Consider the following 130779-nt stretch of genomic DNA (forward strand, 5'->3'; position numbering starts at 1 on the left):
AACCTCTGTCTCTGCCACAGGGGCCCGTGACGTCAGATTGGCCCCAGACAGGGTGCTCGGGAGCGAGCACACCGTGAGGGCGCGCACATGTGCACAGGCACGGTCTCGTCTTATCGTGAGCGCGGGCACGTCAATATACACACTGAGAGCAGAGCACTGCTTTGGGTATAGTAGAAGGTGCTCTACAGCGAATGAAATACAAGCAGGCGCAGACACCTTCCCACAGTAAGCAGCGGTTTGTGGCACAGTTCTGTGGCGGCCGGGACCCAATCTTTTAAAACCATGCTGGATTGACTGCGGAGAGGCAACTACAATCAATGGCTTGGCTTTGAAATCGTTCAAAATTTATTGGAAAGGAGTGTGAGATAGAGCGAGAGTGAGAGAGAGGGGGAGAGCGAGAGAGAGAGAGGGAGAGAGAGAGACGCGAGCGAGCGAGAGTGGCGAGAGGGGTGGAAATAAAGATCCTTTCAACGATGGAGCTTACAATGGAAAACATTGGAAATCTTCACGGCGTATCTCACTCTCATCAAACGGGCGACTTAATGAACTCCCCACACGCACGCCAATCCTCGGCGTCGCATCGGAACTTGGTGTCGCACGGACGGTCAGCCATGGTGTCCAGTATGGCCTCGATATTAGAAGGAGCAGGGGACTACCGCACAGACCACGCTTTGTCTGCTCCCTTGCATCCTGCGATGACCATGTCGTGCGACTCCGGGATGAGCCTGAGCAGCACCTACACCACGCTGACGCCGCTGCAGCACCTGCCTCCCATATCCACCGTTTCGGAGAAATTTCACCATCACCCTCACCCACATGCTCACCATCACCCGGCGCACCAGCGACTTGCAGCCGGGAACGTAAGCGGCAGCTTCACTCTGATGAGGGACGACAGAAGCCTCGCATCCATGAGTAACCTGTATGGCCACTACCCCAAGGAGATGTCCGGCATGGGGCAGCCTCTGTCACCTCTGTCTAACGGTCTTGGGTCCTTGCACAACTCTCAGCAGACTCTCGGCGCCTACGGTCCAGGAGCTCACCTCTCAAACGACAAGATGCTCTCGTCGGGGGGCTTCGAGTCCCACGCAGCCATGCTGTCCCGGAGCGAAGAGCACCTGGCCCGGGGTCTTGGAGGCCACGGAGCCGGTCTCATGACATCGTTGAACGGCATACACCATCACAGCCATCCGCACTCTCAGGCGAACGGGTCCATGCTATCAGACCGGGACAGGCAGACGGTGGTGGGTGGCGGGCAGGGAGCTGGGTCGGGGCAGGTAGAGGAGATAAACACCAAGGAGGTGGCACAACGAATAACAGCAGAGCTCAAGCGCTACAGCATCCCCCAGGCCATCTTTGCCCAGAGGATCTTGTGCCGGTCCCAGGGAACTCTCTCTGATCTGCTGAGGAACCCTAAACCGTGGAGTAAACTCAAGTCTGGCCGGGAGACGTTCAGGAGGATGTGGAAGTGGCTCCAGGAGCCCGAGTTTCAGCGGATGTCAGCGCTCAGGCTTGCAGGTGAGTGAGGAGACAGCTCCCAACCTGAGTGATGTGGAGGGATCAATTAGAAGTCAATGTGGCGAGACTGTCAATAGCTGCTCAAACAGACATTACTAGAAGTTATTAGTCGATGAAATCGAGTAAAACTTCATCATGACAGTTGGGGTGTTAAATGTTGGGGAAATCTATATTTTGATTGATGTTACAACGCATGATAGTGCAAACAGAGGCTGTACCACATTAGTAGTGTAAAGACAAACGTCAGTCTAATAAACAAAGGAGAGATACCAGGTTGCATCTTCCAACAAGCTTGCCAGTGAGTATGATAGACCTGCTTGTGTTTACGTAGACAAATAGCAATTTTATGCACTGTCCATCTCTGACACACAGAAAAAAAGGAAGAGACAGAGAGCGCAAACAAAGGAAATCAAAGCAGGATGTAAATCAAACTGATTGAATCTTGGAGCAATTACTTTAACATTCAAAAGAAGCTATGATTGAACTTTGGACAAATCTCGCGCCCTCCTTACATTGTGAGATAAATGTAACTCAAATATCTAGTTTTACTTTGGACTTGCGCGTATCAAACAGTACTTTGGCACTTCCCTTGTCAAATAAGCAAGTCGCAAACAAGGATCGTCTGAGGCCTGGCGAAAGAGTCAGGGGAGCATGACCTCCCATGGATCAATATTTCAGGTCCCGGCGTCCCCTTTCAGTAGCGCACTGATAAATGATCGATTTAGATCTGAAAGACAGCGACACAAACAGATGCGTCTTTCTCTGGCCTGCGTTGAGCACTGGGCCTATTCATCGGCCTCTATACAACACATGCTCCACTCTGACACACATTGTCTCCAAACTTGTTTTAAGACCTGTCTAGCCGTCTGTGTCTGTGGAACTGTGCTGAATATGGTTTGTAAAATTATATTTGTGCGCTGATGGTAAAATGATTTGCTTGCAGAAACACAGCAGTGGTTGTTACCAAACAACTCTGACTGGTTAACAGACTGAGTAATCCTTCAGTTCAGCATACAGTGTATATATTGTAGAAGGCTTACATGACATAGCCTACATTCTCGCTGTTGCTGTAACACACACACTTTGATGTCTTGTCTCGCCTCATACACTGTAGGTTCATATGTCTAAAATGCAAGCAATTTTCTCCTCTGTGTATAGGTGATTTGATGGCATGGCTCTCTGAATGTTAAGTTTATTTCTTCCACCGTTTTGATCATTTATTGAGCACAGAGAGAAACACTGATGTTAAGTTAAAAACAGCCCACGCCAAAAAGACAACTGGATCTATTTAAAACTCCAACACTTAGCCCGATTAACTAAACTTAAATGAAAACGAGAGACGTCTAAATAGGGTTAAAAACAAAGATGGAAATGAGAAGTCCCCTCTCATTGATGTTTGTGTAAAGGCCTCGTTTAGACGTGCGCTTCCAAACGTCAATCAGCGCCTCTGTGTCGTATTTCAACGGACAGTTCAATTAAGCAGATATAGTGGCATATTTTAGTTCCAGTCAATGCCCTATTGAAAAGCACTTAATGGCATGTAAATTGTTCCTTTGCGCATTTAGTGGGGTTCTGGTAAATAAAGATTTAAACACTCCACAATTGTCTCTTTAAGTGCCACTGCTGTTAAAGCTAATTGGGCAATGGGGTTTTATATCTTCCACACCCCACACTAGGATAAAACCCAGCAATTCAGCTGACATGTTGCACTACAGTGGCACAGTCCTGTGTAGGCCATGTAGGCACTGGTATGGGTAAGGCATGCTTTAATGTGAACCTGTGTGTGTGTGTGTGTGTGTGTGTGTGTGTGTGTGTGTGTGTGTGTGTGTGTGTGTGTGTGTGTGTATGTGTGTGTGTGTGTGTGTGTGTGTGTGTGTGTGTGTGTGTGTGTGAGTGTGTGTGTGTGTGTGTGTGTGAGAGAGAGAGAGAGAGAGAGAGAGAGAGAGTCATATAGGCTACTGGCTTCACTGGCTTCAACGTTTATGGAATGGAAAACTGGGCTAAAATCTTGTTACCAATTTTCACTGTAGTTGACGTTATTATGGTTGAAATTACTGTTTACCCAATATCCCGTCTATTTTAGGCAAGTGGTCTTGTTTTGTTTTTGCATATTCCTGTCTTTTTGTTAACAGCCAGTTGCAGGTACATATGGTGTATATATGTGTTGTGTTGTGAGCTACCTACATTGTCTCCAGCTCTCAGGGAGGAACCAGTTGGGCAAAATGACAAATGACTTGTATGTAAATGGCCGGAGCAACATTTTACTTATTGCATTTAAAATCACCATTACCCGCGGTGCGCATGTGGGTTGGGAGTGGGAGTTGGGGGATTTGTGATGCTGAAAGGGAGGCTGGGCAGCACTCGGTCGGCCACATCAATCAATAAATTCAAATTACTATTCCAAATTCATCACAGTCACACAAATCAATGCAGCTGCCCTGCTTAGCTAATGTGAAAATGCCAGTGTCTGCACGCTCACATGACAATCCACTCCTGAAACAAAAAACAGAGTAGAGATAGGCCCACAGGCTGTGGTGTTATTAGGGAGAATCTGTGCCCTTCACGCTTAACGTCTCCTAATGCAGTGACAGCACTGCTCACAAAGAGCTTACAGCTTTCCCGTGCACCTATTACTCTCGCCTTCTAGGTTATAACCCAGGCCCAGTAAATACCCTCCATTGTTGGGTGGGATCTCTTAAGTATTTTACAAAAGCTTTCTAAGTACATTACAAAAGCAAACGTATTGGCTGAGTATAAATTAATAGGCAGTATCCGTGTAAAGCTATACTTTTAGTAAAGAAGAGATTGTAAGAAAGACACGGAAAAGTGGGGTCTGCGAGGCATTTAAAGATCGTATTAAGGATGAAAACAATTCGTCTTTGCATCTGTGTTGAATTCCACACTCCATCTCAATGTATTTGGTCGGGTCAATAGAGCCCTGATCGATAAGGATAGCCAGTGCATCTATCAATTATCCCGCCTCAGCACTCTCTCCCATTGGTCTCTCCCCTGGAGCAGAGGGGGAGGCAGCAGCCGGATAAAGGGGGGAGCAGGGTAGCTGTAAAAAAAAAAAAAAAAAAAAGGAGAGCGAGAGAGAAAAGAGGCTATTACACACTCTTTTCTTTTTCTCTGCTGTAATCATGTTACATTTGTTGAGTGGAAAGCACCTTCACTCTCAATATGCCCGTTGGGGTTTGGGTTATACAATCATCCGGGTACTGAACATGTATTCACTACTAACGCGCTCTTTCAGACAGATACTGGAGAATACAAATACAAGGGAAAAAACGAATAATTAAACCACACTACCAACAGCCCAAATGGCGATTTATATTACGCAGCAATATTAAACAGTTCTGTTTTTCTGAAAAATCCAATTGGATCTATCCAATTGCATATATCTACAATCAGCATCTATAGTCGGCTATTTGTTACAGCAATCTAAAGACTGTAGTAACTGATAGCCAATATATTTCCCCTTGTAACAGTAATGTTTAGAACAGCATGCCATGGCATGCCAAGGTCCTTTTCCTTCAAAAGCGCAGTTGGCTCATTATCATTTGAATGGTCTGAACACGTGCCAGGGTGTGTAGGTCAGACTCACAAGACCCAGAGAAAAATTGTGTGGAGTGAGGGTGGGAGGCCTCTATTCATGTTTCAATGGACTACAAGCCGTTTACACAGGCCTAATCCTGGAGCAGCCCCCTGCCCCTCCCCCGTCACTGTGCGCCCTTTCGCCTCCACGCGTGCATCACTGCAACGCCAACCTCCATTTTTCACTTGTAAATATATTTTTATTGACCGGACCAAATAATGGCCTACCCCCTCTGCCTTGCCTCTAGGCTTTGCCCTTAAGTTTACTCACCTTTTAGGCAGGCAATAATGATTCTGAGTTAAAGTCAGAGTAGTCTGAAGCTGATGTCTACACACAGCCTACATGTTCATGCCCTTAGGTTTCTCTGGACTCAAGGCGCTGTCCAGCGTGCTGAAATATTCGCTGATCCCTCCTGTCTCTGTTATGAGGACAGTTCAATGTTGTAAACTAAAGCTTTACAAAAACGTAGATAAAAACCTTCTTGTTGAGCCTTAACAGTACTATTTCATGCAACAGCTTCCACCCAACGATCAGTATTACACCTACATAGTCTGTCAGTCCTGTGGGCTATGTTACCCTAATTTCCAGCTCAGGACAAAACCAACTGATGTTACCATTCAAATCGCATTCGATCTTTTGGGATTTATCTCGAATACTGCGAGCTGGAAGTCGGTTTATTTTGGTCTCAGACTACTCACCGAAATAAACAAGAGAAGCAAAAATAGTCATAAGTGGTGTTGTTTTGGTCACTTAAGCCTGCATAATGGGTTTAATTGGATAGGGTATTAAGATGTGATTGATGCGGGATCATCTAAAACAGGCTTTTTCATGAAGAGATGGCTTGATGTTAGCCTGCGAAATGATCGATTGGTACTTTAATAATTGATGTGTGAGGGGAAGATAGGGGAGTAAACAGTGCAGCTGCGGTTTCAGAGTCTCGTTGTTCGTTAAGCACAGCAATGTGTGCTGTAAATACTGAGGCACACATGTACACACACCGCCTTTGAAATCCTCTGGTGGGTGAGCAACAGCCATTTTCTTAAGGTTATACCTCCAGGCTATTTAGTTTAAATCTCGGGTTCAGTGTAGCCCATATCAGATGAAATGGCATTTTGGGCTTTGGATCATTATCTGTGACCCGGAATGGAGAGGTCGGCTGTCTGTGGAGCAGGGTAAACCCACCTAAACTCAGCTAAATCTGCTTAGTTTACACACATTTTAGGCTGACATAAATCTTTATTAATAACCTAAAGGCATAGTACACGTCACAGCAAGCAGATATAAGTGACATGGAAATGTAAGGCCTTTAAGAAAAACAAACGAATGCCTGTCCCAAAAACATAATTGATTTTTGCTTATCTAGGTGTTTGTTTGCCTCGTGATGATCGCCGGCTGGAGGTCATAGTTTACCTAGATTTCTATTTAGCACTACATGGCTGCATAGCATTTAGGCCTATATCATAACATACAGCCTACATGTCGCCTCCCCGTTTCTTCTCTCCTGTGTGTATGTGATCAGGATATAGAGTGCGTCTGCGCCATACACATTGTTAAGGCCGATCTGGCGAGCCCTGAATCTGTATCGATTTCCATTCCCCGGCCTCTCCTTCCAATCTCTGGAGCTGCGCCATGCAGCCACACAACCCCCTACGCCCCCCCTCCATCTACACCATACAACACCATTTCTCCCATTAACTGCTCACCCTTCATAACACACAACAGAATGACTAATAAACGCGTGTTCTTACGCTGGTTCGTTGCACATCTTGCCGCAAGTCTACACAGTCAAAGACCGGCGTCCACACTACACGCCTCTGAGATAGTCACAGTAGCGTCGCGAGATAACTTCACATTTACGGTCATTTAACCTTGCACGTCCCATTCACACTGTTTCCTCTTGACCAACTCGACCTTAATACTCAAATAATGTAATTTGAACACCACTATGGTTAGTCTACAGTGCAGCGAGGCGAGGGAGCCAGGAGCCCTGCACTACATCCTGCATCATCACCCATCCCTCTTTCTGCAACTGGAAACACTGCGCGCACGCACACGCGCACACCTCCTTCCAATTCACACGGAGGGGCGTGCTCGGCAATTATAAATGCAGTAGAGGTCTGGATTCTGTACAGTCTAGAATACCGTCTCTTCTATTTTAGATGATCAATTCCTACGCTATTCCGTCGCCCCCTCGCCAAACCGGATCGATAGGAGAGAGTGACCTTTAAATCAAATTGCTGGCAGAGTCGACTGAATACACGCGGCTAGCAGTAAAGGGTTAAATGGCACTGCATGTGCGCGTCCACTATTCCAAGCAAAAAACACAAATTGGGGGCCTAAACCACCAAGGATAATCATAATGAAATTACATTATGCATCCCTGCACCGTGGAGTCGGATGGCTACACAAAGGATTTGGAAGTATAATGCTACGTAGGTCTATATGCAGTGATGCCTGTGTGTGTGGACGAACGCTGAACAAAACCACAGTGTGGCTTTTGACCTGATAATCAGAGCAATGGTGTCTTACATAACCCCCAAACCAATTGGTAGTTCCAAAGAGCAGGCGGTTGTGCAATTAAAAATGTTGACCAAAGCACATCAGCAGGCTCTTTGTGTCGATGGAGCCTGCAATTATGTAATGCCAGAGCACCCCCCCCCCCCCCCCCCCCCCTCCCAACACACATACCCCTTAATATATATAATACACACACACACACACACACACACACACACACACACACACACATTTCTGCTGTACTTGCACTGGGTCCATAGCGGGAAAATGCAGCTGTACCCTTCATGTAGTAACATAAAAGTAACTCTCTGGCTAGAGTACCAATAATAAATCATTAATTTTGTCATCACCCTTTAAATGTCCGATTGAATGTAATTTATCCGAACAACAGGCTACAGCTTTTATCTCACCTCCATCACTAATTCATTTGGACAGAATTATTTTTGTTTTTATGGAGGGACAAGATGACTTGGACACCAACATGGTCTTCTCATTCACCATAGCCTTGTACAGGAGGTGTAACAGAAAACTGATTTAGCGGGTTACTGCTACCAAACAGTCATTACTAATAATGATAGTTCTGAAATGACTACCTAGTAATTAATACTTTTTGAGTAAGTGACTGTGTATCTCTGGTCACCGGTGCTGAAACACCAGCAGCGGTGTCTCTGTGGCAGCGGCTGCTTATCTGACGCCCTGACAGGCCATCGCTTATTAAAGGCCCGATAATGGCTTGTTTAATGTGCAGGCTAAAGAACAAAAGGCAAGAACATTGTCCACGCAATTAAAGGAAAGAAAAGGCACGTATCCAATTCAAGACTCATTGCAAAATATCTTAACAAGCCGTTCACTCTGAGCCTCTTATTCAGTCGTAAAATATTTACTTTCTTCAACCAGGTGGAAAAAATGATAATTCTATTTACTGCCAACACAGACGTAATTTCTTCACGGATTTTAACAGGTGGCAATATTTTGTAACAAAGCAGATTATATGGCAGATTATTCCACTGTATAGGCCTATCAACAAAAGACACTCGTTTCAACGAGATTCTTGTTACAAATTGATTTTCACTGGAATCAAATGGAATCATCGCACTATACTGGCAGTTTTACGAAAATGCGATTTTAAGACTACCACATGATTTTAACACTACCAAATGACCAGTTAAGATGTGTTACATTGTAAACTGTGAAACCCAGTTCACCTAATTAGATATAGTGTCCTGCCAGCCTCTTGGTGAGATCCAGCAGTCTGTGTCTTTCAGTAAATCAGCGGAAGTATCCTATTGGTTATCTTTATAATAACAAGGGTTGTCTACGTCGGCCACATTGGATTTTAATTATTTCTGCATGGGAGAGTCCTGAAGAACACAAGTAAAGGTACAACATTTTGTCTAAAATTCTGTATTTAGTATTCGCCCAGTATTCTAGTGTACAGATGGTTTGATGAGCAACCTCTGTGCGCCTGTCTACTGAGTCGATCAGAACAAAACCGCAGTCTCATACACACACACACACACACACACACACACACACACACACACACACACACACACACACATACACACACACACACACACACACATACACACACACACACACACACACACACACACACACACACACACACACACACACACACACAAAGCGCTTACCGTACCCACAGATGCAACCCAAAACTCCGGTTGGGCAAACCCACACAAATCAACAAAGGAACAAAACGACTGTGAAATCAATTGATGAATGAATCAGTGTTAGTCCATATACATTTTGAATTAGACACAGTAATGAATATGACTATAAAGCTGTTCTGCAGTTAGTATTGTAATGTTGGGGTTGGCCTGCCACACTAACACTCAACACTTCTTATTTTAACCGTATTATCTCATTACAGTTGTGTCTGCAGGATTTCTCGCTTAATAAAGGAACACTGAAGCAATTTGGAATTTAGCTCATGCAAGCGACTTTGCATTGCAGTATTTTTTTTTTTTTTTGCTGTATTTACAGTAGAACCAAATATAAACTATAGGCATTGATAGGTTACTTTTGCGTCAATGCCATTTTTAAAACGCGTCCGAATATTTGCTTTATATCGTCGTTATTTACACAATCAGACTTCAGTGTGTTTGTGTCACATTTCACAACAGCAGCAAAAACAACAACAACAACAACAATAATAATAATAATAATTTGTCCTATTAAATAATTTGTCCTATTAAATGTCAGTCAATGTTCTTAACATTGACTGATATTTAATTGCCATGAGGAATCACTGAAGTGAGGAGTGCTTAATAAATGATAAAATAAAATAAAATAAAATAAAATAAAGCAAAATAAAATAAAACTGTCACCATAAGAACTAGAAAATTTTGCTTTAAGAAACTTAATTTGTAGCTATAGGTGCAGCCGACACTAATTGGTGGTCTATTGAAAAAAAACTTAAAAAAAAAAAACTTTTAAAAAAAATTACTATAACAGAAAATTAGTGCTGCAAAAATTTGCCAGTCATTTGCTTTGCTGCTTAAGACAGTCTGCAATAACACAAGATAAATAACTAAATAACTAAACAAATAAAACCACCACACTTTTATTTCCTGTGTGTCACTATAACATTTTACAGTGGGTAAACTACGCCATACTAATGCATTTAGATCACTGCAGTAAGGGTTGAGACAGGACATTTCTGGGAAGTCGCACTCCACATGATCAGATGTGAAATACAGAGCTGAAACTGGAAAATTCCTGCAAATTGGAAAGCTGTCTCCCCTCCGATAATTAACAACATTATCTGGGCTGCAGCCCGCCGCGAGGCTCTGACGGCTCAGGACAGGAGTTTGCTGATTCCCAAGCGGCCTGGGAATTTAGAAGAGAAGTGACAGCTAAACATTAGAAGAATATTAATATTTTAGGATATGAGGCCGATCGGTGCTCCGGTGGAATTTGCTATAATCTCTGCATCTCGTCATTAGGCTGCCGGTGTGAATGTGTGAAAATGCCGGTCGCTGATCCTTTTGAGACATCTCATAAATAAAAACGAAATTTTGTCCACTTCAAAAACCCAATTCTCACGATTTGTTGATGTGTTTGAATTGACCTAATAGGCTGCAGATTTGTGCCAGTGTCAGTGGGTGTGATTTTAGGCACAGGGTTTCCTGGCACCGGTCTCAGATCTGCACCGTTCAGCATCGACCCCAGACAGGCCGCTGGGCCAGGCCTACATGTGGATCTATTGATTGGCCACGTAGCCTCAACACCCCTCTGCTCGCCCACTTCAAATCCAACTGAACACACATACACACACACACACACACACACACACACACACACACACACACACACACACACACACACACACACACACACACACACACACAACCCACTGAGGTAGCTTTCACACGCTCTGATATTTATTTATTATCCAGTGAGGTTATTTGTTTTGCTTTCAACTTTTATTCTACGGGGTGAATTATAGGTTACATTAGAGGGACAACAGAGAATATAATTGTAATTAAACAGGCGGAAGGTGTGACTTGCAAAACTACTGCAGAGATTAATTTAAAAAGAGAGAGAAAGAGAGAGATTTTGGGGGGGAAATACCTACTACATTATTAAGTATTTGAAGACAGCATCATCGTTGTTTTTGAAATAGCCCTGTTCATTTCTGATACAATAGCAAAATATAAGCCTGTACTAAATAGGCTTTGGAATGAAACCTTTCATTTATAAATAGGCCTACCTACAATCAGCCTACAGACTATTGTGATGGTCTAGATTGTGTCTACAATGTATGTGCAGTGATCGGACCTCCTGCATTTACGATAAAATAAAGTGCATAAAGAGGAGCCCTACACCTGTTGTTTAAGAGCGCGGGGGGAAATGAAACTGTAGGCTTGTCCATAGAAAATAAAGCATCATGATCATTACCGCTATCACGCATAACTGGTCGAAGCAATTACGAATGAAATCAATGATAATCATACATAATAGAGTATCATTCTAACACTGAACCCACTCCTACAAATAAATGGAACAGACTAGACTACTATTAACTTTGAGGAGGGGTGGTTGGGGTGGTTGTGTGCTTAAATTCATTCAGACGCTTCCCTCAATCATGCACTTAAATGGCTTAATGCCTTTCATTATCTAAAAACTCATAAGGAGCGTGATGATCACAAGCGGCAACCCTTATTGATTATTGAATTTTTGGGCGCTATGCAGCTTCGCGGGTTTTATCACAGGGTATCGCCAATAACACGTCGGAGTGTAGAAAATATGGCACTGCAGTCTACTTCTCTAGTGAAATCAGATTCATGCATCTGTAATAAAATAAAACTCGCGGTCTGCAACACTGAAATGGCTACAGAGATAAATGACCGCACATTTTAATTGCTTAATTGGCTGTTGTTGTTGTTGTTTTTGTTTTTTTGACATTTTTTGTTTTCAGATTTGATTGGACAGTGTATGACTGTAACAGATGACCTGATAGGAAACGCTAAAACAAAATGTGGCAGACAGCTGAGTGGACTATACGGTGGGATGTGGGCGAATCGGTAACTGAGTTCAGGTTGAGTGTTATTGAAGTGGAGAAATGCCTCGCAGCTGAAGTCGTGGCGAAGGCAAACAAACAAACTGTGTCGCTTTATCAGTATATTAACACCAATTCTCACTCATTACATTAAGGAGTATTGAGTTGGGAGTGTTTTGGACTGGCGAGAGCTTGGCAGTGCCCTCCAGCTTGAATGGAATAAATACCACTGTACAAAGAGTCTTTAAAATTGTGGCCGTGTCGATATACATGCTATCAATCTTTGAGCAACAGTCTATGAGAAAACCACCGAAACACTTCTTAATAGATGGAAATGCGCCACGTTTTAAGGATTTTAACTGTTAGGGTTGCCTGCCAACAGTGTAATCTGGCTACGGAGTGTGAATAAAAGCACCGAACCGTGCAGTGCTTAACTTGTTTATCGGTAAATTAATTAAATGATTCATTTAAAGGCATATCCGGTCATCCCTTATCTACTTTATCTAACCTATAGGAAACCCAAGCGGGGAATCATGAGCACCGAGTGTATTTCACGCCCTGAGATTCTGGAAAGAAAAACGATGAGCAAGTGATGTAAAACGCTGATGAAATCATGCTTTCATAAATGCTGTAGGTGGAAAAAAAATAGTCTGTTTGACTTTCTCATTATGAGTGGAAGGGCAGCGATGATCAATAAATGATTAATGCTCAAGATGGACTCACAACTTCAAATCAAACAGGTGGAGCAGGCTATTAAAAGAATTATAGGCACTCCCTACAACAGGCGTGACCACAAGACAAAGACCGGGGTCAGGAAGTGTGGGGCACACGAGCGCCCGCATGCGCTCCTGGTCGTTTTGTTCATTTTGTTCATTTTAAATTCAAACCTCTTGCATTTGAATGGGCCCGGCCCCCCCTGTGCGACCCAGAGAGGTGTATAGAAAGCTGGATCATCACGTTTCCTTTCCAATGTGTTTTTGCGTCTCCGCCCCTTCATGAATCTTCTCTCTGGGCCTACTCCCCCTCCAAGGCATAATTAATTGTACGAACTGAATTTCACACACGAATTATTCACGAATCTATCGATCGATATTGAACACCCAGGGCCTTTCTCTTAACCTCTCTTGGTTTGTCGTGAAGCGAGGAATATTAATGCATCAGGAAAATAAAAGTTTTGCTTACATATAAACACAAAAGACAACTTCGACATCGGTTATTAAATAATCTGGTGTATTTTATAGAGAGAAAAAAAACAGTGTCAGTAATTTCTTTCGTTACATCATGGTTCAAGGAATATCATGACAGGACCAGTCAATTCCACAGAGGTCCATGTTTAATATTCATAAAGATGAATTGAGGCCCCTTCTTTGTATTTCTGGGGAAATAAGGTAAATCCTAAACAATGGTGTTGAGCAGCCTATGAATTAGACTTAAATTTGAAGGCGAAAACAAATTATTAACAATAATAATAATAGTGGGGGATAAGATGAAGCAGATGCGAGTGGCTTAAACGAGTGGATACATTCAAAGTAGGCCAACTTATGTTCAACAGCACCATTGGCGAGTTATAGAAATTACACGGCTTTCTACCCATGTCCTGCCAGCAGGGTGTACACCTCTGTGGACTAAGAAAATATTCAGCACCAAAATAGGATTTCTGCACTTGTCCAGCGTGGGTTGTTCTTTGTGCATGAGTTTATGTCCGTCTCTGTGCTCGGTGCCTACTGTAGCTCTAAAAGCTGCAATGATCGATTTTTTTTCTTTTCTACGCCGAGCTTGGTTCAGTAATCAGGGCCCCCTTCCTCACCGATCGATCGATATTGATTACTAAATCCAGCGCCTGTAGCAAAGGCAGCGCACTATGGCGCCCCGTGCAGCCAGGCCACGTCGACAGCGACACCTACCGAGCAAAAGGCGATAAAGCAGGCGCTCGGCTGGACGACAGGACGTGACTCACCAAGGAGGAGACAGACGCCTGTTTTGTCTGAGCTTGTTGTGGACACAAAGAGACACACTTCTCTCCTGCACAGGCTGCTCAATGACAGATACACAGGCTAAGCAAGGCGAGGTTTATCATTTTAAATTTCAAGATTGTCCAGATAAGCCTCAGGGAACAGGGAAACAGGGAAAAAAGTCCCCCAAAACATGTACATAAATATTGTTTGCCTGGCCTCAGTCTAGAATTGCTCTTCCTTCAGTAATTTTTAAATGTAGTTTCATCACATGCTAGATGAAAACAAGATTTGGTTAATGCTATTTTATTTTATTTTATTTCATTTCATTTTTTAAATTCTTCAGACGTATAGCAGATTATGCAAACAAATCTGCACAGTTTGAAATTCTCGATGTAATTTTACTAAGTAGATAGTGGATTCAGGATAAATCAAGTAAAGTCAGTTCAAATATATCAAAAATCCCATTTGATAAAAATGTATTAATTTAAATAAAAATAAGAGATAATAGCACAAGAGAACAAACACATCAGTTTTTAAGGTATGAGAGCACAGGGCAGTCCACGGGGGAAAAGGGGCATATCAGACTGTGAGGAAGGAAACAATGGGAAATGAATGGCTGTTAAGGAAAGCATCAAGTTTGATATGAAGCTGTACTAAATAAATGGAAATTGAGTTTGGATCGAAATAAATAAATGAAACAGTGATAGCAATTTTTAACGAGGAAAATAAAAAAGCAGAGAACGTGTTTCAAAAGGAATCCCTCAAGGAGAAAGCACCGGCCCAAGCTGTTTTAGTACAAAACAAAATATCTCAATCTATATTTCCAAAAAATATTGAATAATAACAGAAATCCATTATATTTCAATAGATATACTGGATGTTGTCTTCCATATTGCTGGGTTTATTCTACTTTATATTTTCTGCTTATATGCCACTGCATGTTAATGTCACCAGAATACATGAGTGTTGGGGGCTTCTTATAATTTAAATTCAGAGCAACAAAGAGAAGCAAAATAATACATGGTGGCTGTTATTATTTCACTGTGTACATGCCTTATCAGGATCAATAATTAATTCACTTTTTGAGATTTAGCAAAGCTTTAATGGCCTGGCCTGCTTGTCCTGTGGCATTTGACCTGATGATGCTTTACACAGTGTGAGGTTATGAAATTATTTAAGCAGAAATACAAACCATAAAACTCCACAATCATCATCATCACTGAGACTATCTCAATCACAAAATAAATCAGAGTGATGCATAGGATGATCCTATTCATGCAAGTGTGCATTTAGGCATGCCAATGTGTGTGTGTGTGTGTGTGTGTGTGTGTGAGTGAGTGAGTGAAATAAATAGCTGCAGTGTTGATGTGAAATATGAATATGATGGATGGGCCTGTGTGCAGGTTAGACATCTGTAGTAAACAGATTGGACTGCAATGGCTGATCAATGGGCTCTGTTCCACTGTAATTAGACACACAGCGCCACTGCTTGGCTCCAGCCACTTCAGCATAATCACAATCCCCCACACATGCGCACACACACACACACATGCACCCCCGCGCGCGCGCACACACACACACACACATACACACACACACACACACACACACACACATACAGAGTAAGAACATATAAATGCATGCAAGAACACAAAATTCCTTGTATGTACACAGCAAAATTTCTCATGTGGGTCATGTCTTTACATGAAGTGAGACACACACACGCAGCATGAGAGTGAGACATTATGAAAAAGAAAAAAAAAGCCAGAGGAAAGTATCAGACAATACCAGTGGCGGCAGCTGGAGACAGCTCCACAGGGAAGACATCTCTCTCTCTCCCTCTCTCTCCAATTTGTTCTTGTTTTATTGAGACAGTAGGGAAGCTGAGAGGGACACACAGTCCGTTCTAGCAGGATTCGATCCTGGGCCAGCAGGGGAGCATGTGGCTGCAGAGCTGGTGTCTTAACCTCTACACAAGTCTGCACGCTGTCTCTCTCTGGGCAACACTTCTGCCTTTCATCTGCACCTGTCTGCTCCTACGCTTTCACCCATCTCTGACAAATACCTTGAGTTGCAGCGCACTTACACCCTATACAACATTCTATTAACTATTAATTTCTCTGTTCACTGGCTACACCCCTGCCCCCCCTTAACACCCAGCACCCCACCACCACCCCCTCTTCCCCCAAAGAGTACACTCGATGTGTTTTCTTTTGAAAATTGCTCAGTGTATGTTGTGCAGCTCATAGCAGTCGGTGCATGCACCTCTTGAGTGTTTGTGTTGGAGGGGAGTGGGTTATAAATACCCTCTCAGAGCTCAATAGAGTGGGCTCCAGTGGGCTCTGTTTGAAGTAGCAGACTGTAGACCTGCTGGGGGGGATTCTGACCTCAGTCCCAGCAGAGAACCCCCCCAATTCCTACAGCAAACTCGGTCAATATCTCTCTCTCTCTCTCCTTCAACCCCCCCTCCTCCTCCTCTCCTCAACCACTCTCACTTTGGTTCTTATACACACAAATGCACACACTTTGTCTCACTCCACCTTTTCTGTTTCTCTCCCTCTTCCTCCAACCTTTTCTTTCCCTGTCTCGGCCCCTCCTCTGTCTCTCTCTCTCTCTTTCTCATTTCAACACACGCACACGCGCACGCACACACACACACACACACACACACACACACACACACACACACACCCACACACACACACACACACACACACACACACACACAAAACGCTTACTTTTGTGCAACAGTCACTCAGTCCCCCATTGCGACTCAAACTGCATTAATATTGAATCAAACAGCAGTGTCTCCAGCTAGCAGGCAACAGCCAGTCCCACCCCCCTACCCACCCCATCTCTCCCTCTCACCGCAGGCTGGCTCCCTGTCTGCACTCTGCAGGATGGAAGGAATATTCCCACTGGGCAGGAGGCATGGATTAGCTTTAAATCAACTTTAATATGGCAATAGAGATAGAGCTGTAGAATCTCTCCTGGTGCATAAACTAGTTTTTATGTGTTTAAGTACTGGCTAATGATACATTTAGTTACTTTACGCTCCCTCCACCCACTATCTTCTTTATTTAGAAATGAATAGACTCATGCTTGTATATTTACCTTGCTCTGTGTTCTTTCTTCCCCCTCTGCCTCCAACTCTCATCCCCATCCCTCCCACCTCTGCCATCCGCCCCAAGCCTGCAAGCGCAAAGAACAGGAGCAACACAAGGACCGCAACATGGCGCCAAAGAAACAGCGTCTGGTCTTCACTGACCTGCAACGCCGCACTCTCATCGCCATATTCAAGGAGAACAAGCGTCCATCCAAGGAAATGCAGATCACCATCTCCCAGCAGCTTGGCCTGGAGCTCAACACCGTCAGCAACTTCTTCATGAATGCACGCCGCCGCTGTGTGGACCGCTGGCACGATGACCATGGCACCAGCCCCGGGCAGCCAGGCACGTCCGCCACCACCTTCTCCAAGGCCTGAGAGGAGGAGAGGGCCTTCAGGGGGCCGGGGACCCAGGTTGGAACGACAGGCGTGGGAAATTGGTTGCAAAACCTGTCTACAACAACCTCACCTGGCCTGGACCATCTGAATGTGTCCTCCGCCTCAAAATCATTTGTGCCATGCAATCATCTTCTTCGTCAGTCCAAACCACAGTCTCAAGCTCTCACCTGTGACAAGCAAAATCCTAAAGGTGAATTGTGAAGTCAGGTCCACTCTACATCACTCACATGAGGACAATCATTGATTCTGTCTTTTAATAAAAACCATTTTCATGGCATCTTTGTCCCTGGCAAGTAAAGAGACACCAAAGATTTTATGTTATTGTTGGACATTATCAGATTTATGCCGGCCTCCTTGACCACACTCGTAGCTACTGATTCTGCATTTCTCCCAACTCTCCTCTTTGTGTCTGCCTCTTTACTCTCTTTCACATCCTCTCTACTCTGGCACATGGAAGCAACAAGGGCAAAGGAACGGCAATAAATCTGACAGAGCAGCACATAGCCTTATTATCAATGCCCCATCCTGCACACACAAGGCCATCATAAAGAAAACAACGCCGCCTATGAAAAAAACAACAAGGCTCTCCAATCCTCCGCCTCTACCTCCTCTTCCTCCTGTACTCTCCTTCACTCCTTGGCCTGAGGTATTCCCTTATGGCCAGCCATTTCAGAGAGCAGCTCGGTCTGATCATACGGCAAACTAATGAATTGAAAAATGAATCGATGCAGACAGAGAGAGCGGGGCCTTGACCCCTCCTGAAGGTGAAACTCAAGACGCTCGGCAGTAAAGATACTCAGGTCTGCCTGGCCCAGGTCTATATATTTTTTGCACAGATGTTGGAGGCCTGTAGGGAGACTGTCATTGTCGTTGTTACTCTTCGGGAGCGAGCCTGAGCCTAGAGTCTGTGTTTCTCTGACCAACGGGAGAGGCAGGTGATATGTCTGGACATGCTCTTTGTTCTGCTGGGAGCTTTTCCTCTGATCAATAACTGAGAACCAAGCGACAACAACACGCTCGGGCATCCAGCCAACTGCATTACAGCTGCATAGGGAAAGCAGAATGTAAGAGGAGCACATGGAACCCAGTGGAGATGGGGACACAAAGGCCTCACAGCAGCAGCAGCAGGAGCAGCACACTTCTCCCTCCCCGGTCTGCCTGTGCCGGCAGAGCAACAGTGCCCCCTGCTGTCAATAGCAGAGACCTGTGTCCAGCATAGTCAAGCGGTTTGGAGCAGAGGAGAGGGAGGGAAGAGCCACTAGATGCTGAAGAGAAGTCATGGCACAACACATTCAGGCCCTTGCAGCTCTTTGAAGGCAGATCAATACCAAACCATTATCCTATTGTTGTTCCTCATCCAACCAGCACTGGTGAAGCCGGAGGAGGGGGATGGTTACACTGAATGCTAAAATCACAGGGAAATAAAAGGCAGGGATTTAGCAAACCTAAATGTTAAACAATCCAGATGGAAATACAGAAAACACACAATAACACAAACAGGTAGCAGAAAAGTACAACACAAAACATACAGCTGATAGAAAGATTACTGAGGGTGTTGGTGGTTACAGACACATTCAAGAGCCAGTGGAGGATTGATTTACATTATTTCAAAACATTGGGAGGCTTCATATTTGGTCACACACATTATCCAAATTCATCATTCATCCATTCATCCATCTGTTAGCAAATTAGCACTCACCAGATTTGATGGAAAGCAAATCTCCTGGATATTCCCACACATGGGTTACCAGTAGCTAACCCAAAACCTAACCACAACGCTCAGCTGTCAAAATGCTACAAGAATTAGTGCCAATGCTTACTGCCTTAATGCTAATCAGAGAATATGGTACTACGTTCACACACAGCGACAGTGTGCCCCGCTCCTACTGATGATGGGCAGTGTGTGCCATAGCAACCAACAATCAACTTTTAACAGAATTAGAAATATACTTTTTTTAGTAAAACAAAAAAAATGAACCAGATAAGGCATACAATACCAAACCTCAAACAACAAAGATAACACAAGTATGTGCTACAAATACAATAAAAAAAAAAAATGTCTCCAACACATACCAGGACACATTTTGAAACGGAAGAAAATCTCTTTCTCATTCTATCTTTGGTTCTCTACCTCCTCTGTCTCTAACCCCATTGCCCCCTCTCTTTCTCTCTTCCTCTCTATATTGATGCGGGTATTTAATTAGTACCATAGACACAAAGTTTCTATTTCTTGTTACTATTGTGCTCTGTTGTGCATAAGTAAGGCACCTTGTTGATGAATCAAAAACGACAAAGGAAGGACTTTTTAAAAGGAAAAAAAGAGGGATGCAAAGACCAAGGCCAATGAAGGACATATTTTTTTGCATTCTATGTGAATATAGACTCGGAGGAGACATTTCCCATGAGAAAGAAAAAAAAAAAACAGGGAGCTGTTGACGAGAAGAATAAATGATGGACGTTTCCCCTCTTTTGGCATTTCATGTCAGAACTGTGGTACTTTCAGCCCCCCTTTAAAGCTGAGCCCCAAGAATGGGGTGTACGGAGGGGGACAAAACATGACCTCCAAATGTCCTGGCTGATTCAGTGTGTTTTATGGGAGCATGGGGGGTCTCAATAGCTCTCTGTATGGTCTTAAAATGCAACTGTAGCATTTCCAACAATGTAGTCAGATTAGCGGTGCAGATTAGATAAGAGATGGTCATTGTAGAGGAGTCGATTGGGGGGGTACTAACTAACTTCACGTTGCTGTAAGCAGTGAGTTAAAGTCACCAAAGGATGAGTTAAAATAGATTTGTGGTATACAGTTCAGCAAGCATAAGTAAATAGCTAGATTCAGCTCTAGGTATTAGGCTGATAAAATGACATTTGTTTGTAGTGAGAACCAATGTGGCTACCTCACTAAGCTGAGTGGTTTGTGAAACCGCCACTAATACCAAAGATACTCCAGCCTACCAGTCCCAAACTGCCTAGGGGGACACACAAACCAAAAAGAGCCCCCCCTCTTTGCCCGATACTGTTATTCAGACAAACACACTGACTGTATTCCACACGTGTGCACACACCACACATACATACACACACACACACAAATGTTCGTACTAACAGCGCAGTCAGACTGCATCGTGCCACATAGGAGGAGGTGGCTGCCTTGCAGATAGAGTTGAGTGCCTTTTCCCTTCAACCACGGGTGGGACTGCACTGGACACACACACATGCCACACATCACACACAGACACACACACACACACACACACACACACACACCAATGGGTGCGTGCATATACATGCACACCCATATATAAACATGCACTCACATGCAGACAATACACCCATAATTGGATGGACAGAAAGGGGGGCCAAAGAGAGGGACACAGAGTGGGGGCTGTGTCAGCATTTTCTCCCATATTGACTTTCCATCTTGATACACTAGAATACAAGCACTTTATCATGTAGAAAGTCTATAAAACATTTTCTACACACTATTTATTTGAAACAAAATAATATGTTACTCCTTAACCTGTCAGTGTCTTTGTTACTGTACTGTTGATCTTATGGTAGCTCGCAGTCTATATTTTTTTTCTCTTCGCCCGGTGTGCTTATGCTCTCAGCCGCTTTACCTCTCTCCCATCAGAGATATTTTTGTGTAACAGAGAAAGAGGAGGTAAAAAGGCAGAGGGTCTAAGTGCTCGCGGGGCTGTAGTTGTGATACCTTACCACTAAATGTCTCTCTCTCCACGGCGTGCAAGCACAGAGGCTGCACTAACATAGTGTGGAAGACTCACTGACAGTTTTGACACAAATCCTCTCCTCCCTCCACCTTGTCTGTTCAGTCAACCTCTCCCCCTGGCTAGTGCTAAGACTTGGTAGGCGTGTGTTGACAATTAATTCTGAAATACCTCAAACCTTTCATGTAAACTTTATGTAATTTAACTGAAAATAATACTGCTAATGATAACAATGATTATGAAACTATGATACTATGATAGTTAGTTTTGGAACTTGTGACTTGAAGCTTTATACTGTTAAATTCTTTTTATTTGTTTGCTCATTTTTCTTGTATGTTCTCTCGTTTGTTTTGCTACGGCATGTACTTACTGTTTTCATAAAGGAAAGACATTGTGAATGTTTCTGTGGAGGGTAACATGAGAAAAGAAGAGACAGAAGAGAAGGCTAGAATAGAGAGAGAGGGGGGAAGAGCAACTTCAGAGTTTTAGTTCATAGCTCTCTCAACGGCGGGGTATATTAAAAAAAATTAAAAATTTTAAAAAGAAGAAAAAGAACGAAAGAAAAGGAAAAAAAATCCTATTTGGGCTAAATTATAAACCAAAAATTTGAAGATAAACCAAAGGAGGAATAACATTTTGCTCATTGTAAGCTTTCTTCTGCCTTTAAGTTGTCTTTTCTCTAAAAAAAAACAAACAAAAAAAAAAAAAACGACAAAAAAACAATTTCACAGTTACTTTTGAAGGTTCCTGGGTGTGTTCAAGTGCTCCTGATGTTCTTAGAATATTAAAGACCAGCGCCTCCTATTGAAAAGGAGGCGCACCTTTTTCTTTTGTGCATGGATATTGTATAACTGTATAGAAACCAACAGGAATGACCTGTGATTTTGTGGGGAGAGGAGGAGGAAGGACAGACTTGGGAGTGGGTGGAGGAGGGGTGGGGGATATTTTGGTTATTTAAAAAAAAAAAAAGGGTGGGAGGATTTGGGTTTTAGGTGTTGGAGGGGTCCTTGTTTTTAGAATTTCTGTCACTGTTGGATTCACTGGTTGTGTGCATGTGTTGTTGCAACCCTCTCCCTTTCCCCATGTTTCTTTGATGTATATAAATCCTGACAGTAGGGGGCAGTGTGTGCTGGGGGAGGTCAAACTCCTCTCCTCCAATCAATAGCATTCAATCTTCATTCCTCAGCTCAGGGTCCTGACTTGGGTCCTGAAACGTGTGTCTTGCTTTTCCAAGGACGGGTTGTTTACTTGGAGTTAATCAGAGGGACACACACAGGCCTGAGTGGCCCTGATACACCTGTATGTCTGTCCTACATGCTTTTCTTCAATCTTTGTATGTGTGTTCATTTGTATCTATGTGGAAACAATGTTTTTTTTTTTTATGTTCCTTTACTTTGGGTTGCAATAGTTGTCATGCAAAAATTTGAAACCATTTCTTAACTGACTGACTGACCGACCGACCAACCACAGTACTATTTGGCAACTGACCCCTCCAACCAGAAATGTTCTCAGCATCTACTGTCAAACAGCATATGTATGTGTCATTTCCCTGTGGGATAGAAGGTTGCCAATGGGACTGATGTAGACACCCCCAGTCACACTGTGCTCTCCCTCTTCTGTTACCTGTTAATCAATCAGAACCAAGTGTCTTTGTGATGGTAGAAGACAATCAGTTTCAAAACAAGAAAAGGTAGAGAGAGGACAGGCCAGTAGGGAGGAGGAAGTAAGCGGAGGAAGGAAGGAGAACAAAATCACGGGGAAAGAGGCTCTCTGAATTGTGACAAGCTGTAGTGCCCGACTGCCAAACAACTGCCCCGCCACCCCCCCCCCCCCCCCCCCCCCCCCCCCCGCCACTCTCCGATAAGTTCATCCATCTTCACGTCAGTCTGACTGAATCTGAGTTACACTGCAATTGCGCGCGTCACGCTCAAGTTTCCCTTTACCTTGACATGATCCTGCTCTCGCCCCCAGTAACACTACACTCCAAAACAGAACTCAGATTAGTCAGATGACCTAAATTCACAACAGAAGACACCCAATACTCCCTCCTCATCCCCTCTCGCTATTCAACAACACATTCCTGCACTCTTACTGCGTAGTGGAGCGGACACAACATCCACAATGTAGTGCAATGATGTGCAGGTGAACAAAAAAAGAAAAAAGAAATACCTATGTTGCAAAGACCATATTTCCCATCACCCACCACGGTTTCCTGTAAATCGAATGATGATGTAACCAGCTGTGAGGAATTTAAAAAAAAAAAAAAAAAAAAAAATGGCTCCGGTTGGTGGCTTTTGCACAGAAAACTATGCAAACACCTGGCCCCCAATCTTAATCATTGCTGCTGGGTCAGAGTGTACAACCCTCAACTCCCACCCTCCACCCCCCCAGTCCTCCAGACGCTCCCACACACACTTTGACTTCCATGACCTCAACGTCTGCCTCCCGTTTCCCCCTCCCCAGGTCCAGAGTGGATGGAGCAGCCCCAGTCATTCAGGGTACAGCAGAGTGCCTGGGGAAAGAAGAGCACTACAACACCCTGTATTTTCACCTGACCAGACTGCTGATGTATTAGCTTTACATGACTGCCCCAAACTGCCATTGACATCAAAAAAAGAAAAAAAGGAAAAAAAAAAATGGAGTCCATGTTGATGTTTGCATGCCAATCCTCCCCACTCATGGCTCCGTTATTTTACAATGTTTGATCGTCTTTGTCCCCAGTGCCAAGGAAGGGCCACAATCAATGCAAAGACACTTACATTGTACACTTAGTTTACAAAGTCGTCTGGAGATGGTGGCTTATATTGCACTTAGACAGACAGACAGACAGACAGACAGACAGACAGACAGGCACACAAACGGACACAGGCACATGCTGGAGAGGTTGAGTCTGCCTTTTGAGAGTGTTTGCTGAAACCAAAGATGAAATCAGAGGTATGACAATCTGGCTACCGAACCTAGAAGACAATGTTGAGCTCTCCGGGCTGCTCTACGGGTCCTGTGATTTACCGGTCATGTAGACATTCCACCTGTTGCACTTAGACACACACATACACACACACAGGCCTCGGTGCACCCATCCAGGCACACACACTCACACACACACACACACAACCTTGCACCCACATCCACACATACTTGTCCTGTAGGATTTGAGGGGACAAAGCCACACGCAGCGTCTGGTCAGAGAGCCTCTTTTCCCTCCTCCCACTGCAGAAGCCGGAGAGCCTGTGGAGGACTTTTAGTTTCGCTCTAGTTGAGACTTTTGAGAAGGAAAAAAATCTGAGTAATAACTGTTACAGAAAAATAAAAACTTAAAAGGATAATATGGGTAAAATTGCGTGTTTTGAAATAAATTAACAAATAAAACAATTGTAAAACAACTGTGTGGTCTGGTTAATCTGTGTCATTCAACCCTCGAAAGGAAATCCCCTGTGACTCCAGCACATGTAAATGAGACTTTTTTTTACCACAAGAGTAAACAGTGTGCCTTCATAAAGCACCTAATGAAGCCACAAAGGAAGAACAGAGAAATTCCTTGAAACAGTGAACCACCCACATAAAACTGATGAGTCATGTATTGTATTTTGTGTATTTTATAATTCATCTCATTGGAAAAAATTCATCATATAAAAGTTAAGGTACAGAGTGAGAAGTGGCCACAGAAACACATTTGAGCAATCTGTCCCATTGTTTTATACACACACACACACACACACACACGAATATCCTGTATCAAAATATGAGATCATCCGTCATGATTCATCTGTTTTGATGAGATGTTTTGTCTCTCATAGCTTAGTGTATCACTTTTCTCCTTTATGTGATTTGGGCCTTGTGAGTCAGTGGGGTCATTACTTGCAATCACCCTGTCTTTCACTGATGGCACTCTGCTGTGGGCGGACGTCCCAGAGGTGAGGTGTCTCGGCCCTCGACCCTGAGAGAGGGCGTAGGAGGAGCGTCGGACAGAGTTTCCTCTTCTCAACTTTGACTTCAGCTCCACTGGCTGCAACCTGGTGGTGTGGATCTGTGTAACATCCGGAGGAATCACATCAGACACCTTTTTCTCAGAAGTGTTTATGCTTATAGAAGAACTGCTGTAGTAACGTCATCTTTATCTACCTGCACTCACAACTGTCTAAACTTTTTTTTACTGCTTCAAAAAAGCATAACATGTGCAGTGAATGTTTCACAATGTGTCACCTTGTGTTTGTGCTGCTTGGTAAGAATGACGCTGAGGGCACAGACAGTCACTGAGGGCAGCACAGCCGTCCAGGCGGTGAGCAGAGCCGTAAGCCACACAACTGGATCGATGAAAGCCTTATCAGACGCACCTGTCCAGCAGCAAACACAAAGCAGTCAAGCCTGTTAGCAGCAACGATGACAGATCCCTCACTTCCTCAGTCACCAAAAAACACAAAATCATTATAATGGACCCTTTTTGCTAAGTCTTTTATTGTATGTACTGTGAAATGGCCCATAGCTGGCGGCAACATCAAAGGAACGCAAAGAAAAGAGAATAAGTCTATCAGGATAGAGCAGAGGTGTACCAATGAAGTAATAGTCGACAGGTGACTTCTGAAACAGACGGGGACTGTGGGTTATCCTGGTGCAGATGAAGAATAACACCAGAGACACACACACAGTTGCGATATTGAACTTAGTCCAGTATCTGGTCAGCAGCATAACCTGACAGACATAATCAGAGACACCAACATCAAAGGGTTATTGGATGCAACAGTAAAGGATTCATTTGTTTTAAATATCAGATGTGTGTGAATTTTGTGAATGTTTTATTATTAAAGCGGAGTGGCTGGCTACTCCACCCCCGTCTCATTTTGTGTGACAGAACAGAATTGTTGGGCTTTTGCAGTCAAGCAATTAAGCGACCCATTCAGTTTTATAAAGAACCATAATTAATTTTGGGGGGTTATTGCACTTTGTAAACACAGGTGTCACTTTTTTCCCAAAAGGTAATTGTGGAATGAATATGTATCTTCTTTTGATGATGTTTAGGTAGCATAATAATAGAAATTGTGTATTTATTCTTAAACAACAATATTATATATCCAGATGATGACATAAAATCTTTTTTTTTTCCAAATCTATGTTACTACAAATTACTACTACTATTACTATATTACTACAAAGCCCTTATTACTACTTGTGGTGACTAATAAATGATAAATAAAGTAATTGTTAAAATATATTGATACATCCCTCCAAATGGACTGAATCTTTAATAAACATCCATATATCAAAATATGACATAAACTGGTGATTATTACCTCATAAACATTTTTAACTTAAATATGGATTTCATTTTGTAATAAATTCTTATTATTACATTATAACATTGTGTATAAAAATTATGCCCTTGGTTAAAATAGTTACACCCCTTATGAATCAATAATCACTGGTTAACTTACTAATGTGATATTACATCATATTTGAATTTATTACATTAACATCTTTATAGCTTGCTTTTGACTCATTTAAAGTGATTTTTTTTTTTTTTGTTATATTTTGACATGATGTTGTAACATTATCTGTTGCTACACTGCTTCTCTTCTATCCAGACAAAATCTGATGCTGACCTCAATCGTGGCAGTGAACATGGCCGCCATGGCGACAGTGACAGCCATGGTCTGGTAGTCAAGAGCTGAGTTGTAAAAAACTCCAAATGGGATGAAGAAAAGAACGATGGATGAGTAGACGGCATATATCAGCGTTGCTGACAATACCAGGGGATTGAAGAGCCCATGTCTTTGGCCGACCTTGTACAGTTCAGGCCATTTCAGGCTGCCCTCTGCGCTCACGTCCTGAGAGAGAAAGAGGCCAGGACAGACGTAGGCTGCAGTGTTAGGATAAAAACATTTATTTGTTTTTATTGTGAAATTCTGATGAAATGATGAAATAACTGAATAAGACCTCCCGATGCCAAAAGCCTTTTCTCTTCTGATATCTCACCTGTTCAAAGAAGACCATGCACTGAACTGGGATGGATGTGTAGAAAGCAGTGTAGAGAGCGATGAACCAGCTTTCATACAGAGACTACAGGAGACGAGAACAGGATAGACTACATATAATATCAAGTGTCAGTTCTATAATGAATTACATGTCATGACTGTGACTTTGAATGCTTTGAATCTTAGAAACTGCTGCTATGTGGATCTCACCTGAGCACTGAACCCATTGAAGAAACCAAACCATATGTGAACAAGAGCGAAACTACAGGTTTTATACAGGAAGTAGCGCACGAAGAGGGAGATGCGACGGTATGACCAGCGCCCATGAACCAACAGAAGCCTCTGTAAAAATCTAAACTGGGCCAATGAGAAGTCAGCATTCTGCACTGCCTGACTGCCCTCCACTCCCACAAGTGCCACACCTATATGAGCCGCTGGGGAAGAGAAGACAGGGATTAAAGGGGGGAAAAAAAGACATTAAACAGAATGCAGAATACATAGATTAAGTCCAGATCTTCTCTGCAGTTTCAAGCAAAAAAAACAAACATCTTTTTTCTCCTTTAGCCGCTCTGTCCATCACACTTACTCTTAATCATGTTCACATCATTGGCACCATCCCCTATAGTCATAGTAATCGAGCTGGTGTGTTTCCTGACCAATGTGACAATGTCGGCCTTCTGTCCAGGGGTTACACGACAGCACAGCACCGACTGACAGTGTCCTGCCAGGCTCATGAACGCAGCGCCCCATTCTGGCCTCGAGTCAAACTCAGCCTGGGACACAGCAAAACAAAACAGCCCAGTTGAGCTCATATTTATCTGTAACTGCCTTACCTCTCTGTGGGAATTTAGAGGATTTGCAAAACTGCCTAGAAGAGTGTAAGAGTTTGGACATCACATGATATCTACTCAACTCAGCTAAGATACATCTTTTTTAAACACTGATATTTAAAGTTTTTTTGTAAATGGTACTATGATTAATGCAGAGGTTGATACCCTGTTATGATAAAAATGATAAGCGGGCAGGAGGTGTAATAAGGCAGCATGACACGTAATGTTACAGGTATAGCGGGTTGTATTTCGGCTACTGCCTTTTCTCCTGCTCATATTAATAGCAATGCTTGTGGTAATACTTCTACTAATAATAATAATGATACATTTTATTTACATAGCACTTTTCTTGGCACTCAAAGACGCTAAAATCACATGAAATAAAGAATACTACAAAAATTATATTAATGTAGTTAAATTAAACCAAGTGCAGAATTTAACAACAATGACATAATTAAAAAAAGGAGACAGTTACTATAGAAGCATGGAGGGAGTGAGTCAGATATTGTAAGCTATTGAGTCATTTGAAAACTATATGAGTAAGCTATTTCTGGCTCATCATTTACCAGTTCAGGTCCAGTGAGGACCACAGCGGTCTTTTCTCCAGCCGTCTCCCTGTCTACAGCCCACAGCTCTGTCTGCCTGGCCTTGAAGAAACTGACCTCTGGGTCTGGGGACTGAAGTATCTGTCTGCAGGGGCAAACACACAAAGATCAATGTGTGTATGTGTGTGTGTGTGTGCGTGTGTGTGTGTGTGTGTGTGTGTGTGTGTGTGTATTTTTATCATTGCTAACCTCAGCTCCTGCCATTCCAGTAATCTGGTATCAGGATCCAGTAGTTTGCAAGAGTATCCAATATTCACTGCTGTCTCTGCAAGGACAAAGAAAGAGGGAATGGGGAAGAGAAAACAATGGAGAGGTTTTGTTAGGTTTTATGACCACTGATGATATGGCAAAACTTCTCCCAAATCAACAGGGTGCACAGATCATGGTCAGGATCTTTCAAAAAAAAAAAAAAAAAAAACAGGATTCCAGCCACACTTGCGGATGAGGAGAAGAAGATGAAAGTTATTGCTTAAAAAGAAACTCTTTTCTAAGAATTGTATGTAAACTGGCTCTTGTATAGATGTATAACCCTGATGAAGGCCAAGTGCCAAAACATATTAATGTATAAGCTATAAATTTCATCTTCCTCTTTCATCTACAAATGTGGCTGGAATCCTATTGTTTTTCAAGGCTGTATTACTACCTCAGCATACCTTTTTTGTCCCCAGTTAGCACCCATACTTTAAGGCCAGCGTCTCGGAGCATAGCAATGGTCTCAGGAACGCCCTCCTGGAGACGGTCCTCTATTGCTGTCACTCCCAGCAGCTACAAAAAAAGAGCAAAATCTGAAAGTGAGCTTTTTTAGCATTCCTACATGAATTCTGCGTTATTTTATGGTGGATAGAGAGGGAACATGTAATAAAGAAACTGGATGATATGTAAAGAGAGAACAAAATGATGAGTCATATTCAACCTCATATCATCAAAATATGCAAAGAATTTACTTTAGCTCACGGGGAAACCAGGACACTTTTAAAGAGGTACTCCAACATTTTGGGAATATATCCTTTTTCCGACTTATCCTGACTGAGACAAGATGTTCGATGGAGCCTGGCTAACGATAGACTCATAGACTTCAAGTCTTTATGCTAAGCTGACATAAAAAGCTAACCAAAGGAACCAAACCACTGGACATACAGAGGTGGAAATGGTATCAAACATCTTGTCTGGGTGAGTCAGAAAAAGGGTATTTTGGCCAAAATGTTGGTATTCCTTTAAGGGTGGATTGTGTTAATGAAAATTTCCTACCTCTTGCTACACAGTACATACACTCTGCAAGTCTTAAACTTCATTAAGACAGGAGAAATATGAGAGAAGATAAATTGAGAAAAACACCAAGGAAACCGTTAAGCATGTGCTAAATCTGAAACATTATCTGGAGAGTTTGTATCATGCCAGTGGTGTGTCATTACCAAAGTCACAGGGAGAGGATTAACATTTCACATGCTAAATCATGATGAGGATGAGCACACCTGCAGCTCTCTTTCCATGTCATCATACAGCGCTTCCAGCATGTTGTCACGGTCACAGGTCGTCATGGTAGCATACTGGTCCAGAGTTTCACTCCACTGCTCCCATGATGCCTCGGGAACAGATCGAACTGCTACACACAGTGTCCTCAGACAGGCATGGGCAAACAACTAACAGAGGATAAGTAACGTTATTTGATAGACTACAAGATATTCATTGAGTGATTTTCAGGCACCTTGTAACCTTGGTGAAGTATTGGCAGAGAAAATGTGGGGTATACATTTAAGTCCTAGAAAGCATGCCTCAAACATCTCAGTAGGATTTGAGCAGCAGATCCTGGCCCTCTTTAATATCTTATTCATTTTGATCAAAATGTTTTAATTAATCCAGTTATATTTCTGCTACATGACTGACGAAGAGAAGACTGAAAAAGATGAAGCACGAATCTGATTTATATGATTATGAAAAATCATGAAGATGCATTGAATACATAGTAAACAGACATACTTATCTATCTGTTTACTATGAGCAGGGAAATAAAGGCAAGTCTCCAAATTGCTGTATATTGATGCTTATGAAGTATATACCGCATGCTTTTACATTGTGAAAGTGCACTGTGCCATATTCATACTGGCACAGGACAGTGTAGGTTTCTGATCACATGACTGTAATGTTATACAACTGCTTAGTATTCCAATGGAGAATCAGAAGAAACTGATACTGTGCCCTGCCAATAGTTTGGTAGTATGGCATGTGCACAGCATGTTACTGGTCCAATGGAAGATCTCTAACATCATTCACCTCCAGGGCTGTTTCAGTGCTCTCCAGACATGGGCAGTTCTTCTGCAGCCTCTCCAGGATCACAATGTCAGCCCCCTTACAGTAGAGCTTTAACCCGCCCTCCGGCTCCCGCACTGAAAACAATGCAAAGTCCAGCAGTTACTACGATACAGACATCAACCCTAACAGATAATTTGGGTTGATGTCTGTACTGATGATTTGAAGCCTCAACATAAACTTAAGATAAAAGATCATACAGTATGAGCAATGCTAAAATAAGAATGCAACCAACTCTATGTTGTGTACAGTAAATAGAAACTACAATGTCAGTGTATATGAAAATGGCTTCTCGCACCCAGTACAGACATGCGTCTTCTCTGGCTCGTGAAGTCTAGCAGTGCCAGTAACTGGTAGTCCCTGATGACTCCCAGCTCAGAGACTGTCAGAGAGTTTCTTGTCCTGGAGAGGAAGACCCAGCCAAGCTCCCTGGCTGCACCAACAAGAGCCTCCTCATCTGGGGATGCAGCTTGGTACACTGGAGCCCCTGGAGGAACATGGTAAACAAACAAGGTAACAGGAAGCACTTTGTCTCTTATGAATGACGCAGGCACTCTTTCAGCCAACCACTAACAAGATGCATCCTCCAAGTTTTAAACAGATTTTAACCATTGCTCCATCAGGGACTACTGATAGCAGAATAGTGTCATTTATTATCACAACTGTGGTTTCTTAACACTTCACCTTGCCTCCACTCTGCCATGACAGTGTGACATAAAGCCAGCGCTGTGAAGAACTGCCTGCTAACTGGACACTGCTGTCCCCTCAGCTTTTCCACCAGCCTGGGAGCCGACATGTACAAACCACCACAGGAGAACGGATTCCAGCTTAGGTCCATTGGCTGTGGATGAATAGGCAAAGGATGTTGTATACTGAAATGATCCAATGCCTTAATGCAACTACGGGTAACACGAGTAGAAATGAAATTATGACAAAAGCAGGCAGAAATACGCAAGCAAGATTAATCCTAAAGGAAGAGTGGAGAAATCCTCAGGAATAGAAAGTAAATACACAAGGAAGAGGCAAAAGGAGGACACAAGGGAATGGTGATATAGTGTACAAAGATGTGGATGTGGATACCAGTGTTGACAGGTACCTCTGTTTCCTCAGCACTGATTGATGCATCACCTATGAAAAGAAAGAAATCAATATATTGAATTAAATTGCAGAGGATGTTGTAATGAAGGTAAAGCACATAAGTAAGACAGGTACAAGAGTAGGAGAAGATAGTTAAACAAGGAAGAAGAAGAACAAAGACAAAGAAAAAAATATTATTTCAGATGGGTGTTTAAGGTGCTCATTGTTAACGTGCCCCTCACCAGGATGTATACCCAGTACCCTGAATCAGGAAGTGGCATAGGCATACAACATATGGTTGGTTGGCACAGTTTAACTGCAGTGGGTTGGACCAGAGTTAAATATTGAGCAGCTGTACTCATGGCTGTTGGATGAGCACAATAAGCTCTTCTGTGTCTCTAGAAAACTCATCCTTCCTCTCTCTTGAGGGCTGAGCGTCCCCATGCAGGTTTGGTGTTGCCAAATGCACCTCAGCATTATCTTTGTTTCACTGTCAGCCAGTTAGGGAAAACAAAGCTCCTTGTTCATTACTGTCTATCTAATCTCTGTCACACAAGTGTCTGTGTTAGTGAGCAGATTTGTCATGATACTGCCATGTTGCTTTAAACAAGTCTGTGAGACATTGGCTTGTTCGACAAGTCAGCTGCAAATGGGCACTCTTGTGAGCACGAACAATACCACCACTGGGCTTAACAGAGGTTCACAGCTGGTGCTTTACACAGCATTTCTTAATGTCATGTTGGGATCCTGTTTTTTATATGTCAGTTTTCAACGGCAGCCATTTTTAACTTCTCTTTTCACTTCTCCACCATTTTAAGTGGACCATTTTTTTAATATATTCAGAGGGTGTATACTCTCTGTTTAGACAGTACTTAAAACATATTTTCCTTCCAAAATGAATGCTTAATTGGGTGATAATTCTTTTCATTTTGACAGTGTTTGCATAAAAGTGAAAAGACTGACTACATGTATAGATTAGATAGTCTATTCAACAATTTCTAGATGTGTGTCAGGAGATGAAGGCTAGTTAAGTTTATAGCTGACTGACTCCTCATTATTACCATAGATCTTCCCATCAATGCAGCACTGTCTAAAGAGCAGCCGGTTCTCGGTTAGTGTCCCAGTTTTGTCACTCAGCAGGTACCCTACTTGGCCTAGCTCTTCGTTCAGGGAGGTATTCCTGGCCTGTGCGGGTACGTCTGTCTGCTCCCAATGCATCTCAATATCCCAGCCAATGAACAGGCTGTGGACCACATGGACCACCTCAAAACTGTGGGAACACACACACATCCACACATTCCCAAAATACATAAAGTTAAGTATATATTTATGCCCCCTCTTACCCACCACCCACACATAACAGTAAAAAATGAGCACACTCTTGTTGAAGGAACTAACGAGATGTAAAGAGCCATGGGCATGACAGGGCTGAGCAGGATGATGTAGCTCCAGTAGGTGAGAAACGCTGTGTAGATGGGATTGCCGTAAACCAACAGAGCAGACATGACCTCAGTCTGGGTCGAGGTGCGACTCGAAAAAACACCACAGCCGATGGCCAGGAGCAGGGCTGCCAGCAGCAGGGACAGCACGATCTGCAAATCCAGAGTACATACACTCACACACATTTGTCAGTTTGTAACTCAACAGATTTTTTTTTTTTTTTTATGACCGTTTGCACCACTTCATCCACTCACCCCAATCACAACTCTGTTGAGAATCTTCTCCATTTGGGTTGTCTTCACTCTCAGTTTGCCACAGTTCCTCAGGATCTTACAGTCCGCGCCTAGCAAAGACCACATAACTATTAGATGATAGCACTCCAGCAGGGTGGCCTGGTAAACAAGAAGACCATCCTTCAACCAGAGGGCAACGGTTCAAGCCCCTGCATCAGTAAGCGTCCACTGAAGTGTCCTTGAGCAAGACACTGTATGCTTACCAGCTCCAGGGGTGTCTGACCTCGCTGTGGAGGGGTCACGCACAGGGAGAATTTCCCTTGCGGGGATCAATAAAGTATCACATTATCTTTTTCAGGGATGCTGTCTCAGTTTTACACAGACTGCTGAGAAAAAACTGAGCTGCCTATGTAAAACTGACAGCAATGACCATAGGAGCCATGTCTTCTGTTCAAGGACAGAACAATCGAGGGCAGCAACTTATGGACCTTCTACAACAATAATTTTCCTTTATGCTTAATTGTATGTCAATGTCGGACATGCTTGGTGCAAAACAGGCTGTGTCAAGTGTGAATGATGAGGGTTAGAGTAATTGGACTGAACTGGGGTCATACCAATAGAGAGTTTGAGATGAATGGTATAAAACCTATCTGCAAAAGAATTTGGTGTATTGATCCGCCTTACCAGAACTGAAAGGGTCATAGCTGTGAGATCCATGACACTTCTGCTCAGTCCAGTAATATCCGATCAATGATCACTTAAAGGACAGGGGAACGCGTAGCCTGTTATACAGCGTGAAGTTAACACAGACCTGCATTTACATAGCTGCAAGAGGAAGAACTGGACATAATTAGCTGTATAATGTGTTTCACTTTATAGAACCTGACTGAATGCTCAAGAAGAGGGGGCGATAAGAATAAGTGGCCTGGCAGCAAAAATAGTCTTATCACTGCTATAAAACCCCTTTAAAGTTGCACTGTGCCATTTACTCACTTTGTATGTCTCAGTATCCTTTTGTCTTACACTCAAGTGGGTAGTTTGTCAGGGGCAGCAGACACTTTGTAACATACATAATGCCCCTCTCGATTGCTTCTTTATATATAGCCTCCTGTGAAATACATTTCAGCGTCCGCTCTTCTAAAACGGAACAAATTCTTCTTTTGTACCAGTGTATATCACCATGCCGTAGGCGATCTTTGTGTTGCGTAGGACTGTTCCCCTCAGCAGGATGTGCTCATTGTCCAGCGGATGAGACTCTCCTCGCCAGTTCAGCTGGCCTATGAAGGTGTACAGGCGATTACTGGGCTCCTCACAGAGCACAACACCTGTAGGACAGGATGTGGTTTAAGCTTGCACTGTACCTTCACATGTAATTCTGTAATCAAATTTACTTAATATCGATTACATTTATATTCCTAATAGGAAGACATTTCTTTTATCATCTCATATATTGTTATACGTTTGAAAAAGACAGTGTACTTTATCCACCATTGAAGGCAGCGAGGGTCTCCTCTGAGGGTTCAGAGGTCAGTTCATTGTGTGTAGCAGCGAGGGCCTGCCGATACTTGAGGTTGGTTTCTCTGTATGAAGAAAGACCGCAGTCACAATTCACCGCCTACCTGACTTGTGCACCAGAAAACATAAGGGTAAGCAAAAATAGCAGGCAGGTAACATGCATATAGCGAGTGGTGCAGCATTGCTTCCTTCAGCTGAGAGCCAGAACGAAGCTTTTATTATATCACTTAATACAAAATCAGGGCCCCCAGATTTTAGAGTGACCCGACCAAAGACCATAGGCTAGTATAATCATAATCATCACCTTTTATCATCAAACGTTTTTTTTTTTTTTGCCTTTATTTGATTTGCCTTTCTACTACTAATTTTTAATAATGTATTTCTTAACTTTTTACCTTGTGGTAGAGTCATGTTTATATTTGTTTTGATTTATTGTAAAAATATAATGTTTGATTCTGTTTGGTTGTTCAACTGCTGGTTACAACTGTTTTAGTGCTGTACACAATAATAATTAGAGGAGCAATCGTAGTTTTAATCACAATCATAAACATAATTTGAGGTGCCACAACCTTCCACTGAAGTAGGCAAGAGGATGATAGGACATGAAAACATGCTAAAGTCTCTTATGATTCCAGTAAACAGACCCAGATTTCAAAATCAGATTATGGGTTTAGCAGGTTGACTTTGTGTCCTACCCGTCAATGTCCGCTGTCTCCACATAACAAAGGCTGTGAGGCTCTGAGCTGCATAGAAGAAGAAGGTCCGCCTGGGGACAAGGAGTGAGGGAAGAGAGTGGAGAGAGAGGATGAATAGGGAGTAACAGAACAACAGAGGAAATTAAAATATACAGGATACATGGACAGAGGGATGATTTCTTAACATAAATAAATACATTTATTTCAAAACTGCAATGCCCTGTGCAACTATACTGAAAATCAGATGGACTGTATGTGATCAGGTCTACCAAGGGCACTTTTCTTTCACAGCAGTAGTGTATACTGTAGGTTCAAAAGTAATTAACACAATCTATGTACCCCAGCAGCAGTGATTTATCAAAAACTTTTCAGATTGCTATCAGTTACTGTGAATGTATGAGCTCACGGGGATGATTTGGTCTTTATGGATCCGCAGCACATCTCCCACACACAAATCCTTCCACTGCGCTGTGCTGAAACTGAGACAGCAGAGGAGAGAATCAGAGTGAGTATGTGGCAAAGTAATCAATAAGAAGAGTTTCCTATCTTAAAATTTCATATGGTTTGTTGGTCACAAATCTACTGACTATAGCATACTACACTAGAAAGACAAAGAGCAGTAACTGCATGGGAAATTAAACTATCTTCTGTTTATCTCCTGCCCTGGCAAAGGTATTGCTGGTAGAGAGGCTGATAGTGCAGTTTCACAGCATTTATCCGTTTAATTTTAGTGATATCACACTGACACCAGGAAAAAAAATACAGTGGTTACTGCTTGTTTTCTTTCACGCATTAGAATATATTATGCAGTATGATTTCATAATGAAGGAAGCACCAAAAAAACTCCTTGAAAGAAGCGCTCTAGTAGCAAATACAACATTGTGAACAGAGAAGGATGTGGTCGGGAATTGTTCATAGTTGTTTTCTAACTTGTGTGGCCGCGGCACGTGATTGGGTACATTTGCCCTACTCTAATGCACAAAGGGACCATCTAAGGATTCACTCATTCACACTTCATTAGAGCTTCATTACAGAGTTGTTTCAAACGGAGACTGCACCGAGTCCTGAGAGAATAGGCCACTGTCTTTGTCCTCACCTTTGGGAGATGAGTACGTCACAGGGTCGGGAGTTAATCTGAGAATCACTGCGTCTCCTCGCCTTGGAGAGAGACAGACAGAGAGAGAGACAGATAGATAGATAGATAGAAGGAAAGAAGGAAAGAGAAAGAGAGATGAATTGGGAAGTGTGACAAGGATGAAGGAAAAGAGAGAGTGAAACAAAGACTGATGGACAGTGAGTGTGCGAGAGGGGATGAGGGTGGCCATGAAAGGTTGAACAGGAGAAAGGAGAAAGGGAAAACGCAATTATGGGGCTCCACAGTGACACCAGCTGGGAGATTTACACCATCCACTAAATGATTAGTCAATAGAGAGGGGTCAAGCAAGCGTTTCACCCAAAGCTGTTAACGACCGTAACTCAGTGATGCACTTAACCAGAGAATTCTCCATGCAAAACATCACGCCTGCATTTAAAAGGAAAAGCTTTAATGATAGGGGAGAAAATTAATGCTACTGGGATGACTGGTTTGTCAATGAGGAGAGGACAAGGAGTCAATGAGGACAATGAAGGAGAGAAAGGTGCACAGAGAGGAAGGAGTGCATAAGTGCAGAGTGCATAAATGCAAGCTTAAGGCTGGCTGGTGTGTTTGTGTTTAAGCGCATGCATATGTGTGTGTGTGTGAACGTGTGCATTCACCTATCAGCCATTTCTCATGGATACCCCCCCCCTACAAACTCCCTCAGGATGAAAGAGGGAGGGTGGCCGGGGTGATTAGTGGTCTTACCAGGTCATTGGCCAGGTCTTTGAACCCTCTCACAGACAATACAATGAGCAGGGGGATGATGGTGATGTACCAGGGTATAGATGAGATGACAGGGACACACTGGAACCCGCACACAAGTATGGGCACACACAGGGCGCAGACAGAAAAGGACACAAGTGAACTGTAGTGTGAACTGTACACAAAAAATTATGATAAATTATGATAAATTAATTAGATCTAAAGCTACAAGCTGTAAATTTGTTGCATTTCTATTTTCTGTTTTATGTAATTCTACATCATGCTTTATTTTCATGTGCCAACATGCAATTTGTCATTGACTGACTTAAACTAACAAATCAGTAACTAGCCTTAAATATCCATGTGTTGACTTGGGTCATATTGATGTTGACTGATGTTAAAAAATAATTCGGCCTCCATGAGGACTCATTTTTAAAGAGTGCAGCCCACTATCTAATGTGACTCTAACACCCCTGAATTAAAGCAAAGTGGGTATTCCATCCTGCTCAAGCATAAATTTGTTTTTCCTCCACCAGAAGGCAAAGGGTATTCACATATTGTAAACATGGCTGCCACTGAGCCACTAAGGCACTAAAATGAGAGGAATTTTTGCCAATCCAAAGAAAGAGAGAGAGAGCCTCCATCTGACCTGCATCACCACCATGAGGAGGAAGTAAAAGTTGGCCGCACGCTGGAACTGTTCAAACAGCGTCAGAGGCAGGAAAGTCAGGGGGGAGTACTTATAACTGCGCACCATATTGTCCTGGCAACCCAAGAGCAGCAAGATGGAGAGGGACAAAACAACGAGAGAGAAAAAAATAAGTGAGAGAGAAGAAGAGAAATGGAGGGAGAGAAAGAGGAAGAGTGAGAGAAACACAAGGGAGACATGAGTGTCATATGTTACCCTGCACCAGCATACCAACAGGTGTTTGGTTACCATGGCCTTTGTACCACAACTCACTCACCGCATACCGTCCCCAGCAGAAACACAGAAAGGATTTCTTCTGTTTGTGTTTGTGGTAGTGGCGGCTGTTTGCTCTCACTTCCCATGTTAGGCCTGCCAGACACATGTTGGTTAGACACGGGCTGATTAGGCCTGCTTTCAGAAACCACACACACACTGGTCTGGTGTATCATTTTTCATCAGCCAGCAGAGCAGATGGATGGGTTGCCTCTCTACTAGGATGACTGTGTGCACGTGTGCTAACATGCAAATTTGTGCATGTACTGCACTCATGTTAACCATATCTCAAGGGGATTATTGTATCCCCCCCAATCCTCACTCAGAGCCTCAAGAAGGCAGAAGTGACTCTAAAAGCATCTGTCGAGGAAACCTGATCCACATACAGGCGTAATTTTCAATCTAGAGCAAAGATCACATGCATGCCACTAAATTTGACACTGAGAGCATGTGTTAATGGATATGAGCGCTAGAGCACGCTTCATTTCAAAACAAAAAATGGTGAGCTCTACTAGAAGCATCTGTGTAAAGACTGAGTGAGGTAAACACAGCCGTAGGCGGCAGGTGCAGAGAGAGAACAGAGAGTAAGGAAGGAAATGAAGATTTTAAAGAGACATACCAGATTCAACACTTTCCTTGGCCATGGTGCTGATGAGAGACTCAAAGACTCAGATTATGCTAGAAGACCCAGACAAGACAACAAAGGGTAAGGAGCTGTTTCTCTCCCCCACCCAAACACTTAAATCTTGTAACTCATTACACTGTTACCATGCTTACCCTGACAACACAACAGACAAGAGGTTATATCTAACATGCAAATTGCTGCCTTTGATCTAAAGTCACTCCCTGGACCAACATTTCTCGGCAAGCTGTCCCTCTGTTCTCAGTCAAATACCTGATTGCACAATCAAAAATCATAAGATAGTAATGGGTGCATTGAGGCAAATCTGGGTGTCAAAAACAAGATGCCGGGGCGTATATGTTTTCAATATGATGGCGCACTGACAAATGCACAAACTATTTCGGCTGTACCTCCACTTGGACGGTGTGTCTGGGTGAGCAACAGTGATGAGAAAGAAAAGATCTACCTGTCAGCAAACTTAGAAACCGGATAAACCTGGGAAGGCATCAAGCTCGTCAACCTTGGCAATGGATACGCTGAATAAATGAACTATTTCCCTGCAAAGAAAATGGATGAACATTGTAAACAGTGAATCTTCCATTCATTGTATGTTAAAAACGCATCTTAAGCAGCATCTACTACATCATCAATACAAAACACTTACCTGTGGTGACTGCCAGCAGTTTCCTTCAACACTGCATAACACCTGCAACCAGGTGACAAGCCTGGGCCAATCAATCAAAGCACCACTGACCGCAGCTACACATTAACATGGTAATGTTTTCCTAACCATTCCTCTGCTGCTTTTCATAACATGCACCTGGATCCTGGTGTTTTCCACCACCTCACTTGCCTCTTCTCTCTGGCCACGCCCTCCTGTCTCCCAGGTGGGAGCTCCAGTATCAACATGCTCCCCATGCACCTTACCTGACAGGAGAAGGTCATTAGAATATACACAGCTTCAACTCTCCTTGGATAGCTATTAAGTAGTTGTTTCCATTCTGCATAAAAGACAACAAAAAAAAGACATTTATTATTGTTGTGAATAGAAAAGTACATCAATGTAAATGCGATTCTCTCTTCTCAAGCTACCACAAACTGGGCCATAGAATCCAGAGAGACTTACTCAAGTTTTTATCTGACCTGATTAGTATCACCCAGTCGTAGTAAGTCTTTGTGCTAGTGTGGTAATATTGCCTTCACAATGCACCCTCCCGGACCAGTGGGAGAATTTCTAGAAAGGATGCAAATGCAGTAACACAGTGTGTCTTTGTGTTTGAACTGAGCACACACGGCCAATCTCCCAGATCAAGTTTTCATTTACTACCTTGTTTTTGTTCCTCACTTCACTGACAGACAATGGTCTTTTTACTTCCCTTTTTGTGGAAGAAATGTGCTAATTTTACAATATCATACATAAACATTACACATACTTAACATTATTGTCTCTGACACAGTATTTTTGTGGTCAACTTTACATGTTGAGAGTAAGACCCCTGTAATTCTAGGCCTTTTGACCAGGGTCAATTGTTTAAACTTGTGTGTCTTAATCATCAATGAATGTGTCTCCTGACCTTCAGCCAAGCCAGACACTGCGCTGTCACTTAGCAACCTTATCTGAACTAACCCTCTGTTTCTCCCCTCTCTTCTATACAAAAAGCCCTGCATAGTTTCACACTTTGGAGGACTGCAGCCCCTGCTCTGTGTCTCCCTCCGTGTGCATGAATAAATTATTTTGGTTGTCCTAAGAATGGACCGCTTTTCCTCAGTTCGCCTCACTCCACTCACTCATTCTAATGTCTTTACTTATTATAATCTTTGCGTAACTCTGTGTTGGCTGCGGAGGAGCTATGGGGCAGTTTGCGCCTGTAGGGTGATGACACCTGGAGAATAGACTCAGCCCTAGATGAGAGATTAGCCCCCACAGGAAATATTATTGTGAATCATTACTATCGTCATATTGTGACACGTAAGAAATGCCACCAAAGATCTATCCTACATACCACACTATATAACTAGGTTTGAATTGTTGTACTCTCTTGTTCATTTGATTAATTTAAAATTAATTTAAAAACAATCTAATTACAATCTAATTTTTTGCTGCTTAGCTACAGTTGCTGGGCTGATTTGACTCTGACTGTTCCCGTGTCCACGTCAAGGACTAAAGGTGTTCAGGCCTGCCTCGTCACTATCATCTTTTAATTTTGTTGAAACTTATTTGTATAATGATGTATAATATCTGTTTATAATGTGACATCCATTCGGTTTTTAGCCCTGACAGTTCTGGTATTTATTTATTCCATTTGATACATGTGGCTAAATCTGTCTGTCAGTTATTAGCTATTATATTATGTAATGGCAATGGTTGTTTGTTTTTTTTTCCTGAAAATTAGAATGGTTTTAGTCATATACATGTCTTCTTAGGTGCTGGGTTGATGAGAAATCTGCAAACAACGAAGCACAGAACCCACACACGATAACCACTGTGCCACTATGATTCATTTCTTTCTCTCTTTTTTTAAATTCTCAGATCCCTGCCCCAATTATTTGTTTCCAAAACCACAAAAGACAAAATAGTCAGCATATGGTTAGTCAGTCTACCATGAATTGTACTTCCAGTCTCATTTGTAGGGAAACAAAAAAACATGCAGCTTCAATTCAATCAACCCTGAATTTACATTGAAAGTGAGTACTTAAACTGACAACAGGGCTTCAGCCATCAATGTCAAAAAAGGAGTAGGTGTTTTAATATTGTGTAGAGGCATTAGTTAATAATTTAGATAAACACTTTCTTTATAATGTAAATGAGGGTGGTATTAAGGCTTCCAGTATTATTCTGACTCTATTCAAACAGGTCACCATTATGTCCTCTTTATGAATGCCACCTGGTGGAGGCAAGCACCCACTGCAATCTAATAATCAGACAAAGGTCAAAAAGGGTGAGTGTGTTTTTCAACAATGGTTACTCCTTACAAAAGGTGGCTCACTGAATTAACATGTTTACTCAGTGTCAGTTGAATGTTCACTTTTTGTGGTTTCATATCTCTTTGTCTTCTCTTTCTCCCAAATGTGAGCGACGGCGTCCCCACAAAGGCCCCATCAACACCTGAATCTGTGTGTATCTAAATCTGTGTGTGTGCATGTGTGTATGTGAGAGCGTGTGCATATCTCCTGCAATCTGTCCTATCTATTTTTACAGCTGGGCTGTGCAGCAGAGTGGTTAGGGTAATGTGTAGTAGGCACATGTGCTCCCAAGCCTCCACAAACAACGGCAGCCAGCAGCCCAGGCTTTTCCACCACAGTTTAACCGTTGCCCATCACGGCTGCCAACCTTCACAAGAATAACTTCTCGGATGAAGTGTCTCTTTGAGCTTGTGTGTTTACTTGCACATGAAGGATTGTTATCTGTAATGCAAATGATACTGTGAATATAAAGAAATGACATGTTTTGTAAAATCTGGATACTGCATGCAGAATATGCTAGCCTTAGCAAGACAGGTTCAGGGCAGTTCCTCAAGTGCAAAGTAAATTGTCCTGGGCCTGAATCCATGGCTTGTACTGGACAGACCATCTACAAATAAGCAAAAAGTTCAAAATCATTACATTTTACCTAAAGGGTGCCAACACAGAGGATAGTGGGAGTAATATCATGCGATTAACTTAAAATGCATGATAAAAGTGTACTTTTGACTAAAATGTTGCACATGACTTCAAATTCATATACAAGTAAGGTCTCAGGCTGTGCATATTGTGTTGGGTAAAAAGGGAAACTGATCTGTACAGATAACACATGCACAGCTACTGCTCATGTGTCACTGGCTATCATAACAATAATAATAATAGGTAATTCTTAACTTTATTTATACAGCGCCTCTCCAAAAACAATATTGACAAGGTGCGTTACAGGATAAAACAACAAAAGAACGGAGGCATGAAAGTGTTGATCTAGTCAGAGGAGTAATTAAATGAAACCACATGGCTGAAATGATACTGTGATGATGACTAATACAATGATACTGAGAAGCCCCGCATACTGTAACTTCACAACTCACGACTCCACACACCATTGTGGACTCGTGTCAAACCTCCTTTTGCTCATATTTTACTTTTCTACTCTTTTTAAAATAATTATTGGAACCGGCTTATCATGACCAAAGTCAGCACTAGCATTTGAAACATGTATTTCCTGTTTGACATTTACTAAGAATTGCATACTTTACATAGCTTAAGTGGCCCATGACAAAAACACCGAGGTGATCATGAGAAATTTAAGTTCCTCATTTCTAGCTCTATATAACCAAAATGTGAATGTGAACAAACTGCTAGACAGAATCAAAAGCAGACATGCTTGAAAACCACAATGCCCACCCCATAATCCAAGACACTATGCGAGAGAAACGCATGGTAACAGATTCTAATTTGTGTAGAGGGTGACAATGAGGAACTGTCTGTAGTTTATCTGACGGCCATTCTCTTCAAAGTCCTGCAGAGAAAAAGAAGGACATCACCAGAAAAAAAAGCCATCCAGTTTTCAAAGATTTAAATATCTATGAATCTAAGACGTAAGAATTGCAGGACTATGAAATTATGTGCAAAAATCTTAGACCGACAATTGAAAGACACAACTTGCTAGAACCATACTGATTGTTTCGTTTTCCCCCTGCTTTCTTTCTGCGGAGGCATTTTATTTGGGGAGATGCCCAAAACTTTGTTGAGCTGCAATGGATAGTTTAAAGTACATCAGTATCTTTTAGTCATCATTTTTATTTCCACTTTCACCAGAATCATTTCCTACATTCCATATATGTTTGAGTAAAATCTCACTACAGAGATTGGGGCGTTCAATGTAGAAGTACTTTCTGCCTTTAGAAAACTATATACCAACTTGCCACAACATTGAACACAGATCAAATGTTTATAGCTGAGCATGTTGTTCCTCATCTTCTATCTCACAGGATCTCCCTCAAGCAAGACCACCTTCCCCACTCCAACCATTTATCTCTATAAATATGAGCATGTGAGAGAGGCCCGTACTGCATGAGGAGGCTACTCGATTTCCCAGGGGCCTACATTACTACTGTTGGTTTAGAAATGACTAAATGACACTGTACAAAAGTCACTCTGCAGCTGACTGAGGGGAGGTGATACTCTGTGTGCTTTCTGAGAGCTCCACTTCCTGTGAAAAGTGGTTAACAGCTAAGCTCTGAGTTTAGGAGCAGGAATCAGGCCTGCAGACTTCAACATCAAACAAATACCAGACCCAATAACACAGGTTTAATGTGACAATGAGACAGATATATGAGAATCAGAGCTTAAAGCTCAGTCGAAGCTTAAAGCTCAGCAGCACTATTTCCATTGAACTCTCATCTTTGAACGCACACAGGAAAGCGTCTCACCCATTAAAAACTAGATCATGGTGGGCTGGGGTGTATCTGTATGTATGTGTGTGTGTGTGTGTGTGTTTGTGTGTGGTGGGGGTGGGGTGGGGGTGTATGCGGGGTGGTCTGACATAACAACATCAAAGTTTAAAGAAACAAACTGTTGACAAAACACCCAACTGTGAGTCACTTCAAGGCATGCTATTGTTTTGTGAATTGTGTGGGTGCAGAGAAAGTGTGAAGCTAATGGTAAAACTGCGATTAACAGAGTTTAGGTGAGACTGTATGATCTTGTGGACAGCAGATCCACAGGACAGTCCCTCTATGCTCCATTTTCCCTCACTCTAACTGTGTTGCAGTGACATCTGACACAGTTTTCTGGCAAGAAATAAGTCTACTGGGACACACAACTGACCGCATATTTGCTGGAGAGAGTGGATTGCACAAGTCTTAGAAATTAACCCGCTGCTAAAGGAAAACAATAACGAGTCATCTCATATTTACAGGTACCATTCTCTGTATAACAACTCATTGTCTGCATTGCAATTCAAACAATGAAAACGAGTGGTTTCGATGCTGCAAAAACCTGCTAGGTTTTATGTAATAACTGTTGACTGAAAAAAACGTCTGTTTTCTGCATTATGCCTCACAGGCAACTCATTCAAATACTACAGAATAATACTACAACAGCTCTGTGAAGTCTGTCCTGGTTCCCAGCATGATGAGAAGCCTACAACGACAAAGAAGAGGATGTCAAGTGTGTTTGAATATGCATCAAATACAAGGTAAGTGGGACGAAAGGCAACATCACAGTCCGCAAGGTGGTCGTCAGACAATCATCTATGTGAAGCAAATCTTGTTGATATTTATAGTGCAAAACTGGTCAGTCACTGATATCAATTATTTGATCCCTACAGCCCACTAAATGATACAGAAGACTGTTTAAGTTTGAATCAGTATTTTTTTGATAAAAGTGTTGTTATGAGCTTTGTAAGTTTTATGCTACATGTGTTGAGGAGACACTCAATAAACAATTCTGTCTACATACCTACCTATCTATCTATCTATCTATCAATAAATCTAGTAAAAGCAATGGTCTTAGAGTAACATGCTGCCAGCATGTGGTGCTTTGTCATACAATAACAAAGTGGCCATGGTAACAATCATGTGGGCCCATCATCATGCATCACAGTGTCTCCTGATCATGCTGACTTCCACAACGGCAATGAGTGGGAGCAGTGAGAAGGAGCAGTTTCACCAATTAGTCACTCCAACTATAACTGATGCAATTACCTGTAACATTTATCAGCGTTTTAGTCTGTTCTTGTGTGTGTGTGTGTGTGTGTGTGTGTGTGTGCTTATTTCACTGTCATCATAAGCATCAAACTGTTTCAAAAAAAACAATCGAATCTGAGATTGAAGTTTTATCAGTTATTTGGCAATCTGGGGGTTTATTATTTAGTCAGAGTTATGATCTGACTGTTAGAGTGCGGTGGGGTGTGACTTCTGTGGTTTTAGGCTACATGAGTCAGAAAAGATAGTTTTCTGTAAACACAGAACCCCCAGCCATAACAGTACAATCCCTCTCCTGCCTTGGGCAGCCCCCTCACTCACTGCACAAACCACCATAATGACTCTTCATCACAACCTGTGCATCTAAGACTACAGTTTATGTTCACAAAAGTCTGTTTGTGCCAGCCGTTGTAACAGGTTCCATCATAAAAAAACAAAAAACAAAAACTGAACTCATGTTATTTCTCCAAGTGATTCAGAGTCAGAATCAGTTTGCACATACAATAGGAATATGTCTGGGCAGTGCACCCTGGTAGGTTATACTAAACATGAAGCAACTGAACATCTTTTTTTTTTTTTTTTTTAAAGTAGTACAATGAAAACATTAACATAGAAAATGGGGAATAAGTATCTTTTTGTGGTGTGTAAAATATGTACAGAAGTATTGATAAGTAATATATTCGGTGGTGACCACTGAGCCAATGACATTAAGGGAGGACACAGAGGCTAGAAGGGCCATAAACTCAAAAATATCTGCACCGTCTCCAAGTTGTTGAGGCTGCACCAGGAGTGCAAGCTGGATAAATCTGAAAACGCATCTTTGTTGTGTGTTTTGGCCACTAAGCCAGCATTTTTCAACCACAACAACAGATCTTTTCAAAGACAAAGACATTCTCTGAAGTGTCTCTCCAAAGTTTTGAAAATACTGATGTAAGACAGACAGACAGACAGACAGACAGATAGATAGATAGATCTCTATCTATCTGTCAGTCTCATATTGAACTTGTGCAGACCATGCAAATAGACCTGTTCATGTCCAGTAGGGTGCTTTAAGCATGTTGGGGCATTCAATGTAGACACCAGACTTGAAGAAAGAGAGAAAGGTTTAATTATAATGTGCAGACTAGTACAAAACAGGCATCCTCCTCTTTACTTTCCCTAACCTTAACCTCAGTGGTGTGACCGTGTCTTGCACTGATGTGGGTGTGTTTGCACCGGCTTAGTCTGTGGGGGCGTGATTTGTGCTACTCTGCAGATTGCAGATAGACCTACTTGGACTTTTGGAAAACATTTTGAATACATTAGTGTGGTATATTGTCGATAGTACACCAAAACGGTGTCTTCAGATTTATCTGGCTTAGTGTGGGCAAGGCCTTTGGCTTGTCACTGTCATGAATGAGTCTGAGCAGTGTCGTCTGTCAACTAGAGGAGTTTTACAGAGAGGTCCTTTGAGGGGCGGCGCTGGTGGGTCTGGGTCTTCATGTTCCATGGAGTTCTGCAAGCATGCACGTTTTCATTCCAACCAAAGACTACTGAATGATTTTGCACACCTTCGACCAGAGAGAAGGTGCTAATCAGTGGTGGAGTGCATACAGCCCTCCATGGCTCATAACTGACCATTCCTGGTGCTAGGAGAGTAGAGAAAGAGAAAACACCCAGTCCTGTGGTATGCTTTTCAGGAAGTGGTGCAGTGACAGATGCAATCAGGCACACTCTGCTGGGAAAGCTTGGCATGTAGGAACTTGGGTACAATGGTGTTTAACAGTATCCCGGCACAGGTTCCCGGGCTGTCAAGGTGTTGAAGGATGAAGGGTAGACCCGTGCTGACAGTGTTGTCTACTGACCTGTTAGACATGTAGACAAACAGCAGGTGGTCCAGCAGGGGGGCTGTGATGTCCTTCCCACACTAGTCTTTCAAAGGTCTACATACGCACATCAGCTGGGTTGGCTTTAGGCCTGTGGTCGTCTGGCTTTTTGGGAACAGTGCAGAAGTCCGACAAATGCCTGAACACATCTATGAAAAGCCGATTAGTAGGTGATTAACAGACAGCTTCAGAGAGGAAGAAGACACAACACCTGCACCAACTACCATCCTGGTTTTCTCTCTCTTGAGTGCTGTTTAGAGAGCCACAGCAGTGGAAGCTGTCATTCTGCATCATTTTGTACACTACATATTGCAATCTCAAGAATATGGTGTTTAGCTCCAAATTCCTGTGGAAAGTCTGTAGGGGATTTTATAAAAATGCCAAAAATACGGGCGTGCTGAACAGATATACATGAGAGAAATTGGTTGAAGACAGATGTTGAAATGCATCCACCAGCATCACCTTTTAGAGATATGACGTTTTCCTGTTACATTAAAGGAAAAGGCTGCCTCATACACATGAAATCAATTTTTGAAGCACATTCATGTGGACTTGATTTTAGATCCACTTTTTAAACTTCTCCTCTATTTTATGTATGCTATTTATTTTTTTTTAACTTTTGAACATGTCTCCTATTTAAATATCCTCCACATATATTTTCATACTCTGGTTTTCATGCCTCACTGCTGCACCTTGTAAACTCTGCTTTTGGATGAGTGCCATATAGATAATTGTTTGCACAGCATTTATGCGATGGTTATTTCGACAGGCATGAGCATATCGTTGTGCACCGCTGAGCTTTGCATGATCGATGTGCAAAAAAAAAAAAAAAAAGAAAAGAAAAGAAAAGAAAAAAAAAGTAGGGCAGTTGATCCAAACAACTCATTTCAGCATCACCTGTTGGTTTGGTCTTGACCACATTCTTGCCTTGGACTTCCGCCTCCCAAGTGTAACTTACTGATCGCTTTCCACTCGATTACGAAGAAAACAGCACACTGTGCAATTGGCTCTTCGCAAATTGTGTGTGTGTTTGAAGGCAAAATGCGCCGCCCTGAGCGCTACTCTGCCCTGCAGCGCTCATCGTGACAGCCAGGTAGGCGCACCGAGGTCTAGACAAACAGGTAGGTATTCTGCAGGTCTGTCCGGCACACAGACTCCACAAACACACTTACTAACTATCCACATGCTAGACTGTTGTACTTTGTGTGATGCTGTTTATGTTGCAAAAGTCCAGCTGATTTTTCTCAGACGCGATGCTGTCTCATTGTCATTCATGTCAGTTTGAATTTATTTCAAAGACAGTAATACTGTTCAACTATCAGTTGTCTTTCTGGGAAGTTTATGACACACAAAAAAGTTTAGTGATTTAAATCAATGATGATGATGATGATGAAAACAATGACAGGACTATTGGTTTTCAAGTAGGTCTTTAAATTAATCTAAAAAAAAAAAAAAAAAAAAAGATAGGACCACTGAAAATATTCTTTTGAAAGTTAAGGTCACCACTTTATGATGCAACAGAACTTTCTTTTTGCTTTTTACAGGACCAAAAGAACCATTTTTAAAGTTAGTCTATACTTTGGCTAATTATAGTGGAATATTTATAAAAGTATACATGGATAGTATTGAGAAATAGACACAAAATCACTCCCAAGTTTAAGCTCTCCCCTCCTACTAAATTTCGGTATTACTTTCTAAAAAATAATTTCATCACACACAGCTCAGAAACAGCTAGTAGCCAGGTTGCGTTGTCATTGGTCATATGTATAGGATGATATATCTGGTTAGTTTTCTGTTTCAAAACTAATTTTACAGAAGTTTACATATCAAGTATTACTACATTTATTGAAAAAAATTAATTTTTGTTGATAATGCTATGCATGATACAAAGCATCACTTTTAATTCAGATCATATCAGAGAATGAATGTGTGATTGACACAAGTGCTCCTGAGTTTTATTTCTGTTTATCTGATACCCCCCTCAAAAAAAAAAAACACCTTTTGAGCCTTTATCCTTGCCTACCTCCTCATTCCAGTGGCATGTCTGGCCTAGGAAGTAAGGAGATTGCTCCAGATCCTAGACTGCTCTTGCCGGTGGCACAGTCCCCTTTGCTCACTCAGCGTCTGCTTCGTTTACGGGCTTACCGCAGCCATTTGCCCGTCACGCGGCGCAAGAGGGAGATGACCCCCACTGACAAGAAAGATGCCATATACTGGGATAAGCGTCGCAAGAACAATGATGCAGCCAAGCGCTCCAGGGAGAAGAAGAGACTGAGTGACCTGATGATGGAAGGTCAGCTGCTGGCTTTGAGTGAGGAGAATGCACAGCTGAGGGCCGAGGTGCTCAGCCTGCAGTATCACATGGGACTTGGCAGAGGGATCAGAAAAGCTGCTGCTGATTCTACACCCTCCCCTTCTGCTGTAGCTTCCATGCTGTCCTTTCCCCATAACCCAGCTCATCTACAGCACCCCTCCACTGCCCTTTTCCGTGCTGGACTCTGGAGCAGCAGCACAAGCAACTCAGCCTCGGTCCTGGGAGTCAGGCCACACGAAGCCGTGAACCAGCCTGTAGAATCCACGGTGTCCTCTCTCGCCTCAGGTAGAGCTGTTGGTGGGAGTTTTGATCCACACAGTCCTCGGAGTAGCTCTGCCTCAGGGCATTATGGCTCCCAGCAAGGCATCTTTAATTTCCCCTCCGTGTCTGTCTGCTCTCCCCTGGCAGCCTCAGAGAATGGAGGGTCAGTCGTGGAGGAGACGGATACTCACCAACAGGTCTCCTCCACCAGTGATACTCCAAATGCCACCAGTGTGTCCTCCCACTCCACCTCTTCCATCCAAGCATTTCTGCCAACACCAGACTCACTCCACTCTTCCTCCACCCTCTCCCCCACTTCCCACCCACCTCAGAATTGGTTGATTCCCCATATGAGTCACTCGGCAGTGTGTAGCAATCTTTTGCTGCCTTGGCGGTCTCCATGTTTGACCCCTCCGGCCCTCTACCCCACGCTGCCTCTCTACATGCCCATTGAAGAGAGACAACTCCATGGTCTCGGTCTGGAGACAGACAACCACAGAGGCTTCAGAAGCGGCTTTAACAGTGTGCCAGCTGAGCTGGCTCAACTCAAGATGCACATCAATCCTGACAGACGCTAATAAGGGAGTTTGATAAGTCACTGTGAATTATCAACACAAAAGTATACGTTATTTTGAAATGTGACAGCATGCTGTAGAGCCGTCCTTGAAAAATATAGAATTGTCAGTTTTTATGTTGGTCTTGATTAGTTTGGAGAACTAAATACAAAAATATTAAGATAATTTATCTCTTTAAATTGATAATATGAAACTGAACTACTTAAAGAAACTTAAGCCCTATCCTTCTTATGCAAAAGGCTTAAGTTGTTCCATGTTATTTAGCCAGTGAGACTATTTTGTGAGTTACAAAAAAAATCTAGAAAATATTACACAGACACAAGCACATGCACACGCACACACACACACATTTATACAGAACAAATACAGATACAATAGATCACCAAAATGTAGATGTGGATACAAAAACACAAAAAATATCTCACTAAACAATAAATCAAACAGTCAATATGTAGAAAACACATATAATGCGTTCTAGAAGGAGCAGAATGAAGCAAAAAGCTTATCTGATCCTGCTTCTTACAATATCTTACAATATCTTATAATACAATACCTTACAATATCAAATAACTCCATATAAAAAAAAAACTCCCAGCAAATATATATAATGCAGTTGTTAGAGACAAATGGATTTTAAGTAAATTGTGCATTTTGTATTTGTGAATTAAAATTTCTAACTGAAAGAATGCAAAGATTGCAAGACAGGCTTTTGTACATGCAGCTGTGCACGCACGCACGCACACACACACACACACACACACACACACACACACACACAGACAGACAGACAGACAGACAGACAGACAGACACACACACACACACACACACACACACACACACACATATTTAATGTATTTCTGCGGTTGCCTATTCAGCAGTGCGCTTAGGCACAAATCAAACTTAAGTTTATTATGAGGGAGAAAATATACTGAGGAAACTTTCAATGCATTTCTGCCGTTTTTCCCCTTTTTTTCTGCGGTGTAAAGAGCCAACGAAACTGCAAACTTGTTCACTTGGTATTCCCCTCATCCCCACTGCGTGATTTCCCGCACCTGAGTCGACCAAGATTTCCACTGGATGGAAAAATGACCGTTGAGACGCCAGTTTGCAGGCCAGAATTATTACAAAATCTTGCCATTGCATTTCTTTTTTCTTTTCTTTTTTCATTTTTTTCATTTTTTTTTCTTTCTTTTTTTTTGCACTGCTCATGGTGCTCCATCCAGTCGTTTCCATATTTGGTTGCAGTAGTTTGTTGGTCCTTGTGACATACTGGTAATTTTAGGGTATTTTCTTCATTTTTTAAAGGGCGCAAGGGCTGTGCTGGCTGCTGCAGCTGCTGTGTGCTGCGAGCTGCGTACGGCAGCGCGGATGAACAGGCAGTCAAACGAGCCTGTAGTCTGGCACCCAATAAGATAGAAAGTAGCCTTACATTTAAAATGAGTAATTATAAGGGCTTAAACAAATGTCAGTAGAGTTCTGACAATGTCAAATGACCTTTGTAATTTGCATAAACTTTTTTTTTCCAAGCTCATTTAGCCTGTCAATCATAAATGGCAGGGTGCGGTCCTTCTTTGCCCATAGCTCAATGAGTGGGTTTATGTTTGCTAAATGTCATTTCCTTGCGCGGTTAAACCATTAAAACGTTCATTTTTCCAACATAAACCGCATTTAAGGGGTAGAAAAACCATAATCGCAGGCTTTGTCCTATTTATTACAGTTCGCATTGGCTACATAACTAACGTTTTTTTTTTTTTTTTTTTTTTCTTAAGAATCTAAAGTCTGGACTTTTCAAGTTAACTGGTTTGGCACCAAATTTTATTGCTTCGTGTTTGCACAGTTTCAGCAAAGCCTGCTGAGAGAAACTTTCTGGTTTCAATGTTTATAACATGAGTGCGGCTGAAAAACCTCAGAAAGCTTATGCTCTACTTCTCACGGGAATTATATGCAGAATTTGTTGCTGGATTTACACAGGAGATGTTCAGAACCCTCGTTCAATGAAAAGTCATATATTACGTGTTGTTTATCTGTCATGATCTTGCTACTGTTGAGGTTTTTCGAGCGACAGCTCAATGGTGGCAAACGTGTCACTAAAGTCAGCCAGCAGGGGGCACTACAACACAACTTTGATGGACTGGCCACAGTCAAGCTGTTCAGCTGAGGGTGGATGCACGGCTCCAATTGTTGCTTCATAAAATCAGCCTTCTCTGTATGTTTTTCTAGTTGTGTAATTCAGGGCAGTTAGGAGAAACGTGGTATTTGAAAATTGCATTTCTTATGTCATAAAAAATAAAATTGTGCGCTGTTATGAATTAAACATCGTATTTATGTGTTGTTTTTTGCATCCTTACTGCATACATGTGCTGCTATTTTCATTATATTTCTTTTACCAGAAAATCGACATGACATTAATATGGCAATGACATTAAACCTTTATTTTTACGTTTAGTGACTATCCACAGAATCAGACAGAAGAACCACAGACACATTGCTTATTGTTTTGCCTATTTCAGAGTGTTACAACAGAATCCATGGAAATCATCCCATGGCTCCTCTTTATTTGAAAACCAGCATAATTTTGAGAAATACTTCTTCTAATAGTTGGGCATGTGTCCTAGAGATTCAGTCCCTCATTTCACCAGACTTGGGTAAAACAGTATCAATAGAGTCAGCCTAATTTGCTGCCAGACAGCAGCACATGGGCCAATACTAAGCGCTTTGTGTTACACACAATAATATGTACATTACATCTCAACAATCTCAGGAAAGTATTTCAAAGTGTACCTATTATACTTTGGTGTGACAGATGAGGTTTAAAGGTAATCTCATATGGATTTTGTCATAATTTTGTCTGCATGGATGATATGATGCATATTTACATTCTAGTGGGAGAGCCCATCACCCTTGCCTTAATCCACTGGTGCTTTCAGTCCTAATATTAGAGCATATACTGAAAGTAGACTATTTCTCAGTCCATGTACTTCCTTAGGGCAGGTACTACTCACTGTTCTTGCCACTAACTGTACACAAACATGCTCATAAAACAGAGGTAGCACATGAGTTTCCAAGTAGTTACATAGTACAGCACTATAAAGTATAGTATAGTAGTGATTTAGTTAATAGCTGCCAGTGTCTGTACATAGAAAGGATGCTGGACTGATATTTTCACTCATCATAAAAAATCAGTTATGTAAACTATAATCACAAAGCCGAGTGCAAGGAACAAGAAACCTTACAGACAGTTGTGTTGAATGTGTGTATACAGCAAGGCAGAGAAGACAAAAGAAATTAAATGTGGAAACAATATCCTCTCAACTTAGAGAGACATCTACATACAGAAGTCATGGGCACTTGGCCATTTCTCTGAATCTGAGGGGGAATGAGGTGCAGTGCAGATGAAACAATACACACATGCAATAAGATACTACACAATGCATCATGACCCAGCTACAGCGCAAAGACCCCCAATGCAAAACAAACACCCAATGCAGACAATCATGTGGGCAGGCCACCACCACCACATCAGCATCAAGCAGGTCAGAGAGAGACACTTTGTGCATTGCAAGACCTCACAACACAGGTGATACACACAAGGGGCACAGACAGAGGGAGGGAGAGGCAGGGACACCTAACCAACACTATGAGAGGAGACGGTAGGACTGAAAGCAGCAGAATATTATGAGCCTCCCTTTCCCTTTCCTTGTAAGTGCATCGATCGTGTGATATAATCTCAAAGGACAGTACAGTGCCTCTGAGTTGTAGTGCGCTCTCTGAGACATCTATGTGAATGAGGTCGCTGACACCTCAGTAGCATTTGCAGTGGACTTACTGCACGCAGCAGCTGAAGGTAAGGCCCTATGCTTATGTTCACAGCAAAAGTGGTTTAGTCAAGATCAGTAATAGGAACTGGTGGAGAAAATGTAGGTTATAATGGGTGAAGAAAAGCTGGTATTATTAAACAATACCATGTCAAAGTGAAGTGCGACAAAGTGTATGCTGGTGTTGATGACATTTTATCAGACCTAATTTTTGGAATAATCATTTTTGATATGTTGGCCAATGGTGAAACAATATGAGTGATAAATTATGAGGATTGTGTGGTATAAGCAATGTTTCTTTGGTAAAGGCCTCCTTGCAGTTAACATTAAATGGGATTTTTTACTATGTTACCAATGTATACTCAGTCATTTGTGGGTTCTACTCATCATTTACATATGACTATTTAAAATTAGACATACGGTTTCAAATTGCTGTAGTTCTGCTACGAGAACTTATATCAATTCGAAAGTAAATCATCCACACATACAGATATTATTCAGCATGAAGGTTTTTGTCATTTAAATGTTTCAAAGGGAAACACATTTTTTGGAACTCATATTTGTTCATTTCTATACATTTCAGTGATTTTATTGTGTCTGAGATTCAGATCTGCAGTGAATGCAGTATGAGGAATTGTGTGTTTCTTTGTTTGCCAAGTAGCCTCCTAGCTGCAGATGCTACAAAGCGTGACAAAAAATTAACCTTTAAGTTTAAGAATTCAGATCAGTTTTTAAACTGTCATGGACAAGAGCCAGTCCTTGTTCTATAATCTGAAAAATCGTTTCGTTTCATATCGTCTTACCCTTTTTAACTGAACTGCACTTTACACAAGGCTGTATTGTAAAGTAGTGCCCTCTGAACAGCCATTAAGTGTTCAAACAATAACTTGAAACAAATAGGGATTCGAGTAATAAGCATTTATAGACTAAATTCTACCAGAGAACATTTTAATAAAGACCCTACAACAGCTTTAAAGCACAAAAAGTGGAGGGTAAGACAGACATGAGTGGGATTTTGTGTATAATCTATATCATCAACCTTCTTGAACTGAACGACAGCAGCGGCAAAAATACTGTAAGTCCAACATTTGATGTTATGCTGTTGAAAGTTCGAGTGACTGGTAAGAGGATCGTATTTTTCAAGCGAAATCTCTTTTAACAATCACTTTCTGGCCAGAAAATGTGATGTCAAGTGCTTTCGATACATTACAAATGGACGTTCGGTTGTAATTTGTCAAACAGTGGAATATGAATTAATTTATGGATGTCCACTTACCAAGCTTTCAAAGAAAGTATCAATTTTACCTTAAGGCATTATGTATCTATAAACATTATACAGTTCCAGGGAGTTTCTTTAATCTAATTTAACTATGCAAATAAAAGGGGGAAATTACACAGTCAAAGAGCATATCTATTTCTGCATTAGCAAAAAAAAAAAAAAAAAAACTGCCAGAGGAAAGGGAAGATAATGTCTTTTATTTGTTGACATACCTACCTAACATTTTTCAAGAACCAGTAAATATTTTAATTATAGTCTAATTTACAGATTCTATAATTATGCAGGCCTTGCACACACTGTTAATCTTAAGAAATTTGAGTGCAATATTTTTATGGAGCGCTCAGTTAATAAAGCCTGAACCTGAAGGAATTTGTACGTTAACAGACAAGACAAATCAAGCCAAGCGGTGTGGCAAGTTGTCTATTCCCCAGGTGCTCAAGAGGCTATCCATTCACCTATTTCCACAAAGGCAGTTTATGAGAGGCATAAACATATATACAGTACACTGAGGTGAAAAGCCACAGAAGAAGGACTAACCAACTTTACTTCCCATAATGATGAGAAAGATTCTACAATGACTGCCGTGGAGCGCAGCAAAATAACAACAGATGTTTAAGTATGAGAAAACGGATTGGTGCCAAAACAGGAGGTTTGAGAGTTCCTTACTAAAAAGCAGGTTGGCTATAATTAGTCTGTCAATAAGAAACAGGTGCAAATGTGCACGACAGTAGTGAGCACGGTCGGTCTCGGGAGAGATTTCATTCAGGAACCTCCTCTTTTTTCTTTTCTTTTTTTTTTTTTCAATTTTTGTCTTTCTCTGTTCACTCCCTGTCTCATTGTACTTCTCTCTTCCTGCACAAACGTGTACCCACATACGCACACAGTCGCACACACAGCCACACACACATACACACAAACCTTACAGTGCTGTTGGGCAAAGGCGTGAATATTTTTAAGCACTGGATATGTACTGTCACTACCACACAAACAGCGCCTGTTCTCGTTGTTTCTCACTCAACCTTTTATTTTGCTGCTCCCAGCTCATTCTGACAGGTACATCAAAGCTATTATAAACTATAAGCTGAGCAAATATGCTAAGAGTTCATATGATGTGGATGGACAAAGAAATGGAGATCGTTCAATGTAAAGATACATTTAGTACTGTAACCCAAATTTATATCATTATGAATCCATTTGTGGATACCACTGTCATGTGCAAACTGAATAAATTATAATGCATTAACATTTTGCAAAAGAACAATACTGCAATCTACTTTATGACAACAGATTTGACAGAATAGTTCACAAACTGCTTCAGTCTATGCATTTATAAAAACAAAAGGCTACAAGTAAACAGGGTGGTGAATGTTCATTTATGAGGTAATATCTTATGAAGAAGTTAGGCCTATGCCTTGTGCTCAGAGTATGCTGCAAGTGGTTCATGTGTGAAATCCTGAGTGACAATTTATTTTGCAGCTTCTCTACAAAGTATCAAATGCAACTGCCAATATAAAGAATGACGTGTGATGTTTGAGTGTTTGAGGTGTGAGGAAAGCAGAGTTGTGTCAGGGCATGACTTTGAGCTGTGTGTGTGTGTGTGTGTGTGTGTGTGTGTGTGTGCAGAAAGAGTGGGTAGGTGGGTGTGAATGGATGAGTATGTGTAAGTGTGTGAGTGTGTGTCTGTAGGCCTACTTGTTACATATAGGGGTCTAGCTGTCTTAAAGCTGTGGTTTCAACACAGCTTTCTTCCTTCTTGCACAAGTTCCCATCAAACCACCCACCAACTCACCCCTGTGAGTTTAATAAATGGTACCAGAATTTTTCTGGTAAAGTTTAGCTAACATAAGATTCAATTATGTTCCAAAAGTGGTGATATGGGCAAACTCTTTCTCCCTTGCCAACTCTCTTTTTAATGCATATGAACAAGTTGGTGAGCAATAGATGAAAGAGAGCAATAGATGAAAGAGAAGAGGAGGAAACATGATTTGGTGGCGGTGGGGGGGTAGGAGGGGTGGGGGGGCATTTTGTACAGGCTTACGTGACCAAGTCTATCAAGAGAGGGAGAAAGAAAGAAATCCAGAAACAAGCCTCCCTGTACTTTTTAAATCTCAATCAGCCTGTCCATATAATGATCACCAGGTACAATGCATATTCTGTCACTCAAAACATCACTCAACTTCCTACTCACAGAAAACAAAATACAGATACACATAAATATACACATACACATAATACACATAAATATTTCATTCTTGTTTAACAAGCGTTTTTCATTTACGTTGAGACTTCTTTAACTGAGTTCAACTTTATATTTGTGAAAAAGGGAAGTGGCAGAAGTTTCTTTATGATATTTACAAAGAGGCTGAATGAGTACGATCAGCACATTCCCACACAGACTCATCTGCTATGTTAGGTTAGGTTTGTGTACTCTCCAAAGTGAGCCATTTGAAAAGCAGATGATCACATTAAAAAAAAAAAAAAAAAAAAAAAAAAAAGTCTACCTACTTTTTTAAAGTTTTTTTGCTTATCATGTGTTTCCAAGCCCACCTACTTACTATGTAGACATGTAGGTTGTGCGGTTGGGTTCTGCACGGGGCTTGCAGAGGCTTGAGGTACCTAGGTGTGACAAAGTGGGTTGTACCATCACACATGGCGGTGGTAGATGTGAGCACCCTGATGAACAAATAAATGGGTTGGTTCCTGGCAGGAGACCTGTTTGAAGTATATTCAAACACATAAGTGGGTATATTTTACTGAAGTACAAGGCACTAATCAAGGTAAATAGAATAAACATTCCCAGAAAGTTCAGGTCACTAACTGCAATCTCATCTTAATCCAAACAGATTTAATGATGAGGTTCAACAGCGACTTAATTGCTGTAGTTGTTGCCCATTTTATATAAAGTATCAGCTGTTGTGTGTGGAAAGCAACTAGCTCTTAATATTTTTCTCCTACAGGTGAAAGCTGATAATTCAGACATCTGAGGGTGCTTTCAGACATGTGAAAGAAATTCTCAGGGACTGCCTCACAGGTTCGGGTCATCACAGCAAGTGACAAATACTACAGCCCTTTCAGTGAAGAGAAACTAAGATAAGGTGAGAAACAAAACAGATTAAAGGTTACAATCAAAAAAGGCAACAGCACTTGCATCACTTAACCGCCAGAGCATAAAAATAACTGTATTCTCCTCTTTTAATGTTGACTTAAGGTCTCTGTTAGTTGTTGCCCATCTGTTTCATCCATCATGGAGCCGTGGCCACTGCCTCATCATAGAAGTCAAGGTAGCCATCTTCAACATGCAGAGAAGAACATGCTGCTGCAGGGAAAACGTCGCAAAAGAGAGTTCACACCTGAAGAGAGGAAGGACGCTCTCTACTGGGAGAAACGTCGCAAAAACAATGAGGCAGCCAAACGCTCACGGGAGAAGAGGAGGATGAGTGACTACATGTTGGAGACGCATTTCTTGGCCTTGAAAGAAGAAAACGCCAGGCTTAATGCTGAATTACTGGCTATCAAGATCCACTTTGGCCTGCTCCATCCCACTGTTTACACTGCCCACCAGAGTAACCACCTTCAACTCCATGCCCGCGACAGCACCCAGTCCATCCGCACCTACCGTCAGCCTCTACAGAGGGAATACTGTGGTGGCACAGACCTTTCTTTCCTGCCGAGCCAACAACACCCCACAGTCCAGCCTGGTCTTCTTGACCCTGCTTTGATGCCTACATATCCCCTCCGTGGCTACTCATATCTAAACATGCCTGGTAGAGCTGGTTCTGGCCTCCTCACTCCCATTCTCATTCCTCCGAATCTCTTGCCCGCCCACTCATCCTATCCAGGAACATCCCTTCTCAGGCCAGAGCCGACCCTTCTCAGGCCTGATTATGAAAGAGGCACCTCAAACGAGGAAGAGGAGCAGCAAGTTCCAGGGGCCTTTTCTGTGTCCTATGCTGCTCTGCCTCACAAAAAAACCTCTAAAAGAGATACAGGCTACTCCACACCAAGTCAAAATATGTCTGACGAAACTGAGACTAACTGAATTTAGGCTCTGAGGTTGACAGATTGTTTGACTGAGAAGCTGGCTGACTGCAAATAGCCCCAACATTTTTTTTTATTGTTATATGTAAATGACGAAATCATACTGCAGGCATTTTAACTATATGGCCTGTATTTTAATGCATTACAGTTCTTTTATAAAGGTGCATAATGCAAGCACATGGGGCATGGCATCTGATTTTTGATAAGTTTGTGGAAACCTGCGGCACAGTTAGAAAAGGGGTCAGATTAAGAGGAATTCGTCATTAGTTCGGCCTGGCTTAAGTCCTGACCAATCAAATCACCTCTTTTCCTTATATTTAAAAGCAACATGCTGTGTGCATCAGCGTTCAAACCATTACGCTGGAAGGGGGCATCCAAACCAAGAGATGCATCACACATTGGCCCCCCTCTCTCTCCCCCAGCCTTTCCTGCCTTTCTTCACTGTCAACTGTCCAATAAAAAGGTATTAATGCCTCAAAAAAGTTTCTATAAAATAGCTTGGGAAGAGCTAACACATTTGGTTAACATGTGTTGTCCTGAGAGAGACAACAGACACAGGAGCAGAAGTTGGCTGTGAACAGCAGGGACAGTTCCACTAGCCACTTGCTGACTTATAATATGGAGGATGCAGCCGCCTCCACAGGCCTTACTCCATCCTGTTGGATGACAGTTACTCACACCACAGCCTCACGGCCTTGTAGTTAGAGTGAAAAAAGTGCTATCTTATTTTTAACTGCTTGAGGGGAATGTACATGCTGTATGTTAATAAATTCATTGTTTTGCACCATGTGCATCATGTGATTATGCTGCCTCAGTGTTATTGACACGTACTGCTACAGCACCTCTCAACCTCATGTTCACGGAAAGCAACCCAACTATCAAATGGGCGCAGGTGAGAAAAAAATGTGTGGTCCAGAAAAAAATGCTGCTTCACCAGCGAAAAGCCCCACCATCTGTCATGCACCACCTTTAAAACAGAGCCTGAAGGCTATTTCAGTGGTTATTGTATGTACTTTCTCAAGCATTTCATGAGTAGGTGTTGAGTAGGTTTTCAGCAACGGGTTATGAATAAACCAGTCAAGGAAGCAAAGGGGTTATTCTTGTTTTAGAAAAAGCTCAAGGCTGTAATTATCCAACCTCTTCGAGCAGGAAAAATATGGCTGTGTATGTGTATGACTGAAGAGATGCTTACTAGTTCACACATATGTGGTCATCTAGTCTCAAATTTTAAGTTTTTGGTTTTTTAATTCGTTTCGTTTTGGTGATGTATTTGGGCTTCTTGGATGAATTAAAACTAATTTAGTATTGAGACTGGTCAGAAAAAAATATATGTTAAATAGTCATTGTAAGCATGCCATTTTTTCCACTAACGTTATTCAGTTTAATATTTTCACTGAATTCAATCCAACCATCTCAACAGCTACTCAGTAGCAGTGATAATAATGGAGGCATTATCCTCAATAAAGGCAGATGCTGAAAACAAAGAGGAACAAAGACATACAGACACACACACACACACACAAAGCAGCTACTGTAGACAGTTAATAAGACATAAAAATATTTTTACAGTGTTTTAGTCTATTGTTTTTGTTTTATATTTTTTTTTCTCCCAAAAGATGCATACTTGGTGATGAATATGGAAATCAAGGTGTCCACTTTAATATTTTTTTGAGGGGAAGAAAGGGGAGGAGTGAAACAGATCAGGGACATACTTTGCTAACTATTTGTCAAGTCCAATTTATCATAACCCTGATCACTGATTATGAATGATGATTAATGAATGACGAAACTATACTAACAAGCACCAAATTCATCAAATAGGACATACATACTGAGTTGCAAATATTTGACTGAAATAAGACGATAGTAAGAATGTCACCCTTCATGGACAACAGGGTCCTAATCTGGGACAGTCGGCTACAATAACCAACTGGCCCAAATATGTAACCAATCAGTTTAATTTTGACAGCTGGCAAGTAGCATTAAAAATGGCACCACTGCTTTTAAAAGGTGCTCTATGTAAATTTGCTTAATATAAGTGAGCACATTAGACTAACTGGCTGGACCTGGAATAAGCACATACTTTCATGGTTGAGTTTGCATGGTTCTCGATCACCTAACTCATTGAAAGATTATGTGATTACTCCACTTTTTTCAGCTGAGTTAAATAAGTTGAGTCTCATTTAAATCAACATTTGACAATTTTGCACAGTGTACTTTCAATGCATAATTTCCCGACGTTCTGTAAAACTGTAATCCAAACTGCTGTTCACATGAATAAATGTCGTTGGTCAAAAAAAAAAAGACCCCATCATGCTTATTATGACTTATTGTCACATGTTTAAGTTAAACAAGCACACTGAGGTGTAGTACTAAGGCAGTGACAAAATCCAACAAAATGGAGGTTGGTGGCGGGGCTAGATGGGTCAATCAACACGACTTTCACTCCGCCAACCTGAATTCAAATCCAGTTTAACAAACAACACCCTGGTAACTGAGCTGTCGCAGTGCCGCTGTCGCACTGTAAAAAGTGTCAGAGGCCACTATAATCTGTCAACAAGCAGGCGTTAAAATAAAAATAGCCCGACACATAACTGTCTTGATGGAGCTGACTCCACTTTTTTTTTTTTTTTATCGAGTTTTTACAATTTTCCAGGATCCTGACTCAGCTGTTAGAGATGTTGATCTATAATTTAAAAAAAAAAAAAAAAAAAAAAAAGTTAGGATAGATGTGTAATATTTTATTGTAGATTCTATGACAAAGCAGGCAGTCAGCACAGCCGTATCAATGGACATGATAAAATGACACAGCTATTATGGGGTCTCTCTTTTCTATCTGTGTTACTGTTGCCTGGTGTACATCCAAACTTTACTTTGCCATTAAATTATTGCTCTCTCTCTCTCTCTCTCTCTCTCTCTCTCTCTCTCTCTCTCTCTCTCTCTCTCTCTCTCTCTGTGTGTGTGTGTGTGTGTGTGTGTTTAATTTTATTTTCAGTTGGGACATTGGACTCCAGAGAAAGTGTTCATTTGCAGCTTAGCTTAGAAAACTACTTCGCAGGTACTCTTCACGAAGGCAGTTCATGTTGGCACTTTGAAATGCCCCCAGCAGCGAACAAGCTAGCCAACGCTGACAGTGTAAAACAAGTTCCTGATGTTTTTTGTTTTCAAGAGCTTGAAGCCATATATAATGCTAACTCTAACTTTACACAATCCTCCTGTCTGGGTAGCCTGTCAGACGGCGTAGCGCTTCAGGGCTGATTTTACACATCGACCTAGACCTCGCAAATTAGCTAAAGTTAGCTAGCTGTTAGTTTCGGTGGCTACTTAGATACTGTATAGTGCTTTAAACATTAATATCATTAAATAATTGAAGACAAAATGGACATGTTCATGGTAAAAGTACTCACTAATGTTCAGGTGTGGCAAGTGGAGTTGGGAGGATTTCTGCTGTATTTAGTAAAGCTCGGAAATTTGAGTTATCAGTGGAGTTTGAAACACATATGCTGCATTCAAAGAAACGTAGGTGTGAAGAAATAACGTGACAGCTCTCCACCCCCAAGCTGATCTGTCTAATTGAAGCCCCCGCACTTGTTACACCTCTTACCCCTCCAAATTCAAACCCTGATGTTTGATGCCCCGGCCACTGAGTGGTGTCAAATTCAGTTTTTGTGCAGGACAGAGCTGTGTGTGTGTGTGGTCCCAGTCCACATTAAATTACGTTCATCTTTTAGAGAGCCAGTCTGCAATCACTGTACACTGTCCAGTTCTCTGTTTCTGCTTCTCTGGAATTGCTGACTGAGCTCTGCCTTAGCACACTATTGGAAAAAAAAAAAAAAATCTAATGTTGACTTTAGTGGTGAGTGTGAATTGTGAGTTGCACAGTGAGGGGCTGTCAGACTGGTGACATCAGTGCCCGTTTCTGCAGTGCTGTTGCCATATATGGTAAACTGAGACCACATCTTTATGCGCAAGAGCACACAGGAATAACAGTAACATTCAACATTACAAACATCCTAGATTTTATCCATTAGAGAGACTTTAGACCATTTTCTGTAAAATATAGATAAAATTGAGGCTGTGTGCTTTTGGATCTATTAGAATCAGCCTCACAGCTTTGGAGGTGCACTGCAGTCCACTTCAGAATTATCTCATTGCTAAGTCAGGAAGAGCTCTGATATTTGTGGTTGCAGGAAGTAGTTTGATGTAAACATTTATTTTCATAGGCCATGAAAATAGCCAGGGCAAGGAAATGTACGTTCCATTTAAATGTACCAGAGCCGCTGATCCGGCATGCACAGCACCGCGACTCTGGCTCCATTTCAGCTAAATGGAAGAGAACCCTAATTAATGCCACTAGTAACACCTGAATTTACTCTGCCATTCATGTCAAAGTGGCTGCTGTGGGACAAGTCTATCGTCAAAATTATTCTGGACATCCTATGCATCATATATATTTTTGTCAAATTAATGTCCAGTTAAGTCATGAGGGCATACGGCCTGCTCAGTTATACTAATTAAGTTCTGTTCAAATGTGCTTGGCTCACCTTTACACAGTCAGAAATGAGCTCTTAATCTGGAAGAAATGGGGTTGGGTGAAGCTATATAAGTTTAATAATCGGGCACATCCTACTGCTTCCAAGAAAACGGCCCATACTTTGAGAAATAAATTTTGGTATCCCCAAACCATCTCTGCCATATACTTACAGTGCACTTGCACTTTATCTGCATCTCTCCTGCTGATTTATGGCCGCACTGCCATCAGCATTAATATCATGGGGTCATCTTCAAACATCTCACCAAGAAGTTCAGAAAGTGCTCTGCACCAACATCTGCCACTGACTCCTCCAGTTTGAACCTGCCTGCTGTAGTGAGGATTATTTCCTGAAGTAATTAGTCTCCTTTGGCAGGAAACAAATAAGTCACAAATAGCTAAGTTAAATTTCCAAGTTCAAGTTCAGGGAAAAATTGGCATGAAAGACTTTTGGTAGACCAGTAGCTGGACTTTCAATAAATTTATGACATTTTGTCCAAGGACTTATGATGTACCCAAAACTTTACCCATGCATTTTTCATTTACTCTCTTGAGCCACAAGTTTAATATACTTCTCAACGTGTTCTGATATAATAAATCAGCAGTTGTAATGTTGAACAAAAATGTATTGTATTTTCCTATAATTATCCAAATTCCTCTTTTTTCATGTTTTTCTCCGCCTCCACACTCACACAAAGACCACCCGAACTTTCCAGCATGAGAAATTTAAAAAGGGCAATTAAAAACACATTAAATATGACTAATTAAGAATTTCCTCTCGGGTATCACAGAAGTAATCTCCTCCTTTGCATGGTTACATGGGGAGACAATAAACTTATACTTTGGCCTTGACGTTGAGCTGAGGGAGTGGATGTTCAGCTGTTCAAAATGAAAACAGACATCATCAGACTGAGAAGACACAATGCCATTCGAAGGATTTCTGTTGTGTTCAGTATCAGCTAGTTTGCAAAGAGAAGTGGTGATGTTCTGATAAATTAGTCACAAAAAGTGAGACAGGAGGACCACAGGTTCTTTGGAGGTGAGTTGTTTGTTCAGCAACTGTTAACCACTACAATGCCATTTAAGCCACAGTGATAATACAAAATGCGATTACCACCCACACATGCAAAGCTTTAGATACACCTATGCACACACATGCAAACACACACACACACACACACACACACACACGCATACACACACACACACACACACACACACACACACACACACACACACACACACACACACACACGCCACATTACATCATATGATTCATTCTTCTAGTTTCCCATCAAGTAGTTTGACGCAACTTCTGAGGAAGGCAGAGTAGCCTTGAGTCTGCATAATATATTTTATCACTGCTAACCCCTCCAGTAAGACAATCTAAACCTGCTAGGTGCTAGACATTCAGGGAAGACCCCAGCCCATTCAGTGGTCAGATATTGAAATGTAACGGTCTGCAAATGACAGTTTTTTTTCCTCTGTGTGTGTGTGTGTGCGTGTGTGTGTGGTTGATGATACATACATTAGCATCTCTTTTAATGTGCCAGTAACACAGCACATTAATCTCTCCTCAAAGGTCACTTGTCACCACCACCTCTGCACAGATGGCCAGTCACCTCTGACACAGACAGAAGATCAAGTTAAACACACTGCATTCAGCTCCACACTTGTAACCTGACAAACTAACTTTCCCTCACAGCGAGGTCTAGCTGACAGGGATTTGATCATTTATCCTAATTAGATTCCACACGGTGTTTCAGCAAAGTCATTTGAATGCAAATAGCGGAACTCTGTGTCAGGTTCATTCATCAGAGGGCAAGTAACATAGTTTAAGGAGAGAAACAAACATGACTCAAGCCAAGTAAGATGTGTTCTAACTAGAGCAAATTCAGCCTCTGCCTTGCTTTGAGTTGTCATCTGCATCAAAGCAGGTTTCAGGTCTGTGCTAAGGATCAGGGTAACATATTCAAGGCCAGGCACCCTGAAGTCGTCACATGTCCACACAGTCCAAAAACTACTCAGTTATTTTACCCATTTCTGAATAGTATATTGCATTGCCTTAAATGGTGAGTATAATAGCAGTATTTATTTATTATCAATATACATATTTACAGAGCCTCTTTAGTTCTTTTTTTTTTTTTTTTTTAAATAACACGTTATTTCAAGCACCTATCAGTTCAACTTACAAAACTGAAACTCATTTTGATAACCTAAAGGGTAAAGGACGCTCAACTTCCCTGTTCAGCTGTACTTCCTTTTTAAGAAGTTTCTAAAGTGCATCATTGTCCCTTGAGGGAAAGTGGTTATTTTGTCTTGCCTTTGCCATTTACTAGTCAGAATCATAAAGTATAAAGTAATTTATCCTGTAAATAACACCAAGGCTTGGTTTAGTCTCAGAAGTTCAACTGGCAGTAGTGACTCAATTCATTAAGTGTACATGATCAAATGGACAGGGTCTGGCCTTCTTTAAACTATTGCTCACATTTTTATCTGTCTTTGGAACTGTGACCTACTATTATAGCATATGAAATCTGGAAGGGGTGAACAAATATGCATTAATCAATGTCTGCATGGATCACCTTATACAGTATATTCAGTGACCGCATCATTAGCTAGTGTGAACCAGAACAGGAGCTGCAGAGTACATAACTAGTAACTATCTTTTTTTTAAATTTTGTGTATGCTGTATGCCAGTTCCAGTTCCTATTAACAATACCTAGTGAATTATATGTGGAGGTGTAATGTGTATTTTGCGCCTGCATCCAATTTATCCAACTTGATCCAGAACAAAGCCCCAAGAAGAGATAATCTTTGACAACATATGGTGGAAATGAAAACATATCATCTTCTCCGCACAGTGATGGATGGCGCAGGTGCTCCTGTAGACCATCAAACAACTACAAGATTCGGCATCCAGATGACAGCTAGAAAGAAAGGGCAGAGAGGGGACACTAAATAATTGTCAGAGCAGTTAATGTCACATGCTTTATAAACAGTGTGCTTCATTTTATAAAACAGTACAATACAAAACAGTCTAGAACATTTTCCAAACACAATGGTTTCCATATTTTACAGGATGAAGTCAGCAACGGACAATGAAAAATCCTATCAATTGTTTACACATTTAAAGTCCAGGAAGCTAAACAGATGTCAAATTAGTCCATGAATATATTCAAACTTCATAAACTATCTATTGTGATTCATAAGTTTTGTGCAGTGGATAGTTGGTTGAATCCAGAGGTGAACACAAACACTAAATGAGGTAACAAGGGTGGCTCCTCCATTTCTTTCTCCAATTCTTACCAATTGTTTTTACCCTGCTTAGAGTAGTAGGTAGGTGGGGTTTGCTGTTTTCAGGATAATTCTGATGTTTAAGTGGCCACTCACAGGAAAGTGTTCTAAATTATCTTTCACTCTAAAATACTGTTGGTCCCAGATAAGCCCTGCTTTAATAAGAGGAAATGATTAATCCACAATCTAGTCCTTATTTTTTCTTTGCATTTGAAGACATGGAATAACTTGCCTGTGTTTGAATAGTCACTGAGGTCAAACCCTGTTTCATTCTGGTAGTAATATGGAATTCATTACCGTCTGTAGCCAACAGAGGGCAGCAGAGGAACACTGTTTAAACTGGTGGAGGCTCACTCTAACAGTGGAAAAGGCTAAGAACTAAATCGATAGCAGGGCTGCCCAAGGCAAAAACCACAAATCAAGAGACATGCTGTTAAAATAAAAAAGTTTGAGATGTTCAGTCTTTTTTCTCATCATCTTCCAGTTCTGTCTCTTCATAGATATGGAGCACTGGCTTTAACCCCCCTGGTTTCTGTTGGTTGGTTGATGGTACAGTGATATATATATATATATGTATATATACAGTGTAGTATTTCAAAGTACCTCTCCTGGAATGCAAGGCCCAAAACTGTGTTGTCTTGGCATACCATAAAGGCTGTTTAATTTTACAGTACTAAAACAGTTTATTTATTGTATGTGCTATAAACTCTTTATCAATATCTGAACAAATAAATTTTGCCTTTCTATGAGGACATCCCAAAGAACACTTTATTATGGTAAAATACACAGGTCTTAAAATTTCTTGATCACAAATTAAAGATGTTACAGCCATCCTAATGCTGAGCCATATTCAAATCACCTTCCGATTTAATTGTACTTGAAGAACTTTTACAAAAAGTTGCAGAGCTGTCTCAAGAGACATCTGTTAAAAGTTACGGCAGCTTCCAGTCCTTTGCGATTAGGGCGATGAAGTCTTCCCGGGACATCACAACTCTGCTCTCTTCTCCTCTCTGGCTCAGTTTCATTGTGACCTTTGTTCCGGTAGCCAAGGTCTCTGTCACATTTGCATTTTTTCTCTGCATGTTTCAAATACATTGGGGTCCTGATGAGAACCATTTAACTCCTTCCCCTGTGGCTCAGCCAGCCGCCCCACTGTCACGTGCAGCCCAAAATAGGTAACTGAACTCAAACTGGACTCATACGCCCTTCATAATTTGTTGGGACAGCTCAGGAAGTATAGCTCAGTGTAGTACCTACCAGTAAGCTATGATTTGAGACTTTAACTGCAGAATTATACTATAATTTGCTGGGTCACTCAACGTTACTATAAACAACCACAAGGATTTCAGTATCAAGGATTACAAAATATACAATACAAATTGTGTATGTCCTACCTATACAGCATGAACTCTTAAATTATGTGATGATAGCATCCCAACAAATTACAAAGACTAGAAATTACCCAAAGTAAGAAGCCAACTCTGTACATATGTTAATCTTTGTCATACAGTATTTTCATATCAAGAGGACAAGAGTCATGTGTACTGTATAATAAATTAGAATGGAAAATCTATCTGGCAAATGTTTATCTTCACATGCATCTGCATGTACTTCATGAATGTCACCACACAACTGTGCATCAGATCTTATTATTTTAGCTTGACCTGTAGAATACTATTATACTTGTTTCAAACAAGTGGGACAGGATAAAATGTCAGTGGTGTTAAATGAGAAGTAATATCTCCCTCACAGGCCTTTGCATTGAGTATCCTATTATATGGTGCTTTATGGTCAACTTGGCAGTGTTGTGCAGAGACTGCATACTGCTGCAGGATGTAGTCTCTAAGTGTCTAATGTATTCTGTGCAAACTCACCATCAGCAAAAAGGGGTTCAAGCAGAGCCTCCGTTCATATCAAATTACCACCTAATAGTACAATATTTATCAGGAATCCTGACTGTGGGATGACTCAAAATATGCAGTAAATAGCTGAAACTATTCAAATAGGTATTGGCAATTCCTTGGCATTCAATGAGCACCACCCTGTTATTATGTATTCATGGGTTTAGAGACAGCGTGCTTGAATCACCTCAGATGGAGCAGAGAAGTGAAGTCCTTTAGAGATGGAGGGTATACAGTCCCTCATAGGAGAGAAGGACAGAGTCAGTCAGAACTGTGTAGAGATTCGAGACTGAGGGGTCTGAGTGCTTCTGTTGTTTTGGTCTTATAACAGTCTATACAAGATTTGGAGACATCTTTGACTATAATCCACATTTCCTCTGCGAAATAACATGACACACAACATAGAGCAATATAAATAGAGAAATATTTTGTACATATGAAATCCATACAGATTGCCTGTTTTTGATACTGACAGTAATTTTTTGATAAGAAAAACATGTCTCAATATAATGTTCCAGAAATAAATCACATTTGATGTTATGGGTACACGCAAGTCAATTCCATTGTCTTTATGTCCCATCTTGAGACTGCTTGTAAACAGTATGGAGAAAGAATACTAACAAGGAAAACAATCCCCTATAATCAAATCATTTTCATGTTGAATTTGCGTGCCCCTCCTTGTCCTCCGCTGGCAGCAGGTCCATCTACCTTTCTGAAGGAGTATTCCACTGAGAAATTGTTCTTGTGCTGTCCTCTTCCTCGACTCCACACAAATAGCAGAATGAAACAGAAGAGAACCACCCCCAGGAACATGATACAGCCCATTGCTGTGGATATGAGGATGGTCTTAAGGTCCAAAGTGAACTTCAAGAAGACCCTGGTATCGTTCAGATTTGTGTCATTAAGGTCCCCAGCATAGTAGGTACGATTGGCCATCAGGGCTGCATCTAGTGGCAGCCCACTGACTGTAAGTGTGGCAAAGTAGGTGTCATTTCCACCTGCATTGCTGGCAATGCATATGTAGGTACCGCTATCTGTTACCTGTGCATACCGTATCTCTAGTGTTCCCTCTGGTAATACAGTGAGACGGCCACTGCTCTTGGTGGTGATGCGGCGGCGCTGAGGAGAGATCCAGAATATCACTGGTGTTGGCTCACCTTCTGCTTTGCAAATGAATGACACTACCTGCCCCTCACGGGCTGATATCTGCTGCAGTTTCCTGTTGCGGATTTTCGGTTTCTGGCAAGTAAAATGGTCAAATAGCGCCGAGTCAGAGAAGGCGCTAAGAGCCCGACCCTGCACCTCTACCGGAGTCATGCACACTGGGGAAGCTTTGTCGAAGTTGAGGGTCTTCCTGCGCTGGAGGATCCAGAGCAAACGGCAGTCACAGGCCAAGGGATTCCCATCCAAACGAAGAGTCTCTAGGGTGTTGACAGACTGAAAGGCCCCCTCCTCCAGCGTCAGAAGGTTATTAGTTGACAGGTTAAGAAGGCGGATTTGCCTTAGGCCACCCAAAGCATATGGCTGCACCATCACCAGGTTGGTGTTGACCAGATGCAGCTCCTTCAGCCGGACCAGGTCCCGCAGTGCCCAGGACTCCAGCACAGAGATAGGGTTGTAGGAGAGGTTGAGACTGGTGAGGTGGGCCAAACTGCGCAGGGCAGAGGTGGGCACAGAGGTGATGTTGGTGTGAGTGATGGACAGCCAAGACAGGTTGAGACCTTGCAGGCTGTGAGGAGAGATGTACTCCAAAAAGGGCCAATGGTCGATCTCTAGGCCCCGCAGGCCGCCCAGCTTACGGAAATTCTGGTCCTCTAAGGCAGAGATACTGAGGTAGCGGAGCCGTAGAGTCACCAGACTACGGAGGTAAGACAGAGACTGGCTGGAGATGGAAGTCAGGTTGCACCTCTCAATGGTCAGCTCCCTCAGCCCCACTAAACCCAGAAAGGCCTTGTTGGAGATATAAACCAGATCATTGTCTCCAACTTCCAGATTCCTCAGGCTTCTCAGGTCTTGGAAAGTAAAATCTAGAAGAATGACAATCTTATTCCCACTGAGGTCCAGTGAGGTCAGGTTGGAGAGGCGTGAGAAAGCCCCCATGGGAACCAGTTTCAACTGGTTACCCCTCAATGACAGTGAGCGCAAGTTCTGGAGACTGGAAAAAGCATTAGGTTCTAGGACACTGATTGTGTTCTCACTCAGATCCAACTCTTCAAGACGTGGATATGGAAGCAGGTCACCGTGCTCCACCCAACGAAGTTTATTCCCACTTAAGTCCAGGACCTTGGTGTCCAAGGGGATGCCGTCTGGCAGTGCAGACAGGCGTTTGCCACGACAGGCCACAGACTTGAGCTTGGTCATGCACTCACAACGCTGGGGACATCCCTGACTCTGGACAGATGACACCATGATCATCAGTAACAAGAATAGGCCAGGCAGGAGCAAGCCCACATCCTGGCACAGGCACATCGCCATGGCCTCACTTATTACCACCTCTTCCTACTCCTGTCTGGGGTTGGATCACTGGGCCAGACACCTGTAAAAAGACAGAGAGAGATGGGGGTGGGGGGGCGGTGTTGGAGGGGAGTGGAGGAAATAAACAAAATGGAGAAATGGGTGAGGATGGCGGGGGGGCAAAAAGAATAAGAAAAAGAGAGAGGGAGAAAGAGAGACAAAGGAGACAGAGTGAGAAAAATTAATTCAACTCAATTCCCCTTAAACAGCAGCGATCAAACACGCTAAATGAGTGGAATTACAATTACAGACTCTAATTAACCTGGCACAGCAGTGAAATTAAAGCTAGAGCTCCAAGATAATCCTCAGAGGGCCAGGTCTCTATTCTGCTGAAAAGCCTTGGTTTACAATGGATGACTCTGCCTAGTAGTCAGGTATTAAAGTCATGTCAGTACACAAAAATCCCCAAACTCCCCAGCTTCAAATTTTTATCTAGTGGATGTTTTGCTTGCTGGCTGTTTAATGCATTGTAAATGAAAGTAGGAATATTGAATATGTACTGTGGCCAAATATAACCCAGAGAAATCATGTGACATATTTTCTAATGTATGAGAAAGGAACACAGACTCTCAAAACTCAAATTCCACTGTGAATGCATGTAAATAGTACATTCATAAGGTGTGAAAGAATGGAACACAAAGAAATAAAAGGATCACTCTGCAGCATAAAATATCAGCATGTGAGCAAACTGAGCAATACACAGAAACGTTAAAGAGCAGGAATAAAGCTCAGTATATCAAACCAACAGTATTTTTCAGTACATGGCGACAGTTGACTTTGTATAGGTCCCCGGCAAGGTGACTCACCATAGCACAGGGCTACAACCCACTGCCTCACATCATCTGCATAAGTCTGTGAGGCATGAGGGTTGCCATGAGAAAAGCTTTTGCTGGCCTGACCTCCCTATGGGTTTCATATGACACACACACACACACACACACACACACACACGTAGAGAGGGAGGGCTCTCATTATGTCGGTGTATATCTTCACAAAATAGCAACTTGTGATTTGGAAAGCATCTCAGGAAAACATGATCCGATAACATCAGAATAATGTAGAACTGAATGCTGATGCTGACAGAGTGTTCAAATATTCAAATATAAAAGTCGAGAGACATGTCACTGTCATCGGTTCACACATGAGCTTCCCAACCTCCTGTATGTGTTGTGTCACTGAAAAGAAACTGTGTAAACCTAAGGGCACACATGGAGCTGCTCAAAGACACATAATACTCCCTGGGAAAGAAAGATGCACACTCATTGCCAAAAAAACTGTTCCACTCTCCCTGTGGACTAACTGTTGGTTCACAGAGAGAGCAAAAACACACTGAGACATACGGCAGAAAACCTGTGTCACATGTGCTGAAGTTCAGTGAGCAAGTGAAAAAGTGTATGCTGTTGCCATTTACTAGGTATTAATAAAAAGATACTGATGCAAATTGGAAAAAATACAATATACACTGTGTTACTGCTTTTTTTTCATACACACAAGCACACACACACACACACATTCTCACAGAACCATCACCATCAAAACTATGGTCAGTCATCACAGAGGAGCCAAGCGGCGTCAAAGGTTTTAAAGTTCGACCTCCTGCTGGTAAGATGCCTTAATAAGTCTTTTCATGTCCCCCACTTCTACACAGGCTCTGATTTATAATCCCTTCTGGACCAGAAATGAACATTCCCATTAGTCAGCCTAAATTTGACAGACTGGAAATGCAGGCAGAAGTGGTTGATTCATTAGGATGGGCAGACGGGCTTAAAATGAGCAGAATCTTTTATGAAAAAAATGAATAAAATTTGAAGAAAAAGCTGCAGTGTTCTGAGTTTCCAAGACAATTACAAAGGCTTTAGCATAGAGTGATTAAAGGCTTATTCCACAACTGGAGTACAGTCCCTGGTACATCTCTACTGCATGATCATTTCCTCGCAGCGAAACCATTTTTATGTTTGTCAGAAGAGCAATCATCTGCATCTGAGTAGGACTAAGGGACTGTAGTATTTTCACAGTGCCTTTTTCAAATGCACATGTACCAAATGCCTGAAGTAAAAACCTTTATAGGCTAGCTGATGGTCAGTCCAAGTAACTGCTTCTGACTTTTAGTGTAGTTGCACTGGAAGATTTTTTCTGTACAAATCATTTAACTTGTGAAAGCATTTCACCGGCCAGAGGATGACTGACAGATTCCTGGTTCCCTGCACGAACACTCTCCTTGGTTTCCTGGATCTGATGTCTTCTTCCTAAGTGGTCTTAATCCTTTGTTGTGGTTATAATGTTACCATGGTGCTACCAAGTGTTTTATAGCAGAAAAATTTGTTCTTTTAGTATGCTATTATTGGTGACTTGCTTATATTACATTATTTGCAAGATGCTGACAGATAGCATGTAACAAACACTGAGCTAGGTTTCACTTCTATAAACTCTAAATGTCTGATCTTTGCACACAAATTGTATGTGACAGCATATTCCCAGGTAATTTGATATAATCCGTTGGCCATCCACACCTCCACATTTACAGTATAATCAGTATGCACCCTGTAATTGATATTATCCTGAAAAAATCTTAGATTCTTTTCTCTAAAGAATAGATAACAGGAGAATAATCAACCACTCCATCACCTTTTATTTATACCGGACATTTTATACATTAAAATGCAATGCAATGCATGCTCTATAGTCAAAGAAAAATGAAGCAGCAAAATACAGATAAAAGAGATAAAAAATAAAACAATTAAAAGGTAGAGATAAAAATAAAATAATGAAAAAGTGATACTGAAATAAAATGAAATGGAAAAATGAACAAATGAAAAACATATGTATTCCCAGTTAGCCTGTCATGAAGCTGCTCCTTGGTAAAAGCGAAGCTATAAAGGAGGTGTGCCTTCAGGGACCATTTAAAGGCCTCCACTGAATTAGCAGCTTTCATGCAGATGCAGTGGGAGACTGCTACAGAGTTTAGGATCAAAAGAACAGAAAGCAGCATCACTGTATGTCTTTGTCTCTGTTGTACAAACAACCACAAGAAGAGAATCTGTGGACCTGAGGGCTTTACCTGGCACGTTTTTGTTTAAAAGGTCATAGTCTGGAGCCAGGCTATGGAAGGATTTGAAAAACTGTATAACAGTAACTAAAAAAACAAACCAGTAACCAGTGCAAGATATTTCTAATGGGAAATAATCAAGCTCTCAGTTTAGTGAGTGAATCCTTTCCATTTCAAATCACAGCACTGTGGTTACCAGGGCTTACACCATCCATGTTGGCATGCAGGTAGATTTATGCTCAGCTTCAAGCCACTCTGACCTTTCTTTCACATCAGCTTGCGACTTAGAAGTCTGTTGCCACAATGTAGCTGAGAAAAAATACTAGGAGCTCACTTGCTTCTTCATAATTTCAAGATTTGAAATTTGAAACAAAATGTTTTCTAAATAGCAGCAGTTGGGTGGTTACACTATTTAAGCTGAGTAACCTAATCACATGCCTCCTTTTTTAACCCCCACACCACACTTAAAAATGTCTCCAATTTCCCGTCTGTCACATGATCAGTTGTCTTGGCCCATATCTGGTGGCAGTCGGTCACTAATAGCCCTCCAGGCCCGTGCCAGCCAGACATGCAGTGCAACACAGGCCTACAGCAGATGGATAGACAAATGCAGTGTACTGTCTATGGCATGGACAACTCGGACATCACAGACATGAGATGGACAGCAAAGAAATCCAGTGGTGGCACCAGCAGCTCCAAGCAGAGCTGTCTAAGAGGTTAATATTACCTGACAACACACTGTAGTAAATTATAAGCCTCAGCATCAGAGCTCTTTCATTACACAGCAATACTGGTATGCAAATCCCCATTTACATCAACTAAGCATAAAGCTGTATGAGTGTCAAATGGTAAGGCAAAGTAGCAGGAGGTGGTGGGCTGTCAGTAATGATCAGCTTCTCCTTACCTTCCCATCCTAGTCATTTCCCCACTGTCCATGTATCATAATTAATTTGACCCTTTTTTTTAAGTAGAATTAGTGGAGGATTTCGTATGTTCCTCACACAGATGCTATTTTCACAGACGATGCATATACCATAAATTAATCCAATTCAACTTTCCTTTCCTCCTATCTCATTCCATTCCAAGAGGTCAAATACAGGTCAATACAAAACAGTGCAAAGACATTTAAATGCAAAAGTGCAAAAGTGACTGGGGGATGAAATTTAAGACAGTTGTAGCAGAGTTGTAGTTAATAAAGTTTCTGGTACACAGGAAGATTTTAAATGGCTGGTTCATGGGATAGATATTATGTTTCCATCTGAAACTAATATTGAATTAAGTTAAGGAATGTAAAAAGTAACCCATGAAGTCAAATGGTTTTTATTCAACCAAGTGCAAAAAATTTGCCTTTTAAGCAGAATCAATACGATATTCTGATATAAGCTGCAATACTTAGGCTGGCATCGAGAGGACAAGACTGTGGGTGTCTAATGTCATTTGGCAGTTCTCCAAGTCTAGGTCAATGTAAAAACAGATGAATAATATATGAAACCATTGTAGGTATATACTCCAACGGCAATAAGAACGAGCTCAGTGTTCCGTTTCTGAACTTTTTTTGTTGCCAAGCCACATCATTTGGACTCTCTACTGGAAACAAATTTAGTGCCTCCAGCAGATACAGTCATTCAAATACCAAGATGGTAGAGTCTGTGCCAACCTCTTGACATGACTATGTCAAAGCAAGATGAAGCGGGAAAACAGCAGGGCACACGAACAAACTAGGGCCTGCTCTAACTATATTGGTGTCATCAAAGGATGACCAAGGAATTCAAATAAACTTAATTAAAAGACTTCCAGAAATGAAACAGCAGCAGCTGTGATGGTGAAAGTGAGTAAGGATGTTGATAAGTGTATACCCCTGACTCATTGGTAGCTTCTAGCATGTTGGTGAGTGATTCTTACTGTTTTTTAGGGATCTATCTCCATTGTTGTTTCTGCCTCTGTTATCAGTTTTGGTGAAGTTGCTTCTCATTGTCATCATCATCTAAACCACATCTGTGGTTCCTAAAAGGACACTGATTGGTCTGGCAGTGTGGTGACTTCCAATGATGCTCTGATTGGAGCATGTCTAGAAGGTTTCTGAAATTACTGAATTTCTGTCTTGAGGTAAAGAAACTAATTTCCACTACAAATTACATCATCTATTCATCCACCCATCTATTTCCTTGCCACTTATCCAAGTCAGAGCTCTGGTTGCAGCAGGACAAGCAGAGCAGCCAAGGTGTCCTTTTCCCATCAAATTCCAGCAGCTTCTCCACAGGCATCCCCAAGCACTCCCAGGCCCGCTGGGAGAAGTAGTCCCGTGGGTGTCCCAGGACACCCTGAAGGACTCCTCCCAGCAGGCAGCTGTGTCTGGTACACCTCCAAACGGAGGTGCCCAGATCTCTACCAAGTGCCTCCACCAACTCAGCTGCCTTGTATCAGCATGGAGGAGCAGCTGGTTGACACCAAGATAAACCCCATCACTGAGCCCACAAAGAAACCCTGTTTCATCTACTCAGCTCACTGCCTGGAGCTTCTGACGAAGGTAGGAATCAGAGCAAAACCTGACTGATAAATCCAGAGCTTTGCGGTTCAGTTCTCTTTGTATCATTACTGCATGATGATAGACCTAAGTGGCAGTCACTCTTGTGATCCTTCTTACCCTCAGTCATGAGTAAGACCCTCACCCCTCACCTGGATAGAGCAAGCCACATTTCACAACCACAGCCTGAGACATGAAGGTTGATCCTCAGTAAGGTCACCCTCAGATGCAAACTGTTCCAGTGCACATCAGATCATGGTCCAACGAAGCCAGAAGGATGACATAATTCGCAAAGGGCAGAGATGCCAACCTAATGTCACTGAACCAGACACTCTTCAGGGAATAACCATGCTGGTTCACAATGTATCCTGCGGGCCTCTGTAGGGGCTGAACAGACGGTATGCTACATTGTAAGTGTGCCATTCATTTTCTGTGAGAGAATGGTGATGAACATATCTTGGCAGGCTCTGCCTCAGCAGAAAGAGTGAAGCTCATTCCTGTAAAATCACCACATTTGTGCCTGAGACATGTCCATGCACACTGCCAGCATGAGTCGCCAGAGTTGAAATCTGTTCAACTATTGTGAGATTTCACTATTGGCGCAGTGTAGAAACCACCTCCTTACACACGGGTATCGAAGCAATTTGTAAATACTGATCACTTGCTTATGTACCGTCTTGCTCACGTACCGTTTTCTCAGGACCCTGCAGTCTCTGAGGCTGTCAGATAAACATGCCAATTTTGAAAATGCAATGTGAAGCACAGTAACACAGTAAGCAGCATTACTTCATATTACACATTGCATCCTCCTAGGCTGACAAGCTTGTCTGGGAGGATGCAATGTGAACTAGCACAGTAAGTAATATGGTGTCATATGGATCACATTGTTTACTGACCAAGACCAGCTGCTACCACTTATCAGCCTGTAAGGAGAATATACACAACAATAATAATAATAAATGGAAAATATAAACACATGGCAAATCAGCAATGGAGCTGAAGTCAAATATAGTGCTCAGACCATCTCCAACCATCTCTAACCCAATGCTTAAAGTTCACAATTGGCTTTGATGGACCAATCATAGCACTTCTGCCTGGAAAACAAATGGTAAGTGCACTTCAAAGCTGCAGCCTCTGAGTCGACTATGGAGCCAAAAAAGACAGTAAAGCAAGTTCAAATGACTCTTTTGTGGTTCTTTCCCTCCTTTATATTTTTTTTTTTGCCTTGTTTTATTGCTTTTGCTGTTTATAATATAATTTGTTTTTAATTCCACTGTAAAACACTTTGGAACTATGTTTTGAAAAGTGCAAATTAAATACAGGTAATGAAGATTGTTGTATAGGTTTGTGTTGATTACTGTCATTACTGCACTATGATCGCTGCATACCCACTTATCAACCTAATAGGCATTGAAATATACAGTGTAGGAGGAGTATACTCGCTCTAATCTACCTATCTCTTCTTAGTAACAAATATCAACTATTGGCTATGACTACAGGCCTGGTTCCATGGTCTCCCCAGTCTCCCCAGACAGCAGCGAGCTGAGAGACTGTAAAACAGACGGGGGAGTGGGTGGACCCATTGACCTCGAATTCATGTGCTCTTTGACCGAAGCCCAATTACCATCCAAACACAGCAGATACAGAAAGAGAGAGAGAGAGAGAGAGAGAGAGAGGGAGAGAGAGAGAGGAAGAGAGAGAGAAAGTGTGGCTTTTAAGCAAAGAAAGAAAGCCAATTGCAGGTTAGATAGCAACAGAGCCAGATTTAGACCATGGAGTGGGCTGTGAATCATGCTAAGGGCAGGGGGCTCGATGAGACTCAGATGTTCTGCCACTTCTCTCCACTCATACCCCCCAAACCCCCACCCACACTGCTGCATCATTTATTACTGTGACCTGTTACCTTTACTGTGTTCATCCTCTCCCACCCTCCTCTCTCTTGCCATGTTCTTGCTTCTTGTTTAAGTAATAGTTATTAGAAAATGAAAGACAGCATATTAAGTTAATGAATTGTTTATGCAAACGATGTCCTTCTCAGAGCTATTCCAGGTAATAGGTTGTGAAGCCTCACCGTGTTTCAACATGGGGACATTAGGACGGGACCAGACAGAGGGCACTGCGGCTGCTCGGCTAAATCTTACGCATTAGTCATGCACACACCCCGTTAATGTATGTATAAAGCCTCCATATTAGGGTAAGCATTGTGTGAGAGTGTGTTTGTATAAGTGAGAGACAGAGAGGGAGGAGAAGCACACCAGTACCAGGAGACAAAATGTGTGTGAGTGTGTGCATCTGCGTAGATGTGTGTGTCAGCCCATTTTTTGAGTATGAGACAGAACAACGTGTAAACAGCCAATTATTTAAAAATTCACCATGACGTAGTGTTTTTTAATCCCCCCTACGCACTAAGAGTGACAGGCTTATAAGATGCACCTCTCTCTTTTAGTGTCTATGTAAGAGAGAAAGGAGGAGAGAGGGAGAAGAAAATTATTACATGTATCTATCCATCCATCTATCAACCTATTTATCTATCAAAACGCGAAACAAGGTCTAGAAGTGGCATATATGAATCAACTACCCCGGTACAGAAGGTGAGGCTGCCAGACTGATGATCATGACGCAGGTGTAGGGCACAGCTGACAAATGAGCAGGAAGCGTGTTTGAGGGTGTGTAGGTGTAGCGAAGTGCTCTCCGCGAAGGCATGCAGGCCGAGGCACACCATCCAGTGAAGCTCCTCAAATGGATTTGCTCACATCGATTCCACTCTCTACCATGCCCACTCATCATGCTTTACATAAGCAAGAACTGTGCGTGTTTGTGTGTGTGTGTGTGTGTGTGTGTGTGTGTGTATGTCTGTGTGTGTGTGTGGTATGTGTTAGAGTCTCCCCAGCTAGAAACACATTACTCATTTACACTGAGGGGAGCCATCATCAGTGCCCATCAATCCGTGTAGAAGACCCTGAAGCCTCTGGCATTGCATGGTCCAACAAACACACATTCTCACACACACACACAGACAAAAATAAAGACGGAGAGGAAAGATTGATTTGGTAGGTGGATGCTGTTCCCTCCTATGCCCCTGTATGTACTAGCCAGTAGTCTGGTGATGGATCACCATGACATTGCCAGGGCCATGGCACCCACTGCAGGCAAGGACACCCAGTTGCTGGGTGGAGGGCAGCGAGCTGAGGGGGCTTGGCTTTGCGTGCGTGTATCTGCGTGTGTGTCTGAGTTTGTGTGTGTGTGTGTGACTGTTCAGGGAACCTAGAAGCCACTGTGGACACTGTGGTGACAAGGGAGGTCAAAGAAGATAGACGAGGGGCAGCATGTGCAAACAGCCCACTTATTTAGCATGGTTTTATCCTCAGGCACTGCAGAGTCAACGTGCTGCTATTAGCTGATCAGATTAGTTGGAAATTTCTACGATATGACAGTGCCGTATGCAGGTTCATTTGAAATGCCGGTTTAAAGGAGTCAGATGGGATTTTCATTATAATAATGGATTACAGCAGGATTCTTAAAGTGCACTCTTGAAAGATGTCTCGCTTCTGCCCCATCCAGAGTTGAACAGCGAAACGAAAGGACAAAAGGGGGTTAGGGTTAGGAATGTGACTTGACATATGCCATGAATATTTAATAAGAGAGAAGCGTTAGAGGGCTTATGGATGTAAAGGCCTCCACTGACAGCAGCTAAATAATTGAAGATGTTATAGTGCATGGTCATGACCCACTGACACAGAGACTCAGGCCTTATCTGGGGCTTCAATAGCCCCCTACCTAAAAACACAGAATAACAACATACAGCATGGTAAATCATCCAAACACACCACCACCACCACCACAAAATTGTTGTGGGAGTTTGAGAAATTTCTTATCTCCTCTTAGTCTCTATTTATTAATCTTCTGTCCTCTTTATTCTATCTACAATAATCATTCCTTTGTAACTTGTCTATAGTATATAGGCTCAGAGTGTACTGTATGTAACACTAATGTGATGATTCAAAAAGACTCATCAGTGTCAGGAAGAAGGCACCTCCAGCCAGTTGCGATCTAATGAGGACGGCTCTTTTGTGCAATTAAAGCTCGCCTCTTTCCATGTATTCGTTCATGAGACTAAAAAGACTTGTGTGTTGTATTTCCTCTCTCAACTATAATAAACTCCATGGTGTGTGCCTTTTCTGTGAAGGAAAAAAACCCACACTAAATCACTTTGACACTGTTAAACCAGAGGCACTTGGGCTGCATAATGTCCTGCCATAATCACTGTGATATATTAAACATGACCAGTTATGCTAATGAGGTAATTCATTACACTAATTAACGCATTAATTAACCAAATTTCAATGTCAGCATACGTCTAATCCTGACTAATCAGATCTCCTCCTCTATGAGGGACACCTGTGGTGCAAATTTTCCATCATATTGCTCTTGAGTTCTTGCGTTCTCATTAATGTGTCAACAGTAGGGCTGTGGAAATGCTTCAACTTGTAGTCACATTTGTTTGCGTATCTGATCAACCAGCAAAATTGTTTGTGTTTATAGCTATATGTTGATAAAAACCAGAGGTGAATTTAAAAAAAAATCATACTATTTTTGCCTCAATAATTATTGCCATTGATATTGCTGATACATTAAAGCACTAAACCCACAGTTTTACAATGACCTGTCAATAACAGCACAGTATAACAACAGATAATTTTCCTTTGCTTTTATTTCTAAATTTGACAAACAACAGCCTAAATGTTATGCAGCCATACAGACAGGCCTGTTTAAAAACAACCATTAAAAACCATAGGAATTATCAATTATAAAAACAAAAATTAAAAAAATCTTAGATGTAAAGAAATGAGAATATATATATATATATATATATATATATAAAGGTTTATGTATATGTCATTACTTTTATGATAGATATTTATTCTCTTGGTTTATGTACTATATTTTGTAGTACATTTTGTTAGAATTTAGCATCACGTCACAGAAGTTTTAACTACTTTTTCTTAGCTTTAGTTAACTGAACCAGATTTCTTCCTTGGGTAGCTTTGCTGTAGTTCAGTTTCTTCCTTTGTGAAATAACTGGTAGCTCGCAAAGCTATGCTCTCAAAGTAGCTTCCCCAACACTGATTTTGTTTGGGTGTCCACATATTTTTATCACATAGTTCTTGTGATTTTTGTTCTTACTAAGCAGTCTGTCACTAGATTGTAAGGGCATTGTGCTTGTTTTTGTTTATGTAATCCACGGCAATCGTATACCACTTACATATGACAGTAGGCGGGGCTGCGACGTCTCATCAGCTCAGCTCATTGTCTTGACACGGTGCAAGCTGCTGTTTTATCATTTTGCATGAAAGCATGGCTGTAGCTGAAGGTTAAAACAAATACTGGGGTTGAGAGGGCCCTCCACAAACACTCCCAAACAATCTAAAGCCCCGAAGCAAAGTCAGTTTGAGTTAACACAAAGGGAGCTGTGGCTCAAAAGAACATTAAGTTAGATGCCACTCTCTAAGGGCCCACAGTCTGTCACTGTAATTCACTGTGACACATCTTCCCCCAGTCACATACACTGACTCAATGAAGCCAGTCAAGGTTTATACAGCACTCACCAGTGTTATCGTATCAACCCACTACCTCACACGCTTTCATTAGCAACACACTGTAATGGTGATTCATTATTGTGCCCAATCAATTTGGGGCTATTACACGGCTGGCAGGCCTATTTATCCTATACCTGTTTATTTAAGGGCCACATGAAAGGACCTGATAGCTAATACCAAGTAGAATAATAATCATTAAATATGTAATTAAAGCCATTATTTATTCAAATTTAGCAATTTAATAACAGAGACCAGAATCTTGAGAATGAGTTAATCCTGCTAGGTGGAATTAATTTCCAACATATTAGTGTACGCTCAATCTGGAAAAAAAATCAATTTCTACAAACTGTAGAAGATACAGTCTATGAAAGCCTTACCTTTTTCTTAGCTAAGCACTAAAGTTACTTAATATTGTTTACAAAGCAGCAGACGCTTTAATTTTGTGCTATCGATCATTTGGTAATTGTGCGTGTCACATTTTCCAAATGGCAGCTTTGTCATTTTGGAGCAAACCTCGCCATCTTTGTTGCAATATGCAGGCATCTGGGACACTTGTGGCCTTGCTCTGTGTTGCTCGTGGGGTGCCATACGGGTGTCATAGTGGCACAACCAAACCGATCACCCGTCTGTCTGTCTGTCTTTTCAGCCAGCTAGCCATGTGGACAGGACTGTCATAAATAGGTCAGCCATGTGTGGCACCCATGGCATGTGGGCACTGGCAGCCAGCCTCTAAAATGGACATCCTTTCTTTAAACCCGCTTGATCAGAGTGTGTCAGTTATGTGGCAGCCCCTCCCACCCCCCTCGGCAGGCAGCCTCTCAGGCCACTTACACAACTTCAGCGGGGACGAGAAGTGACAGAACACCAGGAAAGACAGAGCATAATTGGGGGAATAGGGAGAATGAAGGATTGTTTGTGCTCAGTGAATAGATCAAGCCATTCAACTGTCCCTGTGTAAAGCTTCTGGGGGCTGCTGTCACAAAGCAAGAAAATAAAATTCAATTTGTTATTATGAGGTCACTGCCCTTGATTGTGTCTGGCGATTACTGGTAAGTTGATGGAAGAGGACAATCCTGTTTAGAAGAGAGTCAGGACCATTTAGCTACTGGATTTGTGTCCTTGAAAGCACCCTGATCAAATACCAGACGTAATGACTTGGAAACATCCATTACTCTGTGACCCTCCATGATTGTAGACTAAATGGCTCTTTGTCAACTGCTCGGAGCCTTGATTGTTTGAGTATGCATGGCACCTGTTCAACCTATTACTGCATAATATGCTTCTCCATTTCCATTATGGTGCTGAAACAGAGAATCGGGGGCATTTATAATACAGACCACTTCTGTATTTCCCCTCCTTCCCTATTAATTCAGCAATGGCGGACCCCTGCTGTTGTCAATTTGTATAAACAATGGCAATTCATCAGCTGGCCTCATTGTTTATGACAAAACAAACAAATGATGGGTAATTTAAATGCAATTACCCTACATAGCATGATACCAAGGAGAACACTCCTGTCTCAAAATTACTTCTTGGGGAAATAACTGCACTTGATCTTCCATCTTTCCAACCTCAGGTCAAAGAGCACGTTTACATGCACACCATATTCCGGTTCGGGTCAATATTCCGGCTAAGGTAACTGCGCCGCAGCAACTGGAACTTCCACTCTCTTACGTAATGCAACACTCAGCCGCGGGGGGCAGCAGCACGCTTTTAGGCGTCAGGTCTGCCAGAAAAACAGACGAAGAAGTCTTTTTCTTCTGTCGCTAGTTCTATGTTTTCTCCCAGCAATATCCTCCATGATATTTAAGTCTTTGATTAGCTGAAGGCGGACTGCAGTCTCCTGGCTCTTGCTGCTGTTCGCCATGCCGTTTTCCCCGCTTGCAGGTAACCATAGCAACAAAGACGCCACAGAATTCCTTGCGAGTCGAGCATGCGCAGTCGTGACTGAATATTCCGGTTCGGGGAGTTTTCCGACTAAGGTGGTTACATGCCCCAATATTCCGGTTGGAACAGGAATATTCCAGGGGGCTTATTCGGAATTCTCTCCAACCGGAATATGACCTTAATCGGGTTCAGTGTATGTTTACATGACACGTGCGCAACCGGAATATTGCGAATATTCCGGTTAATACAGGAATAAGGTGTGCATGTAAACGTGCTCAAAGGCTACACACCGGAGCCTGTTAGCATATCAAAAGGGCGACGAGCTGTTATGCTGCGGTCTACAGTGAGCAAAACAGATCTGAAATGTATTGTCCATCTTAGTGGAGAATAAGGCAATGTAATTACAAAAAAGCTGCATATCTTGTTGTGGATATGTTTTGCTGTGGATTCAAATCTTTATCTCATTTCATTTTATTTTTTTTTTTTACATGTGACATGTCTTGTGTTTGCACTGCAATTTAACCTTGGATTCTGCATACCTTGTGTAATTTCTATGACCCTGCATTTGATCCAGTATTTCCTAAAATCCAAAATGGAGAATGTGTTTAACAAAAGAGGCTTGCTGTTTGCACCTTAATGGATATCTCAGAGACAAGGGACAGAAAGACAAAGTCATTGTGAGGTGGAGGTGAGTGTGATCAGTATCTCTCTTGGCATCTACTTCGTGCTTGGCTGGCCTCTTTGCCCTGTCACCAACCATCATTTCACCCCAGCCCACTCAAAGCCTATTGGCTTGACTCTCCTTCACTCTCTGCCACATTCAGAGAAGCAGAGATGGGCCATAATAGGCCAACAAATTGTTACATCACATGCTTACAGTTCTTTGCTCTCACACCATCATCGCATACAAACACACACACACACACACACACACACACACACACACACAGATTTACCCCCATGCCAATTTACACATGCAAACAAATGAATGCACACATAGATCAAGATGCGGACAGACATGCATATTCACAAACACACAGAGACACACACACATTGTCCCCTATCTGCAGAGAAATGTGTTTAAGCTGGATATCAAAAGGTCAGAGTCTTACATCCTCAGGGACTTGATTTGTTTACCAACACCTCTGGTTGGAAAGCAGGAAAAGATCAAGGTGATGGGAAGGAGGCGATGTCCAGAGTGTTTCATACCTCACACACTGCGGCACACCTGGACATTCAGGCACCGAGATTCTATTTTCTGACTCAAACAGTCTATTTTCTGACACTTAACATTCTCCTTGCCCTTATTGGGCCTTAAGTGCAGAGACATTGGAGGAAGTATCGCAAGCCTACTGTGCTGGAGCCAGCTCTAATTCCTGCTTGAAGCCCGCAGGCTCTCCATGTCCTTCTCATCGGCTTCATTAAAAGGATCCCTGTCCTTTAGACTTCCCTTTCACTGCCTGCTACTTGCTAATCAACCAGGCCAATTACAAACAGTTATCTGGAGTCAACAAGCGCCCAGGAGGGGTCACACACACGCTGCTCCTTCCTTCCACCAGGAAAGTGAGAAATTATATGTGCATGGGAGTGGAAATGCCGTTGACACAGGAGTCGAATAGAGTGGCAGCGACTGGCGTACACATTGTGTAACTATATACGGTACATTGAGTATCCATAGAGATTCATTTCTCAAACTTTTTACATGATTGGCGGGGTTAGGGTTTCAGGCGGAAATCTAATACTCCCCTCAAGGTCCCTTGAGAAAGAGTTCTGACTAGCAGTGCGAGCCAGCCAGGGAGCGAGGGAACAGTGTGCAAATTGAAAGTAATCCTCAGGCCTGGCCGGCGGTGCTGCTGGATTCACATCTATTCATAATTCATCACTCGACAGCAGTGAGGTGGAGAAAGTTCTGTCCATGTAATAAACCAGGAACAGACATCTTTGGAAGACACTGATGGGATCAGGCAGATCAACCTCTGTACTATGGAAGGTCTCAGGTGAAAACTGCACTTGTTATAAGCAGAAAGAGATAGATGGCTGGGACAGATAGCTAGGAAGCTGTCTATTTCACATCATATTGGATCCTACAGTAGTCCATCCACAATACTCAGGAAGAGATTAGCTGACTGTGCAACTGTCAGTCTAGTCCGGGCTATTGTCAAAAGCCCAATTAGACAGCTTCCAAGCTTTGCTACGGTTCTTAGGAATAAAACAGCCATGCACGTCAAACTGGAGCCTTTTAAATGAGCAGACACTCTCAGTACTCTACCAAGTGCATGCAGCAAACCAAATGGAAGATTATGGAATTCCTACTGCATCACTTCTCATCACACCACCACATCAGTGTAAACTCAGTGGGACAGACTGAGCTCATCTTATTAATTCCAGGTAATGTAGCTGTGGCAGTAGCTGCAACTGTGGCACTTTGTGAGGACCAAATCTGGCGATACACCCACCAGATGTCAAGTCAGATTTGAAACATTAACATGACTGTGGCTGATAATTAAAGTCAGGGGAAATGGGAGGCAGAAATCCTTCAGCAGATTGATAACCATGACATTTTTGGAGGACAGCCGCAGCAGCAACTCCACATGATGACATTACAGAGAGCTCATTCATTGCACTCATTCAGTTCAACTTTCCAAGTTGGCCAAGTTACTGAAATAGACAATGCTGACTAAAGTAACTCTCAAAAGTTGAAAAACACTTACAACTTGAAGTGATATAAAAACCACTAATAACGATGTACAGATGAATTTCCCTTACAACTGGATAAAAAGTGTCATGTGGGTAAAATAAAACCTAACTGCGTGGTGCTTGAAACAAGTACAGTTTGTCCGGTGATGACACATATTGTGGAGGTGACTTTTGTTGTCAGCGGTGTTATCGGTCCTGCGTCACATGGGCCGCCTGCAGTTCTGACACAACATTGACCTCGAGGTGAGAAGGAAACAGGGACAGTGAAGAGGGGGAGGAGGGTGTGGAGAAGATGGACCACAGGGAGGAGGCAAGGCTAGGACGTGATGGAAGAAGGCCAAGCAGGGGTGAAATTACACTAAAGATGAGGTCAGCAAAAAGGTGCATAAGAAAGAGGTGGACAAAGTTTTTTTTTTTTTTTGGAGGCACTGAAGCAAAAGTGCAGGTGAATGTAGCAGAGCTCAAGCAAGGGTTAGAAAGGGTTGCTGGGGTTAGAGAGGAGATGGCACACAGGCAGAGAAGCAGGTATGCTCTTTCTAGATCACTCAATAGAGCTCATTACAACTTCTGGCTCATCTGCTCTTCATCTGCTCTTTGCAGATATCATAATTACTTTTTTGTGAAAATTAGTCCTGAAAATAGAAATAGCATTATAGTGAAATTGGGCCCTCAAGCACTCTAAGAACAGACATTTGAAAGGTTATCACATCAAACATGGTAAAAATCTTCCTGTGCAAACAATACAGAGATTATCGGGCATTCTCTTGGCCCAATCGCTCAAACTGAGGCTATATTGCTTCCAGCTGTAGATCTGTCCTTAGCTGTATTTCAATGCAAATATTATGCATCTTTTATGAGCATTTTGGAAAACTCATCACACGAACATGCAACACAATGTGCAGTTCCATCCACTATGTCATGCAAATTATTTTCAAAAGCATGTGCCTGTAGACAATTTGAAATGAAAGTTGGTCAACCAAACCAGTTCAGAAGAGGGAGAGATCTGATGATCTCCCATTTCTGTGAAGAGCAGTAACAGCCTGTGTTTAGTTGTACGTGGCATTGTTACCTTTGTCAATGCACCAACTAATCCACTTTAGCCAAGGATAGAAACTTTTTGTGAAATGTATGACTTTTTGCAAATCACAGCACTTCCATTCAGGTTTTCTTATGCACAAATCCAACACTGACATAACAGCAGGCGGATGGAAACCTCATTCATCTCACAGAGCTGAATTCCTCAGTCATGTTCCTCTCCACTGTTGCATGACGCTGTCTGACTTATTGGACTTACTGACCACCCCTTCCCTCCCCTTATCCTCATCTGCTTTGACTGTGCACTGTGTGGGCTCCTCATCACTGTCACAGAAATTGAAGGAATCAGACTGCTCTGATGCCACTGGAGGCCTTTATGTGTCATATCTGTCGACAGTCTGATTAAGTCACCCCCCTACCACAGAAAAGGTCTTACTAGGGTTTTCACCATGACTTTGCTGGTCAAAACTAACATCTGGTTGATTCACGATTTCAATTCTGAGTTAGGTGTCCATTTTGGATCGTTTCGACAGCTTCCTCTTCCTATGGGTTGATAGAAAAATGTGTAGGTTCATTCCCACTGTGAGCTGAAGCTGGCCCTATCAGAGCTCTTTCCATCATCGTAAGACGGACAATTATCCTGCTTTAAGACTGCTAGATTGTGCTGAAGGACTTTGAATGTTGTCTCCACAGTCATCCCACAGATTAGCTATTAATCTTTGATGACCATTCTGAAAAAAAAAAAAAAAAAAAAAACTTGCAGATAAATCCAGGGATTTTATTTCTGCCATTGCAGACTTTTATTTTACCTCCTCTGGTCAGACTATGGATGATTTGCACCTCTGAAAAGGCACATCCACTAGCTGAGGAGGCTGAGGTGTCTGTCTTTGGGTTATTTGTTTGCTTTGTCACAGAGCAAATCTGAGTGTGAAGACTAACCTCTCCTTCACCAATTACATCTGGCTATAATAAGTAGGTTCTAATCAAATTCATGCTACTACATGCATATCACCCTCTCCGATCTTTCTTGCCACTGCATCATAATTGCAAAAACATAAAAATGGGCATGCAAACTTTGTTATCTTTGCCTCCTACAGCTGAGCTGATAAACATCAGGATGGGCTGTCTGGGTGTTTGTTTTTGGGAGCAATTATTTGACACAGTACCCAGCAAAGCTATCCTGCTACAGTTTCTCAAAAATGGGGCAGGATCATAATGAAAATCTTGTAATTTGGAATCAAGGTGAAAATAACATCATCCACAAGTGTCCCTGGCCAATAATTATCCCCGTCTGACACACATGGAGGCAGCATGGTGGCCTGGCCCAGGATTATAGCATAATGACATGATGATGAAATGCACTGGGCCATCCAGCTCTCTTTACGTTATGCTCTGTTGTCCATATTTCAGCTGTGCCTGTTTATATGGCCTACTTCACTGTCCCACCCTCTAATCCGGTGCCGCTGGGCATTGCCACACTGCCCGGCCCACTCCCCATCTCTCCTACACTCAGCTTTAATCTCGCTGCTGCCAAGACAGCAAGCTCTGAATTGGGGACGGCTGACAGCCTAAAACAGACTCCAGGAAAATGAGACCACATTTGTTCGTAACAAACCAGTGGAACGAATGGTTAAACAAATATTGAAAAGAAATCTTGCGCGCTTGTTGTAAATGACATATAGTCCTCACATCATTGAGGAGAACAGAAGCAAGGGCAATGGTAATTATGTAAATAAACTCAAATTGCAGTATACAATCTAAAACACATCCAGACATACTCGTGTGGGTGTGCGTGTGTGTGTGTGTGTGTGTGTGTGTGCAAACATGCACGTTTTCCTTCCCGCCAAGCTCATCCCGATAATGTGAGAATAGGGAGGTCTGGGATTCTGGCGTAATTAGCCAGGAGTGTTAATTACAGGAAGAATACTAAGGCAATTAGATTCTCGAGCAACCACACTGGTGCTGTATCTCTTCTCACGGCACAGAGAATCTCTCCACACATCACTGACAATTAATTCTTGATTAATCTTCTAGCATCAACATCACATTCACCACTCTGCATTCAGTGAGATGATTGCACAAGACCTCTAATATAAGCACTTAAAAGCTAGATAATCAGTCATTTGTTAATATGGCATTCAAACATATTCATTCTCTTTCATTTCCTTTTGGTGCCCATTAGATAATAAGGAAATGTTTGGCGGAAAGAGAGCAACTGTTTATAGCTTCACACTGATGTAGGAAGCAGTAGATTCTGTATCTGTGCCACGTCTTCTGAGAAATCCGCTAATGCAACATTGAGATTCTTGTTAAAAGGAAGTCAAGTCAAAAAGTCAAGTTTTTGAAGGAGAAGAGGTGGCGGAAAAGGGGAACAATGTGCGGAGATGATGACCATGAAGAAGACGATGCAAACAAACAAGGGCCTTGGCAACAACGTGGAAAAAAAAAAAAAAACAAGGATGGAAGGATGTCATCAAGCAGACATGAGATGCGAGAAAGCTAAGCAATATGCAAAACATGACAAATTGCAGGAGAGGATGAGGATAGAGAGATTTTTTTAAGGAGTGACAGATGAAAACAGAAGTCAGAGATGTGACATGGTTTAGGGAAGGTGATATGGGATTATACAGCTTGACAGAAGCATGGAAAAAAGAGAGCGCAAGAAATGGATTTGTCGAAAGTAAGGCACTTCAGAGGAACCCAGCGAGTGCAGGCGTGGATCTGTGTGTGTGTGTGCGTGCACGTGTGTGTGTATCTGTGTGTGTGTGAGAGAGAGAGATATTGGATGGCTGGTTGACAGGTGCAGCCTCTTGTGTCTCTGGTGTAAATCTCAACTCAGGAGAAATTCTATCGAGAAATGCCACGCTAAAACTCTAACTAATAGGAGCGCCTAATAGGGGACATGCACACTGACACAAAGATACACACGCATGCACAAATTCTGCTTAATGCAAAAACACACACACCTAAGTCTCCACGGGGAGTTAGCACTGAGCCGTGGCAAATGACACAGGTTTCAACTCGGAGTGATGAAAGCTCATGGAGGAAAACAAGGAAGGTGGAGGAAGGAGGAGCAAGGACAGATTGAAGATGGAGAGAGTGAGGAGGAAGTGACTCAGCTGCTCTCTCTAAAGGCTTCCAGGAGGAGGAGAAAGAAAGAGGGATGAAGACAGGGATGAAGAGGCACTAAAGAGGAGGGGTGAGAAGGACTAATCTGGTTTCTCAGTGTTCTTGTGCCTTCAGTGGCATGAAAAAACGTACAAAAATGTTTGACCTGTGAAAGTATGTGGATATGTAATGCCAATGAAAGGCCATACAGAAATCTAATATATGGCCATTTGTGCCTCAATGCCGGAGGAATGTTGTCATATACTGTATGTGTCATTACTGTCATACAGGGATGGGGGGTGGGAAATCAATTCAGATACAAATTGTCATTTTTTTGTTCGTTTGACATAGACATTTTTACTTAGTGGTACTGACAACAAAACAGGTGGAGGCGCAGCCAGTTCAAACAAACATTTACTTCCGGGTCTCTGGTGCAGCATTGTGGGAATCAAGAATATTATCACAAGAACTGAAGACAGAAAGAAAAAAAGAAAAAAAGAAAAAAAGAAAAAAAAAAACACAGCGCCTGACTGACAGTAGAGATTCCCGCTGCACCTTTAGATCAAAAGTCTGGAGGAGCTTTGGCTTTAATAATTTAGAGGGTAAAGATGAGTAAGACATGAGCACTGCTGTATGCAAACTGAAAAGTCAAGTATTGTTGTAATACTGCCAACATGCAAATCCATATTGCCCCATATCTGGTTAAGATTTCTGAGGTGAAAACACTATACATATTTTCTTGTGCTGGTCAGTGTCTATCTTGAGGCCTGCAGTAAATGTTAAAAGCTCAAAGTGAATGATAAATGCCTTTGGAAGTATGATTCAGCTGTTTTTGATGGTCCAGTGTAAAATTAAATAAATAGATGATAATAAAAAAAAAGTAATCCAAAATCTCACAGTATTGTAGAATTGAGTCCTAATACTTACAGAATCACAGTACATATCATATCGGCACTGATGTATCATGTATGAACCCAACACACACACACACACACACACACACACACACACACACACACCCTCCTCTGGATATGGTGATGTATTTGTGTATATATGTTGAACAAATTATCCTTATGTGGTCATATAGGTGCATCCATACCTGCTCAACATATGTATAAAACAGTGTGCCCCCTAATAGCTAACCAAAAGTTAGTTGTTAGTCGGAAAAACAAGCAAACAAACAAACAAACAAACAAACAAACAAAAACAATTCCATTCAGGAGCTGTGCCATGTCATGAGGACAAGTTCAAAAGCTAACCTAGTGTATGGCTGGACCATGTATGAAATGTTAGAGGACTTTTAATTTGAAAAAAAAAAAAAAAAAAAAAAAGACACAGGAAGTAGCAACACACAGACAGGGACATGCGTTGCTCACACGGCCGGTCCCTGTGGTTATTACACCATGTCGGGCAGGAAATGCAAAGTGTGGGATCATTTGGAACGCGGCAGGCCGGCTTAAATAACCTCAAACATGACTTAGGATCTGAAACATGTAAGCAGCCGAACGTTAGCTCTGACACAATCAGGATCATTGATGCCGGTGTTGTTAACAGGCAGCTCGCTTCTTGCGTGCACTAAAATTTAGATTTTAAAGGCTCATTATTACCGTTTCGCATTTCTCTATCATGTAGCACAGTGTGAACAATGCTAGCTCTCGAAGCCACAGAAGACAAACCATTTTCTGATGCCGCCCAAAATATATACGCTCAAATGAGGAAATCAATATCATAAACGTGCAACAACTAGTCGACTAATGGCTTTAACTAATGGCTCCTAGGTGACAAGGAAAATCTTTGGTCAGGGGCAGCCCTAGAACAACAATGCAGAGGAATTAGATATTTATGACCACAAATGAAAATGTGACACATTCAAATAGTTTACATGTAGGGGTATTTTAAACTGAAGATTATTCCTGTATGAATAAATATATTACATTTCCATATGGGCCGGGTGAAAACGTGGAGTATACGGTGTCAGAAAGCTATGCCAGGTTACAAACATCTGCGTCCTCAAAGGGGATCACCAGGTCACACCACCCCGAGGTCTGAGGCTCACAACGACACCCTGGCCTGTTACCCAGCATGCCAAGGGCCCGCGGTCTCAAAAATCTCTTTGTGCCGCTGTGGGCTCTGAATGATTGGCCCCTGCCTGCACATCAAACATAGAGCTCTTTTGACATCACACAGGAACTCGGCACTGGATGTACTGGGATGAAACAGCATGCTGGATGGAGCCAGAAGCACACACATATCCACACACACACACACACACACACACACACACACACAGCAAGCAGATACTATACCGCAACTACAGTCTGAGGTAGAAATTATTAACAGGCTCTTTTGAAACTGTTTACCCTGACACGCAGAGTCAGTCGAGAGATCCGTCTAAAGTGGATCTGATGAGCCGTTTCAAGGTGAGACAAAAGAGAGAGAGGAGGAGGGAGACAAAAATGAAACTCTCTGCAAGATTCAAAGCGATGAGACATACTATATAAGGGACAGAGAGAAGTGCAGGCAGGCATTGTTGTTCTTGGTGGAGAGACGGGATGAGTTCTGACAGCTTACTGTCATACAGATGGGTCGATCCGTGATTCTATGATCACAATGTTTTTCTAGGGAAAAATTTTAATAAAAAAAAAAAAAAGATGAATAATTCCCTTCTAACCAATGACAGGCCTGGGACGGGAGTGAAGCGTCAGCCGCTGTCCCAACGCCGTCTCCCTGCAACTATTGTGGCTCACATGATAAATTCATAACATGTCATGTCCACAAGCGACGTGTCCTCTTCACCTCAAAGTGTGGCAAATAGAACAGAAAGGATAGCACACCTGTCAAACCGAGAGAAGACGACGGGGGAACATCAGATAAACACAGACTTGATTACATACACATGCACGCGCACACACACACGCGCGCACGCACACGCAGAGATTTTCATAGGCATCAACAAAAGCTCACAGATTCAAATCTATACTGACAAACACAACCCTATACTCGAATGCAGCAGGGCAACTATGCCTCCACAAATAAAAATGGAGTGGGTTTATGTGCCAGATAATACATGTGGAGAGCAGAGTATAGGCTCTATAAGTCCCCCAAACAAAGGGAGAGAAACTCGCCACAGCTTCGAGTCAGTTCAAAGCAAAGATCCTCAGCAGACCACTTCTGATCAAACAGCCCTGACAGGCAAACCGAATCCATATGCTCCCCGAAGAGAGAGAGAGAGCGAGACGGGAAGAGGAAGACGGAGAGGAAGAGGAACCACAGTCTGTTAAGCACAATCTCATCACACCCATCTGTCACTGTTACACATGGACACATACAGTGGCAGATTTATTAGTTCAAATGGTGCAGAAAAAAACAAGGAGGGGATTTTCTTTTCCAGGCTTTGGCATCCTTTTAAAATGACAGGTTGGAGAAAGCATTTGCCTAAAAAAAAAAAAAAAAAAAAAAATCATGTTGCCCCTTCACTGGGGACGCATAAAGAGATTGCTTTCCTTCTCGCAAAGTATGTGCATGTACTGGCACACACACACACACACACACACACACACACACACACACACACACACACATTAGGGATGCACCGTTTGTGAAGTTCTGGGCCAATACCGATGTCTAAAATAACAAATTGACTGATAGCCAATGGCTGATTTTTTTTTTTTTTTTTTTTTTTTTTTTTTGTAACTGAACTGCTTTAAAGTGTTTTAGGCCTACATTATACTATCTTTGAATGAGCACAAATTCAGGCATACAAATCTATGACACAATTGTTTAAATTACCTACTTTAGCATGACAAGAATTGTTTTTGTGAAAAATAACTGTTTGTAAAGCCTTTAATTTTCCTGCTATACAATTACTTACTCCCACAGATTTCTCCTTCACACAAAATGTTTTTTTTTTCTTTAATTTAATTCTAGCTTCTCGTCTAAAACAAAATTTGGCAAGACTACATTTGAACACATCATGATAACATAAAAAAGTATCACAGGTTTACTGAAAGGAGCCTGAACGCACCATAATGTAACTCGATGCAGCCTCTAATGACACCAAGGAGCCGACAGCAGAATGGATAAAGACGCAGCTTAGCAAGAGGTCTCTGGAAACTGTGACCCCGTTCCAACTTCCTCATCCTCATCCCTGTTCAGTCCTGACTTGTAGGCCAACTCGGATCCAAAGATGTAATTCCCTGGTGGTCACTTTTATATGCAACAGTGCCTCCGTTTACGGCGCAACATGTTTTTCTCGCCTGACAGGGAGAGTGGTTGCTTCTGTGGGAAGATTTCAGAATCATATTTTTCACGGGTCTTGCGTCTCAGTCGACTAACTGTGACAACCAGTGACTGCAACCGGTGCAGTCGATCCAATTTGTCATTGTGACAGGCATACCACGACTACTACTGCTACTAACAATAATAATAACAACAACAACAATAATAACAATAATAACAATCCCTGAAAGGCCTAGTCCAGGAGGCATCCTGTGGAAGAAACACATTTTTTTCATGGATGGGACACCATTAGACTCGAGTCCTGGACAAAAATGGATGGATAAATATCGACTACTGCCACTGATGAATGTCATGCTAGTGGCCTATATGTCGACGGCAGTCAACAAGGCCAATATCAGCCCATACAGATATTCCACAGATAAATTGGTGCACCTATAGCAAACACCTGCAGCATAAATGACTTACGTTCTGCATGAAAAAGCCAAAATCTACCATCAGTTTTTCATTATCAGCATCTCATCATAGCCCTAAGATATAAAACATCACTTAATCAAACTGGATTATAGTAGTGCTGTAAAGGGACATCCTGTAATTATAATTATCAGCCTTAATACATCTATCTAGTTATTTTTTTTTCCAAATTTTGAAGGTATAAAACTCCAGAGTAAATACCCAGCTGTTTCCCAACAGACTCAAAAGGTCACTGTGTAACAGCAGCCCAGTTCAAGCTAACATCTCCAGAGTGTAATAATGTGCTTCGTTTTTTGGCATCTGGCAGATTGTCATAACACATGCAAGCTGCTAGCTCAAATGGCTTAATGAAGGCAGTATTGCAGAACATTTTTGACCTCAGTGCAAATGCACCAGCCACTAACACCACAATATGGCGACCCATATTTAGCAGGAATAAAATATAATCCTTTTGGACATCAAAATGCTGAGAGCTGATGCAATTTATCTCTTGCATGGCCCTATTTAGTAAGTAGGTAGCTTGCTACATCTAAATCAAGCGTCACAGACAATGGAGCACATTCTCCTTCTGCAGAGGAAAATGTTTTTTGGCAATAGTGAATATAATCCTTGTGAGACTGATCTCTGTATGTGTGTGTGTGTGTGTGTGTCTCTGAGTGTCTGTGAGTGTCTGTGTGTGTGTGTGTGTGTGTGTGTGTGTGTATGTGTGTGTGTGTGTGTGTGTGTGTGTGTGTGTGTGCGCGCGTGTGTGTGTAGATCATTACGTTTCAGATCTGGGCTACATGAATTCATTTGCGGGAAATTACAGAAATATGTAAATGCTCCACTGGGACACAATTAGCCGGTAAATATTTCCTTGCAGGTAGTGATGTTGTGGTAAACAAAAAGAAGGTCAACCATGACCTCCAGTCAGAGATCATCAGAAGGCAACACTCGCCAGTGAAAACAAATCAATTAAATGCATTTTCAGAAAAAAAAAATAGTTTATTTTTCTCTCTATTAAAATATTCCATGCAACTTTCATCTGCCAATGATAAACTTACCTCATACAGATTTAGGTCATAGTTTCGGTGGGTTTCTCCTCCACTACATTCCTGATTCCAGATCCTCTCCCAGTACCAATAATCCATTTTGAATTCGGTATCAGTGTACTGATACATCGAACAGGACTTTCCTGCTTTGGTTTGGCTTAAGTAGACAAGGTCGCTGTAGGGCGGATTCAAACCCCAGTCCATAATATGTTCCTGTTATATGCTTCTCTTCTTCAAGAAACTAAGCTGGTAATCAGCTTGCAAAAACACTCGAGCAGGGAGGCAACAGAGGAAGCAATCAAAGATGGCAAGAAAGAAAATTAGGCAAGAAAGCAAGCAAACAAGCAACACAGAATGAATGAACCACTGATCGCTTTAATCTCTCCCCCAGACTCTTCTGATCTCCACCTCATGAAAATGATTTGATCGTCTGATAACGGTATGTTCAGTAGCGCAAACTTGATAGAGGTTGGCTTTAGTGGCCTGCTGGTAGCGTGATCCACAGAGCAGAGGCAGAGAGACGCCGGGTGATACAGGCTGATATGAGGAGGCAAAGAGGCATGAATCCTAACTCTTCATTTATACCGACAGCTAACTGGGGTGTTGCATTTAGGTTCAAAGCCCAATTTCTTAATGAGGGTGGGAGAGGGGAATGAGTAAGGGAAGCAGTTAATACTTCAGTGAGCTCCGTGACAAAAATGTCTGTGCCGTTTGTGCAGAAGTAGATCTTGTGTTGCAAGGCTAATTATTTTTGCAAAACCACGATCCAGTCTCATCGTTAATCTATCGTTGTTACCCTGCAAACAGCCACCTGGATGGCATCGGGTTCAGGGCCCAGCTGAGTCTAACAGACTGCTAACTGTCGTGCATGGAAGGATCCATTTGAAGAATGATTAATTAATTGAATGCTTAATACCCTTGCAAAGCTTTAAGTGCATCTGACCGCAACACATAAGATTCTCATTAAGACAGAAGTCATTAGCAAGTTCAGGACAAAAGGACAACAAAACTGTTTTTTGATCATCAACCGCTTGAAAATCTATTAGGAGCTGGTGACATGGTGAGCGAGTGAGCGCGTGTGTTAGTGTGCATACAAAAGATACAGCTACCGGCATTTGAAATATGCATTTAATTAAGTTTTAATTTATGACATCATTCCCCCGTGCAACAAAGGCACAATCATTCTTTGGGACTTAGGCAGAGTCATTTTGAACCACAGTGAATGTGTTTGTGTTGGATGTGCAAAGATTCCTGGCATCAGTCGGGTCACAAAAACATGGTGTGTGTTATCTGTTAATTTAATCTTGAATTAAATCAATCTATCTGTAAAATTTGACGAAGAGACAGCTTCTGTAGCTTCTTCTCGGGAGATATCAAAAGAAAGATGTGTGTAACTTGACTCACCCAACATCATAACTGCATGGGTCAGTTATGTCTTTATAACGATGTTACGTTAAGGGCCACAACCTATTCTCCTCTAGTGGAGGTATTTTATCATTTGAAACACTGACAGCAGTGGTGTTGGGACTGTAACAGGAGCAAGGCCAACAACCTTAAAAAAGAAGAAAAAAAAGGTATTTCCCCAGCAATGCTAAGGGAGTACCGTCTCCAAGGACGGCAATCTGCTTTACAATGAATTTCTGGCCAATTTTAAACTCTAACATACACATATATACATATATATTATGTATAGACAGACCGACAGACCAATAGATAGAAAGAGAGAGAGAGAGAGAGAGAGAGAGAGAGAGAGAGAGAGAGAGAGAGAGAGAGAGAGAGAGAGAGAGAGAGAGAGAGAGAGAGAGAGAGAGAGAGAGAGAGACCCTTTCAAGTAATATTTCTAGATTATCCTTGGTTTGTACAAAATAGCACTTGGTTAGTTCTAATTCCTTCTTGTATCCACAAGTGGTGCCACTCCATCAATAGTCACTGCCGGTCCTTAAGACATCAAGGTGAGACTGCACTAGGCTGCTGAAAGTTAATAGCTGTAGTCATAGTTTGGTATGCTATTTATATGCTATAATTATGGCCAATATTCAGGCAGAAACTGGTCATACAGTAGATGTAGCCTTATGCTGGCTGGCATCTCATAGAATCTGGGAGGACATTTTCAGTACCCTGGATAAGATGGATACAAGTGTTGTGATTTTACAACCTTAACCTGCCCTTAAATGCTTTCAGGGGTTGAATAGCATACATATAATGGAAATAATGTAGGGAATATGACCTGCAAAATGGTTATCTGCCCCTTGCTGCTAACAGATCGGCCAAGTGAAGCCTTTAGGCTCTAACTCCATTCTGTGCAGCAATCACAACCAGTCATCGTGGTCGATCCATACGGGGGAATAGTGTTTTATGGCCAGCCAGTCACAGTACTTGAAGCTCTGAGCAGCCATGGAAATACATAAAATGAAATGAGCTGGAGAGCCTGACAAGTATATAAACTCCCCAAATACCCGGCGCTTCATCCCATAACACGATTTAGTGCGAGAGACGCTTTGCGCTCTGTTACACCCGAAGACGAATGTCATCAAATATCAGCTTACTCACACAAAGGCTTTTATTTGTCTACCTTTTGTGCCAAAATGAACATAAACACAGCCACCTCTGTTGCTTTGGACGAGTCTTTGCAGAATAAATTGTAGCCTAGTATGCTAGCTTGCCGCTCGGGGGTTCATGTGTGAAGGATGCCAAGTGTACTGTCAAGAAATCACCATCTCCTGAGAGGCAACGAGCGAAAAAAATAACTGAAGGCATGGAGCACAAAGACAAGACATGACGTAGTATCTGACCTTCTCCTTTGAAGTGGTGTGTAAGGACTGGCTACCTGCACTAATGAGAATTCCTTGACTTCCCTTTTACTAGTGCCATGTAATGACATGACCACATTCTTTCATCTAAGGACCTGAAAACCATCAAATATGCAACATCCAAGAAGCAAAAAAATCCCTCTTCTCACTCATCACTTCTCCCTCAGTGACATCTGTGCCACGGCTCCAGTCCTAATCCTGTCAAGTATTCTCAAAGGGAACAAGGGGTCACACGGGCAATGACATAAGCTCAAATGTCAATTGAAGCAATCTTGTTTTGACATGGGCTCCACTCAGTACTGAGAAGGTGAACAGAGGAAAATCATTATGCTTGGAAAACGTAAAAAAAAGACGATAAAAGGGCTGGAAAACTCGCCCCTAGTCGGCCAGACGTTGGGTGAGTGCTTGTGCTGGGTGATACTGATGCCTGTGCCACTGGATTGTATAATGCTACTGAAATCAATAGAAACAGATGTAGTTTAAAAAGATAGAACATGATGTTTTCTCCTTACTCTTCAGTGAGTAGGCAGCAGCATAAATTACATCATCCTCAGGAAGCAAAAAACATTCAGTGAGGACAGCAGACAAATTGACCCCTCCGCATCACAACACTTTGATTACATGGCTCTGCTGCTGCACTGAGCCGGGTTTGAAGTATCGCACCAGCTTTGATCCTATTGGTTTCAAACACCATAACAAAGGGCTCTATAATTACAAGTACTTACATTAGAGTCATCTCAATAAATGACCCTACAATGATAAACTATGAGGCACTTCTCATCACATTACTAATTACACTAGAAAGCCTCAGTCTGTTTTCCAATACAGTGGAATTCCTGGTGCCATTACCAGACAGACACTTCTGATCTTAAATTACACTTAAGCCCCAAGTGTGATTTATCTAAGTAGTAGCCAAGCTGTGATTCAAGGTCCATTTTATATCTCAATGTCACGCGCCTGATCGTGTCCAGCGCAGCAAATCAAACACTTGTAAGGCACAGATGCTCACTGAGCTCTGCATTATGGTTACAGCCCCGTCTGAACGTCCATAATGGCAATACAGTAGTCGGTGAGTGGGACTGGAGTGGTGGCCGCAGACAGGCCCATATTTCCCCACTGATCGGTCCAGCTGGACTATCTTAACGGCGACAGCTGACATGTCAGCGTGCCTGCAGGTATGTGACAGCCACTCACAGGGGCACACTCTCCTTTCCCTCCTTGCCTCGCTCTTCTCCCACTCTGCACTGCCCTCTGTGAGGGCAGCGATGTCCTCATCTTGCTGACAGAGGATGCATCCCAGCTTTATTGCTCCCATAAAAACTCCACACTTGAAAACAATGAAGCCAGGTATCGGCAGTGTTGAACTGAGGTAATGTCACTATTGAGCACAGCCGACAGCTTTATGTGTAACGGTAAGGAGGCGAACGGGAGGGGAAGTGTAGGCGTAGTAATGGAAGAGACTAACAGGCTTGATTCATCAATGCACTCTGCGGGCCATATAGGACTGTCTGCAAGACATTTCATTACTGACAGATAAAGCTGTCAACTAGCGAGGCTAAGTGGTACCAGAGGTGCTATTAAGGATTGTTGGATAATTGCATTCACAACAATGCTGGCATTTGCCTTTTTTCTTGAAACGGGAAAGGCTACTGTAATACTTTAAACAACCAGGGACCCATGAGGGCCCATAAAACATAGAGAAACACAAGACAGATTATTCCGTACATAATGAAAATCTATTGAGACAAAAAAAAAAAAAAAAAAATCAGTAAAGTAAGACATGCCATTTAAAGCCATTAAGGCTGTGGCTATCATTACATGCACAAGTTATATTTCCATTTTTGTGGATCTGTGTCATAATCACATCACAACCAATCACAAAGAATAACTATTATAATAATACCAGTAAACAGTTACAGTTGTATTTAGTTGCGAAATACTGTAGATTATAAAGTAATTACAAATTATTGATTTTTTGATTTGTAATGTCAACTGTGTTTGGTTCGGCTCCGGTGTCTACATATGTAAGAGGATCAGAGGCCGGGGGCAGTGGTGTCCCGGAGACCTTCTCGGGCCTGGAGCAGGTCACAGGTTTGATATCTGGAAGTGCACGTGACTGAAATCAGGACAGAAACCGAGCTGGGAGAGGACAGAGCAAACAGGCAGAGGGGCAGGAGCAGACACAACCTCAGACGTGTTATGCAGACAGGCACCAAGCCTCTCACACCGAGGTGACTGCAGGGATCGATCAAAGGCTGCCTTTTCTTTTCTCGCCCACGTTTAGATCATTAAAACATAATTGAGAACTGGAAAGCAAAGACACACAGAGAGTAGCTGTTGCCTGCCCGTGTAGACCGAGGCAGTGAGAGGCTCGCACAGCACCGTTTCAGAGGACTACAACAGAACACAGTACACCCCGTGTGAGGTAATGAGACCCGATGTCCATCTGAATTACAAAACAAATCTATCAGCCAGGACCGCAACCATAGCAGCCTGAGCAGAGGCTCTATGTGTGTGTGTGTGTGGTGGGTGGCGGTAAAATGCTGTTATAGAGAGACAAACTGCACACACAGTCACATATTTCAAAAACAGCCATGCCAGAAACACTTTGATAGAAAATGTGTTCCTTGGGTCATGTTTGAGCTCACTGCAAACTGGATGAAAGGGACCCAAGTTGTGACAGCAATCAGACAGAGGCAAACTGGAAATGAAACCCCATGTGCAGCAGAGAGGAGAGGACACAGGCTCAGGTAGACCTCTGCTGCCTCTGATACCAATCTGTGATACCTGGTAGCACTCGCCCTCTTTATCACAGATGAGTGAGTAGGTGATTGACTGTGTTTATGGCCCTAGCACAATGGAGAGTGTATGTGTGTGCATGTGTGTGTGTGTGTGTGTGTGTGTGTGTGTGTGTGTGTGTGTGTGTGTGTGTGTGTGTGTGTGTGTGTGTGTGTGTGTGCATGCGTGCGTGCATGTGTACAGTGAGAGATGGGAAGTTGGCTCACCCAGGACTGGAACTTGAGCGGCTGTCCGTCCACATCCGCAAGCCTGCCCGGTGCTCTTCACAGCTGCCCGTCTGCTGTCGGCGCGTCTGTGCGGGAAACAGCGTCGCTCCTCCAGCCTCTACAGACAGTGACTGAGCCTGCTCCTGCTCGCAGCAGCTGGACTACACCTACCCCCCCCTTACTGATACACAACCATCTACTACCACCCTGTGCCTCCGCGGATGAAAAGCCGAGCAGGCTGTTCCTCTCTCCTTCGTGCTACAGAGCCAGCAAGAGCCGCCTTCCCAGCAGGCTACCCGCTTTGTGTCTCGGAGAGGCGTGAGGGCTGCCACCGGGAGCGGCAGGCAGCACGGACTGACTGAGCTCTGCCGGACTGCATGTGTGACAGACTGGGAATGTGTGTGTGTGTGAGAGAGAGAGAGAGAGAGAGAAAGGGAGAGAGAGAGGGAGAGAGAGAGAGCTTGCATGCATGTGAGCGTGTGTGTGTTTGTGTGATATATAGAGCGTGTTGGTGTGTGTGTGAGGGAGGGGGGGGACCCGGCTGCTGTTCATCGGGGCTCATCTGCACTGTTGCTGCCGCTCTCTCTCTCTCTCTCTCTCTCTCTCTCTCTCTCTCTCTCTCTCTCTCTCTCTCTCTCTCTCTCTCTCTCTCTCTCTCTCTACTATTTCGATTGCTAATGCTGCATTCACGCCCTATGGGAAAAAATGCGAAAACGAGCGTCCTTCTTGACATTACCGTACTACCTAGCTGTCAGGGCGCAGACTCTGGCATTCAGGATTTGGCAAAAACTAGTAGACCACTGAGACATTTCAAATTTGCTCCAATTAGTTGGCAGGCCCTGGCTTTTTTTGTTCATTTTTTCTTTCCTTTCTCTACATCTTGTTAATTGTTGTTCATTCTAATTTGTTCTGATATTATTTTTACACGGAAGTAGATTTTCATAAACTCTTCTAATGAAAAAATGTCGGTAACGTCTACCTATACTTCATGGACCTGAATTTACGCAGATAAAAGCAAATATATCGTGATGGTGGTTGACCTCCTCCCCTAGCCAGTGTCAAAATCCTCCGGTCGCCACATTTGCACTAAACCCAAACAGGAATTCGTTGCATTTCCCATAGCCTACGCATCAGCTAAAAAATTTAGATGAGTTTAATAAATGGCAATTGAAGGCATCAGCACGCACAAATGAGTAAATAACGCTTTCCAAAATACACTGCAGCAAAGGAAACAGGCGCCTTTCAGCCCCAGGCTCTCAGCATTTGAATTGGGAAATGACTAGTTCTGTAATACTGTCAAGTCCTCAAAAGATGAGCTGTGTTCAACTTGACTTTTCATGTTTTACCACGAGGAGTGTCCAAAACAGATTAGTTTGTTTTTACAAATTATATTTTTCTGGTATAAATGAATTCTTAAATGGCTTTCAGTGACTTTACTGGGCAACACATCCTCTATGACAGCCATTTGTGATTTCATCAGCTCAGCATGGGTTGATCCATACAAAAATAAGTAAAGCATTTTGTTTTGTTACTGTTATCGATAATTTGTGATTGATCAGTAGTTATCAGTAAGTGGCCCCAGCCCAAGCACTGACTTGTGACCCAACCTGTGAATTTGCACTTTCAGCCAATAGCACATTTTTGCTGGCCTAAAATACACTCAAGTTGTATTGATGTGACGTCAAACCCACCTGTCCGAGTAGCGTGCGTTCATGTCCTTTGCGTTGGAAAGTCCAGTGTTCACAATGTCATTCAAGCCAGAAACACCGTAGCTAGCAAGAAATCTTTTCAAAATTTTAAGTTGTGCAGCATAACCAAATAAAAACGATATTAGCAAATGTCCCTACTGCGAATTCTGTGACACCCATCAAGCATTGTGCATGACTCCTTGGGCCACCATAAGTGAAAACAATCACTGGTTAATGAATGACAGATTTAAAAAAAAAAAACACAAAAAAAAAAAAACAGTCATGCCAAATAGTAAATATTTTGTTATATTTCCTCCTGTGTCTCCATCAGCAAACAATTCCCACAGTTACTCCCAGTTCTGTTTGAAATGAATGACCAACACTTGTCACAACAGTGATAAAGTTGTTGCTGGTGTGATCGTGGAGTCAGAGCACCAGTCACCCAGTTAACAAGGCCGCTCTGCTGGGACTCTTCCTTGCTGGTGAGGCTCCTCCTCTGCCTCCCTTCACTGAGGTCCTCCACACTGATTTCAACAAGTCGCCACAAAAATGAGGCTGTGTCCCGGTATCCATGTGTTCCACTGTTTTTCAGTTAAACTAGACAAAGCTGACATCTCCCATAACAGTAACTCCCACGATAGTATGATAGAGTTTGGTTTGAAAATCAGTGAAATGTTTCTTTAACATAAATGCCACAGGGAACTGAATGTGGCAGCACTATAGTTATCATCCATGTCTCTTAAATTTGTCCTTGTGGTTCATTTTCAAGTACGTTCGTCTATGTTGGAAAGAGCAATTATGACACAAGTCGGGCAATTCATATGTCTAGTGTCCAAAAAAGATTTCTCTGACTCAAACACTCAACATAGACGTCATAGAGAGCCACAAATCATTCATAACATTAAATTATGTTTAATCAAATATTAAAATATGTTTCCATCTTCAGAACGGAAGGTCGTTCAGACATGGGGTGAAGGCTGGTGTGTTCAGTGTCCCTGAGCACCCTCAGACGGGCCCATTTCTCCCTGCATTATAAATGAAAGGAAGATATGTGAAAGTGACATGCAAAAATCTTCAGTCGATGCTTGGGGACCTATTTAGGAGCAAGTTTCAGGCCATTCTGAGTTGACTGAGACCCCTTTTTGGTAACTTTTTGCCAGACCATACCTTCATGCTTTCAATAAAATTGAGAATTTTTGCTTGAAATGTGACCTGTACAATACCACCACATGTGCATCAAGAGGAGCTGGATGTGCTGGACAGGGAGCAAATCTGTCAGAGCCTAGTTGAGTTAAATGGTGAATGCCTCCAGGTTTGTGGGTCAATTATTTAGACAATACCTCTCCATCTCCGGCCGCAGCTGCCTTCTCTGTAGCTGCAGTACCTTTATAGATACACACCCTGTTTGTACACCCAGAGAACAAAACATCCAACACTGCATACTACTACTACTACTAACACTAATGCCCACACCCCTTACCTGTATAAATAAAAAGGAGGCAAAGCACGAATAGGCATAGGCACCCTATTGCAATTGTAGAGATTATTAAGACAGATTTTTTTTTTTCCTTCCGTCACCTTTGGCAAATCTGCAAACCCAAAACACCAAGCCAATCTTCACGAAATTTGCAGTATGGCAGTGCTTTTGTCAGAGCGGACAATACCAAGAAATTACACCGATTGGTCAACAGGGGGCACTACAATGATCAACTAAAAATGCAAACTTTGATAGCCATATCTCATGCCTGGACTGCCCCTCTTCACAAGGCACACATTGTTGCCATTTTTCTTGGCCCTAGTTAATCTATGCATGTCTATTATGTCTGTTGAGATGATTACATGTACGTTTAATTCTCTCAGTTCAAGTCAGTGATTTCATTCACAACAAACGTTTTCGATGTAAATGGACAGACTTTGCGTTTACTTATGCAGTTGTAATTAAAATCAAGATTTAATGTTTAATTCTATGTACAAGTTTATGATTTCATTAGACTATTCAGTGTAAATGCACTTTCATTTTGAGACAAATCAACAAAATACAAATGAACTTAGAGTTACTTAAAAGTCCATAGCACTTTTTTTTTTTGTTAAGGGGATAATGTGTTATAATCTGTTATTTGTTCAAATTTACATTTAAAGGAATAGTCGACAACTAATGCTGTATGCATTAGTTGTCGACTACACTAAATGGTCAGTGTAGTCCACAAAACTATGTTCAAAATGCGCAAATTGGACCCCCATTCGGACCCCATCCCCAGTTTCTATGCCACAGTTCCGCTCTTGGCCTGTGTTGTTGATCAGTGGTAGTCACCCCACTGTTTTCTTAATGGAGGAGAGTTCAGGCTTTAAACGGCGTATCCAGCCGCTGCTCGTCAGTTCTCTGCAGCTCCAGGGATTACAAACTGTGCTGGACCTCAGGTAGCTACAGTTAATCAGCAACAGCTACCGCGTGGACTGCTGGACCAATAACGATTACTTTGGCTGGCATTTCAGAATGTTGCTGATGGTAATTGCACACAACTAGCTGGTTTACCCAGTTACTGCTGTGAAATGTGATTACGTGCATTCTAGCGGCCGCTGCTGCAGGCAGGGGTGGGGGGAGGGAGAGAGGTTGGAGCAGAGACTTCTGGTGACGGAGATATGGTCACCCAGTGTTGTACCTCTCCTGGTTGCCACTAGATCTTACTAAAGAGTCCATACTAGTGATTGGTTCTTTAATTATGTCGGCTAATTCTGTCTGCATAGAGCTATGTTGACTTAAATAGTGTAAAAAAAAATAGCCCATATCAAGATGTGTTATTTTTCTTCTTTGACAGACTATTCATTTATGAATCAGTCTACTCAGAGAGACAACATGTTAAGACTGGGCATGGCAACATACAGATGAGATGGATACTTTTATTTTTTAGTTGATTCACTCCAAAGTTTAGGAGTCGTTCTTGCTGCTCATTAACATCACTGCAGTAACTGTAGTGCTCTTATTGCCACCGCCGTCTGGTCACATAATATTAGCGAAGAGCGGCAGGGAAAGATGCCAAACTAAACAGATTGTTCACCAAAAAGAACTGGTTCCCTACCAAAGAGAGAGTGTTGCTTGTGAACCACACATCACTAATGTTGATGTTGAACAAAGCTGAAAATGTTTGCTGTCAAGCCCGATTGTGGCTGCGATGGAAATATCTCAGTGTCTATGTATAGCCAGTTTTCTGTCTGGAAAAAGTAAACTACACCTCCAAACAGGAGAACCCAGAAATGCAAACTACATAATCAATAGCAAGTTTATTTATTTATGTATTTGTTTGTTTTGTTTTGTTTTGTTTTTTGAGCAGTGTTAAGGATAGATTCTGTCTTTAAAATGCCTTTGCAGGATACAGCTATGTGCTGACACGGCACACAGCTGTGTCAGCACATCTGTGTCTGTCTATTAAGTATGCAAATGTTGATTACAAGCAACCTAACTTCCGCTACAGAAAACTACTTTGAAAACCTTAAATGAGTTTGAACATATGGTTTGAACAGATGAATGCTTCCATGTTGTCACTTTTAAATGTCATTTCACGGTTATTTCCATATGACATGAATGCAGCATTCACAATCCACTCTGTTGGGCAGCAGACAATTTAGGGATCCTCTCGTAGGTGTGCAAACAAAGAGAAAAGCAAACAGTGCTGCTGGAAAACCTCCACATAAAAATTACATCAGAGTATATGAGAATAATCAATATTGTTGCATAAGGTCATGCAAATGTGTGGTTTTCATCCTCATACCCTGAACACAAAAGGCCTAGGGAGATGATACATTTACATATTTAAGCGGAATAGGCAATTTGCACAGTCCCTTCACCCTTGACTAAAACACTAGTAGTCCCATTTTACTCTTAAGTGAGCTCAGATGCAGACAAGGAGGGCGAGATTCCTCCTGTTCCTCCAGGCATCCTCACACATCTTTTACATTTCAGTGCCGCTTTTTAAGAGAGCATAAATCAGAGCCTGAGGCAACGCAGGAGTGTCATATCCAGGTGAAAATGGAGACTGTGCCATGTTTCACCCTATCTGTAGTCTGCACTGACGCCCCTCAAAGACACATGAAAGCTTTCCTCTCCTGTTTTCCATCTATGACGCAGTCTATATGCTCTTTCTTGCAAATATGTTCACCGAGTGCTACATTATAATCTATAGTGCCAATCTTTTTTTGTGCAAAAGTGAAGTGGAAAAAATCATGATTTCTGAATTTGCATCAAAGAATTTAAACATTTACCTTGCTTTTGCATATTATTTTTTAGAAATAGCACAACTGGATTAATGTAGCACACTGACCTTCCTGAATGTCATTTTTCCCCTCATCCATTTCCCAAGTGGGAGGCTTAAGGCAAAAACCTTGATGTAAGGTGAAGGGTACTGTGTCACTGGGCTGAGAGCTCGGCTGCAGCGGTACACAACACCACAACACAGAGATGATTACCACACCACCCTCCATCCCTCACACCCAAGGCTGGTGGCACTCTCTGGATTCCACATTTTAAGGGTTTCAACATGATAAAATAAGGGGGGGGGGATATTAATGAATATTTTATGCATAAAACATGCGAGCTATGTGCCCTCCTACTGTGCAGGCTGACCGGCCTATATATCAACCCCAGACTGTGTCCTCATGTGTCACATTTAAAGTACTGCTTACTTTTGCTTTTCCTCTGTGGGTATGTGGAGCTGGCATTGGATTAGCAAAAAATCTCAATCCTAATCCAGGGATCCAAACACAGTGGTGCCCAGTTTTGAGGTCAGTGGAGCCCTCTCTGAGGCCAAAAGATATAGACACAGAGTAAAATCATCAAATGCATACTGCTCTAATTGTACCTTTTATTGATTAAATATGCATTTGAATGAACCAGCATCTGACATGCATTGAATATATGTTTTTTTTTTGTTTGTTTGTTTGTTTGTTTGTTTTTTAATATATTTAATATATTTGTTTAAATGCATGGAGGCAAAGACAAATCAAATGATAATCCAATTAACCATAAGTATGATAGAAATAACCAACACACCTTCATCACAGTAAATAACACAGGTTTATTTAGAGGCCAAACTCAGTGTTTACAGTCCCAGAGGGCTTTACAGGCCCACAGGTTTACCACAAACAAACAGGACTGACTGAACCCTCAAAGTGAGCGGGAAAAAAATAGATGAAACAGGGAATAGGGGAAAAAGGGGGAAAATGTTGAGAGAGGTGGCCCCTTCCTGGCCAGTCAGGTGGGCAAAAGAAACCGACCAGGTGGGCAAATCATCAAGAATGGTAATGTAAAATTACAAAAACTCTAGCAGGTGTAATAAAGAGACCAAGAGCAGCAGGGAGGTGACACGGCCACAGCAGCACAGACGATGACCAGCCTTGTAGCTGCTGCAGCGTCCAGGACGAGGGGGGTGACAGTTCTTTCAGACTACAGTAACAGCCAGAGGGGCATTATGGCACTAACACAGCAGTCATTGAGAGAAAGAAAGAAAGATATGGAAACACTAGCACTAGCACAAGAGTTAGCAGAGTGACTAAATTCATAAAGTGCAGCCAGTATAATTTCATAGGAATTATGAGCACACTTAAAATTCTCGTTGTGTAATGCATCATTGTGCACGCACGTGCGTTTTAAAGTTGCTAATGGAATCAGAAATCACGCAGCTTCCACCTACATCATGACCCGTGGGTGCATCAGAGCCACCAAATCACTGGTGCACCTCATAAAAACCACCACACAGATACACAGAATTGCCGTTTTAAACCCACTCTGAGCCAGAAACATCCACAGCCACAGCTCACCTTGACTGAAGGTCACGCGCAGAGATTCACAAAAACCCTGCTGGCAATTCTAATGTCGTCTCTGACTAAAAGTCACCCACTCATTCAAACAAAAAAAAAAACAACAACAACAACAACAAAAAAGAGCAAAAGACAAAAGCAAAACAAGAAAAAAATAACAGCTAATGGCCTTGAGCAGCAGTTTCACCCATTAACGCACTCCCACTCATTGAAAACAAAACACAGAACAGAGAGAGAAGGTGCAGATTGCAGTGAATGGAGAACAAAGAGAAGCAAATCGGCAGAATGTGGTACGTGCCTACACAGGATTTCCTGAAAAGTGATTCCGCCAAAATTCAGTGAGTGAGTGAGTGAGTGAGTGGGTAAGTGTGAGGGGAAACAACATTATGTCTGAGTGCTCTTTTGTGTAGTAACTGTGATCCTCAGGGCTTCTCAATTCACCAAATTTGAAAATGGTTTAGTAGGCCAGTTTTTCCTCAGAAATCACAGGAACTTTTGAGGTCATATCTTGTGTATGGCAATTACGTGACAATGCATCTCAGAGTAACGCATAAGCAATGCAAAGAGTAATGTGTAATATATTACTCTTTTTGAGCAATGTCTCCAACACTGGTGCAAATTAATTAGAAAATTCAAATGTCGATACTTGGCACAAGTGTATCGATAATATAGCACAAGAGGAAGCATCGCAATATTTTGAGATTTGACCCACCTCTAGTTCATAGTATTTAAATACGGTTTTCTGACGCAATACATGGGTGTGCACGAGCTAGTGTGTTTTTGTGCATGCATGTGTGACGTACCTGCTTTGCTTGTGTACCAGTGTGGAGTTCAGGAGTGCGTCCACGAGCCTTACAATGACTGCTGCGCCCATCTGGCCTTTGGCTGCTGTTACACTAGGCGGGCAGGCGGCAGAGGCCCTACCGCAGCTGTGGCACAGTGTCGAGCAACCTCACTACGTAGACAGCAGCTCCGTGAGTGTGTGTGTGTGTGTGTGTGTGTCCAAGTGAGTGAATGTGAGGAAAACAAGCATACAGTCAGATCTTCGCTGCAGCTGTGAAACGGGCTGAGTGAATTATCGTGCTGCTCAGACTGTCTCCCTTTCCCTCTGGACTCCCTAGAGGTGAGGTGAGCGCAGAAGTACACACACACTTTAACTGTACTAACACGGCAGACATCTTGAAGCTGCGGGCGCATTCATCACACCACAAGCATGCACGCAGATACACACATACACACACACACACACACACACACATGCAAAGAGGCACAAAAAGCATCTTTCTCCTCTGCTAATGGTGGCTGCTATAATCTGCCGATTCCTCCTCTGTGCTTTCTGTGGCACGATCATCAAGTCACAACTCTGTTTGCATGCGTGATGCATAATGCAGGATCAGGATGCCCCAAATATACAAAAGCAACGCCAGATGAGACACAAAAGAAATTTTGTCTACAAGCCAGAAAATAATTCAATCAAACTGAGTGCCTAAACAAATGTTTCAGTGGGGAATGAGCTAAATATATCTTTCATCTGTGGAGCCGTGTCTTCATCTGTGCCCTGTAGTTCCAGTCTGTGATGCAATGGCTCGCATCCCGAACACACTGGGATCACTCCACTGTCTCCTCTCTGCGGGTGACTGGTGTGAACAGGCTTTTTAACCTTTTTCTGATAACATGATGCAGTAACTTGAAGTGCACATTGCCATGCTGCAGCCATGCGGAGGCAGGAGAAGTAATAAGCTGATGCTTTAGTGTTTGCGTGACATGTTTTCGTGTGTGTGCGCACGCGCAGGCTGGACAGTCCCGCGCCCCCAGGCTCAGAATTAGGGTGGTGACTCAGAGAAGCAGACAGAAGCAGGAATTCAAATTTGCAGAGAGGAAAAATCACCAAGTGTGCAAATGCAAAGTGATATAGTGAGTGATATAGTAAAACGGAACAGCAGCAGGAGTGACTAGCATGGTGACCGGGCAGGAGAGGAGGAGTGTTTGGGGAGTTTGTTGGGTGCCAGAGGAAAATGGGAAATGAGGTAAGGACGGAGGTCTGTGGGGAGCACGTAGACCCAAAATGATCCACAGAGAGGAGAGGGGAGCAGAGGGAGGAAGAAGGAGAGAGAAAAGATGTCTGCTTTCCCCTGCAGAGTGATATATGGGGAGTAAGAGAAGGATTGGGGGAGTAAATAAAAAAGGGAGACAGCATGAGGGGAGGCTAAGCAGCGCCCATGGGAGCTAAGAGGGAAAGAGAGAAGTGAGAAGGAAGGGAGGAGACAGAGCTCGGAGGAACCCTGGAGCACCCACACACCAAAAACAACATCAACAAAACCTGCACACACACACACACACACACACACACACACACACACACAGAGAGAGAGAGAGAGAGAGAGAAATTCTCTTGCAACTGGGAGCACGACCATATTTGCTGGAGTACGAACAGACAGGAGTAAATAGAGGGGCTTGGAGCCTAGGTGTGTTAGTCTGATTACACATTCAGTTTATTTACAGATGCTACCTCTATACATCATTACACAGTGCTTACAGCGGTACAGGGGCTGTGGGCCACTGGCAAACAGCTGCTGAATTTTTACCACTGTACTCAAACTGCGAGGCTTTCCAAATTCTCACACCCCACTAAGATGCAGCCAAAACCAGAAAGGTTGGTGGTTTAACTGTGTCAAGTGGGAATAACCTTGTGCTTAACGGACTGGCATAATTGTTTGGAAGATGACATTTTTGTCTTCTTTTATTCTGTTGTGAGTAGTTTCTTCTTAAACTCATCTTACGGTATGACTGAGCCGTGCCCTGTAGTCTCATGTTCCATCTTAAAGGAGTACTCCAGTGTTTTGGGCAAAATACCTTTTTTTTCTGACTTACCCAGACTGAGACGAGGTGTTCAATACCGTTTTCACCTATCATTTCATGTTAGCTTAGCATAAAGACTTGAATTCTATAGGAGTCATTAGCCTAGTGCTGTCCAAGTGAAAAAAAATCACCAAAACCTTACAGCAACTCCAAAGCTGTCTTATTTAGACAGTGTATCATGTGTCTTTCCATCTATCTGCATGATAGATGGAAAGATAAATGTGTTCATCGATTACAGTTCCACTTTCCAAGTTTGAAATGACCCGTTTTTTTTTTTGTTTGTTTTGTTTTGTTTTGTTCCAAAAGATGTATTTTAAATACTCATGATACACTGTAAATAAGGCAGCCTCAGAGTGGCTGTAAGGTTTACCTTTTCACTTTGACATAGCTAGGCTAATGACTCCCATAGACTTAAAGTCTTTATGCTAAGCTAACACGAAACAGTAGACAGTCACTCAGAGTAACAAAATAAAGTCAGGCCAGGTTTTCTGCTCAAGGTTTGACCAGTATGGGGTTTTGAAAGGAGATAGTGTGCTAATATTGTTGTACAGAAGCTGCCAATAGCCAAAACTTTGCAGACCATTTTCATGTCAAAAAATGCCTCAAAAAGAAAACATTATAAGGATTCAGTTTTCTCCTCAGAATTTTTTTCTTGGCAGGGTGAAAAAGCCTCTGAAACAAGTTTTAGACCATAATGTGACACTACAGAAACGACTTAATGAAGCTCTTTTAGGTTGGCTGGCAGCTGCTTAAGGCTTGATGAGGGAAGTTACAGTGAAGGTTTTATAAATCGCCACATCTGACGCCACTGAGTTAAAAAAAAAAAAACAGAGGGACTTCCATCACATTGGAGAGGGGGAACACTGCCTGGCCAAGATCCAGTTTTGTAATAAATGACCAATTCTGGCTCGGTATGTGAGAAAACCATTATATCACTCTAACCCAGATTCTGATCTCAATTTTTGTATCCATCATTTGTCAAGGCTCAACTTTAAATCAAGTCTCCAGGGGAGGGAGAGGAAAATTACAAGCACTTCCAAGACGAAATCTGTCCTACATGTTTCTTTCAGTTTTTTCCCCTTACTACATAAAACAAATAACTTTTATCTCAAATTAGTAAGTGAGAGTGGACTGTCAACCACATTTCTGGGTATTTATGGGTCAGTGTCAGGCCTGGTAGAGTGAGATGTTAGTGCTGAACTTGAGAGAGGGTCCCTAGCCTTTGGCGTTTGGGGTCAATGCCTCCCAAAAGGCATGTGGAATATCTCCCAACACTGCACACATCACTGAGCCACATGAATAACCCCAGCAGCTCCCTACCAATGTCATGGACTCACAGGGCATATAAACAGCCACAGCAGTAGAAGGGAGCGGGAGCCAGAGAGAAACAGGGACAGATTTGGGAGAGATCTGATTAAATGCTGACATGTAAATATGCGCCGGTAGTTATTTATTTTTTTCCGCATAAGTGTGTAAGCCTAAAGTCTGAGTAGTTGACAGCAGGACAGCGAGCTGAGCTGGATAGATCCCGAGCCGTGTGCAGAGGCAAGAGTGGTGTAGCTCCAATGAAATGTTAAATAATTTAATGTTGCCTGGCGACAAGAAACTAGCAGGTGTGTATTTGAGAGCTGTTTACAATATGTGTTTTTGGCTTGAGCGCCATATGGAATCATTAATTTTCTTCAAGCCTTCCAGAGGAAACCAAATCCTCAAAGATGCGGATATATTCCCCCCGCTAGGTTAGCTAATTAAATCACAGCAATTACTTAAAACTCACTCGTAATGTTGATTTAATTTTGAACCAAAAGTGGGCACGGGTGTGTGTGTGTGTAAGAGAGTGAGAGAAAGAGAGAAGATAACTGAGGGAGAGAAAATATGGAATGGCAGGAGACTGAATTGAATATTTGTTTTCATGTGTGAGTGGGAGGGGGGGGAGCACATTTTAGCCAAGATAGGTTGTACTGCTGTGGGTGACAGAAACATAAATGAAATAAAATAATACATAAAACATGACTGCTGCTCTAGGATAATACACAACAGCTGAGATCATCCATCAAATAAAGCTTTTAGCCCTCAAGTCGCTGAGGCAGCAAACGAAGGTGCGGGTGAAAATCAGTCACGGACACGTGATCCGATAAAGCTGAGGTTGGCAGAAATGAAGTGAGTGAGGCAACGGGGGCTGCAAGATGACGCAAAATAACAAATGGTAAAGGCAATGCCATGGCTAGCCTGAGCACAGTGACATATTAAATAATTACAATTAACTATCCAACATCTTAATCATGCCTTCAACTACTAGGAGCTAAAGTATATCATCATCATCATCATCGTCTACCACTGCTTCATCTCCCAGCTAATACTGTCTGGACCAGCTAAACGGTAAAGCCCTGATTAATAGGGAAAGAACACCACAGGGATCCTCTCTCTCTCTCAAACACACTAACACAGAGAGAGAGAGAGAGAGAGTGGTGACAGGTCTGAGAAGACAGCCGTGGCATTTACATTTATTAAACATGGCTCTGAGAACAGGAGCCCTATATATGTAGCTGTGGAAGCGTTTGCATGAACATGATATTTCTGCAGTGTAAACAAGATCATGTTAATGTGTGTGGACACATTTTGCCAACAGTGTACAGTTGCGTGCGTGTTTTCCAAGCTATTTGCAGTAAGGAATCAGTGAGAGGGGTACAACATTCATTTTCATGTAAGGACAAAGCTTTGTCGCCTCGTGATCCACAAAGCATCGCTGTGGGCACGGGCGTCATATTGGAAACGGGAGCTCACACAATATTCTTAATAGTTCAAAAGGAGCAATAATTGCCAAGAGTCACTTTTGATTGCTGGTTTCTCCATTTGACAGGCAATTTTGCAGTGGATGTGTGACACAATAATTGTTTCACCACAAAATCCAGACATTATTAAAACCATAAGGCTGTCGATCAACTCAATGGGAGCTTTAGTGGTTCAGTCTCTGTTTCTCACTCCCTGCTTTGTGTTTAAATGTATCAGGATGGAGAGGAAAACAGGCACTCCACTCAATGCAAATTGAGCCATTTAAAGTTTGACAGAGAGGCTGTGCAAGAGAACCAAACTCCTGCTCTACTGCTCGACTCTGAAACTGCATGCTCTCATTTAGGAAAAATATTCATCATCTGGTCTGATGTCTCCATCTCCATGCTGAGCTGAATTTTTTGAATGACTTCACTAATCACTGATGTTGAGATACTTAGTCTCTCCATGCATACTTATGCAAATTAAAACACCTCATAAATGTATTGTTATTTGCACCATCTGTTCTGTGATTCACAACCCACCTGTGTACAAACAAAGCTGTGAACCCCGCCCTTTCCACCGCTAACTAACTGGCTGACCAGCACAGCACCTCCAGGACGAGAGAGATGTGAGTTTCCCTCTGGACACATATGTCTGCAATGTGATGCCTTATTAGAAAATAAAGGGGCATTTCACTTCAGCGGGGCAGATGCTTGCCAATGGGAGCGGCGCTCAGTGAGTAACATCAGAGGTGTCTTCCCGACTTCCTGTCTGTGGATTTGGGCTGGAGCCTGGGTTCCCATGTTCCTCTCTGTTTGCTGGCCTGTATGCCACCGGGGCGTCTAATGAGCAATGTGAAGCCTCGCCAAGCGCTCTGCTGCCCACAGCATCATGGTGGAGTGAGTCTGGGCACATGGCCAGTGCTCAAACAAAGCGCCGGGCTGTCACCGCCACCAAGTCGACGCTTCTGCTGCAGGATATAGGTGGGTATTCTGTTATCCCATTATGGGTGTGTATGTGTAAAGGCAAGGGTGTTTGGGTGCGTCTGGATTGGGGTGGGTGTCCGTGAAAGACTAAGAAAAATATGGATAGAGAGAGGAGGGGGTTAACTGACATTTACTGCATTTTTGCTCATCTTTGGACTGAGGTATTCCTGCCCTTAGTGAGCAATTAAGTGTGTGTGCAGACTGAGCCATCTGTCCCGTCTATAGTTTTTATGGATCTTCCTGTTCCCATCATTCTGGCATCTTGCATGTCTGCTTTTGCAAAGTTCACTTAAACTTTGCGCCTCCATGCCAACAAATCTCTTTGAATTAAAATAAAAAAGTTGAACTGAGACAGTGTGTGAAGTAGAGGAAAGAGAAGTGGAATCTAGATTAGCAAAAGCTTATGCAATGATTTGTAAAAGCCTAAATATGCTTTTTTTCCCCCCTCATTCCACTCTTAATTTCATACAGGCATGCCTTAGATAAATATACATGCCTTGTCTCACAGCATACAAATAATTCTTTGAAAATCTAAGCGAGAGGAAGAGAGAGGTATTCAAACACACAGCCCATGTTCAATCACCAGGCAGACGCCTCTGCTCCCGACCTTATCAGACAGTAATGACAGAACTGTCTGTTGCTGTCACCCAGAGAAATACAGTGGGATTGATTAATCCACCTCCTCGCTCCCTCTGTTCCCCTAATCCAATCTCAAGTCCACTCACTCTTTTTGCTTCAATCTTAACGAACGGACGGTTCAATTCAGAGAGGCACCGAGGGAGAGAGACTCACAGAAAACAAAGGGACATTGGGGTCAGCTGGTGATGAAGCCCTCAAGGCAGCTGGCAAGCTTGGACTGCAAAGAGACCAAGGAGGAGAGAGAGAGAGAGAGAGAGAGAGAGAGAGAGAGAGAGAGAGAGAGAGAGCGAGAGAGAGGGAAGCAGGGACACAAGGGGAAGAGAAAACCTTACTTCACTGTGTACGGCAAGTCAGATCTAAAATTGAGTGGGGTTGAGGAATGGTGTGGAAAATGTGATCACAGTTACAATTTGAAGCTGTCAGGAGTAAATAAGGAGTTTAAGGCTGGGAGGCAACAGAGGGCAGGATTACTGAACCCAGCTCATTTCCACCATTACTATCAAAGAAGTAAAGAGTGAGAGACTTTAAACTGCTCAAAGCCAGTGGGGGGGAAAGATAAGCCCACAAAAAAAAATTATATACAAAAATTTCAAAGGCAAATGCAGCGTGATGAAAACTTATGAGCTAAGAGTGGATTATGAGGGTTGCACATGTACTTCTCCTCTCGCAGGGCGACGGAGAAGCGCGCCAACTGATTAATAAAGCATCATGTTTGGAATCGGCTTCCGAGTGATGTCACTCCCTCGAGCTTCTTAGCCACCACCCCACCACGTCCTGTTGCACCCCCCCCACAAAAAATCCTAAAACTGGGATGTAAAATATCCAGCCTGTGGAATGTGTCAGAGAGGATTATGGGAGCTTGGTCCTAGTGATAAAGCAGTAAGGTAGAAATAATCTGGGTGCTTAGCGAGCACAAAAACAGAAACTAAGGGAGAAAAGTATTTTGCTGTGAAATAGTTTAGCCCCTGTACTTTGGTCTTTGTCGTGTTCCTCTTAGTTTTTTTTTTTTTTTTGTTAAATTTCATATTTGAATATGTTAGGTCAAGCGTGATATATAAACGCACACACACACAAACGCACGCACAGCTGGAGGGAGCAACTGCTCATACCGACTCCGCTGAGCTTCCCATCACATATGTTTAGGCTTACTGAGATAAGCGTGCTATGTCAGAAGCTAGCAGAAACATTGTTCCCAACAAATTACATCAGTGTGCCCAACGTTCATAATTTGGCTACACCCTCTGGCAATATTTTGTTCACATGCACAGTAACAAGACAAGCTCTTTGTTTTCCATGCGTTTGGAAAAGAAATGTTTGTAATGCAGATGTGCCCTCAGAACAACAGACTGCAGGCAGGATGTTGAAAACAGTGTAAAATAACTTAGCGTAGGTTGTGCTTGAAAAATGCATAAATATCCCTCTCTGCACACCTCACTCTGGACCTTGATTACAGTTGTGGTACCTTTGCTGAATGATAAGTACATGTATGTGGGTGTACGTGTGTGCCCACACTTAATGTGGCATTAGATCAGTGAGTTCACACAATAGCCTCCCACATCGTATGCAGATTGAGGCAGAGGAGAGGATAGTGGGTGGATTAGAAAGCTTTGGGGTTATGTTTCCCTTTACTGTGGTTTCCAGCAGGTTTTAACAGCTTAGGCAAGAGGAATCCAAATCACTGCAGATGATACAACCGAATGAACTAGGGTAGATACAATAAAAACCAATTAGACGGACACAAAAGGGGACATTTTCCATGCTCACGCCTTACTGAACAGAAAAACGTTATCACTCAGTGTACATTTCAGAGATTGGATTTTTGAAATTACTTTAAGACGGCATCGTGCGGATGAGGCTTGAGCTGGTGCAGAGCAAAGATCACATGTCCTCACAGCGGTGTCTGCTGCTTCGCTGATAGCAACTTGCACAATGTGGTAGTGCAGTCCTGCTATTTCTGTGCAGTATGACTTGTGTGGCAGACAAGCCTTTTTATCTGCATGTGTGGGTTTAATGCGCAGGCAGGGGCACACACACACACACACATTCAGTGCACAGCATTGCCCAGCAGTGATGGGTCAATTGCAGGATGTAAAATATCCCTGACTGGCTGATTTTTGCTGTTTGTGAGAGTGTGCTGACCACTGCTCCATTTAGCTTTAAGCTTGTTAGCGGTCCAGTCAGGAGAGCCGATTAGGATGGGTGGCCAGTTGAGTTAAGCTGAGGACTGCAGTGCTCACGGTTCACACAAACAAGGAAGAGAAAGTGAGAGAATGAGGGGGGCTGGGGAGGGGATTACAGCATGGAAAACGAAGGGAAGTCCATCCCTATAAATCAAAAGTTATGCAACCAGTAAAGGTATAACAGAGACCATCACAGCGGGCCGGGCCACTGCGACAAACTGAGCTTGATGTGTAAGCTGCCTTTGGTTTGGTTTGAGATTATTTCAAGCTACTATTAAAGCACATACAAAAGACTATTCTTGGCTCCCAAATATATTTCAGAGAGACAGGAGTAAAAAAAAAAAAACATTGGTATTCCCATTGTGCTCCCTCTTTCTCTCCTACCAAATTCTTCCCTTATCTCCTGCTTATTTTTAGACCTGTCAAATGGCCTCTGCTACGGCACCTCAAGGTATCAGAGGACCGCTCCGTGCCCAGCGGTTCATCAGCTCCACTCGCATGCCTCTGCCTACATTCTTCATGCTTTTTATGTTATGTAAGGAGGCTGCAGCGGCACGGCGCATCTACAGTTGCCAGGTTCTGTTCTTACTACTAATGCTACAAAGCCCGCCTGACGCCATGCTCCATCCCTGTGCCTCTCTCTGCGGACCGGCTTCAAACACACACTCACCCCTAACAAGTCCCTGCTCACTCAGACTGGAACCGGTCTTTAGTCTGTGTGCCCTGCTTCCATTCAGCCGCCATTCCCACCACTTCAGTTCAAATACAAGAGTTAATTAATTGCATGGTTCAATAGATACGGGTACTTTAAGAACGATACTGAGTCCAATTTTTTTTTTTAACTGAAGCTACCAATTTTGAAATTTTGTCTCCATATTCAATATGTTTATATTTGAAAACAAAAAAAGACATGAAAACTATTGCTGTTTCTTAATCTCTTTTTTCAATGAAATGCTCAAGTAAAGAATATATCCTTTCAAGAATGAGAAATACAGTTTTCTGTTTTTTGTTTTTATGTTCCAGTAATTTTTTGCTACTTTGCTAATCACCTATTTTCCCAGCAAATCCACTTGACTTCTTTTAAAAACATCAAAAAGGCAATGAGTAAATTAGCAAGAAATGTCAAAATGTTTAAAAATGACAAAACTGTATTTGTAATGATTAAACTGATATGTTTAAAGGTCAGCTCATTGATGCTGGAACTGATTTCTTCTTAAATGGAAGACCCTCCAGTACCCTTGGCAGTCCACGGACCCCAGTTTGAAAACCACTGGATATCAGATTATGAATTAGTATGTTGGATCGTTAATTGTGTGTCTTCCATCTCAGATATAAATAAATTCATATTGGAGAAAGAGAACATGTCAATATCCATTTTCAAAAAAAAAAAAGCAGATATTGGCCTGATATACTGGTAAAGCAATATTTCTATTAAATACTCTGTAAATATACATATTAAAACACTCAGCATTGTTAACAATCATTAAGGTGACACCGTCAGTTGCCACTGAACAGGTGGGCCAGACAGGCTGCTGCCCTTCATGGCCTCTCACAGTTAAATCAATCGCTGAGACTGCTGAAAGACTCTCTGAAGGACTGGAGGTTATAAACTCATTGCAGCCAACAATCAGCAGCCAGACAGACGAGGTGAGCTAAAATGAAAACGTACTGAATGCCGGTTGCTCCAGACAGTACATCATTTAAAGAAATATGTCGGCAAGATGGCTAGGCTGGGTGAAAATTGTTATTTTCTATGGCCCGAGGCTGCTGGGGCCGCCTGAACGGACTGACGAGTGGTATTGAGGCTGTTTGGTGTTGCGGTCTGTCCAAAGCGATCCTGGTTTAATTTCCTGTCGGCACACCAATCACAAATATCATTGGCGCTTGCGGGAGCGGCCTAAATGACTGGAGGGAAAGGTTATTGAAACATAAATATCACAGTCCGATCGATACAAAACACGCACACATATCCATACCCTCATTTTTGGTTTATACCTCCCTGTCTATCCCTTCTGCTCAAAAATCAAGGCCAATCTACAGTATCACAAAATTGTGTGCTCTGTTATTGCGTGCGCCGGAGCCATGAGGGGAATTCATATTTGTAATGAGTTGAATCATTCATAAGATGTCTTCCAGCCACAGCCAGTCAGGCTGCAGCCAAGAATCTACCTGTACCTCCTGTATGTACATATATGTATGTGTGTGTGTGTGTGTGTGTGTGTGTGTGTGTGTAGAAGCCAAAGAGACACAGAATGAAAAAGGACTGCTGTAATTTTGTCTGAAAAGATGACAAATCTCATTAGTACCAGCGGGCACATCAAAGATGCAGGTTTTAGGATTTGTGCGTCTGTGTGTGTGTGTATGTGTCTGTGTGTGTATGTGTGTGCGTGTGAGTTTAACAAAGTGAGGTCTCTCTGTGACTAACAGGAAGCTTAACATTCACTCTGCATATTATCACTACTGTCACTCAGCTGTGCCTGGCACACACTCAGAGGAGCTGCAGGGGGACATAATGATGAACAAAACTACAGCAGACAATGAACCACAGAGAACAACATTTCCAAAATAGCCTCGGCATCCAGGAGATGCTCTGCACAAATGTGTTTAATTTCAGCAGGATACACCACGTTATCCCGCTGCAAAATAAACACTGTTTTCATTAGCGGGAAAAATCTGACGCTCCGGCAACACACTCCACTGTGGAGGTGCTGCCTCCCCCCCCCACAGAAGTCAGCCTTTTTTACGATCCCAGTTCCCCTTTCATTTCTCTGCCCTACATTCTGCAACCAGCGTCTTCAAAACAAACTCTCCCCAAGCAACGGACATGGTTTCACCACAAATGAGAAAAAGCACGCATTAATTGGACAATTGGCAATTGGGGTGTATTATTCCCTTTGATGCCACACACAGTAATCATTAGTGACGGGAAAACGGGGGATTTTTGTGTCATCTCAACATGCTGATGGCCTAAAAACACTCTGGTGTGATGTAGCGTAAAATAAAAGTGGAATGTAAGAAATGTGGGCTACAAAAAAGAGGTAGGGATAACACACAACAAAGAGAAAAAAAAATCTAAAGCAATTTCTGTTTCAGGGGAGTGCCTCCAACAATCTCATCAAAACAACATGTGGTCAGAAACTTGGTCAGTGTCCTACAGCTGATTTTAATGTTACAGGTGGCTTCATATATAATAGAGATCAACATACTGGAATTTCCCAAGGAACATGGCTTTTCAGTTCTGGAAATGTCATGTGTTCTTCTCAGGCAATAACTGGATGCCATTCTGAACGTGCCTTATTTAGGTTGACTATACAGTGCATCTATATAGGAGGCCTTTTCAGATTTGCCTGGCAGCCCAATCCTCTGAGAGCATAATCCTGCAAATGTAATTCCTCACCTTTTTATGTCACCAGGCAGCCCTCCTGCCTCGTCCCCTCTCACTGCACCTTTTGTGTCTGTTGTGTCTTCCAAATAACCTGTGAGGGAAGTTAATAAGACGAGAACTTTATAAATACAAAAGCTTCATATAAAAAGCCAGCCACCCCCCACATTTTATTTGGTGTAATTGCTATTTCATTTAATAGTAATTTCATTTCATTATAGCAGCATAAAACATAACATGAATGTTCAGAGGTTAAAATGTCCCACCTGCCAAAATACATATTGTTGTGTGTGTATTTAATAAAATAGTGACTGCGCTGCCCGTTCCTGCACTAAGAAACAGTACATGCAAAAATAGGTGTTGTTGCCCTTTTGGCCACAAGAGGGAGTATCTCCTAGAGTGAGCACTGCTGTCAGATGTTACGCACTTGATGCTGCAGTACTAGCTGGACAGAAACTTGTCAAGAAGTAATGGGCTGTTTTGTACAGTGTATCTGTATATTTGCGGAATGAAAGTAAAAGAAGAAAATCAAAATTCACTCTGTTTGCTCAAGTGCAACAAACAAATGGTATCTTTCACCTCTGTTTTCCACATCTACAACAACAAAGCGTGCTAAGAAATATTTGTAGCATCAAGATGCACTTAGATAGTGATGTGTCACCTTTAATAGGAAAATGTATCTTGCTAAACCTTTCCAGCTCCACAGAGAAATGATGCCTGACAAAGAGGTATTCTGTTGTGCAAATGTATCTCAGCCAAAACAGGTAGCCCAGATTGCACTGGATTATCCAAAATCTGTGGCTGCCTAAGCCTTTATTCATACAAGGTTTTACTGCATCATGTCTGCGGTGATTTGATGTCTGCATGCATCTTGCTTTAAAAGCAAGAGCTCAAAAGAGGTGTGCATTTCAATGACAACTAACATTTTCACATCCACAATCTTATCATGTGTTTTTATGTTAGTGAGAGAATCGTGTTGGGAGCATCACATCAACTTGATAAATCAAGCTGAACTGACTTGTCTAAAAAGAAAAAAAAAATCAAACAAACATGTGAACAGTTCCCTTGAGTCATTTCCAGAAACTAGAAAAAGTGCTAGAGCAGACATTCCGGCCCGCGGGCCAATGGCTGCCCTCGGAAACATTTCTGGTGGCATGCAATGAGTTGAAGTCCATGATGAAATGCATGTGTTATATTTGGACCTGTTCCAATGCAGTTTTAAACCAACCTACATCACACAGTACTTTGCTTTCAAGAATGGTAAAACTGTCCCCTCTAGGCTAAGCTGTCAAGTTAGGAATGGTTGCATGGCAACTAGGCATCTCACAAGTCGTGTATGACTCAGGAGACAGATTTCGTCATCGTTGCAGGTACGTTAGCTGGCCAGCAAGATGGAGGAGCTGGAGCCATCGCGCAAAAAATGTCAGTGTGGAGAAAAGGAAGTTTGAGGAGAAATGGAGTGGTGCTCACTGCTTTGTACCTCACGTCAGATAGAAGTGAAGCTCCTAATCTGTGAGCAAGTGAATGCAGCAAAACATCATTATAACAATCATAAAAAGCACGACAAGTTCACAGACGAGGAGTGCACAACTAAGCTTGTACAATTTCAAAGAAACGTATCTGCCCAACACGCAGTTACATTAACACATCTACAAATGGATAAATGGGATTTTTTTCTCTTCCAGAAAACGCAGCATACACTTCCCACATAATTCACAATTGGCATGAATTTCAGATTAAAGAATAGATTTGTTTTGGAATTATTTTGTGTTCCATTTTTTCTTAGGGGGTCCTCGATCCAATGCTGGGTTCCTAATTTGGCCCTCAGTCATCAAAACTTTGTGTCCACCCCCTTTCCCAAGATCACTAACTCACCGCCTTCTCAACCACTTGCCACTGAGGCACAAGAGCGTGCAGTTTGTCTCTCGAACCATGCACTCCAGAATTCCCTCCTGTCTGAAGGTGTGAAATTGCCCGGCGTCGAGTTTGGATGGAATGAAAACCTGCTCACTCTGAGACCTGGACAGCTTAGAGCCACTGGCCTACATTTTCAGTTTGTGCAATGACATACTGCGTTGTTCACAGTCAAATTCAAGCCTGCAGGAGGATGTAGAGGTGGATGATGGGAATGACCGGATCCCTATCCCAAGTAACACTCAATAATATTCACAAGTTGAGGCATAACGTGAAATATCCTTACAACAGAAGCAGGATCATTAACTTCCAAATCTTTACACTATAAAAACAAACTACAATCGACAAATGCCTGGCTGCATGTATGATTTCGTTTTTTGTTTGTTTTGGGTTTTTTTGTTTGCTGTATGTCTGTCCTTGACATTCGTATTATCTTGTTCTAAACAAAATGACCTAAAAACTCCAGGTGGTGTGGACAAATTTAATAAAGGAGTCAATGGTCAGGGAACTCAGAGTTGAATCCATTTGCAATGAAGCCCCTAATTGTGAATAAAGATTTACAAGCTCAGCTCTCAAATTAAAGTGATGCCACACGCTGTGTTATGCCTCTCGCTCTCTCTTTCTGTGTGTGTGTGTGTGTCTGCTTCTCCCTCTTTGCCTCGATACAGGAGGAAAAAAAAAACCATTCTGGTACAACCATGCTGGTAATGAGCACTGCTGTGGTCCAGCTCATCCTCTAAGAATACATGCCTAAGGTCCTATAATTAAGTGGAGCAATTCTGAGTGTGAGGGGGTCTATTTGCTTCCACTTCCTGGAAGTATTTATGCTACCACGCAGCATATTATCTTTTTCCAAGCTCTGCTGGGAACTATTTTGGCCTCGGGTGATGCAAGTTGAATGGCAGGGCTCTCTGTTATGTGGATCTGGGGTCTTTAGGCCATGGCTGAGAATAACATCACAAATGTGTAAATGGATTTGCTTACTGGCATCAGCAGGGGCGGACTTCACACACTTTGAGGGCCCCGCGCGGTGCATCGGCCTCCCAACTGTGAGTCAGAGGCGTTGCTGACCTCGGGACAGATGAGGACAATAACGCCACAGACAGCAGAAAAAGCCTTTTAATCCTGCTGGACCGATCGAGGAGCACGGGTACACATAAAATACATTCATCCAGCTGGTTGCACTCACTGGGACAATAAGGATAAACTGAACTCACCGGCAGGACTGGAAAACTGTCTGTCTTGGTATGGTATGGTATGGTATGGTTGGGGGTAGGGATGGACAATAAATGGAAAATATTGTGAAATCAAAACATGGCCAAGTATTGTTGTGCTGTAATGTCTACAAATTGTACTTTCTAGACATAAGAAACATATTTGCTTGATATAGAACCCAGAAAAATGATCACTTTAATCATTTTAATAATTGTTTTTTCTGTGAAATCGAAAATGGACATGCAAAAATGCTTTTCCACTAAAATATGAATCATATCGCAATCACAAGTATATGTCAAAATAACTGCAATGTGTTTTTTCTATCTTTTTTACCTTAGCTGGGGGCATCTGACTATTATAAGGGAACGGAGAGAGAGAAAAAAAAAAACAAAACAAGAAATAAAAAATCTTGCCTTGTCAAATTCTCTCTTTAAAAAATCTTGACAATTGTGTCTTTCTTCCAGAAACTCGACTTGATCTTGAGCGACAGGACCCCGGGGTGGCACTTGCTCATCCACCAACAGTTGATCATCCACTCACTCAGTGAAAACATGGACTCAGAGTTCCTTGCATTTTCTTTTGCTCTGAATTTTTCCGAGGGCCCCCCCACTGTCCACGGGCCAAAGTGCAGAACTGTAACTACGGGCTCTCTCTATCTACTTCATTCTTCATGCCTCTTTTCGTACTCTGCTCCTCTGAAGATGACGGATGTTCTCTAAATCTACAGGGACAGCTGGCCATTAGGCTGCAAGGTAAAGCTCTAAAGCACTGTGGGTAACAGTGTGTGCTTGCTGGTGGGGAAAGAGGGGGTCCATGTGTGTGTGTACGCACTGTGCACCACACAGCAGAAAGAAGGCTGTACTGGAAATGTAAAAGGCGAAGGAGGAGAGCCAGACAGAGAGTTTGAGCCCTTTTGTTGGCTGACATTACACTCGCATTATAACGCAGCAGATAATAGCCTGCAGGTCAGACCGGGGGCCTGGAGAGCAGGCAGCACCTGCCGTCATTCATTCAAGGTGACAGAACGCCTATGGTACAAAGTCCTAACGGTGTGCCAAGCCTTTCTATGTGTGTGTGTGTGTGTGTGGCAAAGAAAAAGAAAGCCATACTGTGTGGCTGATAGCACTACTCATCTGGATCAGGTAAGACATATTAGAAAAATCTATGACATCATATGATAGCGTCTGCCGCCTGCAACACAACCACACTGATTACCTCAACAAATCACTCTGCATGCAGCCATCCATTACAGAACCACACGACCGTCACAAAAGCAATGCATTCGCTGCATGAGACAGGCGGCAATTGTTCTATACAAGTGGGACTGTGCACGAAATTTATGCCACTTCCAGACACAGTGTTTTCACCTTGCAGTTGAAAGGCAAAAGAAAGAGATTCTGGTTTAAAAGGAGTCTCCAGCTGGCTACAAACACCAGCGAGGAGAGGTCGATGCTCTCTATCGCTCCCTGGGCTGAGCAGTCTACCCTTCAAACGTCCAGACAGTCATGAGAGCCCCCAGAGACCATCAATTCCTGTTTTATATCCAACCCTCACCACTACCCTCCCTGCACACACACACACACACACAGACACACACACAAAAAACATTGAGTATTTAATTCATACCAATGTGCTCTGTGCAGTTATGGTGACACCTGCCTTTGTAACCATCAGGAGGTGAAAAACATCTAAGAGAAAAGAAGAAAGAGAGTCAAAAAGATCACCATCAAAACACCTCAAGTCTTCCCAGGAATTAATTGAGAGAAGTGGATGTCAACTGCTGAATACTTTGTGTTCACACCAGTTAGGCCTTTTATGCTTGAAAAGACTTGCATCACTCAAATGTAACATACACAGTACTATATACTCACAGTACATATATACTCACACACACATACTGCATATATTTACTAATGTGTCCTAGTTAATGCCATGCTGGAAATATTAGACACATATATGGGCATAAGAATATATGAACATGGCTTTAAATTTCTGAATCATTAACATACTTCATTTTGCCAGACACTTCAGTATACCAGACTTGTCTAAAATATGAATCAGCCACTTCCAAGATAAAAACCACACGGCGTGTTTTCTCAAGTATGTCAAACTATATTTCATAAAAGTGTTTACTTGGATCTCTTTCACCCTGTGCTGTGATGTACTTGAATGTACACCGGCCTCATCTTCCCGGTTCAAAACACTGACTTGCGCACAGACATCTCTCAATAGCTGCATACAGGAGGAAACAAAAGGCCAACATTAGCGTGCCTTTCACCGATGTTCTGCTGCACTGTGCTTAACGAGAAAATAGAACAAGCTGAGAGGGTTAGCAGGTCTCATCTATATTTAGTGAGTGGGCGCTGATGGGTGGACATGGCTGAGTGCTGGTTTAGGCATTTTCAAGAGATTCGGGGGGCTCTCCATTATAGCCTGCCACCTACTCCAATAAACATAGCTCGAGCTGAACAGCCTGGAAGATGGCAGCTTTTCCAGTGGAGTGGGAGACTGTGTGGAAGCAGATCGATGAGGGGGGGGTGCATGGCTGTGGGCAGCAGAGAATGGCAAAATTACACTGAACAGCTTCATCCTGACCCCCCGTTTCCTGCCAGTCACACCCGTGCCACATGGCAGTAGCTTTCCTCTCACCCTCAGCAGTCAGAGGGAAGCTGAATACTGCAGTAACACTTGTCTTTTTCACAGATGAGCGCAGGCCAAACAACTCAGACTTAGTCACATGCAGTTCTGTGATCATCACCATTCAGAAACTGACATGGCCCACAATCAACACTCCCACAATATTGATACAGAGACTTGAAATGAGATATCTGCACTGACAGAGAAAAACCTACAAAATAAGTTGCGATACTTTTTTTTTTTTTTTGGTCTATTTCACAGACTACAGGAAACCTTCACTGACTGATTAAGGCTTTACACAGTGTTATTGGCAACAGGTTTAATGCATAATTTGTAATGTCAACACCCTGCAGCCTGTTTTCTTAGTCATCCCTCTCTGGTCTCAGCCTACAAATTAAGTACTAAGTAAGAATCGCCTTTAAATGTTAAGAACTTCTACTGTCAAATGTAGAGATGTAGGCAAGGTAATGCGGTGAGGTGTAGAAAACACATGCTTGTTGTCTTTAGTTGTACATATGATAAAATGTGTTACCATCCTGCATAAATTAGTTTGCACAATAAAGAACCTCTTGGGGAACCCCAGTAGTTCACCTGATAAGAGTACATACCACTTGTCAAGGCTGAGTCCTGACCTCAAGCCGTATACTGCAAGTCATCCTCTCTCCCTCCTTCCTTTGTCTCTCTACTGTAACTATCAAATCAAGCAGAAATGATAATCTTGATATCCCTAAATTGCTTTTACTTTAAAAAGGT

General features: G+C 42.3%; 3 protein-coding genes across 6 annotated transcripts; 1 reads left to right on the forward strand and 2 right to left on the reverse strand.

Moving 5' to 3' along the window:
* Positions 1 to 473: 473 nt before the first annotated feature.
* onecut3a (one cut homeobox 3a) lies at positions 474 to 17591 on the forward strand. Its single transcript, XM_030049448.1, has 2 exons — positions 474 to 1515; positions 17299 to 17591. The coding sequence occupies exons 1-2, from the start codon at positions 474 to 476 to the stop codon at positions 17589 to 17591; spliced, it is 1335 nt and encodes a 444-aa protein (XP_029905308.1).
* A 7346-nt stretch (positions 17592 to 24937) lies between these two features.
* Positions 24938 to 63794, reverse strand: atp8b3 (ATPase phospholipid transporting 8B3). Of its 4 annotated transcripts, XM_030050545.1 has the most exons (32): positions 63658 to 63794; positions 47947 to 48116; positions 40252 to 40358; positions 40096 to 40137; positions 39898 to 39988; positions 39429 to 39487; positions 38814 to 38905; positions 38498 to 38611; positions 37852 to 37950; positions 37105 to 37166; positions 36415 to 36487; positions 36009 to 36079; positions 35287 to 35378; positions 34965 to 35123; positions 33820 to 33908; positions 33524 to 33717; positions 33187 to 33395; positions 32145 to 32176; positions 31733 to 31889; positions 31347 to 31535; positions 31013 to 31125; positions 30214 to 30381; positions 29395 to 29506; positions 28931 to 29006; positions 28703 to 28826; positions 27893 to 28079; positions 27517 to 27740; positions 27308 to 27391; positions 26935 to 27159; positions 25888 to 26026; positions 25541 to 25671; positions 24938 to 25364 (listed from the first exon to the last, which is right to left on the reverse strand). In XM_030050545.1, the coding sequence occupies exons 6-32, from the start codon at positions 39451 to 39453 to the stop codon at positions 25086 to 25088; spliced, it is 3519 nt and encodes a 1172-aa protein (XP_029906405.1). In that variant the 5' UTR covers positions 39454 to 39487; positions 39898 to 39988; positions 40096 to 40137; positions 40252 to 40358; positions 47947 to 48116; positions 63658 to 63794; the 3' UTR covers positions 24938 to 25085. The 4 variants fall into 4 exon arrangements, with proteins under 4 accessions (XP_029906405.1, XP_029906406.1, XP_029906408.1 ...); XM_030050546.1 differs by lacking the exons at positions 38814 to 38905; positions 39898 to 39988; positions 40096 to 40137; positions 40252 to 40358; XM_030050548.1 differs by lacking the exons at positions 34965 to 35123; positions 35287 to 35378; positions 38814 to 38905; ... (4 more) ...; positions 47947 to 48116; positions 63658 to 63794 and having other exon boundaries at positions 37852 to 38023; positions 38498 to 38546.
* Positions 63795 to 67749: 3955 nt separating this feature from the next.
* Positions 67750 to 104272, reverse strand: lingo3a (leucine rich repeat and Ig domain containing 3a). The gene is made up of 2 exons (XM_030050374.1): positions 103944 to 104272; positions 67750 to 72515 (listed from the first exon to the last, which is right to left on the reverse strand). The coding sequence occupies exon 2, from the start codon at positions 72452 to 72454 to the stop codon at positions 70622 to 70624; it is 1833 nt and encodes a 610-aa protein (XP_029906234.1). The 5' UTR covers positions 72455 to 72515; positions 103944 to 104272; the 3' UTR covers positions 67750 to 70621.
* Between the last annotated feature and the right edge of the window lie 26507 nt (positions 104273 to 130779).

This window comes from Myripristis murdjan, chromosome 4 (assembly GCF_902150065.1).
Source record: "Myripristis murdjan chromosome 4, fMyrMur1.1, whole genome shotgun sequence".
NCBI lineage: Eukaryota > Metazoa > Chordata > Actinopteri > Holocentriformes > Holocentridae > Myripristis > Myripristis murdjan.

Coding starts and splice junctions, on each gene's coding strand:
- lingo3a (XM_030050374.1), bottom strand. CDS start 72,454: ATGGCGATGTGCCTGTGCCAGGATGTGGGCTTGCTCCTGCCTGGCCTA.
- onecut3a (XM_030049448.1), top strand. CDS start 474: ATGGAGCTTACAATGGAAAACATTGGAAATCTTCACGGCGTATCTCAC. Junction 1,516..17,298: donor GTCAGCGCTCAGGCTTGCAG/GTGAGTGAGGAG, acceptor ATCCGCCCCAAG/CCTGCAAGCGCAAAGAACAG.
- atp8b3 (XM_030050545.1), bottom strand. CDS start 39,453: ATGGCCAAGGAAAGTGTTGAATCTG. Junction 37,167..37,851: donor AAGACCTGGCCAATGACCTG/GTAAGACCACTA, acceptor TCTCTCTCCAAG/GCGAGGAGACGCAGTGATTC. Junction 33,396..33,523: donor CCCATGGCTCTTTACATCTC/GTTAGTTCCTTC, acceptor GTGTTCCCACAG/TTTTGAGGTGGTCCATGTGG.